Raw genomic sequence first — 122418 nt, 5'->3', positions numbered from 1 at the left:
TCCGAGGGCCATGGTTCAGGACGCTTTCCCTTGGCAAGGCTGGGCACACCTAGTGAATTCTCTTCAGGCTCCAAACATGAATCAGAGTCCGGGGATGGGCCTGCTGTGTTTCTGATGGGTTCCCTGGGAATTCTGATGGCGGAGTTTTAGAAGCCATTGAAATAAATATGTGATGCAAGCAAGCAGGCTTCCACTTTGCAAGTTACAATCCCATTCCACACATACTTTCTGGAAACCACACCCACATCACCCTAACAGAAGGTGGGTGTTCTCAAAACCTGTCAGATCCTCACTTGGCCCTAGCAGAATGCTCCTAGAACTGGCTGTTCTTACTGATTCCATTAGCAGAGTAGCAATCCTGAGGTTGCAAGTGATCCCGATCACACGTCCAGTGGGGGTGGTTTTGCAGGGAGTGCATGCGTACTTGTGTTGACGCCTGGGAAAGCCTCTCTTGGTAAGATGCTTGGAAGAGAGAGGCTCCAGCAGGCAGAGCTTGGAGGATGGCTGCATTTTAGGAGGATTTACTCCATGATGGGAAAGCCCTTTCCAAAGGAGGTGTCTACCAAGTGTACAAGATGAGGCCTGCCCAGAAAACACCACCCAGTTGTGCACCCTAACACAAAGGAGAATGCACTTCTGCACCTTCTGTGTGCCCAACACTTAACATTAATTCCTGTAGGCCCTGGCTGGGTGGCTCAATGGATAAAGCATCATCCTGGTGCACCAAGGCTGCAAGTTCAATTCCTGGTCAGGGCACATACAGGAAGTAACCAGTGATTGCATAAGCAACAAGTCAATGCCTCTTGCTCTCAAATCAATGGGGGGAAATGTTGGCATTGGCATCAGCAGCCTCCCGCAGCATAAAAGAGGATGTGGGGGGGGGGAGGGGACAGGGATCTGACATTAAGAGAGAAATTCTTCTGTAAGCTGTTTGTTGGAGGTGGGGAGCTCCCTCTGGTTTGTAAATTGGATATCAAACAGGTTGGTGGTGATGCCTATCTTCCCCATGGGGCCAATAATTTGAGAATTGACTGATAATGCATGCAGACTCCCTTCTGCCTGGCACACTGTACTTGCTGAATCAGTGGTGGCTGCCACTGTTGGTACTGGCAGGAGGGATAGATGGGAGGGAGGCGGGAGGGATGTAGCCTGCACTGAGCATCTTTCACGTATGTTACGGAGTTGATCCTCACAACAGATGTGATCTTGTTTTACAAAAACATGGACGCTTAGAGATTAGGTAACATGGGTCAGGACCAGACAGCCAGGAAAGGTCAGAAACCCAGGGTGTCTCCAGATTCATCCACTTTCTACCTCATTGTCTTTTCCTCAAAGAAAATAGCCCTCAATGTAATTAGTACAGTAATTAGCATGTAGCAGGTGCTTAATAAATATTTGATGAAAGTGAATGAGTGAGTTGAGTGAATGAATGAAATATGCTGTGAAAATGAGTCCCAGTTTTATTTACCAAGCTTGGAAAGTTTGGGAACACCCATGACTGCCTAAACTAAGTTTCCCCAGGGCAGGGGCTATGGTGCAGTCACCCCCAGGACCCCAGCAAGGGTTCTTGGCATGTTGAACTGAATCCCAGGTCAACACCAGGAATTTGCTATGAATCAAAGAATCCTGAGTTACTTAGAATCCAAAAGAATCTGAAAGGTCATCCAAGCCCAGTCCCTTGATAACATTCATTCATTCCAGCATCCCCCACCCCCATTCATGATGCCCCTGCCTTGTGCCAGGCTCTGGGGACAAAGTGGAGGCATCTGTTTCATCCCTGAGGCCCTGACGGAAAACCCTTCTGTAAAAGACAGGACTCCACGCTTACTTACAAGACCCTGCAATTGGGCTAGTACTCTGCTATACCTGTCTCAATAGTTCTAATAATTCTAATTCTTTAACAAGGACCAAGTCTTTTCATTTTTCACTGGGCCCTGCAAATTCTGTGGCTGGTCCCTGCAGTATCACCAGACTGGTCAAGGGCTTTGGAGTAAGACAGCCTTGGGTTTTGCTCTTTAACTCATCTACTCGGTGACCTGGAACAAGTGACTTAAACTCTCTGTGCCTCAGTTTCCTTATTTAAAAAACAAGAATAACCTCAGAGTGGTGGTATAAATATTAGCACCGTGTAAATTAGCACAAAGTAAATTGCCTTGAAATTATGTATTATTTACTTATAAAGTACTTAGTACAGGTCCTGGCCCAGAGTAATCCCTTGGTGAGCAGTCAGTGTAATAGTGGAGAAGACGAAGTTCACCACCCACAGACCAGCCGTGCAGCCTGCCAGCCTTTCTTCCCACCCTGCTCCCTTAGAATTACTGAAGGACAGAGAGGAGTAAACACAAGCTCTCTGGACTAGGAGAACTCATCTGGGATGTTCATGTGCGTCCACCCTGGAGGATGCTGGCTCTGCCTCTCTTTCATATAAACACCATTTATATGAAATGGTCCCCAACCTGGACCCTAGCAGTTCTTCTACCCAACAAGCCTTTGGAGAGGGGAATGTGAGGGCAGCCCGGGAGCGTGGGCTTGTCCCTGCTGCGATCCAGAGGTACATCCTGTTCTGGCGTTGCCATGGCACAGCCAAACATCTGCCACAACAGATGGCTGGGGCTGGCGGCTGGCAGTGGGGCCACGGACGGGTGAGGACCTGGGCAGGCATGGGAGACGGGTGGAAGGGACACAAGACCCAACAAGACTTGAGCCTGGAGCCTGACCTGTGGTGGCGCAGTGGGTAAAGCGTCGACCTGGAAATGCTGAGGTCGCCGGTTCGAAACCCTGGGCTTGCCTGGTCAAGGCACATATGGGAGTTGATGCTTCCAGCTCCTCCCCCCTGTCTCTCCTCTCTCTCTCTGTCTCTCTCTCTGTCTCTCTCTCTCTCCTCTCTAAAATGAATAAATAAAATAAAAAAACTCACATTAAAAAAAAAAAAAAAGACTTGAGCCTGGGAACGAAACCCCCCCCTACAGAACATGCACACGCAGACATACAAACATACTCAGACACGCAAACATACATACATGGCGCACACATGCACACATGCAAACTGGCCTTCCAGGACAGGCAGACTTCCATAAAGAAGAGTTCCTAATTCTCTCCTTTCTTCCTGAAGGTCCTGGGAGAGGATCCCAAATGTGCAGCCCTGGCAGGATTGGGCCCTCCTGCATTCTCATCCTGGTCCTGCTCACAGCCAGCTCCCAGAACTGCCCGAGGCTCCATCCCACTCTCAAGATGGAATTCCCTTTCCTTGTTGTAATTGTTCTTCCTGATGATAAAGTAAAACACAGTCATTGTAACAAAATCACATGATCCAGAGGAGTGACAAGAGCTGTATTTGTGTATGAGCCAGCCACTGTGCCTCAGACCTCTCATTCAAAATATGTTTGCACAGCCCTGGCCGATAACTCAGTTGGTTAGAGCATCATTCTGATATGCCAAGGTTATAGGTTCGATCCCCGGTCAGGACACATACAAGAATCAACCAGTGAATGCATAAATGCGTGAAACAACAAATCAGTGCTTCTTTATCTCTCCCTCTCTCTAAAATCGACTTTTTTTTTTCAGAGACAGAGAGAGTCAGAGAGAAGGATAGACAGGGATGGACAGACAGGAACAGAGAGATGAGAAGTATCAATCATTAGTTTTTCGTTGTGCGTTGTGACACCTTAGTTGTTCATTGATTGCTTTCTCATATGTGCCTTGACCGCAGGCCTTCAGCAGATCGTGTAACCCCTTGCTTGAGCCAGCGACCTTGGGCTCAAGCTGGTGAGCTTTTGCTCAAACCAGATGAGCCTGCACTCAAGCTGGTGACCTAGGGGTCTCAAACCTGGGTCTTCCGCATCCCAGTCCGACGCTCTATCCACGGCGCCACCACCTGGTCAGGCTAAAATAAACTTTTTTAAAAAGTGTACAGATGTAATTTGTAGTAGGTTCAAATTCCAGCTACATCTACAAGCTGTGTGACCCTGACAAGTTTATCTGAGCCTCGGTTTCCTCTTCTAAAATGAGAGAATAGTAGTATCTATCTGCAGTGTTTGGAGGATGAAATGAGACATGCATATGAAACAGCGTGGGGACGAGAGCATGGTGTGTGTTTGACAACTGCTGAGTTTATTATTGTGGGTAGTATAAGGTCCTTTGGTGCTCGGATGAGCCCACATCACAAAATAGGACAGACCCCTATTTGAATGCCTTCACCGCTCTGAGCTTCAGTTCTTCGATCTGTAGAAGAGGTCTGATCAATGTACTGAGCTGGGTGGTTGCGCTGATTAAATAGGGCACTGGGTGCATTTGGATGCTTGGCACACAGGAGACTGACCATATTTGATATCTACTTCTATTGGTGGGGAAGATAATCAGAAAAAAACCCACAAAACAATTGTAATACAAAATAATAAATGCTAGAGCAAAGGTCTTGGTCTCAACTGAGTTTTGAGGCCTGGGTGTGGATTTCTGAGGAACCTGTCTGCAATCTATTTGTGGAGCTAGTACCTTAGAGAGGAAGTCCTCGTTTGACTTTGGGACAGGAACTGTGGCTACAGAGGCAGGACCCCATGTGGTGAGCAAATAAATAGCCTTGGAAGTTTCGGGAATGGCAGGTTGTTAGTAAGAATCTGTCAGACCAGGTCCAAAATTCAACTCCACCATTGACTTAGCCAAGTGAAATTAAGCAACGCAGTCACCTCTTTGAGCCTCTGGGGTTTTATTTGTAAAACAGTGCTCATGCTGACAGCTGTTGGCACTGAGTACCAGCTACATACCAGACCTGGTTTTGAGTACTTTACATTCATTAGCTCACTTAATCTTCATAGCAGTGCCATGAAAGTAGGTGTTATTATCATATCCCCATTTTACAGACGGGGAAGGCGTGGCACAGGGAAGTATAGCTTACTGGTAAATGGCTGAATCAGGTTTTAAACCCAGTCAGTCTGAGTCCTTAGCCAGCACTCTAAATTTAAAAATATATATATTATTAAAATATATATATATTATTATTATTATTTTACTTACTATTGATTTTAGAGAGAGAGGATAGGGGAGAAAGAGAGAAAAACAGAAACATCAAGCTGCTGCTGTATGTGCCTTGACTGGGGATCAAACCCACAACCTTTGTATATTGATTGGGATAACGCTCTAACTAACCATGCTATCCAGCCGGGGCCAGTACTCTGAATTTTTAACTCTGCAGCTTTATATCCACATGATGGGGTCGGGGGAAGATAAAAATCAGGTGATGCATGGAAAATTCACATGCATTTTAGAGGGGTCATATATCCCCACCTCGCCTTGCTGGCCATCATATACACAGAGCAGGTGGCCAAGACAGAGGGGACTAATGAACATTTGAGGATCCCCTAGTGAATGGTGATTTCTCAAATAGCCTGTATTCTCTAGCTCACTGTGGGGGGCCTCCACCCCATGCTCCAGGCTGAATGTATCTCTACAGAGCTCTGAGCTATCGATTACGGGTCCACCAGGGTAATGAGGCCAAGGGCATGGCCCAGGTCTCCCAGCAGGCCCCCGGGCTGAGGCTGTGAGCACAGCCCTCATCCCATCAGCTGTCTTAACAATAATTTTCTATGCTTCAGGAGTCTGGGGATGGCAGAGGGGGCCTTACTGCATGGCTCCATGGCCTCAGGCTAGCTTCTCTGAGCTTCAATTTCCTCATCCGTATAGTGAGAGGTAATGGCTATGTATCAGTTATCTACTGCTGTGTAACAAACTACCCCAAAGTATTAGTGGTTGAAAATGACAACCTTTTTTAGCTCACCTCTTTGGGGGTTGACTCGGCTATGTGCTTGCTCAGCATTGTGGTCAGCTGGAAGGAGACCTAATGACTGGATTATCTAGGATGTCCTCAGTCCCATGTCTGGTGGTTGGCAGCTGCTGGCTAGGGTGGTGAGGTGTTGCTGGGCCATGGGACTGTCATCGTCCAACAGGACAGCCCAGGCTTTCTGACATGGTAACTGGGACCTGAGGGAAGCAAGAGAGAGCAACTTCTAGCACACAGGTTTTAAGTTTTTGCCAATGTTGTGTTTGCTGATGTCCCATTGGCCAAGGCTGGTCACACAGTCAAGGCCAGAGCCCCAGTAGAGAGCAACTCCACTGGGCATGGCTAGATGGAGGTGAATAATTGGTGGCCATTTTTTATAATCAACCTCAATGTTCCTGGCAGAGATATTGGGAAGAACAAATAAAAAATGACAGGGTTTTAAGTAGTAAGTAAGATAACAGAAATCACTTATTTACATAGTAGGGGCTCAAAACATAGTAAATGAACAATCCTTATTTTCCAGGGGAAAGAATGGTGGTTCAGAGATTGATACCTTACCAAGAGCCACACAGCGAATGAGTGAAGCAGCTGGACTCTGAGCCCAAGGCTGTCTGATTCCAAAGTTTACATTCATAGCTGTCCCTTCTGCTGCTTTCCCAGCTCATGTGATTTGGGTTAAGCATTAATAATTGGCAGTAACAGGAGCCTGAACCTGGTTTATAAACTCATCCCACCATGAGGGTCTGGCTCATTTGAAGGAAGCCACTCACTATTGCTTATCATCTGTAGTTCTGGACTGAGTACATTCAAGCCTGGCATCTATCTGAATAAAAGATATTACCACTGATTCCCGCAAGAATTTATGTATGCATGTAGACACGAGGGTCAGTGCTGCTTAGCTCCCACATCGCAAGTAGTTTATTCCTGCTACTAACAATTTTGGGCAAGAGCATCTGTGTTTCAGAGTGTATGTTCTCCCGGCCTCGCTTTCCTTTGGGAAGAGCCATTTTCTCCCCTCTCAGGAAAGGAGGTGACACTTCCTTGGGGGAGAAAACAGAGGATCTTACACCTAACTCTTTTGCTGGGAAAGGCAACAATGGATCGGGGTTCTGCTCAAAACCTGTAAAGGAAAAGGAGCAAATCCCAAACTACGTGCCCCCAAGGGCCCAGGCTTCGTGTGATTTATCTTGGCATGCTCAGGGATTCTTGATTCTGCAGGGAGAGCATGATGCCCTCCAAGTCCCAAGTGCGGCCCTGACGCTGGAGAATAGGACCATGGGGACTTGTTCAAGTGGTTTCTTTACTTTTGTTTCTATCTGAAAGTTTCTATAAATAAAAATGAATGAACAGCAATGACTCAGAGATTTGGGCACAGAGAGTGGGAGAGGAGAGGGCAGGCTCTGAAGTCAGAAACCCCATGGGACTTCTGATTCTGCAAGACATAGCTATATAATGTCAAGCTCCTTCCCCTCCTGAAGCCTCAGTTTTCTTTTCTGTGAAATGGGCACGATAAAAAGCCCTGCTTTCTAAGATTGCTGTGATAATTAAATGAGATTTTTTCTGTAAAGCCCCTAACTCAGTAAGACTGAATAAGCCCTGTATGTCTGACCCAGGGTCACTCAATCTCACTACTATTGACAGCTGAGGTCTAATACATCTTTGCTGTGGGGTAGGATGGAGGCTGTTCTGTGTATCATAGGATTTAGTAGCATCCCTGGCCTCTACCCACTAGATGCCAGTAGCATCCAGATATTGCCAAAATGTTACCTGGATGGGAAGGAAATTGCCTCCAGCTGAGAACCACTGATCTAAGCTTTTATTGTTATCAACAGATAGTAACTCCCTTTTTGTGTAAGGCTGAGGCATCTGATTGGCGAGGGGAACACTGATCAGGTTGGGCTTTGGAAACTGTAGCTGGTGCCATGGCGGAGGACACAGGCAGCTACAGGTTCATTACCTCAATAACGAGATAGACGTGGATGAGTGAGCACCTTGTGTGTCAAGATTCACGTCTCCATTTTGAAACATCTTCACAGGAGCATGGTCTGTCTGGAAATTCTTGTAGCTGGGGTTCTGCTGAGCTATCAAAGAGTGACATGGGTCTTGAGGCTCTTTTTTTTTTTTTAAAGCTTTTATTCATTTGAAAGAGGAGAGAAAGAGAGAGAGAGTAGGTGGGGAGGAGCAGGAAGCATCAGCTCCCATATGTGCCTTGACCAGGCAAGCCCAGGGTTTTGAACTGGCAACCTCAGTGTTCCAGGTCAACGCTTTATCCACTGTGCCACCACAGGTCAGGCAGGCTTGGAGGGTCTCGATATCACATTGTGAGTTTACAGAATTCCTTCTACCCTCTCCAAAATACAACTTTTTAAAAATTTTTTCAAAAAATAAAATAAACTCAAACTATTAAATGCACTTTGCAGAAAAATTACAAAGTACAGAACAGGACCTGTGAAACGGAAACTCACCCATAACTCGAATCCTGTCACTCAGAGATAATTCTATTACCATATATGCATGCGTGTGTGTGTGTGTGTGTGTGTGTGTGTTATAAAAATGGGACATCCTGTTTTCTGACCTGCCTTTTTCATCTCACAGCACATCTGGAACATCTTTACATATCACTAAGCAACAAGTATTCTTCCACAAAATTCTTTTATTTTTTCTGCTTACAAACCTGTGGCTCCAGGTGGCCTGGGACTAATCAGGGTTCACAAGAGGAAAAAGGCTGAGGCTGCTCTCCGTTGTTTGTGTAGAAATGCAGTCCTTCACCTGGACACGTGGAGGCCAGAGACCGCAGACCTCTTGAAGCCAGACGGTCGAGGTAGGGTTCTGGGAAGTCATTTCTGCCTCCAGGATGAGGTGCAGACATTCTTGGCTGCCTTCAGCTCTCTGCAGTGCCTAGCCTCGGGTTGTCTTTTTTATCAGCTCTCTCATTGATAGCATTTCTTTCTCATTACAGCACTGGAATGTGTTTCTTGTCGTTTCTATCAGGGCTGTTTCCATAGCAAACAGCTGTGTGATAAACACTCTTATATACACACAGTGGATCCTGTATTTGTGAATTTGTGGACTCTGTATTCACCTACTTGTAAAAATTTATTTTGTGACCCCAAAAGCAATACTTGTATTGTTTTTGTAATCATTTGTGGACTTGTGCACACATAGAGGGGCGAAAAATTAGAGCCACCCAATGCGCATGGTTGCTAACTAAGGTCTGATAAGGCAAGGGTCTGCTTCTTGCTCATACTGTAGCAATATGTCCTTTCGCAGTATATTTTGTGCCACATTCTTAGCATTTGTGTGTTCTTTGGGTATAAATTTCCTATTTAAAATGACCCCAGGCCCTGGTTGGGTAGCTCAGTTGGTTAGAGAGTCATCCCATTACACCAAGGTTGTGGTTCAATCCCCGATCAGGGTGCATAGAAGGATCAACCAATGAATGCGTGAGTGGAACAACACATCAGTGTTTCTCTATCTCTTTGTCTTTTTCTCAAACCAATCAATTTAAAGCCACTTTTTAAAATGGCCCTCAAATGTAGTGCTGAAGTGCTGTCTAGTGTTCCTAAGCACAAGGAGGCTGCATTGTGCCTTTTAGAGAAAATGCATGTGTTAGATAAGTTTCATGCAGGCATGAGTTATTGTGCTATTGGCCATGAGTTCAAAGTGAATGAATCATATGGCATACAGGAACCTAACTAACCCGTGTTTCCTCTAGGAGCAGTGATTCAGTATTTGCTAATTCCGTGTTTGTGGTGACTTTATAGAATAAAACTGCAGCAAACAATGGGAATTGACTGTATCTTTGCATGTGACCATGATTAGTGCCTTAGGATACAGATCTGAGAATGGAATTCCTGAGCACAAGTAGAATACCACTTCTAAAATCTTTTTTTTTATTATTATTTTTAAATTTTTATTATTATTATTATTATTTACAGGGACAGAGAAAGAGTCAGAGAGAGAGAGAGAGAGAGATGGGGACAGACAGACAGGAACGGAGAGAGATGAGAAGCATCAATTTTCAGTTTCTCGTTGCGACACCTTAGTTGTTCATTGATTGCTTTCTCATATGTGCCTTGACCATAGGCCTTCAGCAGACCGAGTGACCCCTTGCTCAGCACCTTAGGTCCGAGCTGGTGTGCTTTTTTTTTTTTTTTTGCTCAACCTAAATGAGCTCGTGCTCAAGCTGGCGACCTCGGGGTCTTGAACCTGGGTCCTCTGCATCCCAGTCCGACACTCTATCCACTGCGCCACCGCCTGGTCAGGCCTCTTCTAAAGTCTTTTAAGTTTAGATCAGTTAGCTCTTGCTGGGTAAGAAATCTCAGTTTCCTCCTCTGTAAAGTGGGGGTTAACAAAGCCAAATTATTTTTCATCAGCTTAGTATGAAGACTTTTTGAGTTAGTTCCTAGAAGGGCTTAATAAGTACCAGCTCTGTTACAGTAGTTATTTATATTAAGGATCTGTGGCAGGTGCTCTCACAAATATAAAATCAGCCCCAGAACGTGCTGGGCCCTGAGCCAGAGTGTGCAACAATACTTTCTCATGGATACTCCCACAAAAACCATGAGGTGGTGTCAGAGAAGGCTGAGTAAGTAGGCAGCAGGGACTTTAATCCCCACTGGGTGGTCATGAGGCCCTTCCCCCACTGGTGTCCCAGGAAACTGAAGGAGTAGTCTGGATTTCCACCTCCACCCAATGACATGCTCTTCTCTCTTTTCTCTAGAGTGGTGTCAGAGGAGGCATAATGGAGAGTCAGGACTTTCACCAGTATCTAAGAATACTTTCTCATGTGTTAGACACAGGGGACACTAATGATTGACACCTAAGCAAAAATTATAACACTGTCTGATATGGTTCTAGTTTTTAGAGGAAGTCTTGAAGACAGTTATGTTACAAATGGAAGAGGGTGAAGGGACACGAAGGGCGATAAGATCTCTAAAAGGCCTGACCTGTGGTGGCATAGTGGATAAAGCATCGACCTGGAATGCTGAGGTCACCAGTTCGAAACCCTGGGCTTGCCTGGTCAAGGCACATATGGGAGTTGATGCTTCCTGCTTCTCCCCACTTCTCTCTCTCTCTCTCTCCCTTATTCTCTCTTCTCTTTAAAATGAATAAATAAGGCCCTGGCCGGTTGGCTCAGCGGTAGAGCGTTGGCCTGGTGTGCGGGGGACCTGGGTTTGATTCCCGGCCAGGGCACATGGGAGAAGCGCCCATTTGCTTCTCCACCCCCCCTTCCTCTCTGTCTCTCTCTTCCCCTCCCGCAGCCGAGGCTCCATTGGAGCAAAGATGGCCCGGGCGCTGGGGATGGCTCCTTGGCCTCTGCCCCAGGCGCTGGAGTGGCTCTGGTCGCAGCAGAGTGATGCCCTGGAGGGGCAGAGCATCGCCTCCTGGCGGGCAGAGCTTCACCCCTGGTGGGCGTGCCGGGTGGATCCCGATCAGGCGCATGCGAGAGTCTGTCTGACTGTCTCTCCCCGTTTCCAGCTTCAATTAGAAATAAAAAAAAGAAAAAAAATGAATAAATAAAATCTTAAAAAAAATAAAAGATCTTAAACTACACCTAAATGGGTAAGATGATGACACCAGTAGACTATGAATGTATCTATAGATGTGTAGCTAGAGATATAATTAGATAGATATAGATTTTTCTGTAAAATGTACTATTTAGAGCAACCACTAAAACAAGCTATAGAAAGAAATATACTCAAATACATGATAGGTAACTCAAAATGGAATTCTAAAAATACATTCCAAGGAACCCACAGGAAAGCAGGAAGAGAAAACAGGAATGAAAAACAGAGAACAAGCACGAAGCACAAAACAAAATGGAGACTTAAGCTTTAACATTGCAACACTTTCCTTAAATGGAAGAGGTCTGTTTTCAGATATAGATGAGATTATTCTAGAATTTATATAGGAAGGCAAAGGAGCCAGATAGCTAAAACATTTTTTTAATCTTTTTTTTTCAAGTTTTTAAAATTAATTTTTTAAAGTTTGTTTTTTTAATTTTTAATTATTTATTTATTTTTTACAGAGACAGAGAGTGAGTCAGAGAGAGGGATAGACAGGGACAGACAGACAGGAACGAATGAGAAGTATCAATCATTAGTTTTCATTGAGCGTTGCAACACCTTAGTTGTTCATTGATTGCTTTCTCATATGTGCCTTGACCGCGGGCTTTCAGCAGACCGAGTAACCCCTTGCTGGAGCCAGTGACCTTGAGTTCAGGCTGGTGGGCTTTTCCTCAAACCAGATGAGCCCTCACTCAAGCTGAGGATCTCGGGTCTTGAACCCGGGTCCTCTGCATCCCAGTCCAATGCTCTATCCACTGCGCCACTGCCTGGTCAGGCTCTTTTATTAATTTTTTAGAGAGGAGAGAGAGAGAGAGAGAGAAAGAGAGAAAGAGAGAAGGGGGAGGGAGGAGCAGGAAGCATCAACTCCCATATGTGCCTTGACCAGGCAAGCCCAGGGTTTTGAACCGGCGACCTCAGCGTTCCAGGTCGATGCTTTATCCACTGTGCCACCACAGATCAGGCTAGCTAAAACATTTTTAAAGAAGAATAAGAAGAAAAAGAAGAAGAAGAAGGAGAAGGAAAAGAAGGAAAGGAAGAGGAGGAGGAAGAAGAAGAAGGAGGAGGAGGAGGAGGAGGAGGAGGAGGAAGAGAGGGAGAGGAGGGGGGAAGGAGGAAAAGGAAGAGGAGAAGAAGGGGAAGAAGAGGAAGAAGAGGATGAAGAAAGTGCCTGACCAGGATAGAGCATCAGCCTGGGATGCAGAAGACCCAGGTTCAAAACCCCGAAGTTGCCGCTGGCTTGAGTGCAGGCTCTCCAGCTTGAGCGCAGGGTCGCTGGCTTGAGTGTGGGATCATAGATATGGCCCCGTGGTTGCTGGCTCAAGCCCTAAGGTCACTGGTTTGAAGTCCAAGGTTGCTAGTTTGAATCCAAGGTCACTGGCTTGAGCAAGAGGTCACTTGCTCTGCTAGAGCCCTCTGGTCAAGGCACATATAAGAAAGCAATTAATGAACAACTAAGGTGCCGCAACAAAGAATTGATGCTTCTTATCTCTCTCCTTTCCTGCCTGTCTGTTCCTCTCTGTCTCTCTCTGTCTCTGTCCCTCTCACTAAAAAAAAAAGAAGAAGAAGAAGAAGGAGGAGGAGAATAAGAAGAAGGAGGAGGAGGAGGAGGAGGAGGAGGAGGAGGAGGAGGAGGAGGAAACAATCCACCCAATTTCAAGCTTTATTATATAGCTGCTGTAATCACAACTGTGTGATAATGCATTAGGTAGATATATAGGTCAATGCAACAGAATAGAGAACCCATAAATAGTGCCCAACTGATTTTTGACAAAGGTACAAAATTAATTTTTATTGAAGTTATTGGGATGACATGGGTATTAATAAAATTATACAGGTTTCAGGTGTACAATTCTATAACATCATCTGTACACTGTATTGTGTGTTCAACACCCCAAGTCAAGTCTTCTTCCACCCCCACTTATCCCCATATACCATCTTCTACTTCCCTGAATCCCCAGAAAAGGTGCAGAATTAATTCAATGGAGGAATGATAGCCTTCCAACAAATAATCCTGGAGCAATGGGACATCTCCAGGCAAATAAATGAACCTCAACCTACATCCTAAATGTTATATAAAAACTAATTCAACATAGATCACAGACCTAGATGTGAAATGTAAAAAAAATACAAAACACAGGAGAGAATCTCTGGGATATAGGCAAAGCATTCTTAGATTTAATTCCAAATGCATGATCCATAAAGGAAACATTGATGTTGGACATAATTAAAGTGAAAAACATTTTCTCTGTAAAGACTCTATTAAGAGAATGAAAAAAACAGAAACAAAAACTACAGACTGGGAGAAAATATTTGCAAAATGCATAACCAACAAAAGACTAGTTTGGAGAATAAAGAACTCTTTAAGCTCAACAGTAATAAAATGAACAGTTTAATTAAAAATGGGCAAAAGATGTAAAGAGACATACATACATAAAGATGGCAAATAAGCACATGAAGACTTTCAATGTTATTAGTCATCAAAGAAATGCAAATTAAAGCCACAATGAGATATCACTATATACCTATTAGAATGGCCAAAATAAAAAGTAGTGACAACACCAAATGCTGGCGATGATGCAGAGAAACTAGATCACTAATAGCCTGCTAGTGGGTGGGGAGGTAAAGTGATACAGTTACTCTGGTGAGTAGTTTGGCAGTTTTTTTTGTTTTTGTTTGTTTGTTTGTTTGTTTTATTTTATTTTTTACAGAGACAGAGAGAGTCAGAGAGAGGGATAGATAGGGACAGACAGATGGGAATGGAGAGAGATGAGAAGCATCAATTATCAGTTTTTCGTTGTGACACCTTAGTTGTTCATTGATTGCTTTCTCATATGTGCCTTGACCGTGGGCCTTCAGCAGACCGAGTAACCCCTTGCTCGAGCCAGCGACCCCACATTCAAGCTGGTAAGCTTTTGCTCAAACCAGATGAGCCGGCGCTCAAGCTGGCAACCTCGGGGTCTCGAACCTGGGTCTTCCACATCCCAGTCCAATGCTCTATCCACTGCGCCACCACCTGGTCAGGCAGTTTGGCAGTTTTTTAAAACACTAAACATATAACTGCCATATGACCCAGCAATTGTACTTGTGGGTATTTTTTGTGGAGAAATGAAAACGTCAGTTCACACAAAAACCTGTATGTGAATGTTTACATTGTTTATAGCAGCTTTATTCATAACAAATGGCTACAAACTGGAATGAATCCAGGTTTCCTTGGAATACTACTCTTCATACATGCAACAAGCTGGACACATCTCTAGAGGTTTATACTGAGTGAAATAAAGCCAGTACCAAAAGATTGCAACTATATGATTTGCCATTCTCTTTTTTTTTCTTTCTTTTTCTTCTTTTCCAAATGAGAGGAGAGAAGATAGAGAGACAGATTCCCACATGCACCCTGACCAGGATCCAGCCGGCAATCCCCATTTGGGATCAATGCTCTGCCCATCTGGGGCCATGCTCACAACTAAGCTATTTTTAGCACCTGAGGCAGAGGCTCCAGGGAGCCATCCTCAGGGCACAGGGGCTGATGCACTCAAACCAATCAAGCCATGGCTGCAGGAGGGGAAAAGAGAGAGAGAGAGAGAGAGAGAGAGAGAGAGAGAGAGAGGAAGAGAGAGAAAGAAAGGAGAGGGGAAGGGGCAGAGAAGCAGATGGTCACTTCTCCTGTGTGTGCCCTGATTGGGAATCAAACCTGGGACATCCACATGTTGGGCTGATGCTCTACCACTGAGACAACTGGCCATGATCTGACTTGCCATTCTTGAAATAACAAAATTATAGAAATTGAGAACCAATGAGTGGTTGCTAGGGATTAAGGAAGGGGTGGGTTCAGAAGGGGAATAGGTGTGTCCTAAAACGGCAATGTGCAGAGTCCTTGTGCTGATGGAAATGTTCTGTGTCTTGATTGTATCAGTGTCAATATCCGGGTTGTTATATTGTACTATGGTTTTGCAAGGTGCTACCATAGGGGGAAATTGGGTAAAGGGCACATGTATTATTTTTTATACCTGCCTGTGAATCTACAATTATTTTAAAATAAAAAATTCAATTAAAAAATACATCCTTCTGTAGCCAGTCTATCGTTTTCAGCGTTTATTTTGCAGAAAGCAGCATTCAAACCAGTGACAATAAAGATTTATCAATGGAGTGTGAATTTTAATGTTCTCCAAGCTTTGTTCTCATCTGTCACTCAATTAGGGGTCTTGCCTACTGAGATTCCCCTAGGCGCTTCCAGTCCCTCATTTATTTAATATTATTATTATTTGTTAATGTTCCCATAGGGTAATTCACTCAGCTTCCAGGTTGCCCTGGTAACCCAAGAATAATGTCCCCCATTTGCTATGAAGAGAAACTAGAAAAATTATTTGCTCAGGAGCCTCTGAATGCAAGACCCACAATTCTTTCCTCTCTCTAGATGAATGATTTGGAATTACTCTTATTTTTCCTGATCATTACATTCAGCATCATCTAGCATCTATCTTAGGCCACTTCAGAAATCGCCACCATTTGGAAACAAGAAAGGACTTGCAAATCCAGTATCTTACCTGAACCTGAATCCCCTCCATTCAGGGGTCAGCTTGGACAGAGCCAAGATTTCTTTAGAGCCCACAAAGGGGTTGCTATGGATTCAAGAACAGCGAGATGAGGGGGGTTCACTCTCAGCAAAGAAAGGGTTTTGCAATTTTCCTGCTGCTTCTGGGAATAGCAGACCACATCTGGAGCAGGTGTGGGGTGGAGTGGTGAGGGGGCATAGCTTCTGGCTTTAGATGCTTCCTGTGTGAGAATTATCTCCCTCAAACCAGGGATAAAACTAGCAACTGAAACAGGCAGCTGAAAGGCAAAGGCCTTGGTATCTTTCTTTCACAGTGTATTCTGTGGCTGCTCTGTGATGGTGTCATTGGGAGGAATCGGTGTCATAGAAGATTCTACTTCTAATTTCATCATTTAAAGAACTGGGAGAAGGGAATCAACATGTTTTCAACTTTAAACACCTATTTTGTGCTGGGCACTATGCTGGATGCTTTGCTGTGTCTTTTTATTTTTTATTTTTATTTTTACAGAGACAGAGAAAGAGTCAGAGAGAGGGAGGGATAGACAGGAATGAAGAGATGAGAAGCATCAATCATTAGTTTTTTGTTGTGCATTGCAACACCTTAGTTGTTCATTGATTGCTTTCTCATAAATGCCTTGACCGTGGGCCTTCAGTAGACAGAGTAACCCTTGTTCGAGCCAGTAACCTTGGGTCCAAGCTAGTGAGCTTTTGCTTAAACCAGATGAGCTCGTGCTCAAGCTGGCGACCTCGGGGTCTCGAACCTGGGTCCTCTGCATCACAGTCCGACGCTCTATCCACTGCGCCACCGCCTGGTCAGGCACTTTGCTGTGTCTTAATTCATTGAATCTAAACTCTTGAACCTTCAAAACCACTCACTGAAGTAAACAGTGGATGAGGTAAGAAATGGATGAACACCACTACATAGATGAGGGGAGTAGGGGTCAAGGAGGAAAAGTGACTCGCCCAAGGTCACACAACTGGTAAGTAGTGGAGCCTGAATTTAGAGCCAAGTCTCTTAGAATTCAAAGTCTGTGTTTTTTCTATTCTGTCACACTGCCCAAGAGGTAGTTTAATGTAATGACTAACTGGCTAAGAGTGCGGGCTCTGCAATTAGTGGAATGTCAGTTCTATCATTAGCTTCCTGATTCAAGCTGTGTGACCTTAGGCAAATAATTTTTTTTAAAATTTTACTTACTGATTAGAGAGAGAGAGGGAGGAAGTATGTGTATGCGTGTGTGTGTGTGTGTGTGTGTGTGAGAGAGAGAGAGAGAGAGAGAGAGAGAAACATCAATTTGTTCCACTTATTTATGCATTTATTGGTTGATTTCTATATGTGCCCTGATCGAAGATCTAACCAGCAACATTGGTGTATGTGGATAGTGCTCTAACCAATTGAGAACCTGGCCAGGGATTGGGCAAATAATTTAAATTCTCATTTCTTCACCATTATAGATGAGAATTAACAATTGCTTTTGGGCCCTGGCCGGTTGGCTCAGTGGTAGAGTGTCAGCATGGTGTGTGGACGTCCCAGGTTCAATTCCTGGTCAGGGTACACAGAAGAATCACCCATCTATTTTTCCGCCTCTCTCCTTCTCCCCCCCCCCCCTTTCTCTCTCTTTTTCCCCCTCCACAGCCATGGCTTGATTGGTTCGAGCTCATCAGCCCCTTGGGGCCCTGGGGATGGCTTCCTGAAGCCTCTGCCTCAGGCATGAAAAATAGCTTGGTTGCGAACCTGGCCCAAGATGGGCAGAGCATTGGCTCCAGGCAGGGGTTGCAGGGTGGATCCTGGTTGGGCGCATGTGAGAGTCTGTCTATCTCCCTTCCTCTCAACTGGAAAAGAAGAAGAAGAAAAAGAATTGCTTTGGGACCATAGCATTGTTAAGGAGTTTTCAGAAGATTTTGCATTTAAATCATGTAGAGAGTGCCTGGCATTTTCCAGAGATGGAAAATGTTAGCAATGATCTGTTTCCAAAGAGTATGCCAGTTTGGTTCCCAGTTCCATCTCAGAGCACTGTATCAACCTTCATTTTCCCAGAACGACTCAGAACTCACTTGCTATCAATGCTCTTGTTTCATTAAAGATAGGAATCATAATTTGCGCATCGCCAAATGCCAGGCACTGCACTAGGGGCTTCACCACTTTCATCTCATTTAAATGAACTGAGAGGCAAAGTCTAGCTACGGAAAGGGTGCTCAGTCCGTCCTGCTGTCAGTGGTTGCTTCAAGGCAAAATGAAATGCATTGCTCCTTATTGAAGTACAGCAGTAACAGCAACAGGTACATTTGCTGAAGGCTTATTAAAGTCAGGCACCCTGCCAAGTGCATTACTAACAGTGAGCTCATGGAATCCTTTAGGGAGGGGCTGCTACTACAGTATCCCTATTTTACTGATAAAGAAACAGAGGCTTAGAGAGGGTAAATAACTTGCTGTCATAGCTGTTTTGGTTCAGGTGGACATTGATTTATGTCACACATTTCTGAGGGGTGTGAATTGCAAAGATGCCTTGCTTTGGGAAGTAAATAGCTCTATTCCCCAGCTCTGCCCAGTTTCTCCAAATCTTGGTACTTCAGAGCCTGGTCTTTCAGAAAGGGACTCTGGCTAGGACAACTTGACGCTAAAGATCAGGAAATTTGGGCACGTATTGGTGAAGAAATGGCACTAGCAGAGCTGGCCCTCAATCCCGGTGCTCAGACTTTCAGGCCAGGGCCGTCTAGTAATTAAGCAAAAGGGTGAGGAACTTCAGTCAGGAAAAGGAAGGGAGGGACCGTGTATCCTTCATTTCCTCACCTGCGAAATGGGGTGAGGACGGACCCCCTCTTTAGTGGTGCTGGGTATGTGGGTGTGGCCCAACTCAGCGTTACCCTCCCTGTACTAGGAATATGACGCTAGAAAGTGGGGGGAGGGCCAGAGCATCCAAGAGTCCCCAGAGGTGGTGGTGGGAGGGGATGTTGGGAGCAAAGGCGGAGCTTCAGAAGCCAGAGGCGGGGATTCGAGAACTCGGGGCGGAGTTTGGAATTTTATGCGTTAAGGGAAGTGGCGGGGTAGTTATCCTGTGGGTGGGGCTCCTAGACTTTGCGGAGGGGTTTTGTGGTGCGGAAAGGTCAGTTCTAAAGCAATAGGCGGGGAGCCGGGTTAAGGGAGTCAGGAGGCTGGCCGACTTGGATGGATAGTAGGCTGGGCTCAGAGGAGCTGATGTTCCGAATTCAAGGGGCTCTTGGGGATCTTTGAGATACTGGGGATATGGCCCTACAGAGCCAAGCAGGTCAGTGGGCGGAGCTCTAAGAACTCCGCTCCAGGTTATGAAGAGCAGCGGGCGTGGCTTGGAGGCGCTTGTGGGCGTGGCCCTCCCGCCGCTGAGATGACTAGTGGGCGGTACGTGCGCTTGGGCACTGCCTGCCTCCACGGCCCACCTGCATCCTTGGGCGCGACCAGAGGGGGCGTTAGGGAGAGGAGGCAAGGATCACAGGGTGGGAAGCGCACTTCCCTGCCGGAAGTGGGCGTGGCGTGCCGCAGCCCGGCGGCTCTTGTTGGACGCGGTGCGGCGCGGGGGCGGAGTTTGCGTGCGGCGGCGGGGGCGGGGGTGGTGGCGGCTGCCCACGCCCCTCCCCCGCGAGGCGCTCAGTGCCAGGCGGGAGGCGACAGCGGTTGGAGGCTTCGCCGGGCTTTGCAGCGGGGACTTCGGCGGCGGCGCCTCAGGCACCTCGGCCCTGGTGAGCAGCACGCGCCTGGCTGGGTCGCTTGGGAGCGAGAGGACCTGACCTCTCAGCAAGTGCCGGCGCCGGCTGACAGAGGCCGGCGGGGTGTGGGGAAGGGCCCGTGTAGGGGGAGTGGGCTGGGGTGTGCGCGCGTGGTGCGGGTCCTTGGGCCAGGGGCTCACCGTGGCCGGTGTGCAGGGGGTTGGAGTCGGGGCTGCTACCGGGGGCTCTGGCCGGGGACGGAACCGCTTGACCAGAGGCGAGTGAACCCGGGTCCCTGTGGGGAGGAGACTGCCCAGGGGAAGCTTTTAGGGGTACGGAACCCTCCTGGCCGGGTGAGGAGCCGCGGGCTGAGGGGGCACTGGGCCGGCCGAAGAGGGTTTTTAGGGGTCAGGGACTCTTCTGGTTGGGTGGGGTCTTGGGTGGGGAGGGGCTGCTTGAGCTTAGGGCGCAGAGCTGCGGGCGGGTTTCTGAGCGGCCCTTGGGAGCGAGTGGATGGGGCGTAGGCAGGGTCCGGGTTCGTGTGTGGCAGGGGCGAGCTGGGCCCTGCCTGGGAGGGGCGAGGGTTACTCCCCGGCCTGGGTGTTGCCTGGCTTTGGGTGCAAGGATATCTCTGAGCTCTGAGTATCTGGGTTAGGGGTCGGGAAAGGCGGAACTGGGCCGGAGCTGGAGTAATGTGGGTGGGGGCGGTTTGGGAAGAGGATGAACCCAGCGGTGGGAGCCGAGGGCTGGGGCTAGCGGGGTGGGGATGGGGGGGGGCGGGTGGGAGGAGAAGAAGAATGAAGCAGAAATGCTGCTGAGTCGGGGGCCTGGAACGTCTCAGTGAACTGGGTGATTCAGAAATGTGCTCCTCTAATAGCGGAGCAGCTGGCGAGGGCGCAGTAAAAAGGAGCGAAGTGCAGGTGGGGCTCCGCTGCGCTTAAATGACTGAGGATGAGGTCAGATGTGGAGGGTGGAAATGCAGGAACCGAGCCCGCCTGCCTGTCCACACAGGCGCGCACACACCAGCTCTTCAGTCTCTTAAATGATTTGAATGTGTTGGGGGAAGTGGTAGCCTGCGGGAGAGCCGAGAAGAAAGGGGCTTCCTCTTGGGGAGAGGCGCTGGCCCTGCCATCCTTTTTTGGGAGTGTTCAAAGGGTTTTCATCGCTGGAAAAGGAAACGTAGGCTTTACTGCCTGGTGGTTTAGAATCACATCCTATATTTGGCCTTAATGTAGGCTGTCCTTGTTTTGTGGTGTCTGAAGTCCTTGCTCTACATGTTGCAAACGTGGGATTTGGTGTGAGAAGCAAATTGCAAGTTGTCTTCCTCCCCCAGGATAGCAAGGTACAAAGACCTTTCTTTACATATAAGACATTTTGAAAGACTTGAATATAGTGTGTGTTTTAACTGGCACTGTGTGTCGAATGTATTTACTTTTAGGAATAGTTATTATTCCTAAAAGTTAGGCTCTCTTACCTATAGCCTTCCTACCTGGAATTACATTCTTAAACTATACTTGTAGGGCTCTTCTTAGTCTCCCTATATAATAATGCACTTCATTGTCCTTATCTAGCAGAACTCTCTTCTGACACCAGGGCCTGCTAGAATAGTCAGAAACATGGTTAAATATAAGCAGTTGCTTTGTACCAGTTGTAAAATATTCAATTGTAAAATAGATGTTTATATTACTTCATTTTTTTATTTCTTTTTAATGTTTATTTATTGACTTTAGAGAGAGAGAGAGAGAGAGGAAGGGAGAGCGAGAGAGAGAGAGAGAGAGAGGCAGGAACATTGACCTGTTCCTGTATGTGCCTTGACTAGGGGATCAAACCAGCAACCTCTGTGCTTCCAGATGATGCGCCAGCCAACCGAGCTATCCGGCCAGGGCAGTTTTCTGCATTCCCTATAAAAATGGGTAGAAGAGGATAAAGGGTGTGATAAGTGGTTATGGAATAAGATTTGACTTGGGGTGGTGAACATATAGTGCAATGTATAGATGATATGTTATAGAGTTGTACACCTAAAACCTATGTAATTTTATAAATCAAGGTCACCCTCATAAATCCAATGAAAAAAATAAATAAGTGAAATAAAAATCAAAGAATAAAGAAATGGGAAAATATATTTGAAATTCAATTTTGTGTATTTTAGAAAAGTAATTTAATGAAAACTAATTCTTTTTTTTTTGGTGTGAACCTACATTTCCGAGTCCTAGTGTTTATTTATTTTTTATTTTTATTTTTTATTTATTCATTTTAGAGAGGAGAGGGAGAGACAGAGAGAGAGAGGAGAGGCAGAGAGAGAGAAGGTGGGGAGGAGCTGGAAGCATCAACTCTCATATGTGCCTTGACCAGGCAAGCCCAGGGTTTCGAACCAGTGACCTCAGCATTTCCAGGTCGACGCTTTATCCACTGCGCCACCACAGGTCAGGCCCGAGTCCTAGTGTTTAGATATGAAGCCTAATAGTAACCTTTGGGTCTCAGAAATTGCATAAATAAATAGAAAAAAGTCAAGTAAAACTGGAAATTGAGTTGTATGTTCTGTCTTAAAGGGCAATGTTGGTGACAGGCAATAATTATGTGTACTGAGAATCAAACAATGATTGGTATAAAGGTCAGGTACACACCTTTTTTTATTTTTTATTTTATTTTATTTTTTTTTGCATTTTTCTGAAGCTGGAAACAGAGACAGTCAGACTCCCGCATGCGCCCGACCGGGATCCACCTGGCACGCCCACCATGGGGCGATGCTCTGCCCACCAGGGGGCGATGCTCTGCCCATCTTGGGCATTGCCATGTTGCGACCAGAGCCACTCTAGCGCCTGAGACAGAGGCCACAGAGCCATCCCCAGCACCCAGGCCATCTTTGCTCCAATGGAGCCCCGGCTGCGGGAGGGGAAGAGAGAGACAGAGAGGAAGGCGCGGCGGAGGGGTGGAGAAGCAAATGGGCGCTTCTCCTGTGTGCCCTGGCCGGGAATCGAACCCGGGTCCTCCGCACGCTAGGCCAACGCTCTACCGCTGAGCCAACCGGCCAGGGCGGTACACACCTTTTTGACAAATCTGGAATGTGCCCTGTCTATTTGTTTTTGATTTTTGTAGAAGGTACATTAAAGCCTGATGAATTTTAATAGACACAGACCAATAAGATATCACTGCATACAGTATTGAATTTCTCATGATCATTTGTTACTTTGCCTGCAAAACAGCATTTATGTCTGTTACTTTATTTATGATTTATGATTAGCTTTAAGTTTGAGTAATAGCACTTTTTAAACACCGTTGGATTTTTTTTTTCTTAAGTTTTATGCTTAATGCACCTGTCACTTTTGGGATCCACACCAGCCAGGAGGAGGAGCTTCACTCTGATGCCTATGAAATGGAACGCTGAATGGGACAAATGATCAGTTCTTAGTTATGTAACTGGGAATGGAAGAATCAGTTCTTTTCGATGGCAAGTTTTCTTAATACTTTGATTTGCCATAAACTGGTGCTGTAGAAACAGGTATTATTAACGAGACTGTTTTATCTTTGATTTTCTTAGAGGTGCCACACTAATAAATTTGGATGCCACTTTCATAATTAGAGTACACATCCATGTGTATTTTCTATTTGATGGGTTCTCTGTGTTATCCTGAGTTATGACTCTTTTCTGACACTTTTATGTCTTTTTAAACTTAAGATGCCTTTTTGTATTAGACATGGAAATCGTCATGAATATTTCAGTATGACCTAGTACCTAGAATGTTAAGTAATAGAATCTCTCTGGGTTTTCACTGTCCTAGTTCAGATCCTTTAAAGTGAGTGAACAAGATTATATATTCCTTTTTTGAGGCCTTATTTTGTATTTTAATAGTGTGTAATGGAATCTTTTGTTTTATAACTGCTTTATTGAGATATAATTTACATACCATACAATTCACCCATCTAAAGTGTATAATTCAGTGGTTTTTAGTATACTCACAGAGTTGTGTAGTCATCCCTACAATTTTAGAATATTTTCGTCAGCCCAGAAAGAAACCCCATACCCATTAGCAGTCACCCCAGCCCCATTCTTGTCCCTCCTGTGTCCTAGGCAACCACTCATCTACTTTTTGTCTCTGGATTTGCTTATTTTAGACATTTCATGTAAGTGGAATGATACAGTACGGGTCTTTTGTTTCTGTCTTTTATTAAGCTTAATGTTTTCGAGGTTTATTTGTGTTATAACATGTATCAGTACTTCATTCTTTTTTTATGATTGAATAATATTATGTTGTATGGATATACCATGTTTTGTTTATCCCTTCATCAGTTGATGGACTTTGGATGTTTCCCTTTTTTGACTAGTGTGAGTAATGTTGCTGTGAACATTCATGTACAAATTTCTCTATGGACATATGTTTTTGTTTCTCTTGGGAATTGCTGGGTCATGTTGGTAACTCTATGGGAACTCTTAAAGGAACTGCCAGACTGTTTTCCAAAGCAGCTACATTTTACAATCCTACCAGCAGTGTATAAATGCTTCAGTTTATCCTCATCCTTGTCAACACTTGTTATTCTCTGATTTTTTGGTTTTGGTCATCCTCATGGGTGTGAAGTGATATCTCATTGTGGTTTTGATTTACATTAACCTGATGGCTAATGATGTGTCCAGCATCTTATGTGATTAGTGGACAATTTTCTATTTTCTTTTTTTTTTTTTTTTTTTTTACAGAGGCAGAGATAGACAGGGACAGACAGACAGGAACGGAGAGAGATGAGAAGCATCAATCATCAGTTTCTCGTTGCGCGTTGCGACTTCTTAGTTGTTCATTGATTGCTCTCTCACATGTGCCTTGACCGCGGGCCTTCAGCAGACCAAGTAACCCCCTCCTGGAGCCAGCGACCTTGGGTCCAAGCTGGCGAGCTCCTTGCTCAAGCCAGATGAGCCCGCGCTCAAGCTGGCAACCTCGGGGTCTCGAACCTGGGTCCTTCCGCATCCCAGTCCGATGCTCTATCCACTGCGCCACCACCTGGTCAGGCCAATTTTCTATTTTCTTTGACAATATGTCTATTCACATGCTTTGCCCCTGTTAAAATTGGGTTGTCTTTTTATTGGTTGGTTATGAGTTATATTCTGTTAACAAGTGTCTTATCAGAGATATGATTTGCAAAAATTTTCTCCATTCTGTGAGTTGTCTTCATTTTCATTTTTACTGAGGTATAGTTGACATAGCATTTCTTTTCGCTTTCTTGATGGTATCCTTTGAAACACAAAAGTTTTAAATTCTGGTGAAGTCCAATTTATGCAAAACAGAGTCAGAATTGTTAATAATGTAGTTAAAAATTATTTAGACCTTGTCATATTCTTATCAATATTTTAATTATATAAATTACAAGCCAAAGGTGAAAGGATTAGGGAAAGATTTGAATTAGTCCTAGATCAAAAAGAGTACATGAGGGAACAATGTCATTTTGCTCTTTAAATCCTCTAGTACTCTCCCACCCCATTGTCTACGGCAGGGGTCCCCAAACTTTTTACACAGGGGGCCAGTTCACTGTCCCTCAGACCGTTGGAGGGCCGGACTATAAAAAAAACTATGAACAAATCCCTATGCACACTGCACATATCTTATTTTAAAGTAAAAAAAAAAACACAAAACAAAACGGGAACAAATACAATATTTAAAATAAAGACCAAGTAAATTTAAATCAACAAACTGACCAGTATTTCAATAGGAACTAGGCTCCTCTTACTGACCACCAATGAAAGAGGTGCCCCTTCTGAAGTGCGGCAGGGGCCGGATAGATGGCCTCAGGGGGTGCATGTTGCCCGCGGGCCGTAGTTTGGGGACCCCTGGTCTACGGTTAACATTCAGCCTCCTTAATGTGGCTACAGGTCAAGGCGTGTCTGATTCTAGCCTCCTTTCCTGATTCCAGCCTCCTTTCCCTCTACTCCCCTTGCGATTTTATCCCCACTGCCACTCCCTGAAACATCACAGCCTTCAGATCTTCTTGTGATCTGCTTACTATCCTGTCCCCTGTCTACTTGCTGAATCCCACTTGTCCTTTGGGACCTTCCATGAAACCTTACTCCTCGCAGGCAGACATTGTGCCTCCCCTCATGCATAGTACACTCATCACTCTGGTCTGCTACAAGGAAGTGGACCTGAACTTGAGCTTACAGTCTGAAAGGTGTCTTCTCACTGAAGGTGGAATGCGGGAGAGAAATTCATATGGAAGGCAGACCAGATTCTCAAGCTCACAACTTGGTCTCCACTGCCTACTGGGTATTTGCTGAATGAATGGTTATTGAAGTTAACTGGGAAAATCCAGAGGTCAGTGAGTTTCCCTGATTCTTATTCAAAAACTTTGTTGCCCATGTTAGAATATGAAGGGTAGAGGTAATTCCCCTCTGCCTTTCTGACATCCAAGTCCAGCTCTTACCCCAAAATTGCTCCGATTGTAAAACTGAGTGTTTGGGACATTTTCGTGAGGGCAGAACATAATCATCCAGGTTCTTCCCTCTAATGAATATAATGACTGGCCCACAGCCTTCTCAGGAGAGCCGATGGCCAGAGAGCATATTTAGTTTGGTACTTTCAGCCACACCAAATGCAGCAGGCCAACCCTGATGGTATCCAGTCGTCAGTGCTGGAACTTCACCTCTGCAGGCCCGACAAAGGGTGTGAACAGGGTTTTAAGGACGGTCCTTTTTTCATTTTGTTCATGCTGTCTTACTTTTATCAGAACATCTGACTCAAGTACTAGTTTTAGTTATAGTTTGTGTTTGTATGTCCACTTTTAATACTTTAGTTAAAAATACTTATTTTCTTCTTGAGAATTAGGAGAAACTAGCTGGCCATTTGGGGTACATTTTCTTTATTGGGGGGATACATTTTCTGCCTTGGGTTCATTGAAGTGGTTGGATAATGACAAGGTAATAAAGAAGGAAGAAAAATACTTTATGTAGTTTTTTGCTCTAAGAGAATTTTGTATTTAGAGAAACTGAATCAATGAAGGGAGCAGGCCTTCAGAGCCAGACTGAGCTGGGTTTCACGCTTGGCTTCATTTCTTAGTTAACTGTTAGTTTGCTGATTACCTTACCTCCCTGAGCCTCAGTTTCCTCTTCTGTAGTATGGAGATGTTAATGACTGACTACCTTGGTCTGTGTTATTGTCAACATTAAATGAGAAAAAGTATAGGAACATACCTAATGAGTAGCACTGAATAAGTTTGTATTTCTTTGCTCTTCACTCTTAAATGTCTGTTAATGAATGGAACTGCAGAGAATCTAGTAGGTTTAACACATTTTATTCCTGATGTTAAGCTATTTGTCTGTGACTTCCCACTCCCACCTCAGCATTTTAGACTTTGAATCAAAGTTGAATCACTGAAGAGGAAAAAAAGTCTAATTTTAGGATAGGAAGGTGGTGAAAATGAGGTAGTGTTTTGCCATTTTTCTGAATTGGAAATGTCTGTACAGACAAGCTTCTCTTATTCAGGCTTTATGCTGTGTTCATACTGTGTCTGTCTTTCTGTCTATTTTAAGGAAAATGGTTTAGTTCCTGGCAAATGATGCATCTTGAGGTTTGAAAGGAGATTGCACTGCAGTGTGTGAGATACTCATCTGTTTATAATATGAATGGCAACATTGTTATAGTGTAATATTCTGTGTGCTAAAAGAGCCACTGGAGTTTCATGGGGTGTTAAATTAGGCTTGTCATTTGAATCTTACATTAATAACAAAAGTGGATCCTCCTGTTTGCCACAGTAAAGAGGAATTAAATCAAATTGATGTCCAGGTCAGAGAGAGAGAGAGAGAGAGAGAGAAATGGAATCTAAGTGGGTGTAGGAGGCTTATATTTTGTATGACTGAAGGCAGTAATTTCACAGTACTACATATTTATTTTTCTCCCTTTGGTCATACAATCATCTACATTTTTTAAAGTATGAATAAGGGATTATATACCAATATCTCAATCAACTTTAATTTTTTTAAAGTTTATTTATTTATTTTAGAGAAGAAAGAGAGAGAAACATCGATGTGTCATTCTACTTATTTATGCATTCATCAGTTGTTTCTTGTATGTGCCCTGACTGGGGATGGAACTCGAAACCTTGGCATATTGGGATGATGCTCTAACCAACTGAGCTTCTTGGCCAGGGCTCAAGAATCTTTTAAAGTACCACTTTTGGCCTGACCAGGCAGTGACACAGTGGATAGATTGTCAGACTGGGACACGGAGGACCCAGGTTCGAAACCCCGAGGTCGCGGGCTTGAGCACGAGCTCATCTGGTTTGAGCAAGGCTCACCAGCTTGAGCCCAAGGTCGCTCGCTGGCTCGAGCAAGGGGTTACTCGGTCTGCTGTAGCACCCCGGTCAAGGCACATATGAGAAAGCAATTAATGAACAACTAAGGTGCCACAACAAAGAATTGATGCTTCTCATCTCTCTCCCTGTCTGTCTGTCCCTATCTGTCCCTCTCTCTGTCTCTATCTCTGTCACAAAAAAACAAAACAAAACCCACAAAAAACATTTTTTGGGGATTTGGGAGTTTATTTCTCAGTTTCAGTGGTTCTCTTTCTTGAAGGTCCATGAGAATCAGCTATAGACCTTTGTACATACATCTGCCTGGGCTTGAGCTCCCTTGTGACTCTGAATCACAGCCAGAGTGGGAAGTACCTATCTGGTCTTACAGATGAGGTGACTGTGGTCACAGGAGCTTGAGAGACTTGCTCAAGATCAGGAACTTAACTGTCCCTTGCCTTCTCCCCCAGCCCCTCTCTCTACCTTTTTCCAGGAGTAGTGTGAATTTTTTTTTTTTAAAGCTGGTAGTATGGGTTTATAGTATAGTGTGGGTTAAACCCCTACTTCCCCTTTTTTCGAACAATGTGAATCTGATACTGGTATTCCCTTTTTAGTCCTTGACCCAATGCAGTAGTTCCCTCTTAACCTTCTTCTACCGAAGTCTTTTGCTAGACCTACCTCCAAAGTGAGCCTACTGATACAGTTTTTCTCTTTAGCCCAAGACCACAGTTGGTAGATAATACTAATGGGGTTTTTTTCCTCATATTTTCAGATTGTACATGTATTAAGCTACTAAGCTAGGTCCAAATTTTCAGAAGGCTTTTTAGATGCAGTTATTTTTGAAACTTGAAAATGTATAGAATCTGTTAGATAAGCCTTTGGTAGACTTGATCCATCTTATTTTCTTTCTTTCTTTCTTTCTTTCTTTCTTTCTTTCTTTCTTTCTTTCTTTTTCTTTTTCTTTTTTAAGTGAGAAGAGGGGCAATAGTGAGAGACACTCTCGCATGCACCCTGATTGGGACCCATTTAGCAGCCCTCGTCTGGGGCCAATACTTGAATCATTCGAGCTATATTTAGCTCCTGAGACTGATGTGCTCTGACCAACCAAGCCATCCTTAGCACCCAGGGCCACTGAGCGAACCAATTGAGCCACTGGATGTGAGCGAGAAGAGAGAGAGAAGGAGGAGAGGGAGGAGGAAGAAGCAGATGGCCGCTTCTCCTGTGTGCCCTGACCAGGAATTGAACCTCAGATGTCCATATACCAGGCCAGTGCTCTATCCACTGATCCTACTGGCCAGGGCCTTAATTTCCTAGTTTTAAAATAAAGTTCCTTGACAGTGTTTTATTGATCCATTTTTATTTCTTCAATCTTATAATCTATTAGTAAGCAGTGGTTGTATCTCAAATGTTTCAAAGACCAATTAATATTGCAAAGACACCAACCACTGCATTGTGTCTCGCTAGAGTAATTGGCATCATTAGGCCATTTGTATATGCAGACACTGAGTGTGACAGGAAGAGTACACATCCAGGGCTAAACTACACAGATTGTAACAGGCATAATGAATACTGTTTAGGATGAGCAGAACTTGATCATTGCTTCATAGTGTGGTTATTCTGTCTCTTTGGGATGAACACAGACTGGGAATCTAGGCACATGAAGAGCCTTTTTGAATCATTGTGGAATCAGATGTGTGTCCACGTGTTCTCATAAGTGAATTATTTATTTACTTATTTTTTATTATGTGAGAGGTATGGTGGCAGGGAGGCAAGAGACAGACTCTGGCATGCAACCGGACTGGGATACATCTGGCAAGCCCCCTACAGGGCAACACTTTGTCCATCTGGGACCACTGCTCTGTTGCTCAGCAACTGAGCTATTTCAGCACCTGAGGTGAGGCCATGGAGCCATCCTCAGCAGCCAGGGCCAACTTGCTCAAATCATTCGAGCCATGGCTGTGGGAGGGGAAGAGAGAGAGAGAAAAAAAGAGAGATTGGGAGGGGGGAGAGTGGAGAAGCAGATGGTCACTTCTCCTGTGTGCCCTGACTGGGAATCAAACCTGGGACTTCTGCACACTAGGCCGACTCTCTACTGCTGAGCCAACCAGCCAGGGCATGTCCACGTGTTCTGACAACTGCTGAGGTCTTTATCCTGGATGAACAAAGCTGTGGTTTTTCAGTTTCATTAAAGGCCATAACACACTTGGAAAAGGAAAAATTTGTGAAACCTATGGGAGTGTGTTTTCTACGGACATTGTAGGTGTTCTTGACAAAATCCACAAGCACCCCCTCCTTAAGACAAATGTTTAATCACCATTATTTGCTTACTTCACATGAAAGATACTTAAATTCCTTTTTATAATGGTCAAGCATTCTTTTCTGGTTAAAGATTCTAATTCCTTTCATTCTTAGGAACTTAAAGAATTGGAGCTGATTTATTAATATAAAAACTCAATGCTGCCTGAGTGGTGACTGAAAAATACATATAAACTTGAGCTATCATCTCCCTAAGCAGAAGGATTTATTAGGAGACTAGCCACTTTACAAGCTAGATGGTGAATTAATTTTGCGGTTAGTAGTGTCTTTAGCTTAACATTGTCATCCTAGTTTTTTTTGGCAAGCAAGAGAGAGGCTGGAGCCAACAAGTGCTGGCCACAGCTCTTTAGGGGTGATATTTAATAAGATGTGTGTTGTCTGTTTCAGAAATAGAGTAATCTTTCCTTAGGCTCTTCCTCTATGTCTGCCACTGTTGTTTTGAAGTGCTACTATAGGATAAGATAAATTGGAAGTATTGTGGGGGTTCTTTCCCCTTAAGACTTCCAGTTTGACCTTATGTAATAAAGATGTCTTGCATGCACTGGATTGACTTACATTGTCAAGTGGAACAAATGATGCATCTTACTTGCAAAGGATAGTTGTGGACCATGTGGTTTTCTGAAAGTGAATGATTGGAGAGCCCAGATGTAGTTTCTGTTCTATAGACAGTGTGTACATTCAGTCCCAAGCCTAGGACTGGGTTATGTTCTAAAGAGTAACTCAGTTATTTGGAACTAAGATGCTATTTTTTGGAATAGATTCGGTATTACAAGTGCTGGGTAAGTTCTCATCTTACACTGAAGAAATCTGTTTAATAGACAGCATAGCTTTTGAAACTGTTAATGGTGATAACGAGATTCTGGATCTTAGGAGCTGAGTGTCATGTGAAACAGAAGCAAGAAGCCATGCCCTACACCAGGGGTCCCCAAACTTTTTACACAGGGGGCCAGTTCATTGTCCCTCAGACCGTTGGAGGGCCAGACTATAAAAAAAAACTATGAACAAATCCCTATGCACACTGCACATATCTTATTTTAAAGTAAAAAAAACAAAACGGGAACAAATACAATATTTAAAATAAAGAACAAGTAAATTTAAATCAACCAACTGACCAGTATTTCAGTGGGAACTATGCTCCTCTCACTGACCACCAATGAAAGAGGTGCCCCTTCCGGAAGTGCAGCGGGGGCGGATAAATGGCCTCAGGGGGCCGCATGCGGCCCGCGGGCCGTAGTTTGGGGACCCCTGCCCTACACCCTAGGTGCCTTTCTCAGGCTGTGTAGCACCCAGCAGCCTTGTGCCACAACAGCTCCCCAAGTGCTTCATCCTTCTCTCCTAATCTGAAGCTTCTACTCCCCTGGTTAATCTGATCTCCTTTAAACAGTAGCAAAGTAAATGGTTCAAACTCATTTCCACTGCTGTGTTTCTGGATGGCCACAGTTGACAAACTGTGGCTCGCGAGCCATGTGCAGCTCTTTGGCCCCTTGAGTGTGTCTTTTTCACAAAATACCACGTGCGGGTGCTACCTTGATAAGAAATGTACCTCTGTATATAGTTTAAGTTTAAAAAATTTGGCTCTCAAAAGAAATTTCAATCGTTGTACTATTGATATTAGGCTCTGTTGACTAATGAGTTGCTGACCACTGAAACCATTACTGTTACTACTCAGTGTTAGGATGACTATGGGCCTTATTTATGTTATTTCACTCATGTCCCTTACCCTGCATAGAGGTACAGTATTAATATTTTTAAAAAGGAAGCTCCTTATTGATAAACAGGTCATCTCTCTGAAATTTTGGCATCAGGGTTTTATTTATTTTTATTTTTATTTTTTTGTACTTTTCTGAAGCTGGAAACGGGGAGGCAGTCAGACAGACTCCCACATGTGCCCGACCGGGATCCACCCGGCACGCCCACCAGGGGGCGATGCTCTGCCCATCCAGGGCGTCACTCTGTCACGACCAGAGCCACTCTAGCGCCTGGGGCAGAGGTCAAGGAGCCATCCCCAGCATCCGGGCCATCTTTTGCTCCAATGGAGCCTCGGCTGCGGGAGGGGAAGAGAGAGACAGAGAGGAAGGAGAGAGGGAGGGGTGGAGAAGCAGATGGGCGCTTCTCCTGTGTGCCCTGGCCGGGAATCGAATCTGGGACTCCTGCACGCCAGGCCGACGCTCTACCACTGAGCCAACCGGCCAGGGCCGGCATCAGGGTTTTAAGGGGAAGGCTAAGTGGAGGCACGTGGGATCAGGGAATCTGCTACGTTTTTTCTCCAAATAGTCATAATCCCTTTTTTTCTCTTGCCATTTAGGAACTAAGGCTTGAAAGGGTCTTACATTTTAACAAAGTGGCTTGGTTTCTGTGACCTTTGGGTAGTGGATCAGGGCAGGCTAATGGTTATTTATAATTTGAGGTAACTTGGACTGATTGGCCAGAGCGAGGTGCTGATCTCCATCTATATTTTTATTCCTTTTTTTTAATTTTTAAAAAAATTTTATTTATTGATTTTAGCAAGATAGGAAAGGGGAGAGAGAGAGAGAGAGAGAAAGACAGGAACTTCAAGCAGCTCCTGTATGTGACCTCCAGGGATTGAACTGGCAACCTCTGTGCTTTGGGATAATGCTCTAACCAACTGAACTATCTGCCCAGGGCATTGTGATTTCTTTATAAACTCTTACCAAAAAGCATGTTCTGCAAACAATAGGAAATAATTGACCATTCTTTTTTGTTTTGCCTCTTTGTGGGGTTTGGATTACCTGGTTTCCACGAACTCTGCTCATTCAAACATTTTATGATGCTAAGAGGAATAAGCACTAGGCACCTGATTTTTCTGGGGTAATTAAAATCTTCACAAAGTGTTAATGGCAAGCTTACTGTTTTGATTTACTATAAAAAGGTGCAATAGTTTAAAAAATACATTACAAATTCTAACCCTCAAGTGTGTAATTCTTCATGCTGAATTCTGTGTAGAGACTGAACTCTGGGAGGTGAGAGGACAGGGCATTGGAGAGTCAGTATTTATGGGAAACTCAGAGGAGGTCCTGCCTGTGGGTGTGCAAGACAGCACCAGGCTGATTGGAACAGGTGTAATTGGGGAAGAGTAGTATAAGGTAGACACTGTGTTTCCCCGAAAATAAGACAGTGTCTCATATTAATTTTTGCTCCTAAAGACACGCTAGGTCTTATGGTCTTATTTTCAGGGAAACAGTGTAGGTGGGATGGCCCAATAATGGAAAGTCATTGTAATAGAGTATATACATTTATACTATATATTTGAGTAGAATGTAAATACATATACTTTAGATAAGGAATATGCAAATGTAATTTGTAGGTGTCACTAGTGTTAATTTCTATGCTGATACTAATTATATTTTGTGTTATGTAAGTAGCAATAAAAAAGTAAATATAAGTATGGAATTGGTATTTTCCAGTTTGTGAAAGTGAACACCAGTACCACTATATTGCAAGTTCCTTGAAAGGAAGAGACCATCTTACATTTTTTGTGCCTCTGTCTCCCAGCACACTTCCTGACACAGTCAGTGCTCAGTAACTGCTAGTTGAATAATTGAATTTTAGTTTTACATGATACATGTGTGACAGATTATCAGCTTTTCCATTTTCCTAGGAGATGAAAGGAATAAAGACAAAGTTTCCTATGGTGTAGAACTGCTAATTGTAAACATTTGCTTACTAAATTACATTATGGTAAGCTAAACTCATAATTTTCATCATAAATAAATGTTAGCAAAGTGTTTATATATACATTTCTTTCTTGAAACATTTTATTTGCAAAGCAAATTTTGGAGTTCTGGTTATTTAAGTCATGAATTCTGATGAAAAACAGTGACATTGCATTTTGGTGCCTATTGCAAATTTATGAAGCTGACTTGAATACATTGAAAATATTGGGACCCTGGCTGGTTGCTGCAGTGGTAGAGCGTTGGCCTGGCGTGTGAATGTCTCATGTTTGATTCCTGGTCAGGGCACACAGGAGAAGCAACCATCTACTTCTCCACTCCTCCCTCTCCCCCTTCTCTCTATCTCTTCCCTTCCTCAGCCATGGCTCTACTGGTTTGAGTGTATTGGCCCAGGCTCTGAGGATGGCTCTGTGGAGCCTCTGCCTCAGATGCTAAAAATAGCTCCATTGCAAACATGGCCCCAGATAGGCAGAGCATTGGCCCCAGATGGCGCTTGCTGGGTGGATCTCGGTCGGGGTGCATGCGGGAGTCTTATCTCCCCTCTGCTCACTTGGAAAAGAGAATTAATAAAAAGAAAATATTGGTAGCATGAAATTCTTAGGGTTTTATTTTGTAGTCTAGTTTTAGTGACTTTGACTTTAGAAAAAGAATCAGAGAAGCCACATCCTAGTGGAAGCATGGTTTCATCTTGAGAGTTTTTGTCAAAATGGTTATAGGAAGAACCATAATTTGTGTCAAGATGAGGATTTAAAGTTAAAGTAGCCGTGGAACAGTGCAGTTTCCCATTACTGTCATTCTCTTTTTCTCCAGTTTCTCATTTTAATGCTTTGCCTAACTGGAAAGTATCACAGTCCCACTTGGTGGTTTGTCCTGAGGGGGCTCTAGGGCCAGTCATAAAGAAGTCAAAGGGCAGATCTCAGGGCATTTGAGTAGTTCCTGGAGCTCCAAAGATAGATTCAATGTGTTTGGATTGATTTTAACCTGAGAAATTGACAAGAACTGAGTAAATTAAAGTAGGGTGAATTGTGCACCATTTCAATTACTGGATGGTCTCATCATTTAGAAGTTCATTTGTGCAATAATTAAAATTTCAAAAACGACAGGCTTTGGTTTAAATTGTGTTAGTGATTGATGTGATAAGTGAGCACAAAAAATTATTTTTTGTAATTGTGTGTGTCTGTGTATTTTATTTCTGGTAGTTTTTAGAGCAGGGGTTGGGAACCTATGGCTCGCGAGCCAGATGTGGCTCTTTTTTTTTTTTTTTTGTATTTTTCTGAAGCTGGAAATGGGGAGAGACAGTCAGACAGACTCCCGCATGTGCCCGACCGGGATCCACCCGGCACGCCCACCAGGGGTGACGCTCTGCCCACCAGAGGGAGATGCTCTGCCCCTCCCGGGCGTCGCTCTTTTTGCGACCAGAGCCACTCTAGCGCCTGGGGCAGAGGCCAAGGAGCCATCCCCAGCGCCCAGGCCATCTTTGCTCCAATGGAGCCTTGGCTGCGGGAGGGGAAGAGAGAGACAGAGAGGAAGGAGGGGGGGAGGTGGAGAAGCAAATGGGTGCTTCTCCTATGTGCCCTGGCCGGGAATCGAACCCAGGTCCCCCGCACACCAGGCCGACGCTCTACCGCTAAGCCAACCAGCCAGGGCCCAGATGTGGCTCTTTTGATGGCTGCATCTGGCTCGCAGACAAATCTTTAATAAAAAAAAATAATAACATTAAAAATATAAAACATTTTCATGTATTACAATCCATTTATTTCCTACCGCTCATGTTCATGGTTGCAGGTGGCTAGAGCCAATCACAGCTGTCCTCTGGGACAACACCAAATTTTTATTGGATAATGCGTAATGTACACGAGTCATTGTATGGCTCTCACGGAATTACATTTTAAAATATGTGGCGTTCATGGCTCTCTCAGCCAAAAAGTTTCCCAACCCCTGTTTTAGAGATTACAGAAAATATCTATTTGGTTGTAAAAACATTCTCTTGCCTGACCTGCGGTGACGCAATGGGGAAAGCGCCGACCTGGAATGCTGAGGTTGCCGGTTCGAAACCCCGGGCTTCCTTGGTCAAGGCACTTATGGGAGTTGATGCTTTCTGCTCCTCTCCCCTTCTCTCTCTCTCTCTTTTTTTTCCTTTCTCTCTCCCTCTGCCCCTCTCTCTAAAATGAATAAATAAAATCTAAAATAAATAAATTAATTTTTTTTAAAAAGTTAAAAACAGGCCCTGGCCGGTTGGCTCAGTGGTAGAGCGTCGGCCTGGCGTGCAGAAGTCTTGGGTTCAATTCCCGGCCAGGGCACACAGGAGAAGCGCCCATTTGCTTCTCCACCCCTCCCCCTCTCCTTCCTCTCTGTCTCTCTCTTCCCCTCCCGCAACCGAGGCTCCATTGGAGCAAAGATGGCCTGGGCACTGGGGATGGCTCCTTGGCCTCTGCCCAGGCGCTAGAGTGGCTCTGGTCGTGACAGAGCGACACCCTGGAGGGGCAGAGCATCGCCCCCTGGTGGACAGAGCGTCGCCCCTGGTGGCATGCCGGGTGGATCCCGGTTGGGCGCATGCGGGAGTCTGTCTGACTGTCTCTCCCCATTTCCAGCTTCAGAAAAATACAAAAAAAAAAAAAAAAAAAAAGGTAAAAACAAATTCTCCCCAGTGAGTTACGTTCTTACAGTTTCTTTTACTATGTTGTAGATACTGATATTATGAGGGTTTTTGTTTGTTTGTTTCCCCTTTAGCAGAGAGGTGCACTAATAAGGAAATAGTTTATAGTTTTTACCAAAAAGGATCAGACAGACAAAATGATTTGTCGTAAGTTGCAGTAAGATTTTAAGAGGTGTACTTTTCTGTTTGTGTAGGATGTCTGAAAATTCTGGAAACATAGGGAGATTTTTATTTTAAAATATTTGTTTCATTTTTATTTTTTTAATTTTATTTTTTGTATTTTTCCGAAGCTGGAAATGGGGATAGACAGTCAGACAGACTCTTGCATGCGCCCAACCGGGATCCACCCAGCACGCCCACCAGGGGGCGATGCTCTGCCCCTCCAGGGTGTTGCTCTGTCGCGACCAGAGCCACTCTAGCGCCTGGGGCAGAGGCCAAGGAGCCATCCCCAGCGCCCGGGCCATCTTTGCTCCCATGGAGCCTCCCTGCGGGAGGGGAAGAGAGAGACAGAGAGGAAGGAGAGGGGGAGGGGTGGAGAAGCAGATGGGCGCTTCTCCTGTGTGCCCTGGACGGGAATCGAACCCGGGACCTCTGCACACCAGGCCGACGCTCTACCACTGAGCCAACAGGCCAGGGCCTTGTTTCCTTTTTTAAATAAAATGATCAATGTTTACCTTCGAGGCCCAGGCAACTTGCTTAGCAAACTTCCTTAATTTTAAAGCCACAGATCTAGTTATTAATTTGAAAAAATATACAGTAACTAGTTTAAATATTCTCCCTATGTTTTTACTCATTTCAGACATCTTCCCGGTAAAGAGAAGGCTCTTTGGCGCTAATACAAAGTGGTGGTTCTTTGCCCTGGCTCTTGATTCCTTACCTGGGTACTTGATCATCCCAGTGTTTGTTGCAGTTGCACATGAATGTTTGTATGACTTTTTTTTTTTTTTTTTACAGAGTCAGAGAGAAGGATAGACAGGGACAGACAGACAGGAATGGAGAGATAAGAAGCATCAATCATTAGTTTTTCCTTGCGCATTGCAACACCTTAGTTGTTCAGTGATTGCTTTCTCATATGTGCCTTGACCGCGGGCCTTCAGCAGACTGAGTAACCCCTTGCTTGAGCCAGCGACGTTGGGTCCAAGCTGGTGAGCTTTTGCTCAAACCAGATGAACCTGCACTCAAGCTGGCGACCTCAGGGTGTCGAACCTGGGTCCTCGACATCCCAGTCCGATGCTCTATCCACTGCACCACCGTCTGGTCAGGCTTGTGTGACTTTTTGATAATGCTGTGTTCCCTCCAGCAGACCATAAGCTCTGTGAGAGCAAGGGCCAGGTTTGCTTGCTCACCATTGTGTCTTCAGCATATAGCAGAATGCCAAGTGCATGGTCAAAGTTCAATAAACGATTGAATGTTGAATGTTGGGATTAAGACCTGTTCAGCATCTACAGATGACTACCTGTTATCTATTAATATATAGCTCTGTGGGTGCTATTAACTCAGATCTCAGTGAATTGTATGTTTTATTAGGGGTATGTGGACTGAATCCCAGGGAAAGAAGCATTTCCTATACATTTGTAGGCTTTATAAGTTATTTATATTTTAGTTTTCCCATTTTATAGAAGAAACCAACAACCATGGGACCAAAATGAGTCAGTGGTAGGTGACTGTATCGGGATATACTAGTGTCTGATATCCAAGCCAAATTTTTCCTACTATACCTTACTATTTCCTTGAAATTTTGTCAAGAGTATATGTTTATTTAATTACTGTTTGCTCACAGTATAGGGTGTTAAAAAGGGAAGAGTGAAATTCTTCATTTGAAGATGTTTACTTTGTTTTTTGACTTTGTTCGTTTTGCCTGTGATTAGCCTTATGCATCTTCAAAAACTGCCTTAAAACAACAACAGTGGAAAGATTTGGGAGTCTAGTCATTTCATTTCCTGGTATATGACTACTATATTGCCAAAGAATTATTAAAATTTTATTCCAAGAGAAACTTCATCTGACTAAGTAGTGGAAACAGACTTAGCAAGTTTGAACAGTCATACACTGTTTCTTCCCAGTTGTCGATAAGAAAAGTAGGTCATTGGTATAGAGAGTATTTTGAAACACATTCATAATTAACTTTTAAGTGAGATTGTTGTGTCAGTCATGTCTCTAAAGGTTCTGCTGTTGGTATGAGAGCTCTTGGGATAAGTTTGGCTGTTTGAAGAGCGAAGAGTTTAGCTTCTAAGTCTAGTCTCCTTTGCTGCACTTTAGGGAGATGACAGCAGCCTCAGACGAATTTACATAGCTCCCCAGTGTTCTCAGGGCAGATAGTGCCTGCCTCTGTGTCTGCGATGGAAGTTGCTTCAGTCCTTTTCAAAGCTCCAGGGATGGGTGGAGGTGGTTTGTGTTTATAGAGTTGCTGGTGATAAGCAGAAAATTGGGAAAGATGAGGGACTGCAGATGCCTCATCCTTGCATAGTATCTTGGGAAAAATCTGTTCATATTTTGATAGCATAATAAAAATATCTATTTCTGTCATTGAAGAGTAAGATATGACCTCTAAAACCTTATACTCTCATGTTTTAATAACTGTAGAATTTCCATAATGTCATTCTTGTTTATTATATTTTAAGTAAGTTATAGGCCCATTAGGGCATCTGTTAGTGATTAAAAGGTCTCTCTTTAATACAAGTATATAGAGTTAATTTGAAGATTTCTCTTTTTTTGTATTTAAGGTCTTTATGTTGTTATGCTGTTCAGATGTTCATTAAAAAAATTTTTTTTTTGAGAGAGAGAGAAAGGTAGGAAGAGAGAGAGATGAGACGCATCAACCCACATTTGCATCACTTCAGCTGTTCATTGATTGCTTTTCATATGTGCCTTGATGGGGGGGGGTTGTGGGGGGGCTCAAGCTGAGCCAGTGATCCCTTGCTCAAGCCAGTGACCTTGGGATCATATTAATAAGCCCGCTTTTAAGCTGGATGAGCCCGCACTCAAGCCGGTGAGCTGGGAGTTTCAAACTTGGGACCTCAGGGTCCCAAGTTGACGTTCTATCCACTGCACCACCACTGTTTAGGCTGTTCATTTCATAATTTTAAAATTTCAGTATATAAAGGTATACTTGACATATAAAAATGTATGATATTTTAAGTATATATCGTGGTGATTGGATATATGTATGTAGCTCAGTTCATTACTTGTCAGATTTTATCTTTAGCAGTCATTTTCATAGCTTCACATTCTACTCTAAGTCATCAGTGTTTATGTTGATGTCAGGTGGCCCTCAACTTTTCTTCATAATAAGTTCCTAAAATGAGTACAGAATTATAAAATGTAAAAGTTGGAGTTCTGTCTTAAAAAGCTTTAAAAAGTATAAACCTTTTCATTGTATTTGGCCTTTTAGAAATTGTCATTGAGATAGAGACACATATATTTCCAGAGGTTTTTTTTTTTTTTTTTTTTACAGAGACAATGAGAGTCAGAGAGAGGGATAGATAGGGACAGACAGACAGGAATGGAGAGAGATGAGAAACATCAATTATTAGTTTTTCGTTGTGACATCTTGATTGCTTTCTCATATGTGCCTTGACCGTGCGTGGGGCTACAGCAGACCGAGTAACCCCTTGCTCTAGCCAGGGGCCTTGGGTCCAAGCTGGTGAGTTTTACCCAAACCAGATGAGCCCGTGCTCAAGCTGGTGACCTCAGGGGTCTCGAACCTGGGCCCTCCACATCCCAATCCAATGCTCTATCCACTGCACCACCTCCTGGTCAGGCTATTTCCAGAGTATTATGCGTGTTCTTTCACGCTGCTGTTTTGGACTATTGAGCATATAGACCTCTGTCTTAAGCGTAAGGGTTTTTAATCAGAAATAAAGATTTGGTATACCTAAAGCGCTCTGTTGTTTGTGCCAGTATATTTGAATGCTTACAGCTAGCTTCTGTGTTTTGATTTTTCCGTGTGTAATCATGTTTATAAAGTATGAGCAAAATGCAATTTTATATTTAGAACAGCACAAACAGGCCAGTGAAACCGTGAGTTGTTGCCTGACCTGTGGTGGCGCAGTGGATAAAGCGTTAACCTGGAAACACTGAGGTTGCCGGTTCAAAACCCTGGGCTTGCCTGGTCAAGGCGCATATGGGAGTTGATGCTTCCTGCTCCTCCCCCCTTCTCTCTCTCTCTCTCTCCTCTCTATAATGAATAAATAAAATCTAAAAAAAAATTAAAAAAAAAAAAAGAAACCGTGAGTTATTGAGGCAGCAACCCTATGAAAGAACACTGAGTGGCACTCTTGGTTGATACAGGAATGCCACATTTTATGTGTGACGGGCCGTTTATCACTGAAAAACTGTGGAAGTTCAGAGGCTGGAAAGTTGAACTGCTCTGAACTTTATGGTTCAAGGTCATCGTGTCTTTCTGAAGTTCTTTATCTTTGGGCAAGTTACATAATGTGTCTGGGCTGGAAATGAAGAGTCTGGAATTGATGAGTTTTGGAACCCTTTCCATTCCATGCTTCTGTGAAGACTGAACCCGGATGCTTTTTGGTAGCATTTTCTTGTCTTTTTGTTGCTAGAAACATTTTAAAAAAAAATACTGAGTTATTAAATTGAAACAGTGCATATATAATTGGTTTCCCTCGTTATTGGCATTTTACCTATTACTTGGATGAATAATGTGATATTATTTGGAAGGCTATAATGAGTATGGATTTTTCCCCTTTATTCTTTTTTTAAAAACTTGTTTTTCCCCCCTTTATTCTTACTGTATTTGGTGTCATGATACATTGAACCAGCATCAGGACTGTTCAATACTTGCAGTTAGTTGTCTTAAGTGGTCAGCAGTTTTTCTAGAAAAAACATTTTCCCCCCAATACCTCAGTGTCATCAATGGAGCACATACATATCCTTTTTGGCCATAGTTATTATATGTGAGGTCTGTTGTGTGTCTGACTTTTCTGCTCTTTCTTTTTTAAATTATTTATTGATTTTCGAGAGAGAGGCAGAGAAAGAGAGAGAGAGAAACATCGATTTGTTCTATGTATTTATGCATTCATTGGTTGAATCTTTTTTTCCTTTTAACTTTTATTTATTGATTCTTAGCGAGAGCGAGGAAGGGAGATATATGTATAGAGAGACAGAAACATCGATCTGTTCCTGTATGTGCCCTGACTGGGGATTGAACCGGCAACCTCTGTGCTTCAAGATGATGCTCTAACTAACCGGGCTATCCGGCCAGGGCTTCATTGGTTGATTCTTGTATGTGCCCTGACAGAGGATCCATAACCTTGGCACTATTGGGATGACACTAACCAACTGAGCTAGCTGGCTAGGGTTCTGTTGTGTTTTATACCAAATACTGTATTGCGTGGCCTTTTTTTTTAAACAACTTCTATTAAAGCAAGTAAGTAAGGCTTTTTTTTTTCTTTTTAATGTGTCATATGATTCTGTTAGTTAAGGAAATGGATACAGTGAAAATGATTTGTTAAGGTAAGCTCTTCAAGTGTCATTGGTAGGTTTTGCTTAAGAAAATTCAAAAAAGCTCAGCTACCTCATATCAGAAATGAATGTTGAATTTTTGTATTTAATCATAGAACCTGGTATCTGCTCTTTTGTGAATGTATATTCTATGTCAGCTTACATACTATATTTCCAACTTGTTAAAAGGAATATTTCACTATAGAGATTGCCATTTAAATAGCTGAGTTTGGACATTTGTTGTTTCATTTGTTATTTTACTTTCCATTTTCTATTAAATAACGCATCTGATCTCTTCCACATTAAATGCCTGCCATAAAAGCAGCAACTTGGGGGGAACATGTTCTTTACCCACTGGGATATTCTGGAGTCCTCCTGGGGACCTGGGTAGGGATGTTCTCAGCCTAGCGAGCACTTGAGTAGCTGATGCTCTGGAACGTTCTGAGCACTTGTGCTGAGCAGGATCTTGCTCCTAGTAGGGGTTTTCCTGTATGTGTTCCTAGCAGGATGTGTTTCCTTTCCTATGGACCATAGAAGTACATCTGCTGGGATCTTGAAACAGATAACTTCTCAATAAACAAGGAAATGTCAAAATTGTAGTCATTTTTTTATGAGATTGATGGAAGTAGAATAGAGAAAATGTAGTATTTTTACATTTTAACATTTACTCAGGTGTTCTGAGTGTATTTTATTTGGTGCCATTACAGTATAAACACCCTATCTTGTATACACCTTTTTCCTCCTAACTCCTAACACTTAACACATTTCTTATATATTTTTATGGCCTATGAAATATATTTTCTGTGTATAGTATAACTTGTGTTGGCGGTACTATAATGAGGCATGCCTTTACACTCTCCTAGAGTTTGAGGATTATCGATTGAATGTATTTTATTCTGAGAATGATTTTTAGCACACTTTCCTCTGACATTAAAGTAAGTCCGTAAACATAGAGGTAGACTTTATTTTTACAGCTTGTTCTTGGTTAAGATGTTAACCCAACATGTAAAGAAAATTTGAATAGTATTTTATTTCTATAGATGAGTTATTAGGTATCTTGAATATGGGTAGTCAGCTTTATATTTTTTTTACTGGAAGCTAAACACAGGACTATATTATCTCCTGATTAGAAAGTTATGTGGGAATATAAAAATTCATATAGCTACTGTGGAAAATATGTAGTATGAAAGTTCCTCAAAATATTAAAAATAGAACTACCATACAGTCCAACAATTCTACTTCCACAATTATCCAAAGGAAGCAAAATTATTATCTTGAAAAGCTGTTTGTACCTGAATGTTTATAGTAGCATTATTTACAATAGCCAATATATGGAAGCAACCAGAGTCTCCATTGATAAATGAATGGATAAAGAAAATGTGAGCTATATATATATATATATATTTATAAAAAAATATGGTGGAATAATATTCAGCCATAAAAAAGAAGGAAATACCATTTGTGACCACATGGATGGACCTTGACAGCATTATGCGAACTGGACTATGTCAGATAGAAAAAGACAGATACCATATAATATCACTTATATGATGAATCTCAAAATTAAAAAAACTCAAACTCATAGAAACAGAATAGATTGGTGGTTGCCAGAGGCAGGAAGTTGGGGTGGGTGAAATGCATGATGGTGGTCAAAATTACAGATTTATGATTATAAGATTAATAAGCCTTGAGGATATAATGTACAGCATAGTGGTTATGGAGAAAGTTAAAAAAATAAATGTACTGTATTGTGATAGTTGCTGGACAGTCAAGACCTAACCCTTAATCCTCTTTCTTTGTCCTGTATCACCTGGAAAATTGGGCTGGGGAGACGGCTGTCCATGTTTCTAAAATTGGGGTTCCATCCAAATTCCAGAAAGCACATTTCATAGTTGAACCTATGCTCTTAAACTGTCCTTACTTTGTCTTTCAAAGACATAACGGTTTTTATCGTAATGAAAAGCATCCTAGAGTAGTCCTAGTATTACTGGAAATATGTGTAGATTGTTAAATTGCATAAGACCTTGTAAGATTTGTAGTTGTGGATATTACACAAATTAAACACCACATTGCATTTTCTTCTGTTTAAAGTCAATTTATTTCGATGTTTGTAAACATTTCTTTGATTTGCTCAATGAATGACTTATGGCTACATCGTCTTCTTTAATACTGGGATGATCTTCAAATGCAAAGAAAAGGCCCTATGCAGTTTTAGGACTATATATTTGAAAGGCATAATGAGTAGCCAACTTCTTCAAGGTTGAACTCTGACAAGACATTTAAAACTGTACCTAGTATTCTCCTTGGGCTTTTTAGTTCAGGATTATTTTATTCTTTTTATTGTAATTGAGAATTAATTTATAAAATGCTTTCATAGGAGAGGAGAGGTGAGGGGAGGAGGAGTGAGAGAGAGAAGGAGGGGAGGAGAAGCAGGAAGCATCAACTCCCATATGTGCCTTGACCAGGCAAGCCCAGGGCTTCGAACCTGTGAGTTCAGAATTCCAGGTCGACCCTTTATCCACTGTGCCACCCCAGGTCAGGCAAAAATGCTTTCATTTTGCAGGATATTTTAGTTGTGTAATTTGCGACAAAATATTTAATAAAAGAACTAAATATTATGTTATGACATCATCAGTTTGAAATTTACAGCTAAATGTTTAAAAAATTGGCAAAGCACTAATATCATTTGATAATGCAGGCAGCTGTCTTAAAAAGAGGGGAGTTTTTCTGTTTGAGATAATTCCCATTTTTTCCCTCATTAGGGGAGAAATATAAGTGAAGTGAATACCATGCTGAGATGAGAGAACAAAAAGTTTTGTAAAGTGTCCCTGAAAACTGATGCTGGTTCTCTTAAGTGAAAATTATACTCTTGGCCCATAATCAGTAGAGAATCGATTTGGGTATTCTTTCCCTCTTGGATAGAGGAACCCCTTAGTGGACTCTTGAATAATAATTGCTAACATTTATCAGTCTATGCTAGGCACTTTGTAGATTAAAAAATCTTTATTGGGATATAATTCATATACCATACAATTTACTGATTCAAAGTATACAGTTCAGTGTTTTTAAATTTACTTACAAATATGCTTATTACAGTCCATTTTAGAGCATTTGCATCACTTCCATAATAAACCCTGTACTCTTTAGCTATAACCTTCTATCTGCCTGCATCCCCTGCCCTTTAGCAATCACTTACTTACTTACTTTGTCTATAGATTTGCTTATTTGGGCTTTCATATGAATGGAATTATAATATTTAGACTTCTATGATTGGCTTCTTTCCCTTCATGTGATATTTTCAAGGTTCATCTAAGTTGTGGTAGCTCATTCCTTTTTACTGCCAAATAATATTTCATTGTATATATAAAAAAATATATATATATTACATTTTGTTTTTCTACTCTTCCAGTGGGTATTTAACATGAGTTGTTTCCTTTTTCTGTTGTGAATATGCTGCTGTGAATATTCATGTACAAGTATTTGTTTGAATACCTGTTTTCAGTCCTTATGGGTCAATTCCTAGGAGTGGAAATTCTGGGTCTATAGTGACTCTTTGTTTAATCATTGCGGGCACTTCCAGACTGCTTTCCAAGGCAGCTGCACTACAGTATTTACATTCCCACTAGCAGTGTATGAGGATTCTGATTTTTCTGTATCCTCATTAATACTTGATATTATCTGACTTTTCAATTCTAGCCATCCTAGTGGGTGTGAAGGGATATTTTATTGTGATTTTGATTTACATTTCCCCCAGTGACTAATGATGTCTAGTATCTTTTCATGTACTTATTGGAAAAATTCAAGTTCTTTCCCCATTTTTAAATTAGATTTTTGTTTTTTATTATTGAGTTGTAGAAATTATTTATATATTGTAAGAACACAAGTGCCTTATCAAATATATGAATTGTAGAGTTCTTTCCCCATTCTTTGGGTTGTTTCTTCACCTTTTTTGATGATATCCTTTGAAGCACAAAGTTTTAAATTTTGATGAAGTCCAATTTTCTGTTTTATTGCTTGTGCTTTTGGTATCTTATCTAAGAATTCTTTGCCAGATCCAGTGTTACGAAGATTTACTCCTATGTTTTCTTCTGAGAGTTTTATAGTTTTCATAGCTCTTAATAGTTATGTCTTTGGTGCATTTTGAGTTAATTATTTTATATGGTGTTAGGTCAGGATCCATCTTCTTTTGCATGTGGCTATTCAATGATCCCAGTACCATTTGTTGGAAAGACTGTTTATGCCCATTGAATGGTTTTGGTACCTTGTCAAAAATCACTTGACTAGAGATACATGAATTTTTTTCTGGACTTTCAATTCGATTACATTGGTCACTATGTCTGTTCTTCTTCTGATACCTCACTGTCTTGATTTCTGTTGCTTTGTAGTTTTATAATCAGGAACTCTGAATCTCCCTAATTTATTCTTCTCTTTCAACGTTGTTTTGGCAACTTTTGGGTCCCTTGCACTTCCGGATGAATTTTAGAATCAGTTTGTCAGTTTTCACAAAGAAGTCAGCTGGAATTCTAATGATTGCATTGAATCTGTAGCTCATTTGAGTGTTGCTATATTAATGTTAAGTCTTCTGATCCATGAACAAGAGATGTCTTTACATTTAATTGTCTTCTTTAATTTCTTTCAACATTATATTGAAGTTTTAGTGCAGGTATACCTCAGAGACATTGCGGTTCAGTTCCAGATCACTACAATGAAGCAAGTGTCGTGATAAAGTGAGTTGTAATCTTTTTGCTAATGGAAAGTCATCCCTTTAATTTGTAAAAAAATGCAATGTCTGTGAAGTATTGTAAAGCCAAGCATAATAAAATGAAGTATGGACTGTAGACAAGTCTTTTCTGAGTATTTTATTCTTGATACTACTGTGAATAGAATTTTCTTAATTTCATTTTCAGATTGTTATGAGTGTACAGAAATACAGTTGATTCTTGTATATGGATTACCCTGGCTAGAGCCTGTAGTAGTAGTATATTGCTGAATATAGAGGTATATAAGCAGACATCTTGTCTGGCTCGTGATTTTAGGGAAAAAGCATCTTTCACCATTGGATAGTGTGTGTGTGTGTGTGTGTGTGTGTGTGTGTGTTTTAATTAGTTTGAGAAAGTTTCCTTCTGTTTCTGACTTGAATGTTTTTATCATGCAAGAGTGTTGGATTTTGCCAAATGCTTTTCTGTGTAAGAAGATCATGTGATTTTTGTTTTTTATTCAATTGATATATGTTAAATTGATTTTCAGATGTTGAATCAACCTTGCATTCCTGGGATAAGTGATGCTTGGTTATGTTGTAGAATGCATTTAATGTCTTGCTAGATATGGTGTGCTAGGATTTTGTTGAGGATTTCTGCATCTATATTTGTAAAAGATATTTGTCTAGTTTTTTTTGTCATGTCTTTGTCCGATTTTAATATCAGTATTGGTTTCATAAAACTAATTTGGAAGTGTTCTCTCTTCTATTCTTTGGAAAAATTTGTGAAGAATTGGAATTCTTTAAATGTTTGGTAGACTTCAGTGGTGAAGCCACCTGAAATCTGGGTTTTGTCAGATGTTGTTTTTAATTCTTTTTGTAGGTCTCATCCCCTTCATTTTATAGATCAGAAAACTTAGTCTCAGAAAGGTTGTGCAATTTACTAATAAGTGGCAAAGCTAGGAATTGAATCTGAATTACCTTTTATGAAGTTCTAGGATGGTAACAGCTGACATTTCTTGTGTAATTAGATATGTGTCTCTAACCATACAAGGTACTTTAACATTAATCTCCTGCTACACTCTCATCACCAAATGCTTATGAATCTTCACTTCAACTTTATATGTATTGTGCCATTTTCAAAGTTTGACACTTAAGGCGATTCACTGACTAGCCCTACTGAACCATGGCCAGGAAGTAAATGGTATAGCTGTGCTTCTCACTTAGGAGGCCGTCTGACTCTGGAGCCTGCCCTCTTAATTGCTTTTCTCTATTGTGTGCAGTGGAAACAACTGTGCCAAATGTGGACAGCTGAGCCCAGATCAGGTTCAGCCTTGGATGTGAGTGGGCTCACACTGCCCTCCAGGCTCCACTTGGACATGCCTGTCTCAGTCAGCACAGGCTGTGGAAGCACTAACTTTTCACACTGTCTGCCCTGTGGCTGACACTGTGATCCATGGGTGCAGCAAAAGAAACTGTGGATCATTCTGACTCCATGTAGTAAGGATGAAAACAAGTTGTCACTGTGAGTAATATAGAAATGACTTTTAAAACTGTTTTAGTGTGTAAGTCAGCCAGCAGATTTGCGTAATATCTTTCAATGAACACATTTGATGCACTTCACATATATATATTAATATTTTTAATGTTTATATTGTTGGTGAATTATATGGTATTTTGCTTGAGTCAAGAGGAAAAGTTGTCTCTTACTTTTCAAGTTAGAGGCCTTCCTCAAATGTCCATTCACATTTAACAATGAGGCACAAGAAGCTGACCTGATGCCTGTGTGAGCAAAGCCCCCCCCCCCCCCCCCCCCCCCGGACTTCACAGCGGGTGGTGAAGTCTGATTTATTACCAGGTGGGGCAGGTAGTATCTAGGCCTGGCAGCCAGTGTTCTGGCAGACCCAGGAACCAAGGGCCAGGAGGCTCCACTGTACAGAAGCACATTGTCAGTGTGACACCTGTTCATACCTGTGCCAACCTGTGCTATGTGTCGTCCTGCCTAGGGCATGCAGTCTGGCTTTTGCTGGAGCGAGTGCAGGGCAGTCCTCTGGTTGTACAGCAGTGGAGGAGGTGATCTGAAAGTTTAACTGCTGCTGATTTAGGCTTCAATTTTCTCTGCAGCCCCTCTCCCATATCGCTGCCTTCAGAGACACACAATTTCTCTTCTGTGTTCTCTGGGGTTTCCATGGGACTTGGCGTCCTTCTACATGAGCCCCTCCTCCAGAGGCACTCAGTGAGAGCGTTCGCACCTCAGTCACCTGTACATGAAAGGTTCCATCTTCTGTTGTCACATTTGCTCTTTTAGGCTCCTTTCTAGTGTCCTTTCTCTTGTTCTTTTTTTTTTTTTTTTTTCATTTTTTCTGAAGCTGGAAACGGGGAGAGACAGACAGACTCCCGCATGCGCCCGACCGGGATCCACCCGGCACGCCCACCAGGGGCGACGCTCTGCCCACCAGGGGGCGATAATCTGCCCATCCTGGGCGTCGCCATGCTGCGACCAGAGCCACTCTAGCGCCTGGGGCAGAGGCCACAGAGCCATCCCCAGCGCCCGGGCCATGTTTGCTCCAATGGAGCCTTGGCTGCGGGAGGAGAAGAGAGAGACAGAGAGGAAAGCGCGGCGGAGGGGTGGAGAAGCAAATGGGCGCCTCTCCTGTGTGCCCTGGCCGGGAATCGAACCCGGGTCCTCCGCACGCTAGGCCGACGCTCTACCTTTCTCTTGTTCTTTGGTGTTTATACCTGATTTTATTCCTTGACTGTCATTAGGATTTCAGGAAGGAGTGGAGATAAATTCCACTTATATTTCTTTTGTAAATACCTCCTCATGTCCTTTGTGTAATTTTCTTTTGGGATTTTCATGTTTTGAATTTGTAAAAACGTTATATATGGGGGATATTAATTCTGGCACCTGGTGCAGTCTTTCATTTTATTTTAACTTTCTTATGAAACATTTGCTGGAAGGTACTGGTGGGGATTTGAGCTTTTGCTCACTTATACAGATGGCTGTGTAGGGAAATGGATCCTGAAACCAGCTGGCTGTTGGTTGGCTTCTGTATAGATGTGCTTTTCTTGTGGTTTTCACCACTCATGGAAGCTCTCTAACTTCCTCATGCTTGAGAATTATTCACACTGTTTCGCAAATGAGGGGCCCTGGCCAAGTGGAAGCAAATCATTTGCCATCACCTCTACCAAGTTCTCTAAGTGTATGGTCCTGGTAGTCAGTAGGAAAGGTCTGGCAACAGCTGGGCTGAGGAGCATGGGTGCTGAAGTGCTTGCCAAGGATCTGTTGCTTTCAGCCCAGCCACATGCCCCAGGCTTGGAGAGAGCAACTTTTACACATGCCTGGGAGGGGAAAAAGAAGCTCGGGCACAAATAAATTCTCTGCCTCTGCGTTTAGCAGTGGGCCCAGAGCCATGAGAAAGGAATTAAAGGGAAGGAATTAGCAACAGCCCACCATGTGTCTCATTTGGCATGAGTGGACAGGTGTTAGCCCTCCTCAGTACATGGGGGTCAAGATGGCTGGTTTTCAGCTGAGTTGTCAAGGGTTTGACCATGTTCCATTTTCACATACATTTTCCCCAGGCCCCTTCTTTCCGAGCCAGTATGAACAGAATGTCCTCCAATAGCAGCTAGGAAAATGACATTGGGTACAGTCTAGGAAACCTCACCAGGAGGGAACTTAAAGCATAAAGCTTTCAGTGCGTATGTCTATCGGACAGCGTAGTGGAATTGGGAGTCTGAAATGACCCATGAAGAAGCCCAGGAATACTACCCCTCTTCCAATTGAATGATCAACTCTGATGTGAAAACCCATCCTGCTTTTATTTCCTCTCTCTGAGGTTTCCCTTTATTCTGTCCAACTGCTAACTGTCACAGTCATTCCAGGCCTTTCTAGGCCTGGTTTATTTTCACAGCTCTTAGCCCACCATCTTGCTTTAGCCTCTTCCTGTCTAATGGTATGCCACCATCAGACCTCTTGTCATCCTAAACATCATTTTCATCACATTCCTCTCCATTTAAATCCTTGCTATTCTTTTCAAAGGCCTGGCTTTTGATCTATTGTCTGCCTTAGTCAGACTCCTGGTAGCATCCAGCACCTAGAGTTTGGTTCTGAGTTGCTCTGATTATTATGCCTGTGTTGGAAGGCTATGGAAGACAAGGGTAGTTGCTTATATTTCTTGAATTCTCCACTACACATAGTTGATCTTGTGGAAACACTTGTGAGCGGGCACAGTTTTCAGACAGCAGAGTGCTGATGTCTGGGGAAAATGCGTAACACTGAAAACTTACTTTGGCAAACTGAGGAAAAAGCCAAAATATCTTAACTTTTTTTGTGTGAGGGGTGCGTTCTTGAGTTTCAGATCTACCACATAACTTAACGTTGGCATATTCTTATTTATAAAAGAGGAGTTGGAGTTAATCTTTCAGTTCCCACCCAATCCTGAAAGGCTACTTTTCCTTCATTCTTTGCCTTGAACTTTTTCCTGAAATTAAAACCGATGAGCAGTTTTTGGATCCTGAATTGGGAAATTTTCATCTCTTTGTCATTCTTTCCCTGACGCATTTTTCAGTGTTCTCTGGGTATGTGCTGCTAAAGGAATTTTGGATTTGCCATTTGGCTACTTTTTTAGGAGAGCAGACAAAATGCCATACCATTCTGGTTTTTTTCCTACGTGGAGCTTTTCATTTGTCAAAGTAAACCTTTCAGTTAGGTGCTTGATTTTTACTTAAATTTTTGTTCTTCTACAGACACGATGAGGCGAGTGGTACGACAGAGCAAGTTTCGGCATGTATTTGGACAAGCAGTGAAAAATGACCAGTGTTATGATGACATCCGGGTTTCTCGAGTGACCTGGGATAGTTCCTTTTGCGCTGTCAACCCCAGATTTGTTGCCATAATCATAGAAGCGAGTGGGGGAGGTGCATTCCTTGTGCTCCCTTTACACAAGGTAAGTAATCTGACCTGCCATTCTGTTCACTAAGAATTGTGTGATTGCTGAGACCATTAGACTCTGATGTAATTGAGGTTTCATTCCATGCAGTTTACAGCCACATTGATTTCTCTAATAGAGAATCATTAAACAGAACAGTGAACTCTGTTCTGGGTGTTCCCCTCTATGGGTGAAAAAGATTAGTATAATGTGAGCATGGGCAGTCAAGAAATTTTATGATTTAGTTAGCAGTTACCCACTTTTCACAAACGTTTTTTCAAAAAGTAGTTTAAAAACACTTGTTTTTAAATAGACAGAAATGTGTAAGGTCATCTTTTTTTGTGTGAAGTCATAAGGGCTGAGACTTTTGGCTTTTTGAATAGTAAATGGGATGAGGGCCCAAGAAAATGCCCCCAACAATGCAGATGTCAAGTCTGGATACCAGTAAGTTTCAGCATAGGATGGAACAGTGTTAACAAGTGGTGGAAATAGAGGATTTTTACTGAAAGTGGTCTTATGTAACCTTCAGCTTCAGCTAGCTTCTCAGTCCTCCCTTCTCCATTCAGAGAGTCCTCTCCAGAGCGGGGAGAAGATAGGAGATTTGTGATTTTCTGACTGTTCTTGAATATTGTAGGTAAAAATCTATGCTTGTTTTAACAGGAAATCCCAGAATCACAAATAATTGGAGGGAGGGGGGTGTTGCTGTGGTGAGAGAGAGTCTGGAAAGAGTCATTTTCTAGTTTGCTTTGAGAGGAAGATAACGTTTGGTGAGCCCTGGAGCTCTGATGATAAGGGTTTAGTGCTATGAGGATGCAGGTGTTGAGTCACTTTACAGCTGTTTCCACTCTGCTGAGAACAGTGGTACTCCCTGAGTCTAAGCCAGGGGTCTCAAACTCGCAGACCGCGGCCCGCCCACCAATTTTGTGCAGCCCGCAGACTGGCCCGCAGATTAATCCACGAAGTTTGATTAGTCTGCGGGCCGCACAGCTGCGAGTTTGAGACCTCTGGAAGCCATGCCTATTAGGGGTCCTGCTCATCATTATGGGCCATGTGATTCTGAAAGTGATTACAATAAAGTGGTTTCTGTCAAAGTATTGTTTCCCATTTTGGTGTTTTTTCCTTAGAAAAGACATTCACTGGGAAAACTTCCAATTCTCTTGTACTTTCCTTTTTCTTGGATGCTCATGACTAACTTGTTTTATTTTAACATCTGATTTTTACTTAGTGACTGGATTGATGTGCTATTACATAGTAGGACTATTTTGCTATGACATAGGGGATGGATGGCTTTGGGGAACAAATTTGATATATTTTCAAATGTATCTTCTTATTGGCAGAGCCAATGATATATATATTTTTTTAAATAATTTTATTTTTTTAATGGGGTGACATCAATAAATCAGGATACATATATTCAAAGATAACAAGACCAGGGTATCTTGTCGTTCAATTATGATGCATACCCGTCACCCAAAGTCAGATTGTCCTCTGTCACCTTCTATCTTGTTTTCTTTGTGCCCCTCCCCCTCCCCCTTTCCCTCTCCCATTCCCCCCTCCCCCCGTAACCACCACACTCTTATCAATGTCTCTTAGTTTCACTTTTATGTCCCACCTACGTATGGAATAATGCAGTTCCTGGTTTTTTCTGATTTACTTATTTCGCTTCGTATCATGTTATCTAGATCCCACCATTTTGCTGTAAATGTTCCGATGTCATCATTTCTTATGGCTGAGTAGTATTCCATAGTGTATATGTGCCACATCTTCTTTATCCAGTCATCTATTGACGGGCTTTTTGGTTGTTTCCATGTCCTGGCCACTGTGAACAATGCTGCAATAAACATGGGGCTGCATGTGTCTTTACGTATCAATGTTTCTGAGTTTTTGGGGTATATACCCAGTAGAGGGATTGCTGGGTCATAAGGTAGTTCTATTTTCAGTTTTTTGAGGAACCACCATACTTTCTTCCATAATGGTTGTACTACTTTACATTCCCACCAACAGTGTATGAGGGTTCCTTTTTCTCCACAGCCTCTCCAACATTTGCTATTACCTGACTTGCTAATAACAGCTAATCGAACAGGTGTGAGGTGGTATCTCATTGCCGTTTTGATTTGCATTTCTCTAATAGCTAAAGAAGATGAGCATCTTTTCATATATCTGTTGGCCATTTGTATTTCTTCCTGGGAGAAGTGTCTGTTCATATCCTCTTCCCATTTTTTTATGGGATTGTTTGTTTGTTTGTTGTTGAGTTTTATGAGTTCTTTGTATATTTTGGATATTAGGCCCTTATCTGAGCTGTTGTTTGAAAATATCATTTCCCATTTAGTTGGCTTTCTGTTTATTTTGTTATCAGTTTCTCTTGCTGAGCAAAAACTTCTTAGTCTGATGTAGTCCCATTCATTAATTTTTGCCTTCACTTCTCTTGCCATTGGAGTCAAATTCATAAAATGCTCTTTAAAACCCAGGTCCATGAGTTGAGTACCTATGTCTTCTTCTATGTACTTAATTGTTTCAGGTCTTATGTTTAGATCTTTGATCCATTTTGAGTTAATTTTAGTACAGGGGGACAAACTGTAGTCCAGTTTCATTCTTTTGCATGTGGCTTTCCAGTTTTCCCAGCACCATTTATTGAAGAGGCTTTCTTTTCTCCATTGTGTGTTGTTGGCACCTTTATCAAAAATTATTTGACTATATATATGTGGTTTTATTTCTGGACTTTCTATTCTGTTCCATTGGTCTGAGTGTCTATTTTTCTGCCAATACCATGCTGTTTTGATTGTCGTGGCCCTATAATAGAGTTTGAAGTCAGGTATTGTAATGCCCCCAGCTTCATTCTTTTTCTTTAGGATTGCTTTGGCTATTCGGGGTTTTTTATAGTTCCATATAAATCTGATGATTTTTTGCTCTATTTCTTTAAAAAACGTCATTGGAAGTTTGATGGGAATTGCATTGAATTTGTATATTGCTTTGGGTAATATAGCCATCTTGATTATATTTATTCTTCCTAGCCAAGAACAAGGTATATTCTTCCATCTCATTATATCTTTTTCAATTTCCCTTAACAATGGTTTATAGTTTTCATTATATAAGTCCTTTACATTCTTTGTTATGTTTATTCCTAAGTATTTTATTTTTTTTGTTGCAATCGTGAAGGGGATTATTCTTTTGAGTTCCTTCTCAGTTGTTTCATTGTTGGCATATAGAAAGGCTATTGACTTCTGAATGTTAATTTTGTATCCTGCGACCTTACTGTATTGGCTTATTGTTTCTAGTAGTCTTTTTGTGGATTCTTTGGGGTTTTCGATGTATAGGATCATATCATCTGCAAAAAGTGATACCTTTACTTCTTCTTTTCCGATATGGATGCCTTTTATTTCTTTGTCTTGTCTGATTGCTGTGGCGAGAACCTCTAGTACCACATTAAATAAGAGTGGAGAGAGTGGACAACCCTGTCTTGTTCCTGATTTAAGGGGGAAAGCCTTCAGTTTAGTGCCATTTAATATGATGTTAGCTGATGGTTTATCATATATGGCCTTTATCATGTTGAGATATTTTCCTTCTATACCCATTTTGTTGAGAGTCTTAAACATAAAATTGTGTTGTATTTTATCGAAAGCCTTTTCTGCATCTATTGATAAGATCATGTGGTTTTTGTTCTTTGTTTTGTTGATATGGTGTATTACGTTAACCGTTTTACGTATGTTGAACCATCCTTGAGATTCTGGGATGAATCCCACTTGATCATGATGTATTATTTTTTTAATATGTTGTTGTATTCGATTTGCTAGTATTTTGTTTAGTATTTTAGCATCTGTATTCATTAGAGATATTGGTCTGTAGTTTTCTTTTTTTGTGCCATCCTTGCCTGGTTTTGGTATGAGGGTTATGTTGGCCTCATAAAATGTGTTTGGAAGTATTGCTTCTTCTTCAATTTTTTGGAAGACTTTGAGTAGAATAGGAACCAAGTCTTCTTTGAATGTTTGATAAAATTCGCTGGTATAGCCGTCAGGGCCTGGACTTTTATTTTTGGGGAGGTTTTTAATGGTTTTTTCTATTTCTTCTCTACTGATAGGTCTGTTTAGGCTTTCTGCTTCTTCTTGACTCAGTCTAGGAAGGTTGTATTGTTCTAGGAATTTATCCATTTCTTCTAGGTTGTTGAATTTAGTGGCATAAAGTTTTTCATAGTATTCTACAATAATTCTTTGTATATCTACGGTGTCCGTGGTGATTTCTCCTCTTTCATTTTGGATTTTGTTTATATGAGTTCTTTCTCTTTTTTCCTTGGTAAGTCTTGCCAAGGGTTTGTCAATTTTATTGATCTTTTCAAAGAACCAGCTCCTTGTTCTATTAATTTTTTCTATAGTTTTTCTGTTCTCTAATTCATTTATTTCTGCTCTGATTTTTATTATCTCCTTTCTTCGGCTGCTTTTGGGTTGTCTTTGTTCTTCTTTTTCTAGTTCCTTAAGGTGGGAAGTTAAGTGGTTCACTTGGGCTCTCTCTTGTTTGTTCATATATGCCTGAAGTGATATGAACTTCCCTCTTATCACTGCTTTTGCTGCATCCCATAGATTCTGATATGTCGTATTGTCATTTTCATTAGTCTGTATAAATCTTTTGATCTCTGCACTTATTTCTTCTTTGACCCATTCATTTTTTAAAAGTATGTTGTTTAGTTTCCACATTTTTGTGGGATTTTTTTCCTCTTTTTTGCAGTTGAATTCTAGTTTCAAGGCTTTATGATCAGAAAATATGCTTGGTACAACTTCAATTTTTCTGAATTTGCTGATGTTGTTTTTGTGGCCCAACATATGGTCAATTCTTGAGAATGATCCATGTACACTGGAGAAAAATGTATACTCAGTCACTTTGGGATGAAATGTCCTGTAGATGTCTATCATATCCAGGTGCTCTAGTGTTTTGTTTAAGGCCACTATGTCTTTGTTGATTCTCTGTTTGGATGACCGATCTAGAGCCATCAGCGGTGTATTGAGGTCTCCAAGTATGATTGTATTTTTGTCAGTTTTTGTTTTAAGGTCAATAAGTAGCTGTCTTATATATTTTGGTGCTCCTTGGTTTGGTGCATATATATTAAGAATTGTTATGTCTTCTTGATTCAGTGTCCCCTTAGCCATTATGAAATGGCCGTTTTTATCTCTGAGTACTTTTCCTGTCTTGTAGTCAGCATTATCCGTTATGAGTATTGCTACACCTGCTTTTTTTTGGATGTTATTTGCTTGGAGTATTGTTTTCCAGCCTTTCACTTTGAATTTGTTTTTATCCTTGTTACTTAGATGAGTTTCCTGTAGGCAGCATATAGTTGGATTTTCTTTTTTAATCCATTCTGCTACTCTGTGCCTTTTTATTGGTGAGTTTAATCCGTTTACATTTAGTGTAATTATTGATACTTGTGAGTTCCCTATTGCCATTTTATATCTTGCTTTCTGTTAGTTTTGTGTCTTGTTTGATCCTTCTCTTTCGTTTTTCTATCTTTTGTTTTTATTTGGTTGTATTCCATACATCTTTCCTCTGTTGCTATCTTTTTTATCTCATGTGCTTCTGTGGTGGTTTTTTCAATGGTGGTTACCTTTGAGTAATGAAAAGGGTCCCTACCCTGTTCATTGTAGCAAACTATTTTGTGAGTACTTTTGCACTCCATCGTCCTTTGCTACTGTTAATCTCCATCTTCTCTCCCTCTTTCTTTTTGTTGTTGTCACAGTTTAAATTTGGTTTTATTGTGTTCTTCTTGGAGCTTTTACTTGTGGCTCTGTTTTTTTTTTGTTCTTTGTATCTGATTGGAGAACCCCCTTTAGTAATTCCTGGAGTGGGGGTTTTCTGATGATAAATTCCCTCATCTTTTCTGTATCTGTGAATGTTTTTATTTCTCCTTCATATTTGAAGGATAGCTTTGATGGGTATAGAATTCGTGGCTGAAAATTTCTCTCTTTCAGGACTTTATTTATTTATTTATTTATTTATTTTTTACAGAGACAGAGAGTGAGTCAGAGAGAGGGATAGACAGGGCCAGACAGACAGGAACGGAGAGAGATGAGAAGCATCAATCATTAATTTTTCACTGCGTGTTGCAACACCTTAGTTGTTCATTGATTGCTTTCTCATACATGCCTTGACCGTGGGCCTTCAGCAGACCGAGTAACCCCTTGTTGGAGCCAGCAACTTTGGGTCCAAGCTAGTGGGCTTTTCAAATCAGATGAGCCCGCACTCAAGCTGGCGACCTCGGGGTCTCGAACCTGGGTCCTCTAGCATCCCAGTCTGATGCTCTATCCACTGCGCCACCACCTGGTCAGGCTCTTTCAGGACTTTAAATATTGGGGTCCACTCTCTTCTAGCTTGTAGAGTTTCTGCTGAGAAATCTGATGATAATCTAATGGGCCTTCCTTTATATGTTGTATTCTTCTTTTCCCTGGCTGCCTTGAGAATTTTTTCTTTGCTGTTGGTTTGTGTCAATTTCATTATGATATGCCTTGGAGTAGGTTTGTTGGGGTTAAGGAAACTCGGTGTTCTGTTTGCTTCTTGAATTTGAGGCTTTAGTTCTTTCCACAGGCTTGGGAAGTTCTCATCTATTATTTGTTTGAGTATGTTCTCCATTCCATTTTCTCTCTCTTCTCCCTCTGATATACCTATTATTATTATGTTATTCTTTTTGATGGAGTCAGATAATTCTTGTAGGGCTATCTCATTTTTTTTAATTTTTGAGTCTCTTTCTTCTTCTCTCTGTTGTGCCTCAAGTTGCTTGTCTTCTATTTCACTAATCCTCTCTTCTATCTGACCTGTTCTATTAGCTAAGCTTGTTACTTCGTTTTTCAGCTCGTGAATTGAGTTTTTCATCTCTGTTTGATTTGTTTTTATAGTTTCAATTTCTTTGGACATATATTCTTTGTGTTCATTGAGTTGTTTTCTGAGCTCCCTAAATTGCCTTTCTGTGTTTTCTTGTATATCTCGGAGGATTTTTAGGATTTCTATCTTGAATTCTCTGTCATTTAGCTCCACGGTTTCCAATATATTAAATTTTTTCTCCATAGATTTTTCCTCATCTAGCTGTGTTACCTCTCTTTTGTATCCATGATATTCGATTTTCTCTTCCTTAATGGCATCTGAGGGTGGTTTTGTTGATAGTATTAATGAGATTTAATAAAGAATAAAAAGTTAAAAAAAATAAAAAATCAAAAAGAGTTGTTTTTTTTTAAAAAAATTAATAATGAAATAAAGAAAAATAAAATAATAATTAAAAAAAAAGAAAATTATTCCCCCCCTCCTTTTTTCCTCTCCTCTCCCCTTTTTCTTGAGAAAATCTTGTGGTGAACTGTGAATTATAACAAACAATGCCTGTGATGGAGGTCCTGAATTGGGGAAAAGTAATAAAGGGGCAAAAAAAAAAAGGGGGGGGCGGTATGGACCCACAAAAAGCAAATAAGGAAAAAATTTGGGTCAAGAATAAAATGATTTGCTTTTAGGTGTTGGTGTTGTCTAAGAGTTATGATGAGAGGAATAAGAGAACAGAAAAATGGGGGGACAAATTAAAAAAATACTATTGTATTTAGTGGAACAAGAACTAGATAAAATGGAGAGCCAGGGATGGGAGCACTGCTAGTGAGTTAAAAAGGTGAAGTAAAAACCCCCCAAAATGCCACAAACATAAGTTTGAGTCCCAGATAAGATAATTTGTTTGTTATTGAGGTTTGAATGAGAGGAGATGTAAAGGAGAAAGGAAGAAACTAATATAGAGGGAGAAAAGAAAGAGAGAGAGAGAAAAAAAGAGGGAACCAGTAAAAGAAGAAAAAAGAAAGGAGAGAGAGAGAGAGTTAAGGGTTTTGGAGTGCAACCCTCATTGAGAGAAAGGAAGAGGAGAAAAAAGATAATGGGAGATGTAACACTTATGGGTAGTGTAGTTCAAGGAGAGGAGAGAGTAAGACCGGCAGAGAGTTAATCGGCCAAATTGGAGGAGGAAAAAAAGTATCAAGAATGAAGATAAGAGAAACAAACGAACAAATATAATAAAATGGGATAGGTTATAAAGTCTGCAGATTATTCTTGATTTTGAGAGGTTATCTTCTTGTTTTTTCTTTTCTCTCCCTCTTCCTGGTCGGTGACTCTGTACCCCGGGTTCTGCCCCTTTGGCACGCTCAGGTAGAGGTTTGCAGTTGATAAGTCTCTATGGCAATGTCATGTATTGTGCTTTAGTCTCGTTGGGAGTCAAGGCTCATTAGCTTTCATAGGCTCCGACAGTGAGAGAGTCCGTGTTCCTGGAGCCTTTCTCCTAGTCTTTCCTTCCTCAATTAGTAGCCTGATAATCCAGCTATGGGGTTGTTGCTGCCTCTGCCTGGATAGTAAGAGGTTCAAAGAGCTGGCAACTCCCCACTCTGTTTCCACTCAGCACAGGGCTCTGGGTAAGGCTCAGTCAGTCAGAGCTGCTAGCATAATCAGGCGGGCTTTCCGCCCACTCAAAGACCTCTGGCTCTGCCACTCTGTCCGGTAACACAGGCGGGCACCCACTTCCGGGGTGCTTGGAGGAAACTCTCATTCACTATCTGCGTGCGCAGACCAGGATATCCGGCCAGTAGTCTCACGCTCTGAGTGAAACCCCCAACCGCATGGAAATTTGCAGCGCTGGAATTCGCTCTCGCTCTGTCCCCGTGCGCGGCTTTTGCAAGGCGCTGGGGCGGCCCGAGATTCCGCTTTTGCCCACACAAAGGCCCCTGACTCTGCCCCTCTGTGCGATAACACGGGCGCGCCCTGCCGAGGCACTCGGAGGAATCGCATACTTCCTATCTGAGCGCGCACACCAGGATATGAGGCCGGCCGTGTTTCCCTGAGTGAAACCCTCACCAGCACGGAAAATTTCCACCGTTGGAATTAGTTCTCGCTCCCTCCCGTGCGCGGCTTTCCCAGGGCACTGGGGCTGCCCAGAGATTCTGCTTTCGGCCCACAGAAAGGCCTCTGACCCTGCCTCTCTGTGGGGCAACACGGACACCCACTTCTGGGGCTTAGGAAGAGATCTCTCGCCCACTAACTGCACACCAACCAGGAGAACGGGTAAAATGGCTGCCCTGCTTGTCTTTCTTTGTTTGGGTTTGGCGCGAGTGTTAGCTTGTATTGCCCAGCTTGCCACAGGAACAGTTTTTCCTCCGCTAGGATCTCCATGCCACAGTCTGGTTCGGCCTTTTGTGCGCGGCCTGGATGTATTCACCCCCTTTGCCCGCCTCAGCTTCTATATTCACAGTTACCAGAGAAAGCCGCCCTGTTTAGGTTAGTGAGGAAGGCGGAGCATTTCTTACTCCCTATTTCCTTCAGGATTTGGTTATATATTTAGCCAATTTTTCACTCGACCATACCTTCGGGTGTATTGTGAAGCATCTGGAGGCTCCAAGTATCGGTTTTTCTGTTTCTGGTTGAAGATCTTGTTGAGTTTTGGGGGAGATTTATCGGTATCGCTTCCTACTCCGCCATTACTCTGACGTCATCTCCGCCAATGATATTTTAAAGGTGAGTCTTTTCATTAAATTGAAGTTTAATTTTCTACTTGGATACTTTTCTTTTTTTTCTTTTTTTCTTTTTATGATAGAGACAGAGAGAGAAGGACCAAGAGAGGGATGGTTAGGGACAGACAGGAAGGGAGAGAGATTAGAAGCATAAATTCTTTGCAGCACCTTAGTTGTTCATTGATTGCTTTCTTATATATGCCTTGAACAGGGAGCTACAGCAGAGTTAGTGACCCCTTGCTCAAGCCAGTGACACTGGGTTCAAGCAAAGCCAGTGACCTTGGGCTTCAAGCCAGCAACCTTTGGACTCAAGCCAGTGGCCCCGCACTCAAGCTGGTGAGCCCATGTTCAAGCCAGATGAGCCTGCAATCAAACCAGCGGCGACCTTGGGGTTTTGAACCTGGGTCCTCTGCGTCTCAGTCTGACGCTCTATCTACTGTGCTACTGCCTAGTCAGGCTGATACTTTTATTTCTGTGGAGAAAATTGTTCTTTAGGGGCAGATAATACATGACACTATTATAACTGTACTTAAACCTGATTTTGGAGTGGGAGTTTGAATTTAATGCCAGTTACATTTGGTCTCCACAACATTTTAGTTTATTTGTTCAACAAGAGCAAGGGGCATTTCAAATGAATTTTTAGTGGTGGATATTATGGGTGCCAGCTGAGAAGGTGCTTTGACTTTGTCAGCCAAGATAAGGCACTGGAGTACCATGATCTGTTTGTTTATTCATTTCAGAGAGGAGAGAGAGAGAGAGAGAGAGAGAGAGGGAGGGAGGGAGGGAGGAGGTGGGAAGGAAGGAGCAGGAAGCATCAACTCCCATATGTGCCTTGACCAGGCAAGCCCAGGGTTTCACACCGGCGACCTCAGCATTCCAGGTCAAGGTTTATCCACTGTGCCACCACAGGTCAGGCAGTTTTTGTTTTTTTTTCTTCAGGGACAGAGAGAGAGTCAGAGAGGGATAGATAGGGACAGATAGACAGGAACAGAGAGAGATGAGAAGCATCAATCAACATTTTTTCATTGAGACACCTTAGTTGTTCATTGATTGCTTTCTCATGTGGGCCTTCAGCAGACCGAGTAACCCCTTGCTTGAGCCAGTGACCTTGGGTCCAAGCTGGTGAGCTTTTTGCTCAAGCTAGATGAGCCCACGCTCAAGCTGGTGACCTCGGGGTCTCAAACCTGGGTCCTCTGCATCCCAGTCTGACACTCTATCCACTGCACACCGCCTGGTCAGGCCAGTTTTTGTTTTTAAGAGAGAGAGCGATAGCAACATCGAGCTGTTCCTGTATGTGCCCTGACTGGGGATCAAACTGGTACATGATCTGTTTTGGAGTTGAATTTTTTTTTAATCTTTTATAGACTGAGAGATAAATTTAAGACTTTTTTTTTTTTGCTTCAAAGTAATAGAGCAAGTTAATTAAGAGGCCTAAAATAAACTTTTAAATGGCTAATCTTCCTCTGAGTTCAGACGGTTCTTGTCACGTTCCACATCTCCAAAAGGCTCTGCGAGTCCATTTTTGCTTTTACAAACCTTGAGAAACTGTGATTTCATTTATGCCATTTAAGGGAGGCCTGTATGCAGTTCCTAAGCTAACTGGAGCTTACAGTTTGATTTTTACTTGCATTAGTTGTCCTACACTTATTAAATAGGTTTTAGTATTTTATTCTTTAACCAGCAATATAGGAATTAGGGTGGAATAAGTTGTTTTAAAAATAATCATGTTTGGGTAGAGTGTTGGTTTTTGGAGGAGCCTCAAGGGGTTTTCTTTCCCAGGCTGTAATACTGTCTGTGTGGCTTTGCTCCTTAAATATTAATTTGTTTTGAAGGAGGTGACATTGGTGTAAACTAAGCCCAGTGACAGCCATTGGAAATAAGGTCAGTACTTGGGGTTATTGACTTTTATAGTTGATGGGTTTACATGTATTAAGTGGGATTTTTGTATATTAAAGTGTGTTTAGCCCTTAGGGTCAGTGTGGTGCAGGGGAAAGAACATGGGTGTAGGAATTGGGGAGCTGGGGGAGGTTCAGTCCCAGTTCACTTGCTAACTTGTAGTGAGACACGGATATGTCCCTCTGTCCTTTTGCTCTTTGATTTCTCTCTGTAACATGAGGGGCTATATATAAAAGTGATTTTTTGCCATGGAAATTCTACATAACCTCAGAAGTGCCTCTCCTATGGTTCTCAGTTGTGTATTGCTTTCCAAAACAGCTGGTTGAATACCCAAAATTTAGCAGAAGTCACACTATTGCTCCATTTCCCCCCCTTCTTAGTGTCAATACATAACTTTGTAAAATAGATGCCTTTAATTTGTGGCTGCTTTTCCACCAAAGCCAAGGCTGAACCCAAGAAAGAAGAGTGGTCTGTGGCCCTACAGACAGCTCTATGCCTGGGAACTCTTGGGAGGATCTACTGTGGTGGCAGGGCCTAGCCCACGAGCCCTGAAGTGTCAGATGACACTCCCCTTTCTTTTCTTCCTAAGACCCTGTCTTTTGACTAGTTATACCTAAGCTGAGTGTTAGTAGCTGCCAGAGAACAAAACTGTGTTCCACACTGTCGGACACCCACTACATTCCCATCTGCCGACTGCCCTCTTGATATCTATCTACCTTATAATTTTGATACAATGATGAATATTTGAATAAAGGTCTTAAGTTTTACATGTTTACAGATGTTTATACAGTACAGGGTCTTTCACTGTCTTTGTTCACGCATGTTCAGTTAGTTTGATCATCTGTAAACCGAGTGTCTCCTGGCTGCCAGCCTCTCTGTGCTCCAGGAGCATGTGCCACTAGTTTTCACCTCCTCCAGGAGATTGCTGGCACAGAGGGTGTAAAGCCAGAAGCCGGGGCTACCATCACAGCAGCCCGGCCCATGCAGGTTCGCATTGGATTCGGACAGTCAGTAAAGAAACAATGGAGCCACAAACTGGTGGGCCATCATTTTTAATTCTAGCTTGCACCCGGCGGGCAAGTAAAAAATACACACTGGGTTCCAAAACCCACTCACATTCAGTGCTCACAAAGCTACTGACTTATCCGAGTTTTCTAGCTCACCAGACTTATTCACCTCTGTTCCCCAACTCCTTCCTTCTCCCCGCACAAACTCTGTATAAACTGGCTTCTCGCTCAACACTCCGCCATCTTGGCTGCTTCTCCTGGCCTCCTCCACGTGGCCTTCCTCTGCTCTCTGCTCTGCTCCCTCCTCTAATGTTAATCTCAGGAGCCAAGAGCGCAAGCTCCCACTCCATCCCCATTTTATAGTGTAGAAATCCAAACCCTTAATCCAATATACAAAATAGGGAAGTCTCTAATACAAAGTCACTTCTCTGAGGCATGATTGGATTGTACCACCCCACATCAAAACGGGTGGGAGAGGCTTAATCCCAAAACCAAGCCCCAGGCTACAATGATCCTGCCTGCCCCCAACACACATTAATATCACCTGGGCCACGGCATCTTTAACAAAGTGAGCATAATACATTTTATCCGCCCAACAGAGGGGTTTGTCTTTTCTTAGCCCTTGAAGGTGGGGACCCCACGGACTTGGGGAACCCATTAATTCTAATGCAGGGCTCTGCCCTGGAAAAGATTCCTACAACTTCAGTTTTTTAGCAACTTTGAAATAGTTTTATAATGAGGTGCTGCTTCTGTTTAAAAGTGAAGAAAAACTAAATTCCCATGTATAATATGAAATGCTTGAAATCAAGATGGCAGGAAATGATGCTTTAGGTGTATATTGGGTTCCAGTATGTATTGATAGCAGTCTGGGATAACTCTAAACATGAACTTTAGGAGATGGGTATGGGGTTTTTGTTTTTGTTCATTTTTTTCCAATTTCATTTTGAATTAGGGGTATGGTTTTTAATAATTATTTCAGAGACTTTTGGTAATGTTTCCTCCCTTTTTTTTTTTATTATAGACAGGCAGGTTGGTTTTGGTGATCCTATGGAAGCTCTCTGTACATATTAATATTGAATATTCATGTATTGATCTTAAGATGTATTGTGACACTGTCAGAAAGGCTCCCATTTAAAAACATAACCTTCCATGAATTTCTCTTCAAAACTAGTTAGTGTTAGCATGGTCTCTGTCTTCCAGAACTTAAAATCCAAATTGGAGAGAGCACTAGGGACAAATACATTAAAACATAATACATAGCAAGAGGTACGCTCAGGAATGAATATCTGTTTATTTTAACTGTACAGTTTATGAGGTTTTTGTTAGGCAAGTTTTATTAGGGAAAGCGGGATTTTTAGAGGTCACTGCCAGAGGAGAGTATGGGAAGCACTTGGCCCTGAGGTTAGATTAACACATGTGGTTCAGGATCTTTTATAAATGCTTCCTTCAAGCTATGGCATGCCTTTCTGTCATGACTTTTCAAGGTGCGGCTTAGTACATTTTCTTACTCTTTGGTCTTTCAGAGGCTGAATAATAGCAGTCTTGCTGAACAGAAGTTGGCTTTGTGGTTTTGGCACTAGGGATCCCCCACACACACACACACAACTGCATACACTGCCTTATCCCAGCAGCCTGTGCACTTTACCATGTGGGCACAACAAGCCTCTCTGTGGAGTAGCCACCCTCGTGATGTGGGACTGAGGCATTCCCATTCCTGTTGTGCACCATGTGGGATATGCAGACACATTAGTGTTTGTGGTTAGGTGCATGTGCACACATGCACCAAAACTTTAGATCACAGTGAACCTGTAATCCTAACTTCAGCAAATAAGGGTGAGGGGAGTTGGTTAGAATTATATGCTGTTGCTCTCTTCACATGGGTGGAGGATGCAAATTGGAGAGCTGTCTTTCCTAATTGCTTCCTCCTTCCTCCTTGACTATTCTTAACTGGGAGAACAGGTAAGGGGTGGCTAATTTCATCTTTTTAATTGTCTTGGCTTGCAGCTCTGCTTTGGGCTAATGGGATGGGTGTGACCAGATTTCTGTTAACCTTTTGAGTCACTATCTCCTCTCTCCTTCTAGCTCCTCTGGTATAGCTAGTTGTAATAGTACCTTATATGCAGTTATGTTTCTGCCATTTATTTTAGAAATTGGCTGTGGGATATTTGAGATCTTCCTGTATTTAAGTGTATGAACTATCTTTTAAATTCATCTTGTAGGCCCTGGCCAGTTGGCTCAGCAGTAGAGCGTCGGCCTGGGGTGCGGGGGACCCGGGTTCGATTCCCGGCCAGGGCACATAGGAGAAGCGCCCATTTGCTTCTCCACCCCTCCCCCTTCCTCTCTGTCTCTCTCTTCCCCTCCTGTAGCCAAGGCTCCATTGGAGCAAAGATGGCCCAGGCGCTGGGATGGCTCCTTGGCCTCTGCCCCAGGCGCTAGCTAGAGTGGCTCTGGTCGCTGCAGAGCAACGCCCCGGAGGGGCAGAACATCACCCCCTGGTGGGCAGAGCATCGCCCCTGGTGGGCGTGCCGGGTGGGTCCCGGTCGGGCACATGCGGGAGTCTGACTGTCTCTCCCCGTTTCCAGCTTCAGAAAAAATACAAAAAAAAAAAATCATCTTGTAGTGTTTTCAACTAAGGTTTTGTTAAAAAATTCAGCCCTATAGAGAAATCATTTCAATGGATATTTTCTTAGTTCTCAAGGATGGGACATAGCTATGCCTTCTAGAAGCATAGGGAATAAATTAATTCATTACTTAAAGTAGCTGCCTTAGGGCATTAGGACTTAATTCTCTCACAGAATTTGGTTTGACAAGGGCTGCTTTAGAGCCTTTTTCTGCCATATTTATTGAGGAAGAAATCTTTATTCATTTTAGTCCATATTCTGAGTGACTCTTCTGTTCAGTATCCAACTCACATGTTACCTCTAATTTGCTGAGACAGTGGAATCATTCTTTGGGTTCTCTTAGCTGCTTTTCTGTGCTGCTGGTACCACAGGCTGCATTATCACATTGTGTTATAGCTATTCTCTTCCTTAATTACCAGACAAGAGGAGGACGGTTAGAATCATAGGCTCCTGCTCTCCTCACATTCACTTGGATGGAAGATACAGATTAGATGACTGTTTGAATGGCAGCTCTTGATAACAGGTCCTCCAAAATCTGGCCTTCCTTTATTGTGGTAGCAGCCTTCAGGTGGCCTCACTGATTCTTACCTCCTTATGTTCACGCCATTGTGTGGTTCCCTCCCACATTAAATAGGGCTGACTGTATAACCACTAGGATGTGGTACAAATTGGTGCAGTGTGGCTCTGAGGCTAGGCCATAAAAGCATATAGGCCTCGCATTTGTCTCTTGGTGTCTCCATGTTCCAAGGTCCATAGGACTTCTCACCAATACCAGCACCAACTTAAAATGTGTGAGTGAGCCATCTTGAAAATGGATCCTGCAGCCCTGGCCAACACCTTGACTCATAAGAACCCAGAGCCAGAACCATCCAGATAACTGCTGCTTTTGAACTTCTGACCCTCAGAAACTATATGAGATAATAAATGTTTATTATTTTAAGTAGCTGAGTTTTAGAGTTGAGCAGCAATTAATAACTTATACATGTATTCTGAGAGTATGGTGTTTGGTTCATGTTAGGTCACATAATGCATAAATAAGCGAGGACTTCACACTGTTCTAAAAGACCATCTTATAGTTTTAAGCACTCTTTCCACTTCTCCTTTAAAAAAATCTATGTAGATATATAAATACATTTAGATGCACTTTTCTTAAATAAATCAGAAATGAATAATTGGGGGATTCTGTACAGTAGCAAAAGAAAGTTATATTATATGGTAAGATCCTTATGTTCCATGATGCTGTCATAGCTAAAAAATGTGTTATAAGGTCATAATCACTATGTTCTATGTAACTTCAAATTATATTATTGGTTTTTGGGAGAAAGTCTAGAATGTTAACATTGATGGTGAGTTAACATCAATGGATGGATATTTATTTTCTGCTTTATAATATCTGTACTTTTTTTTAAAATGCTTTACAATGAACTTACTGCATGTCGATTATTTTTAAAAGTATTGTCAGTAATATTAGCAGAGCTTGTAAAAGCAGCTAATTATTGTTTAAGATTTATTGAAATGTAAAACAGTACTTTAAAAAATGACATTCATTCATTCATATACTCATTCCTTCGACATTTGAGCGCCTTCTGTGTGCCATGACTTATGTTGAGTTCTTGTTTTTAACAAGTTTTGGTAACAGTTGACCTTGATCTCTCCAATGGGGAGCTTTGTGTATGCATAAAGTGCTCTGACTCAGTTACTGAGAGATGAGTTCCACTCGAGGCTCAGAAGTCAGGGAAGACATCACAGAGAGTCTGTTGGAATTCAGACTTTTCCTGTGGGTAGCAGCTAGAGATGAAATGGAAGAGGAGCTCAGCCAGTTCACTAAACTGAGTTAGAGGAGTTGCTCTGTTCTGGGAGGGCCACAAATGAGGTGGGAGCCACATTCCTCCTTCAGATTCCTGGCTCTCTGGGAATTTAGATGGACTTTTTTAGTATTGGAGAAATGGGATGTTTGATTGGAGGAGGATTAAGAGGAGCTTTTTGATAGCAAATCACATTTCTCGGCTCTTTTTTCTCCTTTTCTTCCATTGAAAATAGTGCAAAATTGGTGTTTTCCATGATCATTTTATGGAGGAAAACCAGAGTAAGCATGATTATACATTTTTGGAATTATTATTATTAACTGGAAACATTGCACATTTCCTCTCTGTTAGCTTCAGGAAAAGGCAGTGACTTTATGTCACAGTCTTAAAAATGAGACTCCAAAATGACATCAGAATATGCTAGGAGTGTCCCCTACCTAAACGGTGTCTTAGTTTTTGCACAGTGTAGAACTGCTGTCCCACCTCTGTTCTTCAGTTGTAGAAATTGAAACTCAGATTGAGTGATTGTCCAGAGCTGTGGGTCTTACATGGATCAGAACTGGGTTTTTATTTGATTTGTATATGTCTAATTTTTTTTTTCTCGGTATTTTTCCGAAGCTGGAAACGGGGAGAGACAGTCAGACAGACTCCCGCATGCGCCCGACTGGGATCCACCTGGCACGCCCACCAGGGGGCGATGCTCTGCCCCTCCGGGGCGTCGCTCTACTGCGACAAGAGACAAGAGCCAAGAGCCACTCTAGCGCCTGGGGCAGAGACCAAGGAGCCATCCCCAGCGCTCGGGCCATCTTTGCTCCAATGGAGCCTTGGCTGCGGGAGGGGAAGAGAGAGACAGAGAGGAAGGAGGGGGGGAGTGGAGAAGCAAATGGGTGCTTCTCCTATGTGCCCTGGCCGGGAATCGAACCCGGGTCCCCCGCACGCCAGGCCAACACTCTACCCCTGAGCCAATCGGCCAGGGCCTACATGTCTAATTTTATTAACATTTCCCCCCACTGAGGGTTGAAAGATTTTTTTTGGGGGGGTATAGAATCTGTAGTCTAATTGACACTTAATTCTTTGCATCTTTCTCTGGAATTAGAAGACTTAATAACAAAAACACTAGTTTGTCTGGGCTTTGATTTTGTCAGCTTGGAAGATTGTCTTAAGGTTTGGAAAGAACATTGTCTACCAGGGGTCCCCAAACTTTTTACACAGGGGGCCAGTTCACTGTCCCTCAGACCATTGGAGGGCTCCCACATACAGTGCTCCTCTCACTGACCACCAATGAGAGAGTTGCCCCTTCTGGAAGTGCAGTGGGAGCTGGATAAATGGCCTTAGGGGGCCAAATTGCGGCCCCCAGGCCGTAGTTTGGGGACGCTTGGTATACCATGCCTTGTATGGAAACAGCGACAATGAGGAAATTGCAGCAGTTCATGTTTTTGAGGGCTTTAAGTGCCAGGCGCTGTGCTGATTGATAGGTGCCTTGTTTCATGGCCTAGTTCAAAAGGAATGGCAGTCTCTTGATGGTGCTTTTCACCAGCACCTGCTGGATCTGCTTTGGCTGCATCTCCCCTTACTGTACTCCGCCGGCAGGCAATTTCCATTCCCACAAATAGCGGAGCTCCATTTGGACGAGGGTGGCAATGCCAGTAGCTCCTTGTACAGATGTGGACTTTCAGCCCAGAGTGGCTTTGGTGTTATGGGCAGGGGATTTTATTCACTGTCAGTGTCCTGATGTGTCCTGGAATGCCCATTCACTGTCTCCTGAAATAGGTGCTGTCTGATACCCTGAAAGCTTAAACTGTCAATTGTATGTGCAACATTGTATGTGTGAAAGGCTGGGAGGCAGGGAATGTGTGTGTGTGTGTGGGGGGGGGGTGCACAGGATGCAGGGTAGGGCACCAGGTGCAGAACAATGGCTTCCAAATTATGTCACGAGCTGCCAGCCTCACGAGTGAGCCCTGCACAGCCTCATTACCACATGAAGTGCCACAGAAGGGCCTTTTCATTTTCTCCCAGTGACTGTTTTCCATAGTCTTGCTGGGGAGTTTGGGAGGGGGGACACTCTGCCCAACCTCAGTTAACAATGGAGCACAAAGTCCTGGCAGAAGGAACCTCACAATGTACCCTGGGGCTATTTTTGATTACAGTGAGTGACTGTGACTCAGAGTGTGCCCTGCAGATGATGGCTTCCCACCTCCCATCCCCTCCTGCCTCCCCTGGAGATGAGCAGGCAGCCTGTCCTTTGTGCATTTCCTTGGCTGGCTTCGCAGACTGCTGCAGTTCACTGATATGTCCACAGCAGCCGGCCAGCAGGCTTGACAGGGCTCTGACAGTGGTTTTTACCATATATGGCCATCAGAGCTCTGGGGCTGTCAGCCTGCCAGGATAATTTCCTTCCTTTGCTTTGATTGGCTGCACAGCAGCCCAGAGAATGGTGGGATCTGGGAGTGTGTGGTGAAGGGAAGCCACTGAGTCAAGTGCAAAGAACATTTAACTCTTTCCTGGCTTTCTGGAGCTCAAGTGTGTGCACAGCACACGAGCAAGTGCTGCCGGCAGAAGCCCTCAGTGTACAAACATGACAGCCCAGTCTGGGAAAGCAGCGAAGGAAAGGTTCCTGAATACAGGTTACTCTGAAATAGACTCAAGGTTTAATGGACAAGTGTCTGCAGCCCGGATTTGTCCAGAAGCCATCTTATTACCATAGGTATCTCTGCTCCTACCAAGTTGAATATCTGTGCTAGTTGTGGTGGGATCTGAGCTGAGTGCAGGGAAGGCTGAGCTGGGAGGGTGCACTATAGAGCACGTGTTGGCACTCAGAGGAGTGGTGACTTGAGTTTCTTTTCTGGCTTTAAGTCATGAGTAAATGATACAGGCTACTGAATTGGGTCTCTACTCCTGTCGTCCTGCTTATTTACAACCGCATTAAGATGTGAACTGCTTTGGCCATGTAACCCAAGGCATTTACCTGAAATAGTTGTAATATATTTTTTGTTTTTTTATCCCCATTTCAAAGAGGGTACAGTTTTACTATGAGGCTTGTGGACAAACCAGTGCAGAGCTGGGAATGGAAGGGGAGCTCTGACTCTCCATCATCCTCAGAGGGTCCAGGTGGAGATTATCTCCAGTGTCATTTGCTTAGTGCAAGGGGTGAGGCAACCAATTAATTACTCTTCTTTCTAATTCGACCCAGAATGCTTTGTTTTTTTATTTTATATTTTTGCGACAGAGACAGAGAGAGGGACAGACAGGGACAGACAGACAGGAACAGAGAGAGATGAGAAGCATCAATCAAGTCTTCGTTCCAGCACCTTAGTTGTTCATTGATTGCTTTCTCATATGTGCCTTGATGGGGGGGTGGGGGTGGGGGTTGCAGCAGAGCGAGTGACCCCTTGCTCAAGCCAGTGACCTTGGGCTCAAGCCAGCAACCCTGCGCTCAAGCCGGCAACCTCGGAGTTTCAAACCTGGGTCCTCCATGTCCCCGTCCGACATTTTATCCACTGCGCTACCACCTGGTCACCCTAGAATGCTTTGTTTTAATTTCCTGTATTTGTTCTTACATCAGTAGTTCTTTGGCCTTTCAGCTTTTGCTTTGAAGCAGAAAATTATTTTGACTTGTTTCTACCTCATGTTGGGTTCCTAGTTTATGTTTGTTCTCAGACCGGAAGTATTATATGAAATTACTTGTCTGCAATGATGGGATTTTCACTTCATAAATTTTTTGTTAAGCCAGGAAGTTAGGAAATACAGCTTCTCTGGTTGCTTTTGCAAATTTCGGTGTGGTTAAGATGTTAACTCTTCCACTTTTTGCTCTCTGATAATAAAATATCCGTAGTTCTAGAGTAACTTCCCTCAGGTTCTTAAAAATGGTCTGTTCAGTCTGAAGCCAGTTGTAAAGAGGACCAGTGATGGCGGAATGATTTGCTTGCATTTTCACTGTGCCCATAATGGCTTTTTTTACTTGCTGGCAGGTGAGGTCTGTGCAAAACCACACTGCCCCTCCCTGGCAGCTTTAGTGCTTAGCTTACCTTACAGGGCTGGGTAACCCAATCTGTATGTTTCATTTCAGAGCACTTTCTCTTAGGTTGGTGTTTCTGGTTCATTTAAAGTAAAAGCTCCTCAGAATGTTTTGTTCTTGGGCCATGAGCTGTCACTTTCAGTGATCAGCCTGTCAACAAATCATACATTGCGTGCGTCAGTCTTTATGGCCTGCTGCAGAAGTCCGTCTTGTCGCAGCCACTTCTCTATCTGGTGACCACGGTCACTATAGCTCCTCCCTGTGGGGCAACAGGGCCTTAAGAGATTTTAACGGAACATGGATCCACATAAATAATACTGTTACAAGAAAAAGGAAGTTGAATAAAAAGGAAAACCAACTTCAGTCAGCATCCTTTTTTGACTCCTTTGAACTCTGCACAGTGTGAATGGAGCCCTTATGCCTGGGCTGGAAACCTTTCCTATGCTTCCGAGCACATGTTTGGCTTCCCACTCTTGCTGGGAGTTCAGAATTTCTCACAGTGTTACGCCAAAGCCAGTGATGAGTTATTATTGGTGCCTTTGAAAAGCTCTTTTAATTTAGGGACAGTATAATCAAGTTTTTGAAATTTGGACACATTTTTTTCTAAAATGAAAACTTTTATAAATGTAAAGTGGGGGTGAAGTTTGGAAAACCTTTTTACCTTGTTCTCTGACCAGGATGGGCAGGGCATTTTAGGCCCTTACATCAGAGGGTGGTGTAACCAGTCTGGAAGATAAGCATAGATTATAATAATGGATTATAAAGTGGCTGGATAATAATATGACTGTCGATTAGTAGTTGGAAAAGTTCCAGGAATCTGTGCTGGAGTAGATAAGGGAGACAGTATAGAAAGCGGTCAGCACCCAGCTCCTGAGAAGAGCTTGGGCTTCTATAATTGACCTCCAGAATCAAAACCAGAAAGAAATGGTATGTAGAATATCTTGAGTATCTTAAAGGGAAATATTTGAGTTGACTGATAAAATTAATATGTGTCATTTTTTTATTGCTGTGGGAGTATATTAGCTTTTGAAGACATACGTTAGTTATGAGAAAGAATAAGTCTTCTGGGTAGTGTTGTGTGGTTTTAACAACATGTTACATTTTGAAGGGACCAGAAATTATGAGATCGATTCTCCTTAGCTCCTGTTTGGTAGCATCCTCAACCTAATACTGAGCAAGCTAAAGTGTGGATTGAAAACAGTTATCATATGAGGGGCCACTCTTATAATATTAAGAAATAATCATTCTGAATGATCCTTCATATACTGCATAGGTCATAGTAGAAGCATCCCAATGCTGGATTTTGAGAGTTTGGGTATGGTACAGTGTCTGCAGGTACATCTGTCATACACCATTGTTTCTTCAAAACCACACCCCAGTGTGGAACTTCGTTATAGAAACGTATCTAGAAGACTTCTCTACAAGCTTGTTAGTATATATTTAGAATGTGTTCATTGCACAGTACTGGCCTCAACATGTAGGATGAGTGCACTTCTTGAATGTGGATTCTTTTTTGTGAGAAATAAGATGCATTGTTACATGTAAGTGAAAGCAGTGGTTTCCCACTGAAATTGATGACAAATATTCTTACAACTTGAAATATTTCATGAAAGTTACCTTGAATTTTGTATGTCTAAGAAGGAATGTTTTTGCAAAGTTATTTAAAATTACAAATAAATTAAAGAAGTTAAAGTTATGTATTGGCTGATGCTTAAATTTTTATTTTATCCTGTACCCCTTTCAAAAGAAATAAATAAACGCCTGTTGGTTGAAGTGTTGCCCAACTTTGTGGGTTTATTTGAAACATCCGTCTCCAGGAGCTCTCCTCAGTTTTTTTTTTTCTGCTTTGAAATGTTTTAGGACTTTCCTTAAACCCAAAGCAAATGATAGTGTAGCGTCTAGGAGGTTTTCTATCTCTGTGAGGGTTGCTGGCTGGAACACGTCAAAGCCATCAGCTCGGGCCAGCCACATGGAAATTGTGCGGTCACACCTCTCTTGTGCCAGCCATAGGCACACTTTGGAGGCGGAATTTTCCCTGGGGCTCATGTTGCTTGGCCCCTAGCGGGCCACTAGATCTTTTAGATAATGTCTCTAAGCTAGTGCCCTGACCTATTTCACCAGCATCGTACACGTTTTGAATTGGACTCTGGGCCAGAGCCTTTGGGAACCTTGGTGTTGGTCATTTTTATAACTTGACTTGCTAGTAATTCTCATCATTTGGAGTTTTAGTTAAAGAAGTACAATAAAAGGTCTCCTATGCCATGTTATTCGGACTAGTAAAGAATCAATAAGTAAAAAAATACTTTGTTTAAAGTGAGAAGTCAAATGGCTGACTTACTAGTTAGTCTCAGCTAAATGTTCAATTCCATGCTAGAAAAATAGTGCTATTCTAGATGATGCAGCTGAGGTGACACATCCCTGACGGAACGTGGGCTGATCTGTTAGTCAATGAAATTCTATATATAAAAGCCTTGGAAAATTGATGGATAGGTCTAAAAATAAATCACCATTTAGTCAAAAAAAGATACTTAAAAGCAGGCGTTGTATTCTTTTTTTTTTTTGTATTTTTCGGAAGCTGGAAACGGGGAGAGACAGTCAGACAGACTCCCACATGCTTGTAAATCTTCCTTCCAGCCTCAGCATTCATTTAAATTTGCTGCTGAGAGGTGCAGGTAAACTGCATTGTCACCATGACTTCAGTGGGTGTCTTTCTGAATGGTCCTTCACAGTCTAGCAAATTAGACATGGATTCCTGGGTTTATTCACAGGATGGTAAGTGTGGCTATGTTGTGGGTATGAGTGAGAAATGCATTCTCATTTAGATCTTAGTGGAAAATGTCTTTCAGAAATGATGTGTCCTCATCTTTACCATATAAGGCCATCATTGTATGGTTTTCTTCAGTGTCTGTGTACTTGAGCTCTCAGCAGTTTTATAATTGCCCAGCTCTGCCCTTATAATAATATATACTCATTGGGTGAACTATGTTGTGCTTTTTTTTCATTTGATTTTGTTATGGGTAAGAAGAGATGGAGAGAGCTGATTCCTGACTGTATGTTGTAACCATCCTGCAGTGTATGTAGAGTGATCAGTGTACTTTCAAAATGCCAGTTTTCTAACACTTTATCTCCTTTTTGTCCCTCGATTGCTATCTGACATTTAGTCAATTCCCTTTCTGTTGTGCTGCGATATGATGCCACTTTCTCTGTTTTATTTGTTGGAAGGATTATGGCCCCACCAGAGGAAGCAGCTGTTTGTAGGATATACTTTTTTATTAATGCCTTGTTTCTGATGACCAGCTGCCAATAATTTCAGCATTACTTTTGTGCCTTTTTCACATTTCCGTGGCTTAGTGGGAATTTTCTTCCCATGTAGAAATCTAGTGATATTTTAGATCTTCATTTCTTGACTTTCTCTGTACCTCAGTTTCTTTTTTTTTTTTTTTTCATTTTTCCAAAGCTGGAAACGGGGAGGCAGTCAGACAGACTCCCGCATGCGCCCAACCGGGATCCACCTGGCATGCCCACCAGGGGGCGATGCTTTGCTCCTCTGGGGCGTTGCTCTGTTGCAACCAGAGCCATTCTAATGCCCGGGCCATCTTTGCTCCAATGGAGCCTCGCTGCGGTAGGGGAAGAGAGAGACAGAGAGGAAGGAGAGGGGGAGGGGTGGAGAAGCAAATGGGCGCCTTTCCTGTGTTCCCTGGCCGGGAATCGAACCCGGGACTCCTGCACGCCAGGCCGACGCTCTACCGCTGAGCCAACCGGCCAGGGCCTGTACAACAGTTTCTTTATTTAGAAAATGGGGATAATAAAGTTTCTATATCGTAAAGGTACTTGTGAGAATGAAGATATAAGGGCTTTCAAACAGTTCCTAACATGTAATGTAAGCACTCTACAAGTATTAGTTGTTATTTGTTTTTGATGGAAAGGAAGGAAATACATGGTAGGTGCCCTTTGGCATTCAAATTCCTATGAAATCATTGGACTCTTTAGTGCTTTTATGCTATAGACTTGTTGGGGCTGAGTGGGGAATGGCAGAAATGCTTTTATTACTATTCTCAAATATCTTACTTAACTGACAAACACTGCTTAGTAGCTATTAATCAAGCCAGGGTTGCTTGATTTTAACTTAAAGTGATTTAGTAAGCTTCTCAGTTTGTAATTAAGAACAACTAGTATTAGCACCTCCAGATTCCCCTCAAAATTGTTTTATGTCTGAGCAAAAGCTCTTCTTAGCCCCTAGATTGAGAAAAAAATTATTTGGTGTGCTTGGAAGTTCAGAATTCAGTACTTTGCCATCAAGGATGCCAGATGTGGTATGCTGGGAAGAGCCTGAGAATACAAAGATCCTGGGACAAACCAAAACATTGCAGATAGAAACACTTTTATCTGTGAGAGTAAAGATTATTTAAAAATGTAACGTTAGTAACAAGGCATTGGTGTGTTTCTCAACTTCACTGTATTATTAATTATTTTTTAAAATAGGAAAGAAATCAAAATAAAATAATAGAACACTCATGTGCTTACCCACAAGATTAAACAGATGTTAATATTTTGCCATGTTTGTTTGTATCTCTTTTTTGAAAAACAATAAAGCATAACAGATGTAGCTAAAATACCTTTTCCCTTCTTTCTCCTTCCCTAGAGGTAATCATTACCTCAAAAGATCATATTTTTATACTTCTATTACATGTACATATATCTAAACTGACTATTATTTTGTGTGTTAAACTTTTCATACCAAAGAACAGTTTAATTGCTCTTGCCACCCCACCCCACCCATTCCCAACAGTACTGTAATTAGTATCCTTCTCGTGCAACATACGGGGCTTTTCTCTCACAGATCACCTTAAGGTGGGACTGTTGAGGGGTGGGCATCTTCACCTCCAGCTGTTTCCAGCTTGTTCTCAAAAGGTGTTTGTAGTACTGTAGTCTCTCTTGTGAGATGTTTTTATGAGTTCCTCTTTCCCAGCATACTTGCCAGCACTTGTATTTAGATTTTTAAATTGTTGCCAATTTTAATAGGTGTACAGTAAAATGTTACTTCATTGTTTTAATTTGCAGTTCCCTGATTACAAATGAGATTCTTTTCATATATCATTTATCTATTGGTTTTTCAGGTTTCTTATCTGTGAATTCTCTGCACATATCACTTGCCCATCATTCTGTTCGGTTGCTGTTAACTTTGTCAGATCTGTATGTTGGGTACATACCTTCTCCTAGTCTACAACTTGTCTTTTCACTTGCTTATGTTTTCTGTGTTTTTTTTTTAGAGCAACCTGCACTGCAGAATTTTAAATTTACTCTTTTTTTATTTTTTTTGAGGGGAGTTGGCATTAGTATTTATAAGTCTCATAGACTTAAGTTTCCCTTCTTTATACTACCCTTTGAATCAAAGTGTACATTCCTTATATAATGAGTTCAGGAGTGCTCTTCTTTTTTCTGGGAATATTTGTTTGTCTGTTTAATAAAGTTCACCAGTAAAACCATCTGGGCCTAGTGATTTTTGTTATTTAGTGACTGCTCAATTTATTGGGTGTATGTGGAATTATACTTACCTGGTTCTTTTATGGTTATAGGTCTATTCAGGTTTTCTATTTATTGAAAAAATTTTGATAGATTTTTATCTAGGAGGCAGCTTATTTTCTCTGGAGTTTTTAGGTTTATTATCAAATATTATTCCTCATATTTTTATATCATGTCAATTTCTACCATTTTCATATTATGTCCCTTTTTTTATTCCTGGTATTTGTGCCTCTGTCTTTCATATCTAATTTTGTTGATTTGGTTTATTATTTATTTTCTTTCTCATTAATTTCTTCTCATAATTATATGCTCTTTGGGTTTACTCTGTTTATTTTCTAACTTCTCAGGTTAGATGCTTAACTCATTAATTTTCAGTCTTCTCTCATAAATATGCATTTAAAGTTATAAATTTTTCCCTTGGATCTGTTTTAGCTAGATCCCACAAGTTTTGACATGTCATTGAAAAGGCTTCCTGACCCAGTTTCTGTGTGTGCATGTAGGCTTCTCCACACCACCAAGCAATTCTCAGACACCAGTAGAGTGTTAGAGAATTCAACTTAATTCTGACGCTGTCTTCCCAGAAATAGCATCACAGTCCACAGGTTAAAGATTCAGTCCTACAAAGCTGCTCCCCACCCCCAACACATACTTCAGATGCTAGTCACAAATCCAAGTTGTTACCTATGCTTCTGACTCACAAATTGGATGTTCCAAGGACACCCCCCCCCCCGTGTTTGATTAATTTGCTAGAATAACTCACTCTAAAAGGAAAACTCCTTTACTCACTAGATTACTGATATATTCCAAAGGAAATTAAAGAATATGAATCAATAGCCAAGTGAAGAGATATGTAGGGTGAGGTCCCCAGTAAAGGAGCTTCTGTCCTTGTGGAGCTTGGGGCCTGGCATGATGGCATGGGAAGTGTTCCCCATGTGACCAACCAGCTCTCTTCTTGGGTTTTTGTGGAGGCTTCCTTACGTAGTTATGATTGAACCGCTTCTTGGTCTTTTGGCTAAGATCAGGTGCATGGTTATAATTGACCAAGTCATTGGCCCTTACAGTTGAACTCAATCTTCAGCCCCTCTCCCCTCCACAGAGGTCAGGAGGTGGGGAAAGTTCCAAACCTCTACCTACTTGGTTGATTCTCCTGAAGACTAGTCCCCACCCTTGGGTAGGATCTAAAAGTCACCTCATTAGTATAACAAAGAGACACCTTTCTCACTCTCAACACTTAGGAATTTTAAGGGTTTTGGGAGTTGTGAACCAGGAACTATGGATGAAGACCAAATATCTTATAAGTCACAATATTGCTGTCATGTATTTATTGATCAGTTTAAACATCTATTGGCCATTATACTTTTCTATGTGTATTAGTAAATTTAATTTTTTTTAGATGCATTAGAGACTCTTGGTTTATATTTGTGTTTTTAATTGTATTGTGTTATACATACAACATGTGTATGGCATATTGATTCCTTGGTATTTTTTGAGATTTGCTTTGTGGTGTCCTAATCATTTAAAAAATGTTTGTTTGTTTGAAACAAATATATATTTTAAATATTGACTATAAGGTTGTATATATCAGATCAAGCTTTGTAATTTTTTTATATATACTAATTTTATCTTCTTGAGCTCTTAAATATTTATTAAAATCTCTTAATATTATAGCTTTGTCATTTTCTTATAGTTCTTTTTTTGTGTGTGTGGCAGATAGAGTCAGAGAGAGGGACAGACAGACAGGAAAGGAGAGAGATGAGAAACATCAATTCTTCGTTGAGGGTCCTTAATTGTTCATTGATTGATTTCTCATATGTACCTTGACCAGGTGGCTACAGCAGACCAACTGACCCCTTGCTCGAGCCAGCGACCTTGGGCTCAAACTGGTGAGCCTTGCTCAAACCAGATGAGCCCGTGCTCAAGCTGGCAACCTCGGGGTCTTGAGCCTGGGTCCTCTGCATCCCAGTCTGATGCTCTATCCACTGCGCTACCGCCTGGTCAGGTGCTTATAGTTCTTATAGACAAAAAAGGGGCTCTGTAATCTCACTGAAGATAATTTCACAGGGTGATCAGATCATAAGTCTTAACTGAGCAGGTCAGGGTGGGTAGTCGTGTCTCAGGCCTATTATATGCTTCCCTAGTAAAAGGATATCTTTTCCTTAAACAAGCCCTGCTCATTGTTTCTGTTCATCTACTTTAACACATGTAGTTAGTTGAGTTTAATTTCATAGTGACTAGCTTCCCTGTGAATTGTTTCTTTAAATGTTAAACTGTGATGTTATCTTTGATAATGCATATTACCTTAAAGTCTATTTGTTCTTGTGTAACTATCTGATATATATTTTATATCTGCTCCTTTAGTTGCCTTTGATATCTTCATTTTGTGTGTGTATGTGTGTGTGTGTGTGTGTGTGTGTGACAGAGAGAGGAACAGACAGACAAGAAAGGAGAAAGATGAGAAACAAGGAGCATCAATTCTTGTTGCACCTTTGTTGTACATTTATTGCTTTCTCATATGTGCCTTGACTGGGGGGAGCTACAGCAGAGCTAGTGACCCCTTGCTCAAGCCAGCGACCTTGTGCTCAAGCCAGCGACCTTGTGCTCAAGCCAGTGACCATAGGGTCATGTCTGTGATCCCATACTCAAGCCAGCAACCCTGCGCTCAGGCTTGGTGAGGCCGGGCTTAAGCCAGTGACCTCGAGGTTTCAAATCTGGGTCCTCTGTGTCCAGTTTGACGCTCAACCCACTGTGCCACCCCCTAGTCAGGCAGTATTATCATTTTTAAAATGTGTCTTATAACTGGTTTTAATCTAATCTGAACACTTCTTTTAGCTGTAAGGTTAAACCATTTGTATATACCACAATTTGTGATTTATAGTTGGTTTTATTTCTGCAATATTATTTTGTGATTTATGGTTTTCATGCTTTTTCTTGCCTTTTAAAAGTTTCCTTTTTCATTTGGGTTAAATAAGTTATCTTTTTTTTCTTTTATTTCACCAACCTCCCTCTCACTTTATACGATTTTTAGAAATTAGTACAGTTGCCCCTTGAACAACTCAGCGGTTAGGGTCCCACCTCCCTTGGAGTCAGAAATCTGCCTATAACTACTAGTTGGCTCTTCACATTCTTGGATTCCTAATCTCAGATTGAAAATAGTTGACCCTTGAAACAACACAGGTTTGAGCTGCATGAGTCCACTTATATATATGGATTTAATAATCTCTTTCCCTTTAGTGTTTACCCTTAATTTTAACATGCTTACATAACTTAGTCAAAAAATAGTCAATTTTTCTGCCTTTTCTTTAGAAATGGGCCTGAAAGCTTTGAACTCTGGTCCTATATCTTTTCTATCTTACATTATTGTTGTTTAGTATTTTAGTCTTTCTTCTTTTATCTGCATTTCAGGGAGTCATTATTACTGCTGTTGTCCAGTCAATGCTGATTTACATTTACCTTATTTACCAGGTTTTTCTCACTGTTGGTTTGGCATCCCAGTTCTCTCTTCTGGTTTACTTTCTTTTCCTGAAATAAGTCCCTGAAATTAATTTTGAAATTCTTTGAGATAAGTCCAAAAACTTAATTCTTTGAATAAGATTCTGTAAATGGTAAATTCACTGTCTCTTTTTGTTGAAATGTCTTTTGTTTTCTTTATTTTTGAATGATAGTTTAGGTATAGAATGCATGTGTGGCCTGACCTGTGGTGGCGCAGTGGATAAAGCGTCAACCTGGAAATGCTGAGGTTGCCGGTTCGAAACCCTGGGCTTGCTTGGTCAAGGCACATATGGGAGTTGATGCTTCCAGCTCCTCCCCCCTTCTCTCTCTCTTCTCTCTGTCTCTCCCTCTGCTCTCTAAAATAAATAAATAAATAAAAAATAAAAATAAAAAATTTATAGAATGCATGTGTGATTATTTTTCTGACATTATTTTCTGGGTCTTTGTTTCTGTAATTGCTTCTGAGAAATCTGCCCACAGTTAGTCTGATTACTTTCTCTATACGTAATCTGTCTTTCCTCTGTGGCTACTCTTGAGAATTTGTCTTTGTTTTATGCATCCTAAATTGCATTAGGATGCACATTGGTGTGGTTTTCTTCTTATTTACTTGAGACTTGTGCCTCTTGAATCTGAAGACTTATGGCTTTAATTAACCTGGAAAATTCTCAGCCATTATTTCTTCAGTTATTATCTCTCTTGCACACTTTATTCTATGGAGTGTTGATTTTTCTTTTAATTGAGAGGTGGGAAGGCAGAGAGACAGACTCCCCACATGCACTCCAGTCGGGATCCACCTGGCAAGCTCTCTGTTGAGGCAATGTTCTGCCATCTGGGGCTGTGGCATTGTTGCTCAGCAACCAAGCTATTTTAGCACCTGAGGTGAGGCCATGGAGCCATCCTCCATGCCTGGGGCCAACTTTGCCTGAACCATTCGAACCATAGATGTGGGAGGGGGAGAGAAAGAAAAGAGGGAGGGGTGGAGAAGCAGATGGTCACTTCTCCTGTGTGCCCTGACAGGAATTGAACGCAGGACTTCCTCATGCCGGGCCGACACTCTACCACTGAGCCAACTAGCCAGGGCCTGGAATGTCAATTTAAATGTACACAGACCTGATCTTGACCTTCCCGTTTCAGAATGTATTAAATTATGAAATGCCACACATTCAAAAGAGGAACTGTATCTATAGTTTAAATAATAACAATATATAATATTATACAGTAATATATTAGTAATATAAAATTACACATGTGAGTCCACTGCCAGCAGCTTGAGCAGTAGAACATTACTTGGAGTGGTAGCTCCAGGGGTGCTGTACTCACATGGTATTTGTGAGGGTGCAATATGGGAATTAGGTGAAACCACTTGGAATAATGTGCTTATCAGCAGTTTTTTCCTTAAGAACAGATACTATCAGGATGTGGTAGAGTGAGTGCTGGCAGTTGTTAAATTTTGGGTAACATTTATTGATCACTTCAAGTGTTGGGACAGTACCAAATACTTTCCCTTGATTGTCTCAGTTAATGTTCACATCAGCTCTTAAAGAATGAACTGTAATGTTCTTGTGTTGCAGGTGAGGAATTGAGGTTGAGAGATGAAGTTGTTTGGCCAGGGCCTCAGCGCTACAAAAGGTCAGAGCCACAGCCCTGGCCCAGACAGGCTGGTTCTCAAGTTTCGGTGCTTCACTGCCTGTATCTGACCCACGTGGCTTCTCTTACAGGACCCATATTCTTTAATTTTTTTTAAAATTTTTTATTTATTCATTTTAGAGAGGAGAGGGAGAGACAGAGAGAGAGAGAGAGAGAAGGGGGGAGGAGCTGGAAGCATCAACTCCCATATGTGCCTTGACCAGGCAAGCCCAGGGTTTCAAACCGGCGACCTCAGCATTTCCAGGTCGACGCTTTATCCACTGCGCCACCACAAGTCAGGCCATATTCTTTATTATACTCTGTTTGTTCATTGGCATTTTCTCTTGTGAACTCTTTTAGGGGATGTAATTCAGGAGATCCAGAGTGGATTTAATTAGTTTTGCAAGAAAAAGGGGGAAGCATGCGAAAAAACTCAGGCCATATAGGTCTGTAGACAGGTACATCCATCTTCACACCTCAGCTTAGAACTAACCTTTCTCTGTAGGAGACTTCTGCAAAGATTGTGACCCCTGGGTGAATGCGCTTCTGTGTTCCTGCCACCCTTGCTCCTGTCCTGGTAGAGCATGTCCGGTTCTGCACTATAATTGCTGGTTTCAATCTTCTGTTCTCTTCCTGACCTCCATGGTCAGGCAGGGTAGGGCTGTCATATTCAGTTCTGTATCTCCAACACTTAGCACACTATCTCGCTCCTAAAAGTACACAAATAACACATTTATAATTCTTAAGGATGGAGTAAATTAACATACTATCCTCAAAGAACTAATAACAAGTGACAGTAAATTTTTATTGAGTATTTACTATATTCTGGGTACTATAATTAGATTTGTTCTATCCCTTTTACAGATAATTGTAATACTAAATTACGATTTACAAAAAAACACATTTCTTTCATTTAATCCTCACAATAATCCTGGGAAATAAGTATATATTATTGTTTCTCATTGTATAGATGATGATCTAGAACTCAGAGATTACATGAATTGCCTGTCACCACTGTTTAGAGAGCCTGCCTTGGAATCCTGTCTGACTCTGGAGCCAGTGGTCTTTGCATGTTAGCATACTGTTTCTCCCCATATTTTCACGATCAAGTCACAGTGGAGAAATCATAGAATTTATTGGTCTTGAAATATTGCCAAGAACCGCCCCCCGTGCTGTGACGTCATGGGTTCAGTTTTGTGTTGCAGTGATTCCTTTTTGTTCACCTGCTGTTAGAGCATGTGGACTTCAACATGAACTGACATTAACCTGTTTTTAGAAAGGAAGGAGCTTTTGTACAACTGTCGTTACAACAGCCTCTGTCCTGGGTAACATGGAATGGTCTAAGCCAGATTCGTTTGTTTGATTCAAATGTGTAAGTTGGATGGCTACTGATAACCAACATTAAAAATTGTATTCTTAATGAGATGTGGAACTGGACAGTGGATGAGGGCTAAATTGATGTTAATTTAATTGCAACATCCAGCTGGAATTTCTATTGATTGAAAGGGGCGGAGAAACTGAGACTAAAATTAGTATGTCCTTTGGCTCCTAAGCTATAATAGCTAAAGGGTTTCTTTTTATTACCTTAACTTTGCTTGCTCACATTCATTTCCAGAACTGTTAATTTGTATAAGAATATTAACTTATATTAAAAGTTATATTTTACATTTTTAATGATCCCAAGGTTGTTTTTTTTTAACAGTAGAAACACATAATTTATAATTTGGCTACCATAGAAAAATATTTTGGTAAAGACTTTTTTTATTCTCTTTTGCTATATCTATTAATGCAGTTGATTAAGTAAACTCTTTTTGGTACTAGAAATTTGACTCCTTAACTTTGTGGAGTGTCCTCGGTAGTAATATTTTTGAAAATGAAAGTTAATAGTTCTCACTAGTTGACATTGACTGATATGAAGGTCACTGTACATGGACCGTTGGGAGTTTTGGGTGGAGATGATAAAGAAGAAATGAGTCTGAAAAAACACAAACTCTGTGGTGTTGATGTTACATCATAAATTTGTTTCTCTTCACTTTCAGACTGGTCGAATTGACAAATCCTACCCTACAGTATGTGGCCACACAGGACCAGTGCTTGACATAGATTGGTGCCCACATAACGACCAGGTCATTGCCAGCGGCTCAGAGGACTGCACAGTTATGGTAAGTTCCCAGGGTGTGGCATACACACAGGCCAGTAACACTCACCTACTGCCCTCAAAAAGTGTGTGTGTGTGTGTGTGTGTGTAGAGGCTTGAAAAGCACAGAATCATAGCAGTTTTGATTGTCCATTAGATTATACAGGATTTAGTGACATTAAAGTTTAACAGCAGATAAGCCTTTTACAAGTACTACTCAAGAGGTAGTACTGTGTTGTCTTTTTTCTTCTTCTGTATGTACGAGTGTGTGTTTGTATATGTTTATTGACAGTTCTGTGGGAAGAGTTTAGAGAAAATGAAATGACTTTCCAGTAATTCTGTGAATGCCATTGGACTGTGTGACCCCTGCCCCCCCCACAGAATAGAGAGAAAAAACTTCAACCAAGAATTGTACATTTCAGTGAAATAAGATCCCAAAGGTTATACAGATAAAAGGGGATATGTAACAGATACTGAGAGATAGTAAACAGTTTTTACAAGTGCTTCTTCTAGACTGTAAGAAGGTGTGCTCTGTCTAGTGCAGTGTTTTTTAACTGTTGGTGCATCAGAAATTTCGTGCTGTGCCATGAAAGAGTTAACCATCCTGATATTGTATGGAGATTATAGACCCAGTGATTATCTTCATACAACATCAGGGTGGTTAACTCTTCTGCAGACTGGCGGTTGAAAACCACTGGTCTAGTGGACCTTGGTTAAGAAAGTCCTTTCTATGCAGCTATACAAATATTTTACACGATTTTTAAAATTCTTTATATTCTCTCATTTGGATTCCAAAAGTAGATTGTGTATGAAATCAGGCATTGGGGTCTTTTTTAATGTGAAGCTTCTTGTTCTTGATTATGTTCTCCTTAGTCTTAAGATGTAATTATTAGTTTGGACCTGTGTTTAACCCCAGCCCACATATGTTGAAAAGGTCAGGCATGGCACAGACGGGGAATACTGAAGTAAGTATGGAGATAGGTGAAGTTAGTCACTGGTTAAGTTGCAAAGCAAGCTTAGTCTCATCAGATGGGGAGCTGGGAGAACCCCACTACTTTGTTTACCTCTTTATTTTCTGTAGACTGAACCAGACTTAGAAACATTGTTTGGAAGCCTTTATTACTTAAAATTATTTTACATAAACACAAGTTCATTCCTGAACTGTGTCATTTAAACATTTACTCATTTTTTTCCTCATGGACTTTTGGCTGAGGATAATTCCTCCTGTGATCTCATAATTTTGGCAGCCAAAGCATATTAAAGAAATATGCTGCTGTTAAAGGGAATTGTTCCGTTTACTGTGCCTTGCTACGTTGATCATTTTAATGGCCAGACACATTTTGCTAAGGAAAAGGAACAATATTTCAATCTGATGCCAAAATCTCTAATTGAGAGTCTTCACCTCTCTTAAAGGAGCTGGTTTGATCCATCTCTCTGTCTCCAGCATTATGCTCATGTTGCCCCTTAAAAAAAAATTTTTTTAATATTATAAAACACTAAAGTTTAGTGAATTCAGTTAAGTGAATTAAGCGAGTTATGTGATTTATTACAAAGTGAACACCTATAACCACTGCCCAGATCAAGAAAAAGAACTTTCTTAGCCTTCCACACTCTTCCATGGGTCCCATCCTATTCACAACCCCCTTTCTCCCTAAAAGAAACCAGTATCCCGATTTTTCTAATATTCTCTTCCTTGCCTTCCTTCCTTTCTTTTGATGAAAAATGTTTCTTAACTTTATATTGTGAGATTATTATAAATTCACATATAGTTGTAAGAAATAATAAAAACCCAGTACACTCATTACCCAGTTTCCTCCACTGGTAGCATCTTACATAAGTATAGTATGATATCACAAAAAGGAAATGGACACTGATGTATTCCACTAACCTTATTCAGATTTCACTTGTTTTTGTCTGCATTCTTGTGCGTGTATCTGGTTCTATGCAATTTTATCGTATGTGTAGATATCACATGTGACCAATACCACAGTCAGGAACTCCATCACAAGGACCCTATTGTGTCACCCTTTTATAGTCACCTCCTTTGCTGTCTGTTCCTGTACCATGACAACCACTAGTCTGTTCTCTGTCTCTCTAATTTTGTCATTTCAAGAATGTTATGTGTGGAATCATACAGAACGTAACCTTTTGAGATTGACTTTTTTCACTTAGCACAATTCCTTTGAGATCCATCCCAGTAGTTGTGTGTTTCAGTTCAATAGTTCATTTCTGTTTATTGCTGAGAAGCATTTCATGATGTGGATGGGCCATGGTTTGTTTAACCATTCACCACTGAAGGACATTCGGGCTGGTTCTAGGTTTGGCTACTATAAATAATGCTTTATGCAGATTTTTGTGTAGTTATAAGTTTTCATTTCTCTGAGATAAATGCTCAGTGACATGCAGTTTTTACTCTTACAATGCAGTTCAGCATACTCTGTCCTCTGAGTTCCCTGCTAATGGCTGTTGGATCCTGAAATGTAATCAGATTCAGGTTCAATCCCTATGGCAAGACTTTTTAAGTAATGTTATGTTCTTCCACTAGTAGGCACATGATGTCAGGGTGTCTGGTTTTTGTTCTTTTTTTTATTTGTACAGCTATTGATACTCAACGTCTAGATCTAGCAATTCATTAGGGGGTCACAAAATATTATTTTGCTGTGAATCCACTACAGGTGCACATCAAAACTCACCGGAGTGGATTCACAGCATAAGAATATCTGTAACAAATATTCAGTAGAAAAAAGACAATCAAACTGGTTTTATCATATGAACTGTAATAGTATTAAGTTAATTTTAAAAACTGCTTTTTTTATTTATAGGATAATTCCATTAAGTCCTAAGCATTTAAGCATTGATTTGTTCACTTTGTGAGCATTGATTTCATGACAATGATGTCACTTTGCAGTCTTAGGAGAAGGAATACCAGCCGTTTGGTACATTTCTCCATCTTTCAGAGATGGCTTGTATAAGTAGCCTAAAAGTAAATTATATTGTCATAGTTAAATGTACTTTAATGTGCAGCTAAGGTGCTGCCTTTAACGTACCACTATTTGAAGTGATGTTTTACACCAACAAATGCAATTACACAAACCTTCCCCTTAGAAATTATACTTTACTTCCAGGTTTTCCATATTTTTGGTACTGTGAGTTTTTCTCCAACAATATCTTTCCATAGAGAGTATTAGAGATTGTGGCTATTAGTATTGTACTTGGGAACATTTTAGCTCCAAGGAAAGAATAGTGCTTTAAATAATACAAAGAGCAGCGAAATTATGTTTTATGAATGGTGTTGATTCAACGTCCCTTATCTGCAGGGTAGTAACCAAAACCCAAATTTTTAAAAAACAGCTAATTCAGATTGCATAATTGTTTCTAGAAGAGTTGGGGAGAGGGAAAGATCTTGAAAGTAGAGTAGCTGTCTTGTCTTCAGCTAGCTGTTCTGAGTAGTCTCAAGTGATTACATTTAAACAGACACTTTCTCATTTTCCTAAATCAATCTCACACTTCTGTGGAAATCAACAAAAACAAACTCCCTATTTTACACATTTCTGCTTCTGTTGTAAATGTCCTAATACAGCTTTTGTCTTAAGATAAAAATGGAAGTACTGTAGCTAGTGATGAGAGCACGTTCCTCAGCATTCCTTTCCCTCAGTCCATCAACCCGGCTCCATGCCATTGCCTTCTTATACAGTTGACATCGGGGCCATTTGCTAGTTGGTGTTGTAGTCTTGGCAGATCCGAACCAGCTCTCAGTTCTTGATTTTCCCAAAACTAATGTCGTCTTTAATGTCATAGTTCATGATTGCTGTCTCTGTGCATCCTACCCCTTGGGGTCGTTGGATCTGTGGGGGATTGTGCAGCTGCTACAGAATCTGTGAGCCTCTTCCTGTCTCCTAAGATCATCTCTTTCTTTCATTTTCCCTTTGGAATTGGTTTCCTTAGCATTTAAAAAATATGGCCTTTCAGAGGACTAGCCCTTTTTATGGTTGTAAGGCTTGTGTCTAGCCCAGAAGCAAGTTCATGATGGGTGTTTAAAATAGGGTCTGGAAACACTTGTATATATGCTTTAAATTTGCATTGTGTTTGAGAAATAAAATCATCAAGCAAATTGCACTTTAAAATTATTGCTTGAGGGAAGCCTAAGTTTCTTAATTTTCTTTTGTTTTTCTTGCTGGAAATGTTCTCTTGAGCTGTCCTTTTTCCATAACCAGAACTTCACTTGCAAAAAGGATGCTGGTGATACAATAGTTCCTGAATATGTATTTCAAGTTGTTTTTTTCCAGAACCACGATGGGTTTTCACTGACTGATTCACTTCTTCATCTGGAAGCCCTTGGGACTGGTTGCATTTTTCCCTTTTTCTCAAAACAAAACATTGTCATAGTAATGTGTTGTCCAAAAAGAAAAGTACCAGGAACACACATTATTATTTAAAAACAAAAACAAAATATCAAGTGGCGGGGAGTGGGGGCAGTGGGATAGAGCTTATAGTCCACGCTGGGCTAGATGCCCACTCTCGGCATAGCAGGGGACGGTGGATACCTATTTTCTCTCTGCTCACTGCAAGCTTTTTGAAAAAGCTGGTGGGTGTTAGAGCGCTAGCTTGCCGCCATGGAGCAGAGACAAGCTAATGGGCCTGCAGATCAGTGCTGATTGGCCTAGGTGTGAACTGGAGCCTTCATACTAGTGAGATTTTGGACTTAAATGAGAGCGTTGGGTACAGTGCTGGATTAATTTGAAGATAAAACTCATTCAAAGAAATAATGATGTTCAGACTTAAAATACATGGGGTCATAGTGGTCATAGTAACAGGAAGACAAATAATCATGAACATATGGTAGTAACTTTTTTTTGCCAAGTGCTGTTTTTAAGCCTTTCTGTGCATGATTATATTGAATCATTGTACCAGCGAAGAAAGGCAGCAGTATCTCCCATTTTACAATTTAGGAAACACAGACCTAGGGAATGACAGTTTTGTCAAAGGTCACCCTATTTAAGTATTTCACATTAACTTAGTGCTTGGGTGTGCAACATGTTTAAACTCCTGTGACCTTCCCAGTAGCCCCTGAGGAAGCAGAGCTGATGCTGTCCCTAGTATCAAAGGACATTGAGGCACCAAGAAGTTCTGAAGTCCCTTTTTAATGCTGACATGGCCAGTTAGCATCCCAGCTGTGACAGAGCCCTGTGTCTTTTGACATCCAGGCCAGCATAGGTTCTGCCACACCAGGCTGTGTCCCAGGTTGCACACATACTACGCATGTGTACCAAGTGGCACTTTGGCTTTGTTGTCCTTGTCTTCAGAAGGCAAGACCTCTTCAGTCCCAACTGAAAGGCTAGTGCCCGGAAAGGGCAGACTGCCCTAAAAGGACAGAGAGCCACATAATGACAGGCCTATACGCAGGGCCAGCAGGCACCCACCATGGGGTGTGTACGCTCATGTGGAAAGACTTATAGGTTCTGCCGGCTCTTTTCCACAGCCCACAATGGAGAACAACACCACCTTTATGTACCAGCAGAGGCAAGAGTTCCATCGTTTTCATTTAGCTTCACAGGCGCTCCCATTCACATTCTCCTCCCACTGTAAATCAGTGTGCCTCTGCCCTTTTTTTTTTTTTACAGAGAGAGAGTCAGAGAGAGGGATAGACAGGGACAGACAGACAAGAACGGAGAGATGAGAAGCATCAATCATTAGTTTTTTGTTGCGCATTGTGACACCTTAGTTCAGGGGTCCTCAAACTTTTTATACAGGGGCCAGTTCACTATCCCTCAGACCATTGGAAGGCTGCCACATACAGTGCTCCTCTCACTGACCACCAGTGAAAGAGGTGCCCCTTCCGGAAGTGCGCGGGGGGCCAGATAAATGGCCCCAGGGGGCCGCAGTTTGGGGACACTAGTTGTCCATTGATTGCTTTCTCATAAGTGCCTTGACCGCGGACCTTCAGCAGACCGAGTAACCCCTTGCTTGAGCCAGCGATCTTGGGTCCAAGCTGGTGAGCTTTTGCTCAAACTAGATGAACATGCACTCAAGCTGGCGACCTCAGGGTCTTGAACCTGGGTCTTTCCGCAGCCCAGTCCTACGCTCTATCTACTGTGCCACTGCCTGGTCAGGCTCTGTTATCTTTTTTACTCTGGCCTTTTTCCTGTCAGCTGCTCAGCCAGCCTCTGTGGGGCATTGCCTTTTTAGAAAATTGCTATATGTGTCTGTGTTGTTTATTTTTGAAACTGGATACTTGATTTTCTTCCTTCCTCATTCCCTCCCTTCTCTCCTTCTTCCTGCTTTTCATCCTTTGAGGTCATCTCCCTGGGGAGCCTTCCTGGCCATACCAAAGTTGAACAGCAAGAAGGTAACCTCATGACACTTGTATTTTCATTCAGCACTTGGCTCATACCAGCCTAGCCTTGGTTACATACACTGGGTGGTTTCCTTTTAGTAACAGTAGTTAATGAACACTTACCCAGAGCCTGCGTATTATTCTAAATGCTTTAGACCAGTGGTCCCCAACCTATTTTGGGCCATGAACTGGTTTACTGTCAGAAAATATTTTCACGGACCGTCCTTTAGAGTGGGACGGATAAATGTATCACATGACTGAGATAAGCGTCAAGTGTGAGTCTTAGGCAGATGTAACAGAGGGAATCTGGTCATTTAAAAAAAATAAAACATCATTCAGACTTAAATATAAATAAAACGGAAATAATGTAAGTTATTTATTCTTTCTCTGTGGACCGGTACCAAATGGCCCACGAACTGGTACCAGTCTGCGGCCCGGGTGTTGGGGACCACTGCTTTAGACTCATAGTACCACATTGGTCCTCAGAACAATGCACTGAGGGCAGGTTTTTTATTACTTGCATTTTATAGGTAAGGAAACTTAAGGCCCAGACAGGTTAGGTGAATGTCCCCAACGTCATACAGCTAATGTCTAGCTGAGACAAGAATTGAATACTTTCAGAGCCGATGTTCTTAACCATTGCCCTGTACTGTCTCTACATTGTGGGAGCACTGATTGTATGCCAACCACTATTCTAAGGGTCTTATTAACTCATTTAATCCTCATAGCAGTTGTGGGAAGTGTAGGTACTGATGTTGCCTCTCTGCACAGTGATGTTGAGTTGTTTGTCAAGGACCATCACAGCAAGTGGCCCGGGCAGGGTTTGAACCAGGATTTCTTTGGCTCCAGAGCTCGTGCTCCAGCCATCTACGTCCCACCCTTTGTCTTTGCTGTCTTTGGTTTTTAGTCTCATAGAGAAGTCTCTGCTTTCCTCATCCTTTCCCATCTTGCCTGGTAATGGACTGCCTCATTGTGGCTACTCAAGAAATGTGTTGCATGAATGAGTAACCAAGGTAGTAAAATGGGTTAGGTGTTTATATTAAATGCATAAACCTAGTTGAAGGAACAATTGAATCTTCCAGAAGTGACATATAGCAGGAACAGAGTTTCCTTATTTTAAAAATTTTAATAAATGTTTTTGCTTCATCATTAAGATGTTCTTGCAGTCCAAGCAGAAAATGGGTGAAGAAGCTAGAGAAAGGGAAGGTGAAAGTTCCATGATGAGCTCTGCTTTCACCCTAACATTTAAGCTGGAGATGCTGGCTCTAACCAAAGCCTCCTATCACTCCACACTTCATTAGGGACTTAGAAAACGCACTATTTATTAAATCTTGGTTAGTCAGGCAGAGGTTTTGCAAGCCTTGCAAGAAAACCCAGCAGCCCAAGGTTATGCTGCCATCTGGAGATGGCAGGTGGTATTACTATTCTTTCATTTGTAAGCCTGGTCAGAACTCATCTTGCAAAATGCATTTCCTGTTGAGTCACAAAAGCCTCATTTCATGATTGTTTCTCTGTCAACTTCATGCTTTTATCAAATTACTAGTCATTTTATATTCATTCTGTTCAAAATTAAAGTTTAATTTAAAATTGTTTTACTAATTATAAACCCTTGAGTAAAAATAGTGCAATTCAGGATGAAAGCTTATGTGATACTGAGCATGGGGAGAGGGAGCAGAAGCCCATGCTCTCCCAGGGGAGAGGTGATAGTCTGGGTGGGACGTAAGGTAGGTTTGCTGTTTGATATTCATTCTTGTTTGCATCTGCCTCGTTTAAATTTTACTGAACCATGAGGGTTCAGGGGAAATTAGGTGACATCCTAAACTTGGGCCTTCGAAAACCATGTTTATTTTGCCATGATTTGCATAAGGGGTTTTATTTAGCTGGAATAAAATTTGGCTGTTAATTATGAATGGTGACTTAATTCATGACTTTCCCCCCACTCTTCAACATGGCAGACTTTTTGTTCTAATTTTTTTACAGAACAACAGAACTGAGCTGAATCCTAAATACGCATCTAATCCAGATCTCTGTCTTCCACTAAGCAATTGAAAACAGTTGTTTGTCTCCTTCTTAAAAATTCCCAACAAAGGAAAATTCTGTTTGTTACTAGTTCTGCTGATGAGCATGATTTTTTTTACTGGCAAGTTATAAATTTTTCATGAACTATTTGCCTAAATATCCTGTTTTTTCTGGTAAATGATTTATTTTAATCTTCATATATAAGAAAATAATCACTTTAAATTTGAGCCTTTTCACAAACTTAAATATTATTTAACATCTGGTTTTCTATAGGGTTCTTGGTTTTTTTTTTTACTTTATTTCTTGATTTTTACAAGGGGGAGGGGTAGTGGGAAGCATCAACTCGTAGTTGCTTCTCATATGTGCCTTGATGGGGCAAGCCCGAGGTTTCAAACGAGCGACCTCAGCATTCCAGGTCAACATTTTATCCACTGCGTCAGCACAGGTTGGGCTCTACAGGATTCTTGGTGCTATTCAGCTTGGCTGTGACTCAGTCTCTTTCTTCTTAGAGGGTGGTTCTTAAGTCTTTTAAAACCCGGGTCCTCCATTGTTGAACATAAAGTTTCTTGCTGCTCATATTCTGATGCTTTTCTATCCCCTTCTCCCTCTGCTGCCCAGGCATGTCCCCATTTAAGATAGTGAGTCTTTGGAGTTTTTATCCATCAAGAGGATTTAAAAACAGCTTTATTGAGATGTAAAGTGTACAATTCAGTTGGTTTTAGTATATTTATGGATATGTACAGCCATCACCATAGACAATTTTAGAATGCTTTCACCATCTTCAAAAGAAACCCCCTATGTTTGAGCTGTCACCATTCCCCCACTTCCAGCACTCAGCCACCACTGATCTACTTTCTGTCTCTACATCATTTCCTATTCTGGATCTTTCGTATAATATTATGACTGGCTTGTTTTACTTAGCATAATATTTTTTTTTAAGTTTATTTTTTTAATTTTTTTTCTTTACAGGGACAGAGAGAGAGAGTCAGAGAGAGGGATAGATAGGGACAGACAGACAGGAACGGAGAGAGGTGAGAAGCATCAATCATCAGTTTTTCATTGCAACACCTTAATTGTTCATTGATTGCTTTCTCATATGTGCCTTGACCGCAGGCCTTCAGCAGACCGAGTAACCCCTTGCTCAAGCCAGCGACCTTGCATCTAAGCTGGTGAGCATTTTTTTTATTTTTTATTTTGCTCAAGCCAGATGAGCTCGCACTCAAGCTGGCAACCTCGAGGTCTCGAACCTTGGTCTTCGGCATCCCAGTCCAACGCTCTATCCATTGCGCCACCGCCTGGTCAGGCACTTAGCATAATATTTTCAAGCAGTGTTCATGTAGTAGCATATATCAGTACTTCATCCCTTTTTATGGCTAATTAGTACAGTGCTACCTTGAGATACGAGTTTAATTTGTTCTGTAACCGAGCTCGTAAGTCAGTCAACTCGTATATCAAACAAATTTCTCCCATTTAAAATAACTGATGTAGATTTAATCCATTCCAGCCCTGTGAAACATCCCCAAGCCATCCTAAATTATGAAAAAAGACATGTTTTTAATTAAGAAACACACATGTATACTTTACCAATGCTTAACAAAATATATGAAATAAAAGAAAAAAGTGTTATTTAGTACTGTATTCTTACCTTGGAGACAGACGAGTGCGGCTAACAGAGGCGAATGTTGGAGGAGGGAGGGAGGAAGGGATGCAGGCACTGTAAACACGTAAACTAAAACTACACTTTCTTAGGCCCTGGCCAGTTGGCTCAGTGGTACAGCGTCGGCCTGGCGTGCGGGGGACCCAGCCAGGGCACATAGGAGAAGCGCCCATTTGCTTCTCCACCTCCCCCTCCTTCCTCTCTGTCTCTCTCTTCCCCTCCCACAGCCAAGGCTCCATTGGAGCAAAGATGGCCCGAGCGCTGGGGATGGCTCCTTGGCTGGGGATGGCTCCTTGGCCTCTGCCCCAGGCGCTAGAGTGGCTCTGGTCGCGGCAGAGCGACGCCCCGGAGGGGCAGAGCATCGCCCCCTGGTGGGGGTGCTGGTTGGATCCCGGTCAGGCGCATGCGGGAGTCTGTCTGACTGTCTCTCCCCGTTTCCAGCTTCAGAAAAATAACAAAAAAAAACCACAAAAAACCCCTGCACTTTCTTAACACTAAATGTAAACTAAACCTGCATTTTCTTTACTTTAAACAAAACTAAAACTGCACTTTCTTTACTTAAAATGAAACCACAAAAACTTAATTATAAAAAAATGCACTTTCTTAACTTTAAACTTAACCGAAGCTTAACATTACGTATTATTCATTTAATCATCACCTGTTTTTGCCTTTTTGGCTGCACTTTCGGCACTTTCACTTTAATAAAAATCTCTCCAATGAGGTTTGCTTTTGCCTGTCTTTTAAAAAGTTATGGAAATGTGACAAACAAGTGTCATTAAAAAGTGCTGAAGCACGACCAGTTGAAACTTTTTCTGGGTGTTTCTTTTCAGTGAAACTTGAAAGCTTCTCCCACATTGCCAGCATGTCTTTAATTTCACTTATAGAAATTACTTCCTCCGACTCTACCTCCTCCTCACTACTAATCTCTTGCAGAAGTTCCGTATGTTCTATCATCTGTAGCTCCTTCAACTCCTCAGTTGAGAGTTCCTCCTCATGTTCCTTGATGAGCTTGTTTAAGTCACCCTCATCTACTTCCAGACCCATCAACTTTCCAAGGCACACAATCTCCAATGAATGCTTCTATCTTGGTCTCGGTCTCTGGTTTGAATCCTTCGAAGTCCCTGTCTGCAACAATATCAGGCCATAACTTTTTCCATGCCGAGTTCAAGGTTCTTCTTGTAACCTCTTGCCATGCCAAGTCAATAATGCGTAAACATATCATGATGTTGTAGTGATCTTTCCAAAACTCTCAAAGGGTTAGAATTGTATTCTCAGTCACCTCAAAGCAGTGGCAGAACAAGTGCTTTGTGTAAAGCTTTTTAAAGTTGGAAATGATCTGCTGATCCATAGGTTGCAAGATTGAAGTTGTGTTGGGTGGGAGGTAGAGGACTTTCACGAATTTGAACTCATCAAGAATGTCATCTTCAAGACCAGGTGGGTGAGCTGGAGCATTATCAAAGATTAGTAATGTTTTCATCGGGAGTTTATTTTCTTGAAGATATTTCTTCACTGCAGGACCAAAGACGAGATTTACCCATTCAATAAAAAACTGCCATGTAACCCATGCCCTAGCATTGGTACGCCACATAACCTGCAGTTTTTCTTTAAGAATCTTGTGAGTCTTAAAGGCTCAAGGATTTTTGGAATGATACACTAGCAGTGGCTTTACTTTACAGTCACTGCTAGTATTTATACACAATGCAAGGATCAGATGGTCCTTCATGGGCTTATGGCCTGGCAGCTTCTTCTCCTCTGCGGTGATGAAAGTCCTCCGGGGTGTTTTTTTCCAAAACAATCCTGTTTCGTCACAGTTGAACACGTGTTGGGGGATGTAGCCTTCCTTTGCGATAAGCACAGCAAAACGTGCCATGTACTCCTCAGCTGCCTTAACGTCAGCACTTGCAGCTTCACCGTGCCTCACCAAGTGGATGCCAGATCTCTTCTTGAAATTTTCAAACCAGCAGTGACTTGCCTTAAACGTATCTTCTGCTGCCTCTTTTGAGGTTGATGGTTCTTTCTTCTTCAAGTCGCTGTAAATAATACATGCCTTTTCGCATATTACAGTCTCCATCACTGTATCTCCTGCCAGCTCTTTCTCTTTCACCCACACCATTTCTTCATGGGTATTTGTCCTTAATTGGGACAGAATTGTAGTTCCTTTCACTGGATTGCACTTTTGATGGCATCCTTTTGTTTAAGGATAGTACAAATTGTAGATGTATTGCGATCGTACAGCCTTGCCAGTTCAATCACTTGTACACCACGCTCATGTTTTTCTATTATTTCTTGCTTTACTTCTATTGACATCATTCTCTTCTTCTTACCATTGTCCTTTATACTCACTTTCTTCAGCCCCATGATAGCACACAAGAAAAGTTAGTAAAAAATGCAAAAATGATGCAAGAATGAGTACAGTGCACGAGATTCGACTTGATTCTGTGGGTAACACATGAGAAAGAATGAAATGCTGGTTTTGTGCTGCTGATACTGGACTCATGCACCAACGCGCCAACTAGCGGCAGCTTCCCAAATCATGACTTGTATCTCAGAATTTCGCTTGGATCTTGAACAAAAATATGGACAGAGTCACAACTCGTATCTTAAAAAAGTAGGTTGGTCAGCTCGTATCTCAAGGCACCACTATATTCCATTATATAGATAGATCACATTTCGTTTGTCAGTTTCTGGACATTGGGTGGTTTTAACCTTTTGGCTATTACAGATAATACTGCTACAAATATTCATATACAAGTTTGTGTGGGCATATATTTTCATTTCTCTTGGGTAGATACCTGGGAGTGGTATTGCTGGGTCATGTGATGATATGTTTACTCATTGAGGACCTTCTAGACTGTTTTACATAGTGCTGAACTGTTTTCCATTCCAACCAGCAGTGTAGACGGACTCTGATTTCTCTACATTGTTATTATCTGTCTTTTTTTATTCTAGCCCCATAATGGTGTGAAGTGATGTTTTATTGTTTTGATTTTCACTTCCCTGATGGCTAAAAAGGTTGACCTTCTTTTCATATGCTCTTTTGATGTTTGTATATCTTCTTTGAATAAATATCTGTCTAGATTCCTTGCCCGTTTAAAAACTTGGTTTATTTTCCTCTTATTGAGTTGTAAAAGTTGTTTACCAGATACAGGACTTGCAGACAATCTTCTCCCATCATGTGGGTTTTCTTTGACTTTCTTGATAGAGAAACAGAAAACATTTAATTTTGATGAGGCCCACTTTATCTACTTTTTCTGCTTTTGTAAGATTTGTTTTCTGTAGTAGGTACATTGCAAAACTATTAGGTATATTTTAGTTTTCCAAATGTAAAATTATAGAAGATAGGATATTTTAAGAACTATATCGCCTCCAGAAGTCCTTTGCTGGAACTTAGCTAGGGGATCTCACCGCAGTGCTGCTTTTCATGGGGCTTCAGTCAGTTTATGTTTTTCTTGTAATTTTTTTTGCATGTTTCTGACTGGAGAGTTTTGAACTTAACAGAAAATTTAAAATAAAATCTCAACTAATGTTAAATAAAAGTTGAGAGGTAACATTTTGTAGGCCTTAGTGGTAGTCTGACCTCCAGTATCTTGTTACATTTTTAAAACCACTGTGCACAGTCATTTCGTATTATTCTGCATTCATCCAAAGACCATTATATGTTCCGTTTATGCAGATCAAGTCTTCCAGCCAAATGATCATAGTCAATGTGATAATGAAAGATGGGTCACCTTTGTCGTCTTTTTCCAACAGGTGTGGCAGATTCCAGAAAATGGGCTCACCCTTTCCCTGACCGAACCTGTGGTGATTTTAGAAGGCCACTCAAAGAGAGTTGGCATCGTGGCCTGGCACCCGACAGCCCGCAACGTGCTTCTTAGTGCAGGTAGGAGGAGCTTAGCAGTCCTCTCTTTTCCCCTTGTCATCACTTCTTGCAGCCCTTTTTGTGGAAGGAAGCGGCAGATGCGTTTGTGTGTGTAACAGTTTTGAAGCAGATCATTAGGAATGCCTGATGAGGTGCTGGGATGCACTGGGTCCCCAGCCGGCATGTGCGAGTGCTTGTGTTTCGTGGACTTTGACAGTCTTGTGGAAGGTACAGGCTTCCGCTTAGAAAAGTGAACAGATACATACTTACTTGCCTGTAATTTCAGCAGATTTATGATTCCTGGTAGGGCCCTCCATGGACCACAGTTCTTGTTATTCCCAGTGTAATAGAAAGAGCACAGGGGAACCAGGAGCCCTGGGTTCCAGCTCTGCTGTTGCTGCCAACTTTAGGGTGGTTCTGTTAGGCAAATATCCTCCGTCCTCCTAAGAAATACTTTCATTTTTCTCCTTATACAAGTGGTATGTTTATGTTATAGAGAACAGCTGTAAGCAAAATGAAGACAATTAAAATCCCTTGTAATCCCACACCCAGAGGGAACATCATTATTGCCACTTTGGTGTTTCTTTACGGAAGGTATTTCTGTGCACACACTTAAGTGATTTTAAACATGAGGATGGGTTCAGAGACTTTGCGTGGTTGTCTTTTTTTTTTTTTTTTTTTTTTTTAACAGAGACAGAGAGTCAGAGAGAGGGATAGATAGGGACAGACAGACAGGAACGGAGAGAGATGAGAAGCATCAATCATCAGTTTTTTGTTGCGACACCTTAGTTCATTGATTGCTTTCTCATATGTGCCTTGACCATGGGCCTTCAGCAGACCAAGTAACCCCTTGCTCGAGCCAGTGACCTTGGGTTCAAGCTGGTGAGCTTTGCTTAAACCAGATGAGCTCGCACTCAAGCTGGCGACCTCAGGGTCTCAAACCTGGGTCCTCTGCATCCCAGTCCGACGCTCTATCCACTGCGCCACTGCCTGGTCAGGCTGTGTTGTCTTTTTTTTTTTTTTTTTTGTATTTTTCTTAAGTTGGAAACAGGGAGGCAGTCAGACAGACTCCCACATGCGCCTGACTGGGATCCACCCGGCATGCCCACCAGGGGGCGATGCTCTGCCCATCTGGGGCATTGCTCTGCTGCAATCAGAGCCATTCTAGTGCCTGAGGCAGAGGCCACAGAGCCATCCTCAGCACCCGGGCAAACTTTGCTCCAGTGGAGCCTCGGCTGCGGGAGGGGAAGAGAGAGACAGAGAGGAAGGAGAGGGGGAGGGGTGGAGAAGCAGATGGGCGCTTTTCCTGTGTGCCCTGGCCGGGAATCGAAGCCGGGACTCCCACACGCCAGGCCGACGCTCTACCACTGAGCCAACCAGCCAGGGCCTGTGTTGTCTTTTTAATGTATCTTTTTAATTAAATGTTCTTCCTATGGTATTTTTAATGACTCTATAAATAGTCCATTGTCTGGATACCTCAGATTTTTAAGTCAGCCCCTTTATTTCTAGACTTTGAGGTGGTTTGTGATTTTTCACTGTTAAACCACTTTAGATTCCAAGTTTTATCTCGCAGAAATCTGTTTCTTTGTCTAAAATGTGAGATTTTATCTTTTTTTTTTTAAGAAGCAATACAGAGGGCAAGATGAGGCTCTGTGGGTGATAGGAATGCTCTATATCTAATGAACACACAGAGGTGTGTTGTAGAGCCAGTATGAAACCTGTATGATTTGTCACCCCAATACCTTCAGATTTAAAGAAATGTAATGAACGTATACTTCAAATGGGTGCATTGTGTTGTATATAAGTTATACCTTAATAAAATTGGGTTCTTAAAAAAGGAATACTAATGTTAGTGGTAGAGTTTTAAAGATCTTTCTCTTCTGACCTGTGGTGGCGCAGTGGATAAAGCGTCGACCTGGAAATGCTGAGGTCGCCGGTTCGAAACCCTGAGCTTGCCCGGTCAAGGCACATATGGGAGTTGATGCTTCCAGCTCCTCCCCCGTCTCTCTCTCCTCTCTCTGTCTCTCTCTCTCCTCTCTAAAATGAATAAATAAAATAAAAATTAAAAAATTAAAAAAAAAAAATAAAGATCTTTCTCTTGACCAGTGGAAACCAGGGGAGCAGTTCAATTTTTAACTGGGAATAAAGGGTATTTATGATACAGTGAATTAAATTAAAAAGTTAATGCCAGTTACCTATTGAAACCAAAGGCTAGTTTTCAAAAAGACACTATATAGGATTCTCTTTTTTTTTAAATCACAATTGACTATACCTGGGAACCCTTGTAATGTTCTACTCAGAACCTCAGTCTGATAAGGAGAGAAAACGATTCCGAAGGTGGAATTCCGTCATGGAACACTTCCTGCTCCTCTCCTCACTGAGGTCAAATTTAATAGTGTTAGCAGCACACGGATCCCCGCGCTCCCATTTACAAGCAAAGGCAAATGGTTGGTTGCAGCATTCTGTATTTTTAAAGACTGTGTGACCATCCTCAGTGGCTGACGTTACCTGTTTGCCTGTGATGAACAAGGCAGAGGGAGGCTCAGGTTTCCACCCAGGAGTTCCATTCCAGCTTTTCATACTGTTGTGCAGTTTTCTTATTTTTCTTCATCTTTAATATAATGTCCTGTAAGCAACAAATGATGCTCTTTTTTAAAGGGTCTCAGGGTCTTGGGCAGACCCTGGAGGGAAGGATGCTGATGAGTGGAGGCGTTGTGGCTAACAGTGTGGCCTCTTTGGGGACAGTTTCTGACTCTCTGTGCCTGTGTGATTACAGTTTGGGCTTCTCAAATCAGGCCAGTCTTGACCTGTTTTTCCTTCTCCTCTAAAGATAAAGATCTGTTATGAGCAGATGGTTAGGCCAGTCCTTGCCTTTCCTTTCTACTTAACCATATTGAGCTTTCACCCAAGACCCTGTTGTACATTAAGTTGGATAGCCTGCCATCCACCATTTTTGCTGAGTGTCCTAAACAGTTATTAAATCTCTTTATTTTTAGTTCCTCTGGAGAGGAAATAATCCTTCTGGTGCTTGTTTTACTAGAAAAGGAAACTGACAATTACTTGGAGTCTACCAGCCCAATTAACTCTTAAAAAAAACATAGGGTTCTATTTTCTACAGTTCTTTGTTTTGTTTGGTTGTTATTTTAATTTGTTTCATATGAACCCAAACTTAACAAGCTTTATTTTTCCTTTAACACTAATTTTTTTTTTTAATACAAATGTCTTTCTTTTTTGTCACTTCGAGTTTTAACTCCTATTAAGTAGGGCCTCTTGTCAGCACCTTTCAGTGCACATCTCTAGTTTTCACAAATGTGTTGTTGTACAGGTAGTTCTAATAACGGGGGGTGTGGTTGTGCTTGCTCATAGGCTGTGACAATGCCATCATCATCTGGAATGTGGGCACAGGGGAGGCCCTGATAAACTTGGACGATATGCACTCGGATATGATTTTCAATGTAAGCTGGAACCGGAATGGCAGTCTGATCTGCACGGCGTCCAAAGATAAGAAAGTGAGAGTAATCGACCCTAGGAAACAAGAGATTGTTGCTGTAAGTATTCTTCGGACAGACTCCAGTATTTGCAGCACCTCAGTGCATGTGAACTGCCTGCTTTTTCAGCAGGGTCCGGAGGGGCTGTGTATCCTGGTCAGTGGACCCTTTCTGTGTACAAGTGTCTGTGAGTCAGAAAAGGCTTGTACAGGCTTCTGTCTCAGTCAGGTTTCTCTTCAGAGTTGTACATTTCCAGCTTTTACAAACCTAGTCTTATCTCTCAGTTGGTGACCATTTTTCACAAAGAAACAAAGTCTTTATAAAGTTTTTATCAGTTCACTAGAGTCTTTAAGAGTTGATAAATCTAGATCAGCTAACCCAAACAGGTAAAACTGCATTCTTGGCTTAGTTCTGAATATTGGTTAATTGATCCCCATCCTGTTCCAAAATGACTGTTCAAGTGCCTCACAAAGATGCAACAGGTCCTTTCAATAGCTCAGTCTCTGCCACCTAAACTAGGCCTCAGCAACATCACACATCATGACAAAAGATGGACGTTTGGAACATTAATCAGGGCTGAAACTGCAAGTGTTGCATCCAAGAATACCTGACGTCAGCCCCTTCTGAGGTCACAAATTGCCTTTCTCTGAGATGTGGCAGTTCTTTGGCCATACTACTTCTCAAGAGTTGGGCAGCAATCGTAGCTGGTAATTGTTGAGCCCTGGGGACTTGCCTGGCCCTAAGTGAGGTGCTTTCTCCACTAGAGCCTTCCAGGGGATGGTACTAGTGCACTCACTGAACATGTAAGGTTGGGGAAAGGGCTAACTAGACTAGACTCTGTCCTGTGAAATCGGTAGAAACTGTGGGGTATATCCAGCCTTAAGGCTATTAGTATCTTCTTGAGAAACACTATTTGTGGCAGCCCTCTCCTCTGTGTTTTGGGTTGGTAGCAGGGCGGCAGGGTGGAAGGACTTGAGGCTTTGAGTCAAGTCCTGACACTGCTAACCTAAGCCGAGGGACCTTGACCAAATCACTTAATGTCTCTTCGTTTTCTCATGTGGGGAGGGGAGGCGGTCATTAATATCTCCCCCCTTATACACACACACACACACACACACACACACATACACACCCTTGATTAACACGAATGACATGTGGAGTGCGGTTGTGTTTGGCATATGGGCCCTCACCCTCCACCCCACCATCTTTTTTGCAGTTTGAATGTGTGTAATGTGCTCTTTGCTCCCTGTCCTCCAGGAGAAGGAGAAAGCACACGAAGGAGCACGGCCCATGCGAGCCATCTTCCTGGCCGACGGCAATGTCTTCACCACTGGTTTCAGCCGCATGAGTGAGCGGCAACTGGCCCTCTGGAATCCGGTATGCCTCCTCCCAGTCTTCTACCAGCTTACACTTGAGCTCTCTGTCTTTTCTGATGGGTCTTTGCATTGGTGCATAGATTATGGGGTTCTTAGTGTAGTTTTCTGAACTCCCACTTGTCTTAAATTGTATGCGAAGTTTTCATCCTCACTAGAGATTTATCCACAAATGTCTTTCAAAAATCCATTTGTGATGCTCCCAAGGAGTTGGTGTTTACTATTTTTTAAAAAGAATGCTGAGGAATCCAGATTTGGGAAATGAGGTCTAAGCTTAGTTACATTTTATAAAGAATATGATCAAATGTCTAAATCCAAGTAGTCATGCTTGGAAAGATGTTCACAATCACTTAAGGGGAGAAGGCACTAACCTGCATATACTGCATGATCCCACTCTGTGCGTGGGATTTCTGGGAGGAAATAGTCCAAAGTGTTTTTGGTTTCTGCCACACACTGGACTGTGGGATGATGGCATATGGGAAGACTATATTCTTCCTTGTAACTTTTTAAAGAATATACATTTATTTTGTAATAAAAAAATACTTTTTAACAAGAAAAGTCACAAAGTTATTAAAATCAAGTGTTATTCATCATAAAATTCATACAACTCCTCATCCATATGAAAAAGCAGGAAATGCAAGTAAAAAATCCCCTATAACCACAGTATAAGATGCACCCAGTTTTTAGATCCCAAATTTTTTGAAAAAGGGTGCATCTTATACATGGAGAAATATGGTACATTGTTCAAACTTTCCTTATTCTAGGGAAATGGCTCACTTAATTAGGGGTAAAAGAGTGCATAGTAAGGTTACAAAGGTTTATCTTTAAAATGTGTGTATATATATATTTTTTTCAGAAAAATATGCAGGAACCAATTGCCCTTCATGAAATGGACACTAGCAATGGGGTGTTGCTGCCTTTCTATGACCCTGACACCAGTATCATTTACTTATGTGGAAAGGTAAACTAATTTTGATGTTTAATATTAAATTTAATCCTGTGGCAGGAAAAGTTTATCCTTCAGAAATTTAGTAGATAGACAATGCATTATGTCATTTTAATTAATTTGATATGTGTATCTTAAGCTAAAATAAGGACAGATGATTTTGTGTTTTAGGGGAGACTGGACAGTTTGTAACTTGCCAGATGTATGGTAATCACATACCATGTTTTTGGTACTTTTGACTGAAGCAGGTGGGCTGGGCCATTGGGACAGGGTTGATGGGAACTTCGCTTGGGCACTCGAGGGAGATAAAGAATCCATGCTGATGTTTTGTTTTATTTTAAATTTATTTTTTACATGCTGGTGTTACAGGAAGACCTGGTAGTGCTGTGTGACTGGTGAGTTTAGATTTAATTGGTATCAGGAATCACATAATGCTGAAGTGTACTGGCTAGTCCTAGATTGGTATTTACTATTTAACGACATGCCATGCACTTTTTTTTTCAATTGATATTATAAAGGGAGGGAAAACGAGGCAGGAACATTGATCTATTCCTATATAAGCCCTGATTGGGAGCCGAACCGGCAACTTCTGTGCTTTGGGACGACACTAACCAACTGGGCCATCTGGACAGGGCCAGGCCATGCACTCTGAAAGAGAGCAGTGCTTCTGGGATGTGAGCTTTTGAGGGCCTCAAGGCTCTCCAGAGGGTTCTTGTTCCTGGAATTCAGTGTAGGGCCCTGGGCTTGAAAACATGTGGCCTGATTAAAGTTTCAGGAAGTGACAGTTGTTACAGGAAGACCCTATACTGATATCAAAAAAATTTTCCTCCTGCCTAATGATCTCTGCCTAACTTAACCATTGGTGGCCTTATTATTCTTTCATTTTAGTAGGTGGCAACCTCCATGTTATTCTTTTGTAGGTTCACTTTTCCTTAGAAATTAGTATAGTTGAAATAAATGAATTAATGAAAACAGATTGATGTTGTCCCTTAAGCATGTTCTACTCCTTCTCGTGGTTGATTGAACTGCTTTACATTTTTATATAGGTCACTTACTCAGAAACCCAGATCTTGTCTGTTTCCTTGAAAGTCATTTCACTTCAGATTTTAACAGCTGCCATGGGCTGCATCAAAACAAACAGGAGAAAGTCACTCAGAGGTTGTTAACCCAGGTGCACAATTACTCAGTGTGCAGAGAACAGAGAGTGTGCACTTAGCTTCTTTTGCTTCGGTTTTATTTATATGATTGAAACAAATGGAAATCATGAAGACAGAGAGGGTTGTTAGGGTGTGATACCACCTAGCTATTTATGTCTTCCTGTGTGTATGTGTTCATATACATATGTCATGTTCATATATGTGTGTGTGTGTCTATATTTATATCTTCTATGATACAGAATTGACTTCATTGTTTAGGTTGGTATAACTGACAGTTATTTATACTTAGAAAGACTAGCTTATGCTTCAGATCTTTTAAAAAATCTGACCATTCTGAGCAAGATTATTGTAGAATTTTATACATTGCAGTGAGATAGTAAACCTTGTGAAGTTAAAGGATATTCACTAAAACTAAAGTTTCTTAATTAGGAAAAGCTTAGGTTTTATTAGTACCTGATTCTCAGGTGTCAGTGCCTCCAGCTCTGAACGACACTGTTCTGTGCCAGCGAATGACTCACATCAATAGTTGCCTCTCTCAGCAGCCTCCTGGTCTTGTTTGTCTGTTGAAGTTGGATTGTGGTGCAGTTACTTGGCAGAGGTGTTAACATTTTTGTCCTGACTCTGACTTGGTGTCCGGGCTCTGGGGATTTACATTGAGACTTCAGTAGGATATAGAGGAGACTGTTTAGAGCAGTGGTTTTGAACCCTTTTCCACTTGGGGACCTGTTAAAGTGGGGACCGCTAAGGCAGGAATCACCCTGAGCATAAGTGAATTCAAGTGAGATCATTGGATCTCTAATCTTACAGCATCAGGGTGGTTAACTCATTTGCAGACTGATTCACGGACTGGTCCGTGGACCGGCAGTTGCAAAGCACTGATCTAGAGGGCATGCTAGTGTTTGATGAGTGAGGCTTCCTCTGCTGGATGAGAAACAGTCGTTCTTTGGGCAAGTATCTTAGGAGGAAGAAAAGGTCCACTGCTGTAGCAGAGTCCTAGTTACTTCTGGGTTTCTAGGGGAGAGAGACACCCACTGAAATCAGGTATTTCAGTTAATGGTAAACATAAACTTGTCTCCGATTTCTTGTAGGGTGACAGCAGTATCCGCTATTTTGAGATCACGGACGAATCCCCATATGTCCACTACCTCAACACATTCAGCAGCAAGGAGCCTCAGAGAGGGATGGGTTACATGCCCAAGAGGGGACTCGATGTTAACAAGTGTGAGATTGCCAGGTAAAGAGTCGGCATTGTGGAGTGCAGAGATTGCTCTTCTGTGTTCTCCAGAGCAGCACAACTGCATGCAGTACTGTGGTGCCCAGTCTTTCTGCCCTGGTGTGTGCTACAGAACAGTGTCTTATTTCCTGCCCATGCTTAGACACGGGGAGTTTTAGAGCAGGGAGGACTTAAAATCTGACTTAAATCTAATCATGCCTCTCTCCGTTCTTCAGATTATATAACTTGAAGTGCAGCAGTTAAGTGGCTTAGCCTGAGTGTATTGGACACTTACTTGAATAGTGAAACTGTCTTGTCTTTGGGCTGAGGCTGTGGCAGTGTGCCCTGGGGGGAGGACGAACCAGGTTCCAAACTGGATTGTGGACCCCATGGGTCCTAAACTAGACAGGCCAAAGACCTACATTGGGGTGCTGGGGTAGGGTCACTTGATTTGGGAAGTATTATAGAATTCCTGCCTCTCCGTACTACCATGGATTTTTTAAAATGTATATTCCATAATGCAAAGTGGCTTCATAGGCAGCAGACTCTTTCCTCATACTAGTCAGTGTAAGATATGCAGGAGATCACTGACCAATGAGCCTTATTAACAACAGAACAAGCAGCACCACATTACGAGGGATAAGGTCCTCACACACGTTATGCAACACTTGACTTTATGGTCGTTGGTTAAAGTATGCTGTTTTGGTCATACAATTGTAAAGTAATTGACACATCTTTAAAAATAAGAATTTTTAAGGCCTTCTTTATGTTAATAAGTATATATATTTTTTATTTGTTTTATTTTTCTGAAGTTGGAAACGCAGAGGCAGTCAGACAGACTCCTGCATGCGCCCGACCAGGATCCACCCGGCACGCCCACCAGGGGCGATGCTCTGCCCATCTGGGGCGTTGCTCTGTTGCAACCAGAGCCATTCTAGCGCCTGAGGCAGAGGCCATAGAGCCATCCTCAGTGCCTGGGCCAACTTTGCTCCAGTGGAGCCTTGGCTGCGGGAGGAGAAGAGAGAGAGAGGAAGGAAAGGGGGAGGGGTGGAGAAGCAGATGGGCGCTTCTCCTGTGTGCCCTGGCCGGGAATCGAACCCGGGACTCCTGCACACCAGGCCGACGCTCTACCACTGAGCCAACCAGCCAGGGCTAGTATATATATTTTTTAATACATTCAACTCTCTATAGCTGGAGTAATGAAGGAAAGTTCCCAGATAATTCAAAATTGTGGTTTAAACTAAATCAGTCAAAATGTGCTTCAGAATATATTGAATTTGAATTTAAGATGACATTCAGTATTGGAGAACACATTTATTTTATTGTCAGTCGAAAGTTGAAAAGGTCATAAAATTGTTCAGGAGTCCTCCTGTTTATTGTGTCTGAGCATTCATTGTGTTGGGCACAGCCTAGTAGGTTGCCTGGGCGCCTCTCGTAGCTTTCAACAGCCCTGTGGGGCAGGGGTTGTTGCCTCCCTTTGACGCTGCGGATCCCGGCTGGGGGAGGGGGCGGCGCTGAGGCATTGTAGTGGTTGAGCTGGGAGTCAAAGCTGGGCCCCATCTCCACTCCACTGACTGCAGAGGTCTCGTCCTCTGTGTTCCTACTCTTTCCACATCCGTGATAATTTCAAATTTTTAAGTGTTAAATATGCTGTGGTTTGCTTGGATGCAAAATTTTTCATTCCTCAGATTTTCTTTTCATTTAAAAAGATCATTTTTACACTTAAAATATTTGCTCACTACAGATTAGTAGAAGACCTGGCATCCAGGTCATAGATAGATACTATTTGATACGCAGGGGCTTGTGCTCGTTTGTCTGTGGACCCTGGTGATTTCTCACAAAGGAATCGGTGGTGGTGGTGGTATTTCCACCACAGCCGCTCTGTCCCCAGGAAGTTGGAATTTGACTGTCACCATCTCATGTAGATCCACTCCCAGGTCTTGTTTCCAGTGCACCATTTCCTAATGTAGCTGCTCTCAGCTTCCGTTTTCTCCTCTGTAAACTGGGAGTCCTGAGTCCGGCCTGCTCCACGGGTGGGACAGCGTGGTGATGGACAGGCACTTCATAACCCACATGGCATTGCAGAAAGGCAGTTGTTATTGAGATGTTTACTTGGCCTCCTGTTTCACTTAATGCAACTTTGCCTTTATTTCCCTTTTGAAGATTCTTCAAACTTCATGAGAGAAAGTGTGAGCCTATCATCATGACTGTTCCAAGGAAGGTAAGTGCCCAGTTTTCTAAGCAATCTGTGTTTAAAAAAGTTTTTTAAAATCCCCACTTTACTTCTGTACCTAAGGGTTTCCCCAAAATGTCTTTTATAGTCAGATCTTTCTTTTATAGTCGGACCTTTTCCAAGATGATCTGTACCCTGACACCGCGGGGCCCGAGGCAGCACTGGAGGCGGAAGAGTGGTTTGAGGGGAAGAATGCCGATCCCATCCTCATCTCCTTGAAGCACGGATACATTCCAGGCAAAAACAGGGACCTCAAGGTGGTCAAGAAGAACATTCTGGATAGCAAGCCTACAGCAAACAAGAAGTGTGACCTGATCAATGTCCCCAAGAAAACCGCAGATATGACCAGCATGGTAAGGACTGCAGGATGTGGAGGGGTGTGCTTGGCTGGCTCAGGCTTGGTCCTCTTGAAAGTTACTTCCAGTCCTGGGCACTGCTCAGTGCTGTCCCAACAGTGGACAGAGGGGCTTTCGGTAAATGGTAACATGTACTATTTATAAGAATCTCCTCAGTCATGACATTGAAATTGTGGCCACTTTTGGCTCCTGTAGCTCTTTTTATAATAACAGTCTGCTGTGGTCTTTGCGATTAAACCGGAGCCCCTTGAGTTTTTCTTAAGTGTCTTTTCCCAAACTGTAAACCTTGCCCATCTCTGATTTGAGTAGAACAAAACATGGAGGGCATGGGCCACAGATGCTGGGACGAGAAGGTCCTGGGAAAGAGGGCGTAACAGGTGGGTTCAGATGTTGGCAAGTGTTTGAATGACAGAAGGATCTGGCGGTGAGTGGGTACTTAGCCACAAAGATGATCTCAGGCATCTTGGCAAGAACCATTGCAGTGGAGTGTGGACACCGCATCCTAAGTTGAAGACCTGTGTGGCCACTGGAGAGTGCTGCTCCTGGGGGAGTGGGTTCGAGCCTGGAAGGCCAGGACGCAGGAATTGACGGGCTGTTGGAGCAGAGTGCCTGGGAGCGGGGCGGGGTGGTGAGTCATCAGTGGGAAGGTAAGCGGAATACAGGGGCAAAGTACCAGGAGGAGCCGGCGTTGCAGCCATGACAAGGAAGCCATGTGGATGTAGCATCATGGACTTCGGTGATTGCAGGTTTCCAAAGGAATCATTTTCACATGGACGAGGCAGGCAGGGCGAGGGATTTAGCTCCCAAGAGGGCCCCTCCCTGGGAGATGGTCGGAGCTCCGTGGCCTCTGGAAGTTCTCCCTCACCCTGGTCACAGAGAAGTCACGTCTGGGGGAATTGCATGTTAGTGTGGCCTTGAAGGACTCAGTCTTGTGGTGCAGTTTAATTGTGTCCTGACACTGTCCCGGCCCGTGACAGGCACAGGGTTAGGAACAGCACTGGGATGTGCTGTTGTTTTGTTGGGGGCGTCCGATGGACCGACCAGCATTAGTAACTTGCTTGTCAGGCCCAGTCTGGCGGCTATGGTATGCCGCTTCCAAAGTGGAAAATTCTAATACCTTATAATTCTCAACTGCATTGAACTTTGTTTCCTGCTTTTTAGTCACCCTCTTTCCCTCTTTTCTTTTTTTGTTTCCTTAGCAAAATGAAGCCAAGTTGGATGAGATTTTAAAAGAGATAAAATCTATAAAAGACACAATCTGCAATCAAGATGAGCGTATTTCCAAGTTAGAACAGCAGATGGCGAAGATTGCCGCCTGAAGGCCCACCCCACCCTCAATGGGAGCAAGAACCTGTGCTTGGTATCTGGTTGCTGGTGTGGTCCCCGGGAGGGCGAGAGGGAGGCACTGCTGTGTGGAGACATTCATTTCAGATCTGTCGCCCAGTGATAGCCACCTTCCAGTGAGAACTCAATTCGTCTCCCAAATTTGCAGAAACAGAATGTGATTTAAAAGCTGAGCTTTTTATCAGAAAGCTTTTTTGATGTTTTAAGTGTTATATGTGACTTGTTGGGACTTTTAAAAGACAAAAGTGCTACTTTTAAAATCCAAGATACTCTGAATTTTAGAAAATCAACCAATTCTGATTCAGTGTTGTGCCCAAGTACCTTTTTTTTTTAACAAATAGGGACCAATGCCACATTGCTTTTTATATTTCTTATTTTTTTTAATGTTGCCAAAACCAAAAGTAGCTTTTTTTCTTTGTATTTTGCTACTTTGCAGTATTTGTGTGTTTTTTTCCTTAATTTGAAAGGGACAGCACTGTGTATGTTTATAAACTAAATGAAGATATTATTTTGTATAAACTTTCATCTGAGAACAATCAGAGCAGTAGCCGCATCATGCTGGCTCGTTTGCAGCACAAACCTGGTCATCTTAGTGACTGTTCACAAGGAAGACTTGAAAAATCATGTGGATTCACATGACCACCCCTCTCATTTCATTGAGTCTTCTGATTAGAAAGTGCCCATCGATCATTTTCTTTTCCTTTCTCTTCTCTAGAAAGTGGGTGGTTGTACCAGAATGGAATTTTGCTTCTTGGTCATCTTGTGCTTCAGATGATTATAATCTAACCTAAACTAGCATGTGTTTCTGCAGTTTTGTTACACACAGTAGCCTCTGTTGTTTTCATTACTTAAGACATTGTGTTTCAGGTTTCCGTCAATACTAACAAGGTGCCCGGGGCAGGAAGACATGCGCACTGTGGAGCGTTCCTTCTTGCCCACTTCAGCAGCTTGCCTGGCTCTCGTGTACAGTGGGGGACTCAAAACTAGGAACTTGGAGGGGAGTGTGGGTCCCGCATGATCCTCTGCTTTCCTGCATGCCCCATGCTGTCCCCGTGCTGTGCCAGAGGAAGAAGTGGCTCTCTGTGCCACCAGAGCGCCTGCCCTTCCCTCTTCCTCGCACAGGCAGTCCCCCCCCCCTCAGGGCTCCCCAGCTGTTCCTTTCTCCTTCCTGCCTTTCAGCCCTAATGGCATTCAGCTAAGGTGAGGCCGGAGGGTGCTATTGAATACTGAGACTGAGGGGAATGGCCTAGAATGAATCAAGACCAGGAGCGCAGATCTCTGCTGTCGCTTTAATGTGCACAAATGTGTTCCTTTGCACCCTGCACACTAACTAACCTGCTCCGCCCCTCAGCTCGGGTCCAGGCTGAGTCAGAGACTGAGCTCTGGTCCCCACCTCCATTCCGGGGTTAGCTAGGACTTCTCTCCATTTTCATTTTGTCATATTGCATGTTTGAGAAACAAGTTTTAGGGAGTCTGTTTTGTAAGGAGTGTCTGAGCGTGAAACGTACAGTGCCATTGGGACCACGATGGGAACTCGTTTGCACTTGCCCATGTTGGTGGGGTGGGGACTGGCTGGAAGCCTCTGACATAGGGACCCAGAGGGGGCAGAGTGAGGACAGTGGGTTGGAATGCGCAGCCAAGCCAGGGGTGATGTCTGCATAGCGATGGTACCATGTTCTTAACAGATACTGGGATCGCTCTCTCCATAATTTCAGGGCATCTGAATGTTCGGTGTGGTTTTGTGTGTGTGTGTATGTGTGTGTTTTTAATACTGAAGTGGATAATGAGACATAAAGAAGACAGTAATCACAGTGACTTACATTCAAACCTGTATGTGTTTCTTTATCAGCAATGTAATCTGCTGAGGACCTTCATTTTTAAGATTCAGAAATGTTTTAAGGTTCTGATGTCAAATATAAGTAAACAAACTTGTTGCTGATGGTGGTGTAACACCATAGGGAATGTGGTTCAGAGAGAAGAGGGAGGGCAAGGGAGAGTTCCCCTGATCTTAGTGTGTAGCTTAGGACCTATTTAATGACGGATGCCCAGCCAGGCTCAGAGGCACGCCTGAAGCATTGTGGACTGTTTTCCCTGTTTCGTCTTTTTTTTTTTTAAGCCTTGCTATCCCAGAGGAGAACCAGTGAATTACTTCTAGATCGGCTCTTATAGAGCGGCCATAGTATTCTGTCAAAACACTTGCTTCCATTTTCAAAGATAAAAAAACAATTGATTACAAATTGGTGTCCGTGTTTATTTCACACCTCAGTGGTCTCTGAGACCACCCACACCCCTCTGTCTGTCACAGCTCCTTTGACTCCGTGGACCCAGCCCGGTGACATTGACCTCTACAAAGGTAAGTATGAGAGCAGTGTGGGTGGGCCGCTCCGCCCCCGGGGAGGGGACCTGTACTGAGGTCTAGGAGAGTACTTCCCGGCCAGGTTCCAGCAGGCCTGGATGTTTGCTGCTGCCCAAAGCCTTCACCAGGGGTGTGGCCTGTGCAGACATCCGATTCAGTGTATCCCTTTCCTTATCTTGAAAGAGTGATGAGAATTTTATTCCGGTATAGATGAGAGAAGGGCTGTGTCTGGCCCCTCAAGGAGCGCACACTGCACAGCTGCCGTTGTTACAACTATGAGCAGATTCCCTGGTGGGGCCTTTGAATGCATATATATATATTTTTTTTTTAGTAGAAAGAAAATTCTCTTAGGTTGGCTGTGATTTTTCATCCCAGCAGAAGGTTCAGGGTCACTTGAATGTCATGGCCTTTTTTCAAGGGCTTCCCTTTTTGCACTAAAACATCATCTCATGACATTTCAGTGACCGTGGCAAAGAATTTCCCGCTGCTCAGTTTTTCTAAATGGTTGTGAATATGATGGACCACTTGGCACCCAGCCTCCTTCCTCAGATGCCTCCTCCTAGAGTTCCCTAGTCCTCGAGAATGGCAGCCAGGGCCGTTGGCAGATGGCCTCTGCAGCCCCTCACTGCTCAGAGCCGGGTGGCGTGGGAGACGCGTGGTCTGGGTTGTTTACAACTGACTAGGCTGCTCATTTGGCACCTTTCTTCTTTGGCAGAAGACCTTGGTGGCCCCAGATGACCAGTCAGACTCTGTCAAGGGAGAACTTCCCCTTTTTAAAGGTGACTTCCCTTGCTATACTTGGTACTGTGTCCAGAAGAACTCTTGGCTCTTGAAAATCTGTTAACTCTTAAGTGACCCGCTCTCTTGCTGTTGCTACATTAGAATGTCATACAGCCATCACTGGGCCATACCTGAGTCATTGTCATAAACACGCCTTATTCAATGAGACATACTTTCCCAACCTGGATAGTGCCCATTGCCCCCCTCCCCCAATAAAACAAAAAAAAATGTCCTTCCAATTTGCTTAGAGGGAGTCTATGCAAATTGGTACAACCTTTCTAGAAAGTATATAGTGTGGCAGAAGTCTTAAATGTTATTATGTTTGACCCAGGGTTTTCACCTCGGCATTCTGTCCCAATGAGACTAATGGGAGATATAGTCAAGAATTAGAAGAATAAAAATTAGTTCAGTAGGGTAGGTTACTTTGCTTGTCACATGTGCCGTAATACTGGGTAGTTATTATTTCAGGGTATTGGATATCTACCACCAAGTATGTATATTCCAAGGGCCCCACAGTGAACTCCTGTTACCAGTGTCATCAGAAAAGTAAAATCTGTGTTTAAAAAGGAATTCTCTCCAACTTTCTGCTGTGAAGTCACTTTGAGGTGAATGACATTAGTTGGCTTATGAAAGTACTTTTTCAAAAGCAAGATGGGGGTGGGGTGTCAGGTCCATTAGACCTATTTATACAAACATAAAAGACCAGAAGTTTTAGTCAGGAAAAGGCCTAGCTGCATGACCTTGAATAAAAATGAATAAAGTAGAATAACCACTCCTGGTGAGATAATTTTGACAAGTCCTTTTAAGGGTATATGCATATACACTATCCATTTATGTGTATTGTAGAATAAGTGCCACCGATTGAAACATAAATTAGTAATGCATTAAAACAAGCATCACAGATCAGTGGTGGGAAGGAAATGGGGTAGCTACATACGGTAGCTCTGGGTGCAGGGACTCCTCTGACTGAGCCTTCCAGTGACAGGCACTTTCTTAAGTCAATAATTAAACTTTTTTTTCAAATTTAGAAATTTGAAAAAAATAAGTTCCTTAAATACACGTCAGACTGGGGAAAACATTTTAAATCCCAAAGCAATGGAATAAATCACAGAGGAAAAGATAGCTTGACAACATGAAAGTCAAATTATGTAAGACTAAGATGTCAAAAAGTGAAGGTCATGCAAACTAGGAGATAGATTTTCATTATGATACAGGGCAATATATTTAAATTTATTGATTTTAGAGAAAATTATTTTTGCATTCATTTATTGGTTGATCCTTGTATGTGTCCTGACTGGGGATTGAACCTGCAGCCTTGGTATATCAGGACAACGCTCTAACCAACTGAGCTGCTTGGCCAGAGCCTAGTGCAATATATTTTAATATAGTTAATCTCAATCCCAGCTGCCACCTCTAATTGAAATGGGGAGGATATCACCTCCCTGGTGGGATGTGTTCAATTTTAAGTCCCAAAGGACTGATGTGCAGATAACAGCACTCCCAGCCCACCCCACAAATTCAGTTCACCAGCAAATGGTTTATCACAGGCTTAGAGGTGCAAGGACTTTGCTAGGAGATCCTCGGCACAGTGGGCTTTGTGAACTTTCCCCAACTACAAGTTTCTGGAGAAGATGGAATGGAGAAGTGGGGTCAGGTAGCTGCTAACTCTGTTAGATTGGTTGCAATGTGGGAGAAGGTGATGTTAGAGAGGCTGGTGTGATCTTTGAAATTCAGCGTCATTTACTACATGGAAATGAAACTGGGTAAGAAACTGATTTTAATAGCTGAGTAATCGGGGCCTTGGAGGGTTTGGGTGAGAACACAGCTCATGTGACAGATTTCCCAGCAAGGGACCTTGGAAAGCAATGCCAGTCCATTGCCCAGGGAGCCTGGGGTTGGAAGACATGAAGTCACTCCATGTCAGCGCTCAGAAGTCGGAAGGCAGTTGAAAAGCAGACAAGTCTCTTCTGTTACCAAAAGAAATTGGTCCCCAACCTCTAGGTTTATCTCTTTTTTTAATGGAGGGTTATTCACATCTCAAAAACTAAGTGAATTTTTTGGGAAAAGATTACATGTCTTTGGAACAGCACTAGAGAGAAATGATTCAGACAGGATCCCAGTAGGCAGTTGTGGGTGTTGGAAAAGTTTTGGGTTGAAAGAGACCAGCAGTCAGTGTTTCAAACGGGAGAAGCAGGGGGCTCACCTTGTGCCAGGTGCTGTGTTTGTGCACCACACACATGTGTTAGGGCTTTAAGTACAAATAGGGTGCCTTCTCCACCTTGAAGGCTAACCTGTGATGAAAGTAGATGACAGTGGCCTGACCTGTGGTGGCGCAGTGGATAAAGCGTCGACCTGAAAATGCTGAGGTCGCCGGTTCGAAACCCTGGGCTTTCCTGGTCAAGGCACATATGGGAGTTGATGCTTCCAGCTCCTCCCCCTTCTCTCTCTCTTCTCTCTCTGTCTCTCTCTCTCTCCCTCTCTTTCTCTCCTCTCTAAAAATGAATAAAAAAAAAGTAGATGACAGTGTAAAGGGATCAAACTCGGTGCCTGGGGGCCCTGAGGTGCTATGGGAGGGGAGGGCGTTGCCAGATTTATTGAGTGTCACCTTCACCAGGTGTCTCGGGTCCCAGCAGCAGGGCTTGCCGTCATTAGAGTCCTGCTGTCTCTCTCCTCATCCCTAACCCCATCTCCTTACTAGACAGAGCTCTCTCTTGACATTCACTGGCTAAAGATTTTTATGTTGCAAGTATAAAGGTCCTGGAGAAACTTGTTTTGTAGCAAATGGCCACATGGTCCTGGCCGAGAGAGATGTTTGGGCTCTGTTCCCTGAGGGTCAGGAAGTCAACCCTCAGGATTTCAACCATTCAATCTGAGCTTTGGGGCTCTAGTGACAAGCCTGAGAACTGGGAAGTTGCCCCATAAATAACAGGAAATTGTTGCAGGTTTGTTTCCGTGTCGAGATGTTCTTTGGGTTGTAGAAGGTAGACAAAGCATCTCATGGTTACCAAACATCGCGGCTGCTTCCTGGCACCCTCAACAACAGTCCCAAGATGACAAAGGAGTTCTTGTCACCCTGGCAAGTTTCTACCAGAGCTGGTGTATCAAAACATCAGAAAAGATGGCTAGGTGAAGATACTTCTTAAAAAAAAAAATTTATTGGGGTGACATTGGTGGGTGGAGACTCATGTGGGCATTTGAGTACCTGCCAGAAATTTTCCTTACCGAGACCAGGCCATGTTTTGAACTGGTTACTCTCCCTCCACCCACCCATTCCCCTTTTTGCTTCCAGAGTGATGTTTTCTCGAATAGAAGCTGTCCAGACTTCACAGGGAGACCCAAGTCCACACTCTTCAGTCTCCTCTCTGACAGTGCCCTTGGCTCCTGCCTCCCAGCCTGCCCGATCCCTGTCTCCCCTCTTGTCCCACATGCAGGCTGTAGGCTGCTCATGTCGGCTCCAGCTTTGACATACATCCCTGTCCCAGCTACATCTCACACCTCCTCGGCCACCCCACCCGGCCACACCCTCCTCATCTCCCATGTGGACTGCGCTCCTGTGTTATGGCTCTCCAGAGAAACAGAACCCAAAGGGTGGGCACAAATAAACAGAAGCTCATTATAAGGAAGTGGGTCACACACACAAGGCTGAGTCCTGAAACCTCCAGTCAGCAAGCTGTAGGCCCAGGAGAGCCAATGTTCCAGTTTGAATGTGGAGGCAGCAAAAAACCGATGCTCAAAGGCCGTCAGGCGAGTGCCATCCTGGCCTCCTGGGCTTCAACTGATTGGGCGAGGGCCACCCACACTGGGGGAGCCAGGCTGCTCCTCTTCCTCGACCCAGCCATACTGATCTCGTGCAGAAACCACCCTCACAGTTTGACCCAATATCTGAGCACCTTGTGGTCCAGTCAAATTGACACATAACATTAACCGTCACAGGTTCCAAACCAAGCTTCCTGTTGTCCCCTGCGTTAGTCTTAACATAGAGTAACTTCTTCAGGTATTGAGGCAAGGCTGATGGGCAAGCTAAGGCCCCTGGGCAAAATCCAGCCCACTGGAAGCTTCTGGGTAGCCCACAACAAGCTAAGGAATAGATTTTACATTTTTAAACATTGGGAAAAAATCCCAAGAGAATAGTGACAAAAATTACATAAAATTCAAATGTTGATGTCCATCAAAGTTAATTGAACACAGCCACACCTGATCAGTCATGGCCCATGGCTGCTCTTCTACACTTGCAGAGTTGAGTAGCTGCAGAAGAGACCGTATGGCCACCAAGTAAAATATTGACTATCTGGCCCATTAAGGAATAGCCTGCTGACCCCCTATAATTAGACTCAAAACCCTCCACGACTCCTCATCCCACTCAGAATAAAAGGTAAAATCCTCACGATGGGCAGATGCCCCAGCCTCCTCCCCTCATGCCCCCTGTGTTCACAGGCCTGCCTCTGAGCCTTTTTTACCTGTTCTTTCAGGAGCACCCATCCCTCCCCCACCTCCAGGATCTGCACGGCTCACCACTGCACCCTCCTCCCCTGCCATTTTCCCCATTACCCTTTATTACTATCGGGTCTGTCTACTCATTGAAGTTTTGGACTGTCTTCCCCCAAGTCGAATGTAAACTCCCCGAGGACAGGCACTTGTTTTATTCTCCATGGTCTTCCCAGGATCTGGCACATTGTGTCCATAAATATTTGTTTGAATGAATGAATTGAAAATACAGACATCTGGGATGGGGCACTTATTGGATTCTCTGTGTGGCAGTAGTTTGCTTCCAGAATACAGCTCTCCCCAGACTACAGTTGACCCTAGTCTGGACCCATAAGCCTCTTGGAGTCACCTCCAGTGCATCATATCTGAGTTTTCACTTACAGGGGTCTTGGAGTTGGGGAAGCCAGGGAGCAAGCAGCTAGAGCAGGTGTCCAGTGATGGAGGGAGGGCTTCTGAGTCCCTTTTGCTCCCTAAGTCCATGCCTAAGGTCCAGCTGCATTTCTTACCTTAAATTCCATGAGAAGCCCTGGCCAGTTGGCTCACTGATAGCACATCGGCTCAGTGTGTGGGTGTTTCGGGTTTGAGAAGCACCCATCTGCTTCTCCACTCCTCCCCCTCTCACTTCTCTCTCTCTCTCTCTTTCTCCCTCTCTCTCTCTCTTCCCCTCCTGCAGCCATGGCTCAATTGGAGTGAGTTGGCCCTGGGCGCTGAGGATGGCTCCATGGCCTCCACCTCAGGCACTAAGAAGAGCTCGGTTGCTAAGCAACAGAGCAACACTTCAGATGGGCAGAGCCTCACGTTTGTCAGGTGAATCCCGGTTGGGGCGCATGCAGGAGTCTGTCTCTGCTTCCCCTCTTCTCACTGAATAATAATAGAAAAATGCCATGAGAAGCCCCAGGGATCCTATTGCTACTTAATATCAGTCTGAATTGACTCCTTCCTTGTGCAGGTCTGCTTGGGAGCCCCGTGAGGTCCGAGATCCCAGAGTTCTTCATCCCTGCACTCCCAAGGTCTAGTGTTCTGGTGGGCTGCCGGAGGCATGGGTTCCTTCAGCTGCTAACCCTTCCTGTAACATCATGGGTCCAGAGCATGTTTCCAGATTGGATTGCCCTCTGACCTTCCAGGTTTGGGAGCAGCCCCTGTGCTGGCCATCCCTCAGCGCCCAAGCTCAGCCAGTGACCCCTGGGGAGCCCTGATCTCCTTCTCTCTGGAGGACCAGCCCCACTCTGCAGGCTCCCATCCCAGAGGCCTGCTCCTGGGGCTGCCCAGAGCGGCAGCCAGGACTGGGGCTGAACAGAAACTCCCTGCAGTTCCCATTTGAGAAGGGGAATTGCTTCCTAGCTGCGGTGGCCCCAAGAGAGGCCGTTTCCCTTTTAAATGATTCAAATAGGCAAATCTCAGCCTTGGAGCTGAGTCCTCCCTTGAATGAAAGAGGATGGTGTGTGTGTGTGTGTGTGGGGTGATTGGATATGACTCCTCCTTTCCCTTCCAGAGCTGGGTTTTTCATTAGAGCAACTCTGTTCTCTATTTTATGAAGCCTTCGCTTTCATATGAACAAACGGTCCCTTGGCTGGCAGGTAAATTCAGAAACCACTGCCCCCTCGAGAAACGGGGGGCACAGCGAGGCTGCACAGCCAGCTGGACTCTGGGAGGAAGTGTGTGTTGGAGACCTGGGCCCTGCCCTGAGTCTCACTTTCTAATGAGACAGTAGGCACTTGGGAAGGCAGGCATGGTTCTGTGACAGATATCACCCTCCTCTTCCTGCAGTTTCCGCTATTTTCGTGGAAATGAACAGAGGGTCCTACAGGAAGTGGGCATCAATGTAGGGAAGGAACCTCAGGGAGTTCCCAGTGAGTTACAAGTAGATGGTGAGATCTCAGCTCTGCCTGGCCTGTCGGATAGAGCCCTTGCCCAGCCACTTATGTGAGGGTCCCACACGGGCTTAATCCCATCTCCTCATCTTCCTTAATAACTAAAGGCACAATTGACCTGCTTTCTGCCTGGAAAATGCCAGGTGGGAGCTAAATTTGCTTCTTCTCTTTGTCTCCAGGGTGTTTAGTTTTTTAAAGAGCTATTCTTGCCACTGGTGTGAACAGTTCCCCACTCCACTGTCCACCCAGATACAGCAAACAGATCACATTGCAAGCCCAGCTGGACCGGCAGCGGTGACAGGTGCTCTTGGAAGCAAGACCACTTAGTGCACAAATGATCACTAGGAATGTCCCAGTACAAGCCTCCCTCGGAGATGTTGCGGGTAGGGTCGGGGTACATGAGAAACCCCCTACCTGCAATAAAGCGAATGTGGCAATAAAACTAGTCACAAATTTCGGGGTTTCTCAGTGCATACGAAAGTTATGTTTACACTACACTGTAGTCTATTAAGTGCACAATCTCAGTCTGACTAAAAAAATGTGGTTTTTTTTAAAGACTTCATTTTAGAGGGGAGAGGGAGAAAGGGGGCTGGGAGGAGCGGGAAGCATCAACTCACAGTTGCTTCCCGTATGTGCCTTGACCAGGCAAGCCCAGAGTTTTGAACCGGTGACCTGAGAGTTCCAGGTCAACACTTTATCCACTGCGCCACCACAGGTCAGGCCAATGTGCATGTTTTAACTTAAAAATACTGCTAAATAAATATGCGCACCGTCATCTGAGCCCTCAGTGAGTCACAGATGTTTTGCTGGTTGAGGGTCTGGCTGTGATGCCGAGGGCGTTGGTTGCTGAAGGTTGAGGTGACTGTGGCAATTTCTTAAAATAAGACACCACCAATGCCTTTCATGGGCAAGTTCTCAAAGATTGCGGTCCACAGATCACGGTAACAAATATATACAATAATGAAAATGTTTGAAACAATTGCTGGAGTTACCAAAACATGCGACACAGAGACAAGAAGTCAGCAAATGCCATTGGAAACATGGCACCAGTAGGCTTGTTCTATGCAGGGTTGCCACAAACCTTCAATGTGTAAACACACACACACACACACACACACACACACACACACACACACCAAAACCCTCCTCTGCAATATGTCTGTGAAATAAAGCAAGGCAGGTCTGTATCAGTACACTGCCTACTGCAAGGCAGGGGATGGGCCCATCCGCATCTGCGCTTGTCCTGAGCACCCCCTTGTGTAAAACGTCCACTTTCTCAAAGCTCTGTCCCTTCCTAGGTCTCCCAGCTTTGGCCCAGGGTCTGCTCTCTGCCTGGGCTGGCCATCCAGCCCACTCTACTTGTCATCTCAAGTGTTACTTCTTGGAAGTCTCTTGACATTCCCTCCCCTACCCAGGGTGGGTTAGGGCCCCTCCCTGGCTCACCACAGGGTGACATTACCGCACTGTGTCCTCATGGCGTGTTTGCTTGTTAACTGCCGGCTTCCCCACCAGATGGAGAGCTACAGGACAGCCGGCTGGGGTCGGACACTGCTTGCCTTTGGCTCTTGGTGCATCCAGCTCAGGCGCCCGCATTGGCTAAATGAACAAGTTAGGAGAGAAAGAAAATCATCAGGCGTTGCCTTCAAGGAATTTGCAACCTAACTCCTCAGAGAGTTCTTGGTTGCAGCTGAGAGGACCATCTGTGCACCCAGAGAGAAACGTTTGCATTGCAAAGGACT

General features: G+C 42.6%; 1 protein-coding gene and 1 non-coding gene across 4 annotated transcripts; both read left to right on the top strand.

The window, feature by feature from the left end:
* Nucleotides 1-18974: 18974 nt before the first annotated feature.
* Nucleotides 18975-113424, top strand: CORO1C (coronin 1C). Of its 3 annotated transcripts, XM_066260327.1 has the most exons (12): nt 19525-19606; nt 20809-20915; nt 51408-51607; nt 85111-85233; nt 98969-99098; nt 102444-102625; nt 103823-103942; nt 104795-104899; nt 107130-107275; nt 109418-109475; nt 109595-109840; nt 111043-113424. In XM_066260327.1, exons 3-12 carry the CDS (start codon nt 51413-51415, stop codon nt 111160-111162), a joined length of 1425 nt encoding a protein of 474 aa, XP_066116424.1. In that variant the 5' UTR covers nt 19525-19606; nt 20809-20915; nt 51408-51412; the 3' UTR covers nt 111163-113424. The 3 variants fall into 3 exon arrangements, with proteins under 3 accessions (XP_066116425.1, XP_066116422.1, XP_066116424.1); XM_066260328.1 differs by lacking the exons at nt 19525-19606; nt 20809-20915 and adding an exon at nt 18975-18996; XM_066260325.1 differs by lacking the exon at nt 20809-20915 and having other exon boundaries at nt 19488-19606.
* On the top strand, nt 66212-66287 carry TRNAP-GGG (transfer RNA proline (anticodon GGG)). The gene has a single exon. It is a non-coding gene; the product is annotated as a tRNA-Pro (tRNA).
* Nucleotides 113425-122418: the final 8994 nt, after the last annotated feature.

Source organism: Saccopteryx bilineata, chromosome 2 (assembly GCF_036850765.1).
Source record: "Saccopteryx bilineata isolate mSacBil1 chromosome 2, mSacBil1_pri_phased_curated, whole genome shotgun sequence".
NCBI classification, from domain to species: domain Eukaryota; kingdom Metazoa; phylum Chordata; class Mammalia; order Chiroptera; family Emballonuridae; genus Saccopteryx; species Saccopteryx bilineata.
This window is presented reverse-complemented; position numbering and strand designations above follow the sequence as displayed.

Bases quoted from the DNA above. Each gene is read 5' to 3' on its own strand.
- CORO1C (XM_066260328.1), top strand. From the start codon at position 51,413: ATGAGGCGAGTGGTACGACAGAGCAAGTTTCGGCATGTATTTGGACAA. The intron at 103,943-104,794 runs GTATGCCTCCTC...TATTTTTTTCAG, and splicing joins AACTGGCCCTCTGGAATCCG to AAAAATATGCAGGAACCAAT. The intron at 109,841-111,042 runs GTAAGGACTGCA...TTGTTTCCTTAG, and splicing joins CCGCAGATATGACCAGCATG to CAAAATGAAGCCAAGTTGGA.